At 39.2% G+C, this 102500-nt stretch overlaps 8 protein-coding genes across 8 annotated transcripts; 5 read left to right on the top strand and 3 right to left on the bottom strand.

The window, feature by feature from the left end:
• The first annotated feature begins 8411 nt into the window (after positions 1–8411).
• Positions 8412–18225, top strand: LOC117306325 (carboxypeptidase B-like). Its single transcript, XM_033790926.1, has 10 exons — positions 8412–8488; positions 9288–9369; positions 9898–10122; positions 10543–10647; positions 12610–12711; positions 13369–13479; positions 15276–15369; positions 16670–16872; positions 17150–17234; positions 17777–18225. The coding sequence occupies exons 1-10, from the start codon at positions 8412–8414 to the stop codon at positions 17953–17955; spliced, it is 1263 nt and encodes a 420-aa protein (XP_033646817.1). The 3' UTR covers positions 17956–18225.
• A 7231-nt stretch (positions 18226–25456) lies between these two features.
• Positions 25457–34292, top strand: LOC117306320 (carboxypeptidase B-like). The gene is made up of 10 exons (XM_033790922.1): positions 25457–25533; positions 26554–26635; positions 27215–27436; positions 28303–28407; positions 29957–30058; positions 30759–30869; positions 31746–31842; positions 32326–32525; positions 33187–33271; positions 33428–34292. The coding sequence occupies exons 1-10, from the start codon at positions 25457–25459 to the stop codon at positions 33607–33609; spliced, it is 1263 nt and encodes a 420-aa protein (XP_033646813.1). The 3' UTR covers positions 33610–34292.
• A 145-nt stretch (positions 34293–34437) lies between these two features.
• LOC117306319 (coiled-coil domain-containing protein 63-like) lies at positions 34438–43833 on the bottom strand. Its single transcript, XM_033790921.1, has 10 exons — positions 43810–43833; positions 39716–39897; positions 38862–39051; positions 38103–38225; positions 37671–37852; positions 36891–37081; positions 36502–36791; positions 35709–35960; positions 35272–35396; positions 34438–34639 (listed from the first exon to the last, which is right to left on the bottom strand). The coding sequence occupies exons 1-10, from the start codon at positions 43831–43833 to the stop codon at positions 34438–34440; spliced, it is 1761 nt and encodes a 586-aa protein (XP_033646812.1).
• Positions 43834–47207: 3374 nt separating this feature from the next.
• LOC117306323 (beta-1,3-galactosyltransferase 5-like) lies at positions 47208–48767 on the top strand. The gene has a single exon (XM_033790925.1). It carries the CDS (start codon positions 47372–47374, stop codon positions 48512–48514), a length of 1143 nt encoding a protein of 380 aa, XP_033646816.1. The 5' UTR covers positions 47208–47371; the 3' UTR covers positions 48515–48767.
• A 6620-nt stretch (positions 48768–55387) lies between these two features.
• LOC117306329 (anaphase-promoting complex subunit 7-like) lies at positions 55388–76877 on the bottom strand. The gene is made up of 15 exons (XM_033790932.1): positions 76718–76877; positions 73139–73261; positions 72499–72681; positions 71153–71268; positions 70610–70723; positions 69342–69429; positions 68819–68914; positions 66521–66609; positions 64446–64563; positions 63836–63977; positions 62219–62364; positions 61078–61190; positions 57118–57234; positions 56294–56459; positions 55388–55740 (listed from the first exon to the last, which is right to left on the bottom strand). Exons 1-15 carry the CDS (start codon positions 76784–76786, stop codon positions 55729–55731), a joined length of 1692 nt encoding a protein of 563 aa, XP_033646823.1. The 5' UTR covers positions 76787–76877; the 3' UTR covers positions 55388–55728.
• A 243-nt stretch (positions 76878–77120) lies between these two features.
• Positions 77121–84804, top strand: LOC117306328. Its single transcript, XM_033790931.1, has 5 exons — positions 77121–77286; positions 80538–81087; positions 81683–81797; positions 83090–83235; positions 83867–84804. Exons 2-5 carry the CDS (start codon positions 80555–80557, stop codon positions 83982–83984), a joined length of 912 nt encoding a protein of 303 aa, XP_033646822.1. The 5' UTR covers positions 77121–77286; positions 80538–80554; the 3' UTR covers positions 83985–84804.
• A 997-nt stretch (positions 84805–85801) lies between these two features.
• Positions 85802–94130, bottom strand: LOC117306322 (2-oxoglutarate and iron-dependent oxygenase domain-containing protein 2-like). Its single transcript, XM_033790924.1, has 7 exons — positions 93924–94130; positions 90307–90360; positions 89315–89425; positions 88486–88585; positions 87419–87543; positions 86904–87161; positions 85802–86181 (listed from the first exon to the last, which is right to left on the bottom strand). Exons 1-7 carry the CDS (start codon positions 94050–94052, stop codon positions 85909–85911), a joined length of 1050 nt encoding a protein of 349 aa, XP_033646815.1. The 5' UTR covers positions 94053–94130; the 3' UTR covers positions 85802–85908.
• A 2479-nt stretch (positions 94131–96609) lies between these two features.
• LOC117306327 (echinoidin-like) lies at positions 96610–98539 on the top strand. The gene has a single exon (XM_033790929.1). The coding sequence runs from the start codon at positions 96715–96717 to the stop codon at positions 97198–97200; it is 486 nt and encodes a 161-aa protein (XP_033646820.1). The 5' UTR covers positions 96610–96714; the 3' UTR covers positions 97201–98539.
• The last annotated feature ends 3961 nt before the right edge of the window (positions 98540–102500 follow it).

The raw sequence follows: 102500 nt of genomic DNA, 5'->3' as shown, positions 1-102500 counted from the left end.
TCGATTGATCGACGGAATTTATTAATTATTATCACACAAGCGCGAGTGGAATACGGAAAAATGTAGCGCTTCTGCGTCCCATAACCAACAAGGCCGAAGGCCGAGTTGGATATGGGACGCAGACGCGCTATATTTCCACGAGCGCGCGTGTGACAACGTATTAATCTTCAAGCGCGTGACATAGAACACACAATACGCATGGTAATAGACCTTTTCGCAAATACCGGGGCGCGCGCGTAACGCTTGGAATTAGGTGCATAGACCTTATTGCAGATAGCAATTTTGAACAACTGCGCATGTGCGCGCAAAGGACTGTGGGAAAAATTTGGCACCTCGCTCAAAAAAGTAAACAACGTTCAACGTTCGTACACGATCGATCGGTTTGCAAAATGGATGTGGCAGGAGTGACCGAGAAAGAGCTGGTTGATAGAATAAATAGTTCTGGCATAGACAAATTAAGGTAATCTTTAGCTAAAGTGAATGTGACAAGACACAGTAGTTAAAGACAAACTCCAAAGGCGACATTTTTTCGCGATAAAATTACTGTTTTTAGGTTTGCCCGTCTACGTCTGTAGGGCGTCGGAAGACTGACATTGACAAGGTCAATGGCGAGAAGTTGCAACACGGATCAGTGACCCTCCCGCAACCATCAGTCACCCTCGAAGGATCGGAAATAACAACCAAAACTTCCCACCAGTGACTCCGATTTGTGCTGATAAATACTTCGACAAAAGCATGGACGACCTCAATGACAAAAGTAAGACATTTTTTCTGTTACAAAACAGAGAAACATTGCCAAGGTCATGATGATCGAGGACTGTCATGACTGTTTTACAAAAAATAAAAACATTTCTTATTCCTGGTCTAGATAGAGTCTAGATATAGCTCTATGGATAAAGCCCATCAATGGTTACATTGTCTTGATTCGATTGTATCTGTAATACTGATCAGCAATGACGTGGACGTAAATAGAATAGCTTTCAATCATGGTAGTTGTACATTTTTAAAACTTTATGTGGCAGATGATACTTTTTCCTTATTTCTCACACCATCAACTTTTTAGGTCTACCACTGATATGGTTCAAAATTAAAGTGACCAAAAGTGACTAAGTAATTGTGGTTTATGTTTATATTTATTAATATAAATCTATTTCTACCTCCATGGTTATACCGTAGATCATGACATGACAAGTACGACAAGGTTCTGGTGTAGGTCCTAGCATACTTCTAGTTTCTAGAACTTAGAAGTAGTCCTAGCATAAACATGTTTTTATCAAGGGTTCAGTTTATACAAGTTTGATGTACACGTATTGTACGAACATGATTCTGTGCATAATATAATTACATACTTTGTGCTTTGTTTTGTGCATGTATTACAAAAATGATACTTTTAGTACACTGTACCATAAAGCATCAAGTTGTAAGCTTTATTGTTAGACCCTACTGGTACTGTAATAATGGTATGTTTGTTATGCCTATAATTTTATCATAATATGATATGACTTATGAGACTATGAGTTTTTGTAGGTTTGTAATTCGAAAAGCAAGGACTAGGTCACATGAGCGAAACCCTTCTTAAGGTAGGAATTTGAAAAAAGAATATAATTTCTTTTTTTAATTTTTGTTTTCAAATAAGTTTGGTTTATTCAACAACAAAAATAGATTCTGCATTGGGCATCCTCAAAAAATAAATCCTTTTGGTTTTACTTGGAAATTGTTACCATTTAACTTTATTATTTTGGGGGCAACTATCCCAATTAATACATTTTTTATTCTAAACGATTCTAAACTAATTATACCGATAGGTCTCATTTTGTAGTTTAAGTGGGTGAAAAGTCATTTCAAACCTTGCCATCAAAGAAGAAGTATTGTGAGCACTTAAATGTGATTCTCTGCAAACTCTGCATCTTAAAAATTTGGATTTAAATTAACAAGTAAGTTGACTGGCACTGTGGTCAGGTGGTTCAGGGCCCACTAATAATGGGTTCAGTACTGCCAGAGGCAATTTGTAATGTATTAAGCTGTCTCATGACTTCACAAAGCCAACATTAAAACAATTGATATTTATTAAGCTGCAGCCACCTTTGGCAAACACGGCATGCATGTCAGAGTCCTTGTTCACAAAAAGACTCTAGAAGAGGGATCAGACTATCTTCTACACCCACAGGTTGGAATGGAATCTAAAGATGACAGTGCCATGATAAAACTGCAGCTTTTTATAAAACCTGTGACAAATTCTTGTTTGTGAATGCTATATCATGCATGTTGTGAATTTAACTCCCGGGGTTGGTGTGAAAACAATTGTTCACAATCTAACCAGCATCTGTAATTATTTGACCCATTTTATGGTGAGAGTTTAAAGGTTTCATTGATAACTGTGGGTACACATAATTTAACTCTTGCTGAAAATAAATCCAAACCTGTCACACTTTTTGTTCAATATATTTGTTTACAAACACTTTTATTTTATAATTTCCATCCTTTAATTTTTTTCTTCAAATATCTAAATTGGTAATATTAACTTTATAACACACTTGGTATTTTCATGGCCCCTTAAAAACACTTACATTGCAGTTTACTTCACTCAATTATTATCTACCCTTGTTTGCCTCAGGTATTGTTCATGTTGACTGTACTGAGGCGGTTAACTACAACCCTCTAGATCTTTGCAATTGCAACCCTTGGTATTATTTAAATCTTTGCATTATGAAGTATTATTGTATGATTTAAGTAACCAGAATAAATGAAGCTTTAAACTCTTTAAGACAGTGGAAATGGACGTTTGGACAGTGTTATTGTTTGTACTTTGTATTGTATTGTATTATTCTACTTTCTCTGAGATTTGTAGCCTACAACCGCAGGACGCCACGCACAGGCATATTAAGAAGCATTTGCGATACCTTCGCTTGCGTCACAGTGCACTCTGCAATTAACATTTATCTTTTCATCGCCAATTTACGTGTCATCAGTCAAAAATGGCCTCAAGAGCATGAAGACACACATACACACACACAGCCTTTAGTCAATTCAGAAGATGGTCAATGAGCTCTCCTGCAGCAAAAGAAGTAGGATGTGGTTGGTCGAGTCCACAAAACAACAGTACAGATCACATCTTTGGAGTGAACACAGAACTGGGAGAATAACTGCTTCCAATATGAGTCCTGTCACGAAGCATGTTGATGCACAAGTAATTATCTGAAAGATAAAGCAGACAAAAACTAAGGGAATAAATGAGTGGTTACAAGGTCTTTAAAAGGCATTTAAAACAGGCAGGGTTGTGGTCGTTCAGCCCTTGTTTCCTCTTTTACGTATCTTATTTGATGACCTGACATGTGTTGCATTTTAATGACTGAGACAGTTTTCGGATGCATTGTGTGGTGTGTGCGTAGTTAGTCTTGGTGCAAGACGTTTCTTGTTTTGCTTTCACACCCAGCGCGGCCAACTCACAAACATCACCCGTATCGGTGAAACATAGCACCAAGACCAGCACATCTTATGCATCTAAACATATCAAAAACAACCGGTTATAAACATCTCCAGCTGGTCTTTATCACTCATTAACTTTAAACACCCTGACCCCACGTGAAGCGCTCTCCACCACAACAGGAATGCAGATAGCGAAACTGATTGAGGCATTTATGAATGATCTTTTGCCTTGTAAATCATAACCAAACACTCTGCCCTGAAAGTCAGTCATGACTAATATGACTATGAGCTAATTAATGAGCAGTATCATTATCAGAATATTGATATTATATTCTGAATATAATATCAATATCTGTCATCTCTAAAAAATGTTGAGGAATATATAATTGAATAGGCCTATGTATGTTTCTTTTTTAGTTTCTACCACAAATCACACATAAATCTAGCCTATACAACACTCAAATTGTAGCCTACAGCTTGTTGGGTTTGACATGCTTGATGATTTAATCATGACCCGGTCATGATTAAATCATAAACAAGCTTTATTGATATTTTATTAAACTATTTTGTGTTCAATCAAAGTCAAAAGAACATGCATGGACCTACCTACGTATGTACATACATGTACAGTCCCTCGTTCTTCCGTTGAGTCGCAAAGCCCACACTGGTCCGATGGCATTATTGTCGTAGTTTTTTATATTAATATTACACATCTGACTTGGCTAAATAAAGCATGGAGGTACACACATTCGTGGGTGAAACTGTCTTCCGCCACAGAAGCATGACCGTCCACCAAGAACAATGTCAATGTTTACAAACTTATTGTTTACAAAAAAACTTTGTAGAACACGTTACGTGACGACCGTATAACTGGAGGTGCAAAATATTTCCCACAATCCTTTGCGGGACGTCGGATTTTTGCTATCTGCAATAAGGTCTATTGTGGTCTTGCTGGTATCCAAATTTGATCCATATCTATCCCACAATGCACCTCATTCAACAGTCTGCGCTTGCGCATTGGTATTTGCGATAGGGTCTATGATATTAGCCGTGCAATATATGTTTTTTTTTTTGTTGACCTGGACATCACCACTTTGAATGTGTGGGATTCAGTACATTTATTTCAATGCTGTCATACAAAACAATAATACAATAGCGTACATTTATGTCAAAATTAAAACAAGCAATATAGTATGAGGTATGATTAGGTACACAATACTTCAAAAAAATAAACAAGTAGTAATTTAAAGACAACATTTAGGTGTAAGGTTAAGCAAAATGCTTTTGTGCCCTAACCTATTGACAGACAAACATGATACTAAGGAACACAGACAAAGACAAGGGACAACATGGTCAGACGATAGCTGTAGGCCTACAAACAACACAAAGGCGAGTCATCATTAAATGGACTCGTACTATTAAAGTCATGAATTATAGGGTTATAAGGAATATGCTTTCGTGAAGTAAGACGCCGATTACTACTAGTGTACCAAAGTATTCCCTATTTGAGAGACACAGACACACAGGTTTACACAAGCTGACAGCTGAGACCAAACAAAGCAAACGATTAAAAAGAACAACATTAGAGTTTGATGGCATTACAGATAAGTATCTAGCAAGTAGTGTTTAAGTTTTCTTGAAAATGTACTGATTGTAGAAGGTTGCTTAAAATGTATGGGAAGACTATTCCAATATTCTACTCCTCGTTGCACAACGCTATTTTTATGAATTGAAGTTCTATTGTGATTGACATACAGATCCCCCTTCAATGCTTTACGAGTACCATAGGAATGTATTGATGAAGCTAAAGTAAACATTTCATTGAAGCTATTAGGTAACAGGCGGTATTTGTTCTTGAACATGAATTTACCCAAGTTCAGACGATACAGGTCATTAAATTTGAGCACTTTAAGTTCGGCAAATATAGGAGCTGAATGAGAAAGATAATTGGCTTTTGTAATAATTCTAACGGCTTTCTTTTGCAGTAGTAAAAGTTTGTTACATAGTGCCTTTCCGTGACCCCAGGATAATATAATGCGTAATTTAAATATGAAAGAATGAATGCATTGTATAAAGTTAACAAAATCTTTTGCGGTAGAAAATGTTTCAATCTATTCATAATACCAACATTTTTTGAGATTTTGGTGGTTAAAACATCTATGTGTTTTTTCCAGGACAAGTTCTCATCAATATTAATACCTAAGAATTTACAACTCTTTGTTTGGTTGAGAGCACTGCCATTTAAACAGAGGGGTACATGGCGCACATATTTTCTTTGCCTAGCACAGAAAATGATATAGTTTGTTTTCAGAACATTAATTGACAGTTTATTTGCTAGAAGCCAGTTACTTATTTTAACGAGCTCTACGTTAAGGTTTTGTATAGCTACGTCAACATTGTGGTGTTTATATAAAAGGCTTGTATCATCTGCAAACATACAGAAGGAGATCAAACTAGACGAATTACAAATATCATTTATATAGATAATGAACAATAGAGGACCTAATACGGAACCTTGAGGAACTCCACAAGAAATATATTGATTGGGTGATTGTCTAGAATTATACGAAACAAATTGCTTTCTGTGTGTTAAGTAGCTCTTAAACCATTCCAGGGCCAACCCACGAATACCAATATTCTCTAATTTACTAAAACGAATGTCATGGTCCAAGAAAACACCAATAGAAAATTGTTTATTATCAATGGCGTTAATAATTTTCTCTAACATGCTTGTAATAGCTAACTCTGTGGAACGTTGTGCTCTGAAACCGTATTGGGATTCTGATAAAATGCCATGCTTGTCAATAAAACAAATTAGTCGCTTGTATACCAATTTCTCAAATATTTTAGAGAACACAGAGAGTAGAGATATAGGTCTATAGTTACCAATGTCATGTTTACAACCTTTTTTATATACAGGAACTACTTTAGCTATTTTTAAACTGTCTGGAAAGACTCCAGTGCTGAATGACTTGTTAAAGAGCAGCATCAATGGCTTGGCTATCACAACTCCATTCTACGAATCTGATTGGTGGATTAGCGCGTACTTGAAGATAACTTATAAAATATTATAACACTCCTTACCAATATTCTGCCTTTTCATTGGTTTAGAGCACGTCACATGATATGTCTTAGTTTTGCTAGACGACGGCCGTGTGATAGTGCATCAGTTTGCCGTGCGCTAGTCCGAAAGACTAGCACACGGTGTGCAGTACCGAGACGTCCGTTGCGTGTACGAGGATGATAAATTAATAGTCCGTAACCATTTCGGATTACATGACACTGCATGCAGAGCACAGTAAAAGTTTTCGCAATCTGTATTCGCGTCGTCCGTGGATTGTAGCATTCAGGTCTGTAACTTAATAGTACAGTATTTAGAAATGTTTGGGTGTTATAAAACAAATATGGACTGCTTTTTACTCGTGCAATGGTTAAAACTATGACTCCCTCGGTGATCCCCGGAGCATTCAATTCAAAAATAGAACGCTCCGGGGATCACCTCGGGAGTCATAGTTTTCACCATAGCACTAGAAGCAGTCAATATTTGTATAATATTGAACGTAAGTCACGGCAATCTTAGGTTAAACTGACCCAAATATCGTGAATATAAAAATTTCGGTGTGTGAGCGAACTTTTAAAAGTTTAATATGTGACCTTAGAGGATAATATCAATGACGTCAGTACACTTACCTTGTAAAGATAGCAATAACACATCTGTTAAGATTCTGTTGTGCAAAACAAATAATTTCAGATAAAATGACAGAGACTCTTGGTGTATCAGTCGAACCAGCTGCTTAATTACACCCGAAAATAGTGTGAATTTCTTTATCTCAAATCCTTATCAGTTTCAAGTGTTGATAAATTTCTAATAAGTAACTGTCATCTGGAAAAGTCTGAGTCAACAACTTTCAATATGTTTGACTCTTATCCTAAAAAGAGAATGGTCTTGACTTGACTGAAGTAAAGTATTTCACAATCAAAGCCTTAAAAAATGTCGATTTTTGTTCTCATGTTCTCCCTACTTCAAAGGGGGGCCATACTTTTGGTCATTACCCCCCCCCCCCCCCCCCAAAAAAAAAAAAAATTTGAAGTCAAGTTGTACAAGTAATCTAGTTTTAGAGAATGGGGTTATTTTCCACCAACAAAATTGAGTCTGAGAAAGGATTCAGGCATAAAGGCTTTCTTGGGCATCTAAAAGCACATACTTGTAATGTATCATGTATGTTTTGTCGTTGTTGAATAAACGGAGTAGAATAACTCCACTCGAAAGAAAAAAGAAGACAAAAGTATATTTTTTTCTTTCATAGTTTGTTCCGCAAGTGAGGATACTGATTACTTGTCTTTGACAATAGTATACCCAGTAATCCTGCCTCTGAAAGGGTCATTCGTCATTTATATGGCATGTTGGATCGTCGCTAAGTTCAGTATGGATTGAAGATTCAGATCAATATTTTTTTATTCGGCATTAAGATGTTTGCTCGGAACCATGTTGTTTTGTTTTCGGTACCGACACTAAGTACCAAGTATGTTGAGCCTTTCCCAAACGTCGTCATGTACTCCGGTTCTTGATTGGGTTCCCTCGTCAATGCTGGTGCAGTGTATTATTTGGTACGGCGATTTCAAAACCAAACGGAGCCTGAAGCCAAAAAGGGAGCATGGCCCGGGGTTTGGAAAACACTCCCACATCAGAACTTGACCTGTTTTCATTGAAATGGGAGATGAGGCCTTTTTCCTTAGGTTGACCTGTGACGTCATCAAAGGAAGAATTTAACTGATAATTAGAAAAACATAATAACAATATTTTGCTTGAACTTCTTTCACGCTATACGGTGTACAGAAAAGAAGAAAAAAAAAACATATTAAAAATTACTTTTATTCAGCAATGATAACAATCCTGTTAACAATTAACAAAAACTTGTTTTATGTAAATGAAAATCCCTTTAAAACAAGATACACGGATAAACGATTCCCACTTTGAAATAATGATGTCCGCGCTTCGCTTCATTGTCGTGGCGACCCTTATGGGATTGTGTCTGGCAGACACAAAGAAGAGATACGATGGGTGAGTTTTTTAGACTTTATTTGTTTTCTTTTTTAAATGCACGTCGCGAGACACACAAGGCCTAAAGGAAACTTCAAGGAGTGGGCTACAATCAACTGATTTTTTAATAAAGAGTATCTAATTCAAGTTCTGGGGGTTAAGTCATCGGAGTGTGGGTTCGAATCCCGTTCGTGACACTTGTGTTTTGAGCAAGATACTTTGCTATAGTTTCTTCTATTCACCCAGGGATATGAAATGGATACCTGTGAGGGTAGAGGTTGATATTGTGTATGAAAAAGCCTTTGGAGGCTACGGTTGCCCATGTGTTATACTCCCCAGTGAGCTGGGAAGGGGTAAAGGGATGTTATTGGCCCAATGACCTATACAAACAAACATACCTACACAAACTGTTTTTACGAAGAGCTCTATCGAGAATTTGTTTTTATTATTATTATTACTATAATTATTATAATTGAGAGGGTATACACAACATTGTCAAACAATTAACACATTTAAAGACTGGTCCTCCATAGAGTTTGGTCTTTGGAGAACTGTCTTGCAAAAATGTTCTACTACCGCGGTAGATTTATCGGATAATTCGGGAGACTTCTCAGTTCTGCTTTGTAAAAGTACTACTTGGGCGGAAGGTATATAGATATTCAGCTGGGAGTACTATTTTAGCTTATAGGATCGTCATTAACTGCCCTACCGCGGAGTTAGTTCTTAATCAGGTCCCACCGTTTTGACCAGCTTGCTCGAGTCATCGTCAGGAGACTGATGCAAATAATGATGTCATCTTTATATTTGTCTTTATTTCCAGATACAAAGTTATTCGTGTCACACCGTCCAGTGTGGCTCAGATGCAATCAGTCAGGAGCTTACAAGACTCTATTCAAGGAGAGGTAGGATCTTCAAGAAATACAAGAATAAAGCAAAATTTTAATAGCGAAAGAAAGAAACGGAAAACAACATACGTCTTTGTTAAAATGTTATTGGGTTGGCACCATTTTGCTTGTACCGAGACATGAATGGTTAGCTTTAGTGAGTGCTTTCACCAGTTAACTCTCGTCGATCTTTAACAAAAAGCACACCACACATCACGATCTCCCATGGCTGTCGTGATCTCAGCTGTAGAGGTTACCTCAGTTTCATGACGCAACTGGGTCAAAAATTCATGAAGCCTTTAAGCACACAAAAAGAACTAAGCAAAAAATAGTATTGCTTAGCAGAATATAGGTAACCAGTTAAAATTAACATTAAGTTTGCATTGTTGTGGCTTGTGCCCCGTTCATTTTTTTGCTAAAGCAAAGAAAGATGTCAAGGAAGATTTCCTGCTTAAAGCCATTGGACACTTTCGGTAAACAGTATTGTCCAAAGCCATTCGATCAAGTATTGATTATTATCTATCATTTATCTATCTTTACTTACAGATTGAGTTTTGGACTGATCCTGCCCATGCTGATCGTCCCGTTGATATAATGGTTGGTCCTGCAGAGTTAGACAACGTCTGCAATACTTTGCAAGATCTTGGCCTATCATTCTCTACCCTGATTGAAGATGTACAGCAACGCGCAGACTCAATAACTGTTGACCAATCTGGAGGCGTCTTCTCGCTAGCCAGTTTTAATTATGATACGTTTCATAGTTACGCCGATGTATGTATATGTATAAAAGGGCCATTAAACGATCGGGGTTAGACCTTGGGAGGCTATCACTAGTATATCATTATTATTTTGTTCTTATTATTATTTATTAATGCGCCGAATGTCTGCACTAGATGTGTAAGCGTAGAACCTATAGTGGAGTGCGCCACGCTCACAAGCCAAAATTGCCTGATAACCCGTGAACCCGCACGAAATCCCTGCTTCCGTATTTCCTAACTTAGGATTAATCTTAAGACTAAGTTAATTGCCGTAACCATAGACGTTACGACACTTTGAACCTATTCTAAGTTAGAATGCGTTACTGATCCTTACTCGAGCTAGGATTAATCCCAACTTTTTCGTGAAATCGGCTCCAGTACCAGTTAAATGGATTGAGTGACGTTTGATTTTCTTTGTTCCCCTCCACTGCAGATTAATTCATGGGTTAGTAGTATGGCGGCTAGTCACAGTGCGATTGTGCGAGAAGACAAACTGGCTGATAAGTCGTATGAAGGGAGAGACATAAAACTACTGAAGGTAAGACGTTATTTATTATATTCATGATTTATTAAAAACATTCAATTGTATTGCCAAGAGCAAAATAGTATTTGAACTTACAACAATGTACAGTTTTAAAACATGATAATTACAGACATGGTAAAATTGGGTTTTAATAGTGAAAAGGAAACATTTAAATTCACACAAGCTAAAAGAACCTAGTGGTGAATGTATAGAAAACTTTTACTGGAAAAAATTAAAACTCAATTATAATATGCTCGTTTGTCTGTTTGTCACAATTTACATGTATAACTAAGGAGGCACTATTTCTACCTCCATGGTAACCTTTTTACATACACTCATGCATAAGGTACAATGGTAAGAACGGGTACCAGGGAAAAGCCTATAAGCTTATACAGGGTTTGGTCCCTTCAGTTTCCTATAAGCTTATACAGGGTTTGGTCCCTTCAGTTTCCTATAAGCTTATACAGGGTTTGGTCCCTTCAGTTTCCTATAAGCTTATACAGGGTTTGGTCCCTTCAGTTTCCTATAAGCTTATACAGGGTTTGGTCCCTTCAGTTTCCTATAAGCTTATACAGGATTTGGTCCCTTCAGTTTCCTATAAGCTTATACAGGATTTGGTCCCTTCAGTTTCCTATAAGCTTATACAGGATTTGGTCCCTTCAGTTTCCTATAAGCTTATACAGGGTTTGGTCCCTTCAGTTTCCTATAAGCTTATACAGGGTTTGGTCCCTTCAGTTTCCTATAAGCTTATACAGGGTTTGGTCCCTTCAGTTTCCTATAAGCTTATACAGGATTTGTCCCTTCAGTTTCCTATAAGCTTATACAGGGTTTGGTCCCTTCAGTTTCCTATAAGCTTATACAGGGTTTGGTCCCTTCAGTTTCCTATAAGCTTATACAGGGTTTGGTCCCTTCAGTTTCCTATAAGCTTATACAGGGTTTGGTCCCTTCAGTTTCCTATAAGCTTATACAGGGTTTGGTCCCTTCAGTTTCCTATAAGCTTATACAGGGTTTGGTCCCTTCAGTTGATAAATTAATGAGTTTTAGTTTTAGTTTTGAAAGTTAAGAGAAAAGTATAATGTGTACAGCAAACATATCACAATAAATGGTTTGTTTTGTAAACTGTTTTTCACAACAAGATTTGCCGTATAGCCATTTGGTTTACTTAATAGAATAACTGATGAGTGCCAGGAACAAAAAGAGGAATGTAAAATGAACACATTGAAGTAATTGCAGGACTAGATAAATTGGAATATATGAAGTAAATCTTTCCTGTATTCTATAACTCTCTTTGCTGGCTTAGAAACCAACTAGAATTCATCTACTTCGCATGGTTGTGGTTGCGGTTGTTTTGACAATTATTGCGCGTGCTTTGCGTACGCGCACAGGGCTCCAGAGGAGAGGACGGAGCCTGAAGCCGACTCCAAAGCCGAAACCGTGGCTTCGAAAAGGGCTAAAGGCTACTTAATTGTTCTTGGCATTGGTTTGAATCCTGCCTGAACCATTTTGAGTCCACCCGACGTTTTAAATTTATTAACTGGAAGTCATTACGCAACCATGGCTGCCTAGAACCTTATTTGACAGTATTTGAGTTTTTTAAAGGAAGTTTCAAAGTGAGAACGGCTTTGTTTCAACCTCGTGTGATGTTTTTAAACAATCTCATATGCAGGAATACGTTATAGATCTAAATATCCAATGTATAGTGATTCATTCATTCAAACTGATATTTATTTCCATACTTCATGAAAACAGAGTACAAACAATGTTTTTAAGGAATAACCAATAAACAAAGCTATTTTATAATGAGGGTTAGAAAAATTAATAAATAGAGTATGGAGGTATCATCTGGAAGCCGAGGCTTATGTAGGGATGCCCGAGGACAGACAATAAACGGGGACAAGAACGAACGGACTGATTAAATGATATAAAATAAATAATTATTTCAAATCTGTCTTTTAATGTTAATCTTTACTCACCAAGATCGGGAAGCCTGGAGTTAATAAGAAGATCATCTTTTGGCAAAGTGGAACTCACTCTCGTGAATGGCTGTCTCCAGCTACACAGTTGAAAATTGTTTCTTGGGTAAGTAATAGAGTCGCCAACCAAGTCCCAATCACAACTTAATCCCGCACAGGCTGTACCTCAAGATAAACTATTTCTGTGACGTCACTCTATTGATGAAAGTGTAGATTGTTTTTACAAATCTACACCTAACTGTAAATTCGTTACAAACATGAACTGAATGTCTTTCCGCATTGATAGAAAACAGGGCTAAAACATGTTGATATTTACGCTAATGGTAAACTGGTCAAAACATGGAATCGATAATGTTTATGTTTATGAATTTTGCAAAATAGAAATTACTACCAAACGTCCTTTGACAAAGTAGAATGTTTTGGGAAAATAGTTTTTAAACTAAACTCCAACTTAAAAGTTAAAAGATGCGTGGATACCACACCTTTGTCTCGGACATTCTATCAAATAATCTACACTTTCTCGTCCACTCTCTTAAAATAACGTTTGTAAAAGAAAGCGAAGTCAGATTGTGGCATCATGGAATGACCTTTGTCAGGCTCAATTCGTTATTAGCTCGTTAGAGACTAGCACTTGTGAGGTTCCTGTCAATTAGTCATTTAGCTCGTTAGACACTAACACTAATTTAATAGGTCTATGTCAATTCGCTATTTAGCTCGTGGAAGAGACTAACACTTGTTAGGCTCCTGTCAATTCGTTATTTAGCTCGTGAGAGAGTACGAGATTGGTCAAGCCGACATCGTCCAACTGCTGGATAAGGTTGATATCTACGCCATGCCTTTGTTTAACCCTGACGGTTATTTTCACTCACACGAGGTAAGAAAAGAGTCATATTCACATCGTTTGAAGTGAAACGATTAAATGGGTTACATACGATGGTAAACGGAACCACGGTTTGTTTCAATATGTAGGCATACAACTAACATGTGAACATTTCAAATGGCTATAATGGCGTTTTTGAGATAATTGCCGAAACTCCGGAGCGGTTGTTTCCACTACACGCAAGAAGAATAATTTGCAATCGGATTACACAAGCTGAGAAGCGTTACTCTTAGTAATGCTACTCGGGTTCAGATTTTGGGGGCAATAAAAGTAATCTTTTTCCCAAACCGCAGTACTTCGAAGTGCTGCACCTCTTGCCAAGTAACTTTTGGTCACAGGATATTTTTTCACAGGACTCGGGAAAGTACTGAGTATACAGTGCTAACACACATCGGTGTATGGGTAAAAAACCAATATTAATATTCTTTATCCCCGATGCAAATTTAACATCTATTATATCGTTGCGGTACCCGCTGCCAAAACATAGGATTCGAACTGCCTCTAGCTACCGGGCAACCTCGGTAGTCTAGTTGGTAAGACACTGCTCTAGAATTGCAAGGGTCGTGGGTTCGAATCCCACCCGAGTAACATGCCTGTGATATTTTTTACCTGCTAATATTAAAATTTCTACTAGTCTGCAACAATTTAAAAAACTAGTCAAATGCCACCTTGCCACAAAAGCCACCTCTAAGGAAGCATAGCTTGGGTTCCTTTTTGGTTTCAATTTGTTATATTATTTATCGATTTAATTTAATTTAACTTAATTTTTAATTTAAAATATTTGTTTTTCCTATTCTATTTATTTTTCTTGTGTTCTCTTGCTTTGTTTTTCCTTGAATCATCTTTTTGCCCTTGACTAGGTTCGTCTGTTTTTTGTAAGGACCCCAATGGACATAAGTCTAAGTTATTGGCTTTTTTGGGCTATCCTTGGATAATTTTCTGCAGTATTTCTATCTTGTTTTTTTTTGTCTTTTCTCCTGTTGTTAAGTACATGTTTGTATTTTGAGTATGTTCTTGCTGTATTTTTATCCGAATAAATTCAATCAATCATATCGTTGCGGTACCCGCTGCCAAAACATAGGATTCGAACTGCCTCTAGCTGCCGGGCAACCTCGGTAGTCTAGTTGGTAAGACACTGCTCTAGAATTGCAAGGGTCGTGGGTTCGAATCCCACCCGAGTAACATGCCTGTGATATTTTTTCACAGGACTCGGGAAAGTACTGAGTATACAGTGCTAACACACATCGGTGTATGGGTAAAAACCAAAATTAATAACTTTTTATTGCCATGAATTTTCGGAGTCATTACTAAACGCGTGCTTCAACTCATGCAGAGCTTGTACAACGCACGGGGCACTCTATTGGTAATTGCCAAAGACCAGTATCTATCTTGGTGTATCCCACATGAGTACAAAATAACAAATCTGTGAAAACTTGGGCTCAATAATTGGTCATCGAAATTGCAAGGAAATTTTTGAAAAAAAAAAAAAAAACCTTGTTGCACAAATTAATTGTGTGCTATTATCAAATGCTTCCAGGACTGAAGTCTTTCTGAGAATTTACCTCTTTCTCGAAACCAAGTTACTTCAGAAGAAGCTGTTTCTCACATAGTTTTATATTATCGACAGCTCTCCATTGCTCGTTACCAAGTAAGTTTTCACGCTATACTTTATGTATTTTGAGTAATTACTAAACGTGTCCGGTGTCTTTAAGGAAGGTGCGCCTCGAGCATCGCTTAGTCAAAGTCGTGGGTTGTCCAATCGGGTGATTATTTTGTTTTTTTTACATTAGTTTGACCGTATGTGGAGAAAAACGCGTAGTGTGAATAAGAACAGCAATTGTAGAGGAGTTGACCCGAACCGAAACTTCAATGCTGGATGGGACGGTAAGTCAGTAATTATTATTACGGTTCCTCTAGTCTCGGTGCAAGACGTTTCTCGTTTTCCTTTCACGCACAGCGCGGCCAACTCACCAACAGCGCCCGCAACGACCGCCCCTTTACACTCACCTGACTTAGGCCGTGTCCGAAACGACGACTTCGGCTACAGCTATGTCTAGATCAGCGCGTCTACCAGTGTTGAAGAATAGCAGACGCGCGCGATCTAGCCGTAGCTGTAGCCGAAGTCGCCGTTTCGGACACGGCCTTTTAGTCTGCGAACCTTGCGGGGGCGGTTCGAGAAACGTTTTGCACCAAGATAACGGTTCCTCATAATAGGTCCTTTGGTCGTCTCCGAGTCTCTAAACGCTTGATAGTGTTAAAATGTGGAAACATAACAATAAGTGAATGAAAGAAGTAACACTGAGTGTTAAAAAGTTCATGTTATTCCACAAAATTACCAAAACCAACAGATGCCAGTCCACTAGTTTGTCCCATTAAATAATCTGTGTTCATATGAAATAAACTCTATTCCCCAATGTCAAATGAAATACAGTTATCGACGGAATACAAAAATATATATATCACACGAACTGTCATTTTACAGTTTAGCGTGAGCAATGATAAAATAAAAACATCATCAATTGAACAAAAGTATGGCCAACACCATTTTGGGATTTAGAAGTCAAGAAAAGTTAAATCAACTAGAACCCACATCCAGGATGACATTAGGAATATGTTGTCAGAATCATGATCCTGCAAACAAATCTATACCCTTAAAGAATCATGATCCTGCAAACAAATCTATACCCTTAAAGAATCATGATCCTGCAAACAAATCTATACCCTTAAAGAATCATGATCCTGCAAACAAATCTATACCCTTAAAGAATCATGATCCTGCAAACAAATCTATACCCTTAAAGAATCATGATCCTGCAAACAAATCTATACCCTTAAATAATCATGATCCTGCAAACAAATCTATACCCTTAAATAATCATGATCCTGCAAACAAATCTATACCCTTAAAGAATCATGATCCTGCAAACAAATCTATACCCTTAAAGAATCATGATCCTGCAAACAAATCTATACCCTTAAAGAATCATGATCCTGCAAACAAATCTATACCCTTAAAGAATCATGATCCTGCAAACAAATCTATACCCTTAAAGAATCATGATCCTGCAAACAAATCTATACCCTTAAAGAATCATGATCCTGCAAACAAACCCTTAATAATTTCGAAGGCATTTTGCTTCAGGTCGGTAATATCTTATACCATTTCCTCTTTCCTCGACTATAGTTGATGGGGGAGCGAGCACTAACCCGTGTGCACAAGACTACCGTGGTCCCTCTGTACAGTCTGAGATCGAGGTTCGATCTTTAACTAACTACATCAGCGCTCTCACTAACGTACAAGTCTACATTGACATGCATTGTTACAGTCAGTTATGGATGTTTCCTTTTGGCTACAAGTACGATTATGCGGGAAACTACTGGGATCAGGTAGGCATACAAGAAATACACGTGTTTTTGTGCTATTATTGTGCACCTAATAAGGGTTTACAATGTGTTACGGCGAAGCTACAGCCAGAAACACCGGGCGAAACCCTTCTCTTTTCAATAAGTGCACTGGCTTAATTATTTGTGTGTGTTACACAACACACCGGACCAACGGCTTGACGTCCCATCCTAAAGACGAAGCACTAATGGTTAAGTGTCTTACATAAGGACACATTGTCAAATTTTATAATGAACGTGTTTTTTGTTGTTGTTTTTACAGTTTAACCTTGCCACCGACGCCATGAAAGCTTTGTACGCAAAACACTACAAGACTTTTGATGTAGGACCCATTGCACATGTTATATGTAAGTATAATATTATGTATGCGGTGATCTTAGAGCACTAAATGTAAGCAAAAACTGTTCAAAGGTTATCCCACCACTCGAATTAAAAATGGCTTAGATTGTTTACAGCAAAATGAGTGTTTGATGATTCTGCTTGCTCCAAAAGGAGTCAAAATGTAAAAAAAAAAAAAAAAAAAAAAAAAATTGACTTTTAGGCAGGGAAGCAAGTTGAATACATAAACAACGAGCAATAAAATGTTATCCCTCGGCGGTAAAGAGATTGAAATTGAAGTTAATTGAAACAAAAATAAAGGTAAAGACAAACAAACAAATACATCAATAAAAAATAAGCCATAGGCCTACTTGATTATTTAAAAATAATACAAAAAGTTGTTGGTAAAAACATGACATTATTAAAATAAAATAAAACCAGCCAATATTTCCACAATAGATTGATAATCTAAGGCTCTTTGTGTCATTGTTAACATTGAAAGAAAACGCAGATTATTTGAGTTTCTTTTGGCAAAAATTTCATTTTGTTTCAATAAATTGTTTGTTTTCAGACAAAGCATCTGGTTCTAGTGTTGATTGGGCGCACGAAATGGCTGGCATTCCCTATGCTTACGCACCAGAGCTCCGTGATAAAGGGGTCTATGGTTTTATTGCACCACCATCTGAGATTAACCCAAGTGCCCAGGAGGTCTATGAAGCCATTAAGGTTATTGGCAACAAATTCGTTTAAATACATCCGACAGTCGTCTGGTTGTTGTTAAATTAAATTTGTAATTGAATAATTAGTTTTCTTAATGGCAACGACGGTTTTAAGCATTATGGAGTTCTACTGCATGGCATTTTCGGGGTGTGGTGGACCCTGTATAATGATATGGGAGTACACTGTTTAGTTTTTGCGTCCATGGACAAGTTAACCAAAACCTACTTGGTACGTGTTCACCATAACTCAAATAATGGCTGGTGGAGATTGGGAGATAGGGAGTGGCTATGGACGTGTTGAAGGGGGTTTCTATGATGGTGGGGTTAGGGGAGTGAATAATGAAATGGGGTGGGGCAGTGTTCAAGGAAGTGGGGCAGCGCTGTGTATTGGGAGATTTACGAGGTGGAGGGACCAGGTTGCTTTGGTCACGTGGTTGCTGGACGCCATGTTGTCTCCAAATGAAGCAGAACCCAATGGCTAGGCTAGTCTGGCACCCCGTGTTCGTCCATGTGTTTCTTGGGATCAAAATGGCTTCTAATCGCAAATTGTCGCAACTCTCCAGATATGGCTCTGAAGTGGGGTGAGAGGTGCTGAAACTGACAAAGGTCCGTCTGCCGTTTCCTCTCTATCTCCAATTCAAACAAATGCTTTATGAACAAAGAAGGGCAAAGACTAAACATTGATAATTGTAGATCCATTAAAGGGCTGCTTTTTCTCACTGTTAATAAGATTAATGAGTCAAAATAAATTATTAAATGCTTACTGTAATCTGTGTTTTGGTTACGTGGTTTTAATTTGTTGTCAGATAAGTGCAGCTTTTGAGTGTATTGTTATTATAAGTAGTTTATTTAATCTGAACAAAAGTTGACAACATTCAAATTTGCAAAATTTTTACGGAGTTAAGAAAAATGGAATCTAGGTTAAATCTATAAACAAACTCACTTATTTGTTTTAAAAATAAAAGTTAAGCATAAATTGGTTAAAATCATGCCATCAAAAAACAAACAAAGATTATAAAAAAGGCTATGGCACTCACACAAAATTTATCAAGCAACCCAATAATTGATTTCATGATTCTGGCCATTGAGTGTTCCACTCTAATATAGAGGGCGCTCTCTCCATGTTGTTAATGTATTCGGTTTGATTACATACAATAAAAGATAAACACCATTCGTCATTATAGGCGTAGGACTAAGGGGGCAGGATGTCCCCCCCCCCCGAAAAAGAGGGGGTGCAACTTGTAGAAATGTTAGCACGGCAAAAAGAACAACTTTGGGCAGAAAAGTAAAACCCTCCTGGAATCAGAATTCAGGTTAAGGAGAATGGACGATAAAGTGTAGATTCGTGAATAGAATGTACGAGCCGAAGGCGAGTACATTGTATTCACGAATCTACACTTTAGTGTCTATTCTCTGACTTTAACTATTTCTCCCATTGGTTATGTAACACAGTTTCAATGAACAACCTGATTTCTCAATAGTAACAACACTAGTTAGTCTAGCTAATTTCGTATAGGTTAACAAACGACGGTTGGGTACATGTTATAGATATTTTACAACACACCGAGGCATACTTTAGTGCTTGCAACATTATCGAGTACAAAACAGTTTGCTCAGCTAACAATAAATTGTATACCTTAAGTGACTTTTCTAAACTGGAATTTGTTTTTGTAAATTGAAAGATATTCAGCTAGCCAATGTTTTGGTGCACTTCTTGCATCTTTCATTTTGGAAAGACAGTAATTTTTAGGTTGAACTGTTAATAATGAAAATACAAGTGTAGATTATGCTACGGAACTACACTTAAGTGTAGATTCGTAACGAATCAACAGTTATGTGGAGATTCGTAGAAATAATCTACACTGTCTTTCAACAATAGAGTGACGTCACAGAAATAGTTTAATACTTAATAATGTTTTGTCTGTGTGACATTTTTGGGGGGAATTTAATCTCACAAAAATATTTAAAAGTCACATATAAATTGTCTTAGCTTTCTTGGAGTGAGTATAAGGCCTGTTGGAAGCTGCTTGTCTTAGCTTTCTTGGAGTGAGTATAAGGCCTGTTGGAAGCTGCTTGTCTTAGCTTTCTTGGAGTGAGTATAAGGCCTGTTGGAAGCTGATTGTCTTAGCTTTCTTGGAGTGAGTATAAGGCCTGTTGGAAGCTGCTTGTCTTAGCTTTCTTGGAGTGAGTATAATGCCTGTTGGAAGCTGCTTGTCTTAGCTTTCTTGGAGTGAGTATAAGGCCTGTTGGAAGCTGCTTGTCTTAGCTTTCTTGGAGTGAGTATAAGGCCTGTTGGAAGCTGCTTGTCTTAGCTTTCTTGAGTGAGTATAAGGCCTGTTGGAAGCTGCTTGTCTTAGCTTTCTTGGAGTGAGTATAAGCCTGTTGGAAGCTGCTTATCTTAGCTTTCTTTGAGTGAGTATAAGGCTGTTGGAAGCTGCTTGTCTTAGCTTTCTTTGAGTGAGTATAAGGCTGTTCGAAGCTGCTTGTCTTAGCTTTCTTGGAGTGAGTATAAGGCCTGTTGGAAGCTGCTTGTCTTAGCTTTCTTGGAGTGAGTATAAGCCTGTTGTAAGCTGCTTGTCTTAGCTTTCTTGGAGTGAGTATAAGGCTGTTTGAAGCTGCTTGTCTTAGCTTTCTTGGAGTGAGTATAAGGCCTGTTGGAAGCTGCTTGTCTTAGCTTTCTTGGAGTGAGTATAAGGCCTGTTGAAAGCTGCTTGTCTTAGCTTTCTTGGAGTGAGTATAAGGCCTGTTGGAAGCTTCTTGTCTTAGCTTTCTTGGAGTGAGTATAAACCTGTGGGAAGCTGCTTGTCTTAGCTTTCTTGGAGTGAGTATAAGCCTGTTGGAAGCTGCTTGTCTTAGCTTTCTTGGAGTGAGTATAAGGCCTGTTGGAAGCTGCTTGTCTTAGCTTTCTTGGAGTGAGTATAAGGCCTGTTGGAAGCTGCTTGTCTTAGCTTTCTTGGAGTGAGTATAAGCCTGTTGGAAGCTGCTTGTCTTAGCTTTCTTGGAGTGAGTAAAAGGCTGTTGGAAGCTGCTTATCTTAGCTTTCTTGGAGTGAGTATAAGGCCTGTTGGAAGCTGCTTGTCTTAGCTTTCTTGGAGTGAGTATAAGGCCTGTTGGAAGCTGCTTGTCTTAGCTTTCTTGGAGTGAGTATAAGGCTGTTGGAAGCTGCTTGTCTTAGCTTTCTTGGAGTGAGTATAAGGCCTGTTGGAAGCTGCTTGTCTTAGCTTTCTTGGAGTGAGTATAAGGCCTGTTGGAAGCTGCTTGTCTTAGCTTACTTGGAGTGAGTATAAGCCTGTTGGAAGCTGCTTGTCTTAGCTTTCTTTGAGTGAGTATAAGGCTGTTGGAAGCTGTTTGTCTTAGCTTTCTTGGAGTGAGTATAAGGCCTGTTGGAAGCTGCTTGTCTTAGCTTTCTTGGAGTGAGTATAAGGCCTGTTGGAAGCTGCTTGTCTTAGCTTTCTTGGAGTGAGTATAAGGCATGTTGGAAGCTGCTTGTCTTAGCTTTCTTGGAGTGAGTATAAGGCCTGTTGGAAGCTGCTTGTCTTAGCTTTCTTGGAGTGAGTATAAGGCATGTTGGAAGCTGCTTGTCTTAGCTTTCTTGGAGTGAGTATAAGGCTGTTGGAAGCTGCTTATCTTAGCTTTCTTGGAGTGAGTATAAGGCTGTTGGAAGCTGCTTGTCTTAGCTTTCTTGGAGTGAGTATAAGGCTGTTTGAAGCTGCTTGTCTTACCTTTCTTGGAGTGAGTATAAGGCCTGTTGGAAGCTGCTTGTCTTAGCTTTCTTGGAGTGAGTATAAGCCTGTTGGAAGCTGCTTGTCTTAGCTTTCTTGGAGTGAGTATAAGGCCTGTTGGAAGCTGCTTGTCTTAGCTTTCTTGGAGTGAGTATAAGGCCTGTTGGAAGCTGCTTGTCTTAGCTTTCTTGGAGTGAGTATAAGCCTGTTGGAAGCTGCTTGTCTTAGCTTTCTTGGAGTGAGTATAAGGCTGTTGGAAGCTGCTTGTCTTAGCTTTCTTGGAGTGAGTATAAGGCCTGTTGGAAGCTGCTTGTCTTAGCTTTCTTGGAGTGAGTATAAGGCCTGTTGGAAGCTGCTTGTCTTAGCTTTCTTGGAGTGAGTATAAGCCTGTTGGAAGCTGCTTGTCTTAGCTTTCTTGGAGTGAGTATAAGGCTGTTTGAAGCTGCTTGTCTTAGCTTTCTTGGAGTGAGTATAAGGCCTGTTGGAAGCTGCTTGTCTTAGCTTTCTTGGAGTGAGTATAAGGCCTGTTGGAAGCTGCTGTGCTTATCGAGTATTCCTTTTTCAAAATTGTTCTGAATGACAAAAAAGGGCTAGCCAACATTACAATTTTAAATTACAGCACGATATAAGGCCATGACAAGGAAACAAATTCACACACAATCTTTGTTTGATTCTTAACAAACAAATGTTGCACTAAACTACCGTCGATTTCAGCAAACTCTTCCTACCTTAGGACTTAGGATAAGTCCCAACCCTGCACTGTAGCATGCAGTTAAGATTGCTCGAGATAGGATTAATCCTAGCGTTTCGTGAAATCGGCTGCAGACATGTTTTTAAAAAATGCCAACATAACCATAAAGGAGCTCACATTTTCGGAAAAACTTTGGCTCATTTAAGATAAATTTATCTCAAGGATTGAGTACTGATGAGGGATACCCTGATTATAATAAGATGCATTAAAGGCAGTGGACACTATTGGTAATTACTCAAAACAATTATTAGCATAAAACCAAAGTTGGTAACGAGTGGTGGGGAGAGGTTGATGGCATAAAACATTGTGAGAAACGGCTCCCTCTGAAGTGACGTAGTTTTCGAGAATTTGTTTCCAAGAATTTGATTTCGAGACCTCAGATTTAGAGTTTGAGGTCTCGAAATCAAGCATCGGAAAGCACCCAATATTTCTTTTATTACTATCTCGCAACTTCGACGACCAATTGAGCTCAAATTTTCACAGGCTTGTTATTTTGTGCATATGTTGAGATACACCAAGAGAGAAGCCTGGTATTTGACAATTACCAATAGTGTCCAAAGCTTTAAATAAATAAATTAGAAACTCATTGGAAACTGTATTTCAATTCTGTCTACTGCACCGATTGGCGATGTTGGCATAAAATGGGCCACTCTTAGTTTCCTCCTTTGGTGTGGGGTGTTAACAAAATTATTTCACAATTCTGTTATCCCAGATGTGGTTATCATGCTCGTGTGTGTTTTGTGTTGTTATCGGTGAATAACAACATATCAAAATCGATGTTTGTTCTGAAAAACATCAATGTAATTTTTTATATTTTGTTTGCGGCATTGTCATAGTAGGGCAAGGGAAACAAGCAGACGTTGAAACTAAAATATCAAGGGACAATCACTTTCATATCACTCCAGCCATTCTACGGATTACATGAGAAGCATTACAGGTGTGTCACCAGTTCAATAAGGTAATTCAATTCATTTAATTGATTGTCCATTAACAAGATAAAATGGGAAACTTCCGTGTCTAAACATTAATAAAGAACACTAACAAGTACAGTTATAATGATACAACTAGATTTACACATTATACTTTACAGAGAGAAAAAAAAGGGTAAAGATATTTTAAGAAAACTGCCAAAAATAAATAAAGTCCCTAAAACCTTAATACAATTCAAGTGTATAACCAAACCAACAAAGACATGTTTAAATTGGTTAGACATTGGTTAGACATAAGACATTTTTTCTATTGGTTACTAGGTTTAAAAACCTAGTAACCAACTAATCACCCACCCCTATCGCTGCATTTACCTCCAATCCACTCATACGTCTTTTCGATACAAGGGATTCTGCTTAGCATGCTCTGTCCGCCTGTTTGAAGCCCCGTCCTAAAAGCGCACTGGTTCAACCAACGGAACCTGAGCTGTAGCTCAAGGCGAATCCGTTGTTTCAAAAAGAGCCAAAGGCTTTAGAAAAAGGACTCTTGAATTATCGTACTTTTCTGAACTTTCAGGACCAGAATGGTCCCAACTATTTAAGACACGGGACATTATTGGTAATTGTCAAAGACCAGTCTTCTCATTTGGTGTATTTCAACATATGCATAAAATAACAAACCTGTGAAAATTTGAGCTTGATTGGTCGTCGGAGTTGCGAGATAACTATGAAAGAAAAAAAAACCTTGTCACGAAGTTGTGTACTTTCAGATGCTTGATTTCGAGACCTCAAATTCTAAACTTGAGGTCTCGAAATCAAATTTGTGGGAAATTACTTCTTTCTCGAAAACTACGTCACTTCAGAGGGAGCCGTTTCTCACAATGTGTTATACTATTAACCTCTCCCCATTACTCGTTACCAAGTGAGGCTTTATGCTGAAAATTATTTTGAGTAATTACCAATAGTGTCCACTGCCTTTAAGTTGTATTTAATGCCCGCTTTTGTTTAGTAAAAGACAACGTATAACTTTTTTTAACCGTTCGATTGATTCAACCCTATATCAATGTAGATGTATACAATCAAACTAAATACATCTGGAAATTGCATTTCAAAAGGTGATCATCTGTTTGAGATACCTCTGGTGATTCGGTGCTAATGTCCACAAAGGAAGAGTAACCTTTATAGCGATAAAAGTTACTGATAGTATTTAGCGCTTCTCATTTTTAAATTTGTGAGGAAAGCAAATAGTATCGTTTTACATTACCAAAAGCTATAAGCGTCGTCATCAACTCCAGGGGAAGGCCTAGCACCAGCTCCTGGCTGGAAGAGACCTAGAGGCCGCCCTCCATCATACTGGGCCAAACAACTTGGCCGGCCTAGCGAAATCGTCCACGTGTGGCGCTAGGCTGTAGGACGTTGACACAATAGATCGGCCCGACGTACACTTGCCGTCTCTGCGGTTGATTGATTGATTGATTGATTGATCGATTGACATTACCACATTTCGAAGTGACATGTTTCTCAAAATATTTTAATAGTTTATCTTTATTATTACCACAAGCTGCTGCATAGGCCTCGAACCAAGAGGGGTCTATTATGTTGAATTTTAACATTGTTCCCTCCAACGTAATTCTGACTATAACAAATGTGTGGTATTGTTGGGAATGCAATAGTCACAAACAGTCGCAACAGAATTTGAAGCGTGGTGTTGTTTTATTGGTTAGCATTTTTTTAATGAATTTTTGTTACAAGGGATTTAAGAAGATCTGTTTTCGTAGAAAGTATAGTCTTGTATTTCGTGAACCTAACAGACCGGTGATAAAAAGAACCATTCTTATTTTCTTTCAGACATCAAACTTGTTTTTAAAAGACCAGTGGACCGGGCTTACAGTATATTTTACCATAAAGTTATAATCGAGTCATAGAATGATCTCTCCGACTCAAAAACAACAACACTTGACAAGTTAATAAAAAAAACATCAGACACTGGTAAGAACAATGGAAAGTGTTTGCATAATTAATATTTAACCAATAACTGTTGATTAACAGTTATATCAAACTCCAGAGACGAGACAGTATATGATTAGTGTAAAATGTAAAGGCCGAAGAACAAAGCGTCACTTCACATTCATGATGGCCGTGCTTCGCTTCGCTCTCCTTGTTGCCCTTGTGGGTTTGTGTTACGCTGGAGGAAAACGGCGCTACGATGGGTAGGTTAGATTATTTGAATTCATAAACATTAAAGAGCGCTTTATCACCCCCAGGGGTGTATCAAAGCGTTCAGTATTATTGCCTGCAAGGTTTGTGGAGCTATGTATTGAAGTATGAGACCTACTTCTTTATAGCACCATGCAATGGTTTAAAGGGTTCTGTGGCGCATAATATGCTGCCGATAAAACCAGGATTGCGAATTTTTAGGTGAATTACACAACACACGGGACCAACGGCTTTACGTCCCATCCGAAGTACGCAGCAGTAACGGTGAAGTGACACGACTCTAGAACCCACACTTTGCTGAACAGAAACAGAAAGGACTTGATGAGCCCGGTGCTCTTATCTGGTCTGGTTTCGAACCTGAGAATGACAATCTATTCAATGTTGACTAAATTGTTCTGAATGGAGTGTGGCGATTGGTCTATAGTAGTAGTAGACCTGACTGGTGTTCACGGTAAAGGAGGAGGTTCGAATCCATGTAGTGTCAAGCACAATACATTAGACATTGAGCTAACCGCCTTAGTCTACTAGCGCCTTTTTATTCTTGCCAAGTTGTCAATATATGTTAAACTGCCCAAAGATCTGTAGGTGTTTATAGGCTTGTTTGCCCACCAATGTGATGAGAAACTTTGATGCTAGAATGTGTATCCAGTTCGTCTGATTGGTTTTATGCTTTGTTTGTCTGTCTGTTTTTGTCTTTTTTTTTTTTTGGGGGGGGGGGGTGTTTTGTTTGCATTTGGGGGAAGTATAGTTGGTTTCTGTATTTTAAATACATTTTAATAACTTTTTTTACTTGAGAAAATGGCATTAGCTGTTGCAAACATCTTACCAATCAAAAGGAACCATATAAGTGTAACAAAATACTAGTTAATGGCCTGACGTTTCGACCCTAGCAGAGTCTTTCTCGGAGGTTAAATGACAACGCAACAATTATGAACAGGTAACTGAGTGAAACAAAAGCGGTGAAGTGTTACACTAATTAAAACTGAATCAAACATTTTTTCTTTGTGGTTTAGATACAAGGTCCTTCGTGTTATTCCAAATGACATCATGGAGTTACAATCTCTGAGGAGCTTACGGGAAACATTTCCCGGTGAGGTAGGAAACAATAAAGAACAGTAAAAGACAATTTACTGAAGCTAGTTTAAAGGGTGTGGATACTTGTTGTACGACACAAAACACAAACGTCCTTTAGTTTACCTCAAACTTACACGGCTTTGTGATAGTAGAAAGCTTCTTTTAAAGTATGGTTGTCTGAGGTGCTGCAGTTTTGGGAACATGTGTAAAACAATTTCAGTTGTTTCCCTCTCAAAAACTACGACTATAAATGAAGCTGAATATTTTACAGGTAAATTATACTACATCTTCATTCATATGTAGGATTAATTCAAAAACCTAATTTACAAAGGGCACCAAGTTGACAATATTGACCGAAATAAACAATATAAAAAAAAAAGAACCTTAAAGTGAAGTTGTTTCCCTAACTCAGTGACGACATGTGCAACTGTTAAATTGTCAAGACAAAATTGAACACACGACTAATGGCACGCCATACGTTGTTTTGTTGTTGCCCCCTTTGTGGGTTGGCGGGTATATCTGTGCGTGTTATATTGTCTTTAATATGGTGATTATGACGGTTGGGTTTGTTTTACCCCTCTGCAAACCTTTTGTCTGTAGTTGGATTTTTGGAGCGAGCCCAAGCAGCCAGGCCACCCTGTGGATGTTATGGTTGGTCCAGGTGATCTGAGTGTAGTTCGAAACATTCTGGAGGACAAGGGTCTGACATTCTCTACAATGATAGAAGATGTCCAACGGAATGACGATGAAGCACAGATAGAACCAATTGAGCAGGGTATCTCATCTAAATTCAGATATGATATATTTCATGATTACAACGAGGTAAATATGAATCATGAAAATTGACACTTTATTAAGGGCATTATTAGGTGTGGTTTAAACTCTGATAGATTATTATACATGATTGGTTAAAGGTTTGTTATTAATGAAGCTCGCTTTAAAGGCAGTGGACACTACTGGTAATTACTCAAAATAATTGATAGCATAAAAAACAACTTGGAAACGAGTAATGAGGAGCTTTTGATGGTATAAAATACTGTGAGAACGGCTCCCTCTGAAGTAACGTAGTTTTCAAGAAAGAAACAATTTTCCACGAATTTGATTTCAAGACCTCAGAAATAGATTGTGAGGTCCCGAAATCTAGCATCTGAAAGCACACAACTCTGGTGACAAGGGTGCTTCTTTTTTCGTTCATTATTATCTCGCAACTTCGACGACAAATATTGCAATGTTGAGATACACCAAGTGATTAGAAGACTGGTCTTTGACAAATACCAATAGTGTCCAGAGTCTTTAAAGCTCTGCTATCCTTCCTTTAAAAGTAGTGTACCGAATTGGTATATCAAGGATTGTTATTAAAAATGGTTTATTTTTGATTTCATCAATATTGACTAAAAAAATACACTAGCAGATGTTCAACCTTATTTTGAAATAGTCCTGAAGAATTCTACCGATTGAATATTGACCCATTGAAATAGGAGCGTCATTGAGTGACGGACATGTGCGCTGTAAAGAAGCCACAATTATTACTGTTGTTATTATTGTTATTAATTAAACTTACTCATAGGTATGCCCATATCCAGTTTCAAGATACGCAGGGCTAAATTCAGTTATGAAAAGGCCCAATGAAGTGTATAAGAAGTTTGTTTGTTTCTATGTTTTGTTTATATCCCTCTTCCAATAATTAGATCGAACAATGGATAGACGACATGGCTGCTGAGTTTAGTTCAATCATGTCTGTGGATAAACTTGGACATCAGTCATACAAGGGTCATGACATTAAACTCTTGAAGGTAAGCCAGTACATAAGTAACCACAAGAGGGCGCTAAACCTCTTTTAGACCTTATCGCAGTACGTACTCGGTACGTGCACAAGCAAGACCAGGGCCAAGTTTCATGGCTCTGCTTACCGTAAGCACAAAATCGGCGCTTACGGAAGCAGGGAATTGTGTGCTTACGGCAAGCGTATTTTACGGGTTAGCGGCGAATGTTGGCTCCTGCGCGTTGGCGTACTCTTGTTACTAGGCATTCTACGCTTTACAAGGCTAGCACAGGAATTCGGCGCTTGCACGTGTAAGCGGGGAATCGTGATCGTAAGCGCAGAATTCGGCGGTAAGCAGAGCCATGAAATTGGGCCCAGCATGCACCTCATTCAGCAGTTAGCACTTGCACAATGGGTGTTTTTGTGAAAAGGTGTATGTGAACATTTCGATCAACAGGTGGCGGCAAACATCTCTGTGATCAACGCTTATAGAGATAGTCATTACAAGGTGTTACCGCAAACCTTCTTATATCGTATTTCCACCATGCAAAGTTTCAAATCCTGCTTCATGGACCTGTTTGCAAAATTCCCATTGCGCAAGCGCTAAATGTTAATATAATGGGTGCGTTCGATTAGCATCCCTGGGTCGATCCCCGGTGTGCAAAACCAAGTGGAGTATTTTATTTTTTCCAGGACGAACGTGGGCACTAATAATTACCCCACGTTAGTTCTGGAAAAGGTGCCTATTTTTTCAGGACGAACGTGTGCAGATATTTACCCACGTTCCACCTGGAAAAATAAAAATACGCATCATCACGTGACCCTTCTCGTGGTGACGTCAGTGCACCTCGGTTCAGCCCCAAGTGACCCTATCCTAAAGTGGGGCACTTGGGGCTCGTCCTGAAAAATCGGCGACTTTTCCAGGACGAACGTGGGGTAATTTTCAGTGCCCACGTTCGTCCTGGAAAAAATAAAATACGCAACTTGGATGAGCACACCGGGGTCAACCCGGGAAAGCTAATCGAACGCACCCATTGAGGTGCATGCTGATCTAGCTAGCGACCAAACGTGTCCAGTGCCTTTAAGTTATCATCGTTGTTCTCCTTTATCTCTTTGACTATTTCCCCCTCTTTGTGTTCCGGGCACTTTTTTTGTTGAATATTTCACAAGACTACCCTATCATTACTGTTATGTGTCTTGTTGGTATGAATCTGTACTCTAGAAATGGAACTAGTCTCAAAAATAGTCCAAGACCAGTCCGAGTAATATAATTATAAAATTAACATAGGACTAGTCTAGTTGCCAATTCAAACTCATTTTGCTACTATCAAGTTGATGTATGAGTAAGACATAAGAAGACATGAAAAACGTTATAAATTGTACACAAAAAAGCACCACAAATATCAAAAAGTAACGATAGGCAGATACATCATAGCACATGAAATAACGCAAAGGGATTTATAAAGAATAAAAACATACACACCCAGTCAGCTAAGCAATGCATAAACAAAAAGATAACAAATTTAAAGAATATTTATTAAAAAAAAATATTTAACTGGTTGTGTGTTTATCATTTCTAGATTGGGAAGCCAGGCTCTAATAAACCTATCTTCTGGTGGCAAAGCGGAACTCATCCACGCGAGTGGCTTTCATCAGCGACAACAATTAAAATTGTCTACAAGGTAATGTTTGAACCTTCATTTCGTCAGCTCATTGGTTCCGTAATATTGTTTTTTTGCTTATTTTGCTTATTTTAAATTTTCAGACATAAGTCTTTGTTGGCAGGGGGCGTCCAGGGTAAGGGGGCGTCCAGGGTTAGGGAAAAGTTTAAACCAAAAAATTGTCATAAAACTTAAAAGTGATGTACCCTCTAGACCCCACCAACAACTTCCTTGAATAAAAAAAACGAAATAATTATTTCCCAAAATGCAAATTTTGTTATATTAATGCTTCTTCCATAATGTCCTTGGCCATGATAATTACAATCAATATTTTCTTGTTGGCTTTATTCTCCTAATAACAAAAAATCACATTTGATCGTCTTTACAACTCTATGTTTGATATAAAACATGTCATTTTAGTATTACCATGTAATAAATGCTACCGGTCAATCAGGGTGCATGTACTTAGTAAGATACAGCTCCAGAATTTCAAAGATTGTTGGTTCGAATCCCACCAGAGTAAAAATATGCCTGTGAAATGTTTCACAGGACTGATGGAGAAAGTACTGAGTGTACAGTGATCCAAATTTAACATCTAATACATACATGCTATCCGACAATGTGTTAAGTTTGAACCAAAATAAATAAACAAATAAATAGTTAGATAATGTAATACATGAATAAATAACATGTTTATTCTTTCCCCCTTATGGATACGCAGCTTGCGAGTGACTACCAGAAAGGTGATCCTGAAGTAATTAAGCTCCTAGATAGTGTAGACATCTACATCATGCCAATCTTCAACCCTGATGGTTATATACAAACTCGAAATGTAAGTTAATCAAACATTCAAACGGGTTTTATTCAACCCTGATGGTTATATACAAACTCGAAATGTAAGTTATTCAAACATTCAAACGGGTTTTATTTTGGTTAGTCATCAAGATGACGTCATATTCGTCTTGTTCCCTCTGATAACACTCATCAAATACTGGTGGTTTTCATTGGACGGAAATGGCCCAGAAATTTGTGGGTCATTCATTTGAAGAAAAACATGCATTTTCCGACGTCATGTGGCAAGAGTTCCCCCCCCCCCCCCGCCTCAAGTTACGCCGGTGTCGCGTGCAATTATGTCCTCTATGCAATACTATCCGGAGTACATTATGGCATATGCAATAATGTCCGCCGGACGGTTTTGAATAGTTATGCAACCGTGTCCGCCCGAACGCTGCTGCAAAGTGCACCTGTCTCGCCCGGACACATTTGCATATGCAGTTGTGTCCGCCCCAGAACAAAACCGTCCTTAAATTAAATTAAACGCCCTTGGTCGACGGTACACATTCGCAATTTTTTTAACAAGCCAAGTGTATGTCATGAATGACATGGGAAGTGTTCGGCCGTTGGGTACTCACTGCAATCATAAAATACGTGAATATTCATGCTGCATATACGTAGGTTCAGTGCATGCACGCTCGCTTACGCGCAGTCATGTACGTACATGTCCACCCATCGGTTTTTACATAGCCCGGACACGATTGCATATGCAAACGTGTCAGGAGCGGACAGTAATGCATGGCGGACACAATTGCATCTGACACGGGCGCCCAAGTTACGCCAATAATATTGAGAATACTCAAACTGTTAATAGTGACCTTCTCGAGCAGTGTTGATGACATTAAGTAAAGACGAGTTTGTTTTGGTATTCTAGACAGATCGGTTGTGGAGGAAAAACATGCGCCCATCTGATCGTCAATCTTGGTGTACGGGAGCAGATCTCAACAGAAACTTTGATGAACACTGGTCAGGTACTATAACCTTAATAAATATTTTAACCTTGAAGGCACTGGACATGTTTGGTAATTATAAATACTGTCAAAGACCAGTATTCTCACTTGGTGTATCCCATACAATAACAAATCGTTGCCAATTTGGGCTCAATAGGTCATTGAGTTTGGAAGAGTATAATAAAAGAAAAAACACCACTGTTGCACAAATGTGTGTGCTTTCAGCACAGGTGATTAAAAATTACTTCGGCGGAATTATTTTATTGTTTGAGTGGGAAATAACCTCTTGCTCAAAAACTGTAACGTTAGAGGGAGCCGTTTCTCAAAATGTTTTACACTACCAACAGCTCTCCGATGCTCGTTATCGGGTAAGTTTTTATGCTATACTTTGAGTAATTACCAATAGTGTCCAGTGCTTTTAATATTAATTTGAAAATTGTTGTAATTTGCGAGTTTTGTAATCTTAAACTTTATGTATTTTATTATTTTATGTAATCTAAACAGAGTCAGGAACTAGCGTCAATCCGTGCAGCGAGATCTATCATGGTGATAGTGCTGGGTCTGAGATTGAAATACAAGCTTTAACAGCCTACCTATCCACTCTAACTAACATGAAGGTGTATATTGATATGCATGCCTACAGTCAGTACTGGATGATCCCCTACGGATACACTGAAGCTCCGCCCCCAAACTATAATGAGCAGGTTGGTGCATACTAATCGTAGTTAACTTGAAATAAATAATTACAAGTTCTTTATAGTGCAGTTCACAATAGCAGTCTCAATAGGCTTTTTTTTTTTTTTTTTACATTATAGTGCCAGTGGGTCGATTTCACAAAAAGAGGGCCTCGTCCAAATTAATAGGACTTGTCATAATATAGGAGATATTAAAAACTTAAAGCACGTTTTAAATTAGGACGATTAACTCGAGATAAGTCTTAACTCTTTGTGAAATCCACCCCTGGTCATTTGGCCAATAACATTCATTTATCTTGCTCATCTCCCTGTGGAGTATACAGCTTGGGCAAACGTATATAGCGCATATCAACCTGTACCCTCGCAGGTGCCCATTATTTTGTACCCCTGTGTGAAGAGAAGCAATTACAGAAAGCATCGTGTTCAAGAATACAAGTGTCATGACCGGGATCTGAACCCAGACTCCGATGACTTAACCATTTGAATCCAACGCTTTTAACCACTTAACCATTACACCCTATAATGAAGCAACACTTTTGTTATGCTTTTTGGTGTACTTGTAACTGTTGAGGTCAAATAAATAATAATAGTAATAACAATCAACTTTGTCAATATTGGCTGGTGGTATAAATACAAATAATAATATTATATTTGTTTACTTTTCCATCAGCTTAAACTAGCCGACAAGGCAATGGCTGCCCTCAAAGGTGTATCAGGAAAACATTTTGAGACAGGGAGCATCGCAAACGTAATTTGTAAGTTATGACGTAATTCTGATCTTTTTAATCTGAAAGGTACAGATTTCAAACGTGGGGCACGGTGGGGCATAATTTGTTCAAACCATTAACTATTTAGACATACATTAGTGATACAATTCCCTCTGATACATTTCTGTTTGCTTTTACTTCCAGATAGGGCATCAGGTTCTTCTATTGACTGGGTCTATAATAATCTAGGAACTCAATATTGTTTTGCCCCGGAGCTAAGAGACAAAGGTGTGTACGGATTCCTTGCACCATCATCTGAAATCAATCCCAGTGCTAATGAGGTATATGCAGCCATTAAGGTCATAGGAAACGAAATCATACCCTAACCACCCACACCCTTCCCCGAACTATAAACTTCGATTTCAAAATCGTTGATAACGAGCATAGTAATTAATTAGGAAATTAATCAAGGGAAACTTTAACCACTGCTGTTTCTTAATGTCTGAAAATCATAATTTCTTCAAACCATCAGCTATAATTTGAAAAGCTTCAAATTTGAAAAGCACACAAAAAGTGGAAATTTTGATGAACAGACAAAATTTGTATCCAGGCCTCACTGCGACTAAGACAATGACCATAGGATCACACTGAACCATATGCGATAAATCACTTGACCTTAATGACAATGCCCAACAAGATCCAAAAATAAGGGAGCTCTTTGTGCGCATTTTGAATTTCAGAAATGTGACGACGTCATTTTTGTCCATTCTTGGGAACTTTAGCTTCGTCCTTAAGGTCTATAAGGAAGATGGAAGAAATTACACAGTTCACTCATTCTTGACATGATATACTTTTATTATTAAAGAAACAGCTCTATCATTTAAAGTAAATAAATTTCGCTGGGTTTGATTCACGTCGGAAACACAGTCTGAAAATGAATAAAAGTAAAACAGATATTTAAACTGACCTTTCTTTGTGATGCAAGATGCAAGATTAAACAAACCTGTTAATACAATAACAGAATGTCTTCTTTCAATGATGCAAAAATAATAATAAAAATACCAGTATTCATGAATGGAAATATTGACTGATTATTTGTGGTTACATTTAATTCTGTATAATTTGTTTCTGAATTATTTCGTTTTTAATTGCGTTTTTTTTAACGTCCTTTGCAAAAGACTGTCACACTGTTGTTTTAATTTGTACAAAAAGTTTTACTGTTTGGTGTCTTTATTCCCGCCATTTTGTAGCGACGTGCCTTCGTTTGTTCCCCTGTCCTTGGTTCTTTTAGGCTGGGAATCTTTTTTGCGAATGGTTTTCATGACCTTTTGTTTGAGGTCATCAAGGGTCAAAGGTTGAACGTCAGCTGCCGGAAGCTCCAGTTCCTCATCAGTAATTAATGAGTCTTGCTGTTGTCTGTAACAAATCATGAGGTAAAGTAAAGATATGAAGTTCAGTATTAGGTCAGAACGGTTTACTTCTGTTCATGATTTGCGTTGCAAACTTAGATTTCGGGGCCACGGCTGTGGACCGGTCTCGACAAGGTGTTAAAAACTCAGCCATCTGAGGGTCGATTTCAAGCCTCTTTTAGAACACTGCTGGTTTCCCAATACTCAACTTAAATTCCTTTCTTGTATATGCAGTCCTGCCTTGTTCATTATCTCCAAAACTCCGTCCTCATTGTTGTAAATGCCCCAACATGGGTCTGCTCCGTAACCATTATATTATCATTATAAAATAATATAAAAAAATCATCTTCATGTATCATTTTCTTAAGGCTGTTTTTGACTCCCTCTGACTCGGGCAATATTGTACCTTATTTGTGTATTATTCTCCCTTTTCCCCCACCAATATGGAAATAATTGTTGATTAAAGTGGATTGAATGTCGGAAATAGTAGGCCTACATGAGTAGTGATATAAGTTTAATTCTGGGGTCATCTCATGAAACTGGCACTGTTTGTACCAAAACATTCCCGCCCCATGAGGACTAACAATTTGCCGATTTGCTCGGGACCACACCCACCCTCTGTAGTAATCCCATACTTACTCAAGAGAGGGCGGTATAATGCTAATGCTGACTCGGGAAACTGGGCGTAGTTTAGCTGCGACCACACTACCCGTTTGCTTCAGCTGCTGTGGCTGGACTGCGTCACCTTTAGCAGCATGTGCTTCCTGTTCGTATCAAGAACATAGATTAGATGAGAGATGTTGTAAGATTGGACATCATCGAATTGAAAAGGTGTCCGAACATTCGCTGTTAACTGCTCATCGAAAAGAAAAAATCGATCTTCTTATGACTACGCGTCTTTTTTGCCCGACGAAACATGACGTATACAGTGTTTTTTCAACAGAGGGCGGCTTGAATATAAACATAGGTCACATCGTCTATATCAACACCATGCAAAGCTTCAAACAATACAGAGTTCAAATAGTACTCCTCGATTGCAACTAATCATTAGCATATATGACTGGTAACCAACCAACCTTCAACTGCAGGAAATGTTGAATCAGCATCAGATCATTGGTAGTCTGTTCAATCTGACCAAGATACATCATGACGTTCATTGTTGAGATACCCTTAGATGAACCAAGTAGATCTACTATAGCTGTGTCGTCACAGCACAGCCGATGAAACGTCCGCTCTACGGCCGTCTTCAGTTGATCTACAAGCTTATTGGAGCGTTTCAGTCGCTTCTCGTACAGGGTACATTTCTTGCTTGCGTCTGTGTTTCTTGTCTATGTATCAACAGAAAAATACGTTTTAGCTGATTTCCAGGTGTCTTTCCTTTTACAGATGTAAAGGAAGTTTAACCCCACAACCTGGGAGTGACGTTTACATTTCATGAAATGACACTATTTTTTGCCAATAACTAAAGTGAACAATAAACAGTCAGAGCCACTACCTTTCCTCCATGGTTTGAGCCATATATTATGGTTGCTCTTAATTTAAACAATATTTAGAGTGTTGTGAGCTCGAGGTTTAACGAGATTTTGTCATTATTTATTTATTTATTTTTTGGGGGCGGGAGATATACCAGGAGAAATCATTTGCAAAAAATGCAAGACATACCTACATATCGCAAATTTCCTTGCCTTGCTTACGAAGTCTTCGTTGAGCACAACTTGTTTCAATTGCGGGAAAAAAGGGTACAACACTAATTTATTATCTCTTCGATGTCATTATTTTTGGAGGGCCCACTTCCCCTGCCCTCTTGGTAATGAGACAACTCGTAAGTTTTGGGAGTTGAGTGTGTGGTTTTGGGTTATCCTATCATACCTCAAGATCCTTCAAGATAGTCTGTCTACTTTCCTCCAGTTTCATTCCCTGCTTCTGAAATGCCTCGATATCGCCGTTGAGGGCGGCTATGACTTCATGCAACACCTCCACCTCGTTGTTTAACTCATTGACGTAGTTAAAGAGGGCAAAGTTCACGTCCTCTTTGTGTATAAAACTCTGGACGAGTTGGTCTAAGTTATCCTGTCCAGTGGAGAGACGTACCCGCTCAAAAGCTCGCTCAAACATTTCAATCTCTTCCGTGTGTGCCCTTTCATTGGCCTTTTTGTCTTCTAGAAAGAGTACATGTCAGGGGAGAACAAATTAAGTAATCTCTATGGCTTGATTGGTTAGTTTGGGTGATTGTTTGTTTGTTTGTTTATTGTTTGCACCTTTCTTCTTCCTTTTAGCGGCCTCGATTGCCTTCATTTCTGTTCTTTCTTGAGCTTTTACGGTCATGAAGTCCTTGAGTTTCTGATCGTGATCAATGATGCGTTTTAGTTCCTTGACTTCTACACCGAATAGTGACTGCTCCCTCTCGGTGCGCTCCCGTAGAGCGGACATCTTAGCTTGAGCTTCGTCTCTGGAAGATGGGAATATGGAAGAGTGTCACTCACTTCATCCAAACATTCAGGTTTCTTACAAATATCGTCATCTCCGTTCATTACCACTAAAGATACTGAACACTATTGGTAATTGTTTAAGACCAGTCATCTCACTTGGTGTATCTCAACAAAGCATAAAATAACAAACCTGTGAACATTTGAACTCACTTGTTCGTCGTAGTTGCGAGAGAATATTGGAAGAAAAAACACCCTTGTCATACAAGTTGTGTGTTTTTAGCAGATGCGTGATCAGACCTCAGCAGCTGATGTCTCGATTTCAATCCAAATAATTCAGTGATTGTCAAGGATTGTCTCCAAAAGGTACAGTTGTCATTCCCAAAACAGTCAATAGCAAATCAACAATAAATTGCTATGAATCTTTTTAATCCTACCCTCAACATATTTGTATAAATCATACTTGGTTGTTTCTTTTTAATAAATCTGTATGTCTATTGCTCAAAATATTTTAGTGTTTTAGTCTGTATACTGTCTGAATCAAGGCCAACTTTAATTTTCCCATTGCGGGATATTACAAATTGTATCTTATCTTTGTCTTATCTTACAAACCTGGTATCATAAGCACCCGTCGCTTCGTCGATCATTTCAGTAATTTGACATTTCAGGTCTTTTTGTTCCTTGCTGAGTTTCCGGTACAGTCTGTCGTAGATGGCGCGCTCACGTCTCAGATGGTCAATTCGCTCCCTCTGCTCGTGGTTATTGGTCAGCATTGTGTTGAAGCCGACTGTCGCCTACGTTTGACCAATCACAGATCGATAAATCATGGAGGTTGGTGATACCAAAAGAAATCTCAAAAAAGTATTTGAAAAAAATGACCTTATAGAAATCTAACAGTTGATCTAACAGAGGCTATTACATTAGCCTTTTGTAAATTAGTTTAATCTTTATAATCAACTTACTGAAATCTTTGTTTCGAATCTAATTGGTAAAACGAATAACTATCTGTTATTTATTCATTAATAGTCCCTTTGAAGTGCTCACCTTATCAAGACGATTTTCCAAAACTCTAATTCGCTTTTGGGTTGTCACGTGACGAATGCTATCCACTTGGAACCCTCCAAGGTCCTTGTACTTCTTTTGGAGCATGCGCTCTAGTTGTGTAACCTGGTTATGTAGTAGAAGTGGTTAGAAAATAAAAATATTATTATATTATATTATAAAAATATTTTAGCATTTTGAGTTATGGTGACCACTATAGGAATACAATGCTTGGAGACAAATTTTCGCAAAACCAAATAGTGCAATTATATCGTGTCCACCATACGTCAAAATGGCTTTTATTGGGTTTTATTTGGGGTTCGCAATTTGAATAGTCCGAGAAATGAATCCGATTATGGTCAGTGTAAGTGCCTTTGGCTGCGACTTTAAAATGGATGAAGCTGCTTTGTGATCTAGCCGAAGCCACAGCCATAAGTTATAGTCAGGTACGGGTTGATTAGGCTACACCTGAATCAATCGACTTCGGCTACGGCTTTGGCTGTTGATTACTGCGATGAATAGGCCCTTTGAGCAATGTACAGCCATAAACCTTATCAATCCATTCGGACCCGGTATCCCAGGGAATTCTATCCGCCGGAGATTCGTTCCCATGCAAAATTAACATGGGCTGAGGAGGAAGATTCAAAAGAGGGCGCTATCAGAAGAAGTTTGTACACAGTTTGCCAAATGGGGGGGGGGGTGGAATATCGGGGGGGGGGGGACACACAGAATCTGCTGCCACACCGGTTTTACGTTCTTTACCTTTTCATTCAGTTTTACAAGAGCGCCCTCTTCCGCCATGACAGTAGCTTCATGTTCCTCGAATTTGTCCAAGAGTTTCTTGAGAAGGTGAGTATTTGTCTGGTCCTTCTTGACGTTGTTTTGGCTCACTGCCAGCAGTAAGTCGGTGTCAATCTCTTGCATTTCTCCGCTCAGTGTGTTGATGTGTACCCTTTAAAATAATCACAGATCGAATGAAACTTAAAAACAAATTACCAAAGTCACAATGCAATCTGTTTGTTTGTGTGCTTGTTTGTTTGTGTGTGTGTTTTTGTTTTGTTTTTTTCTCTTGCTTTTCTCACTCAGTTAGTTGATGTTGCCATTTTGAACATGATCAAACAATGAACATGAAATTAAACAAAATTTGTTTTACCAAAGTCACAATGATGGTGATTGTTTGTTTGTAAGTGGTTTTGTTTTTTGTGTTTCTTTTCTTGCGTAAGTCCCCTTGATCCTAAATGTCTGCTTCACTATCTGAGATGCAACTGCACCAAGTAATCCTCCTTTGTCTTAAAGTGACACTGTTCTTTGAGAGTGGGGGTTTAAGTTCAACCAAATGATTGGATCGTCTACTATTCTACCAATTTGGACAATATCATGAAGAAGTATAGTGATTCTTCTTTGTATGTACCACACACACAGATCATTGTTATTTGATTGGCATAATATCGCTTCGGACGCGTTGCAGCGTCCTTTCCAAAATAGTCAGTCCGACCGCTTGTCCAAACGAAGCAAGCTCGTGTTGTACCAACAGTGCTTGATCCCATTTCACTATTTTAAAAAAAAATAACTTAAAAAACAGAAGAATGGAAACTCAAATTCTAAGATCTACTCACATTTGTTTGCGGATGATATTACGAGCTTCCTCGAAGTAGGTCTTTCGATGTCCTTCAACGATGCGATACTGGCGGTGAAGTCTCCCCAGTTCCTCCTCAGCCATTCGTTGATCATTCTCCTGCTCCGTCGGAGATTCCATTTCAACACGATTCATCTTCAAGACTTTGGATTTCAAATTTATCTGTTGCAATTAAATCAACATTACAAAATTTGTTTTACCCAACAAAACAGTTGCTGGCAGTGTAAGCACTTTATGTAATCCACCATATACATAAACTGACAAACCTGTAGAAGTTTGAGATCGATCGGTCATCTGGGTCACGAGAAAATAGAGAAAACCGATTACACATTTTGCTTGACATCGATAAAAAGGAATATAACGCCCAATGAGCTATAAACTCCAAACAGGAAACTAGTTTTTATTTATTTCTCATCAATATGACATTTTCAGACAAGGGATGTTTTCTACTATCATCATCATTTGGCCGCGTAAGTTTTATGTTAATGTGATCTTAGACGAGTTTTTTCTTACCAATTTTGTAACGTTCCTTTAAATTTACATAACAATAATTTAACATTAAAGATGAAGAGCAATATAAACTTTACTTATGCAGACTTTTAGTTATAAAAGACTTTACGTCCGCAGCCCCCTCAACCAAGGCACTGGACACGTTTGGTAAATTACTCAAATTAGCCTATTAAACACTAATACTTGGCAACGAGCAGCAACGGAGAGCTTTTAAAGTACATCACAGTGTGAGAAACGACTCCCTCTAAAGTAACGTAGGTTTGAGATAAGGGAATATTATTTCTCAGTAAAAAATATTTGAATCTAAAAAAAAATGACTTCAGGCCTTAAACCTTGTTTCAACACAGCATACATTGTACAACAAGGGCGTTTTTATTTCATTATTATCTTGAAACTTCGATGACCAAGAGCCAAAATTTTCACAGAATTGCTATTTTACGACAATAAGAAAACGTGTCCAGTGCCTTTAACAAAAGTAGAAGATTGACGGTAAAAACAAGTAGAAGATGTACCTTTCACAGCTTGCAACTCCTCAAACTTGACTCTGCGATCAGCAGTATACAATGGTTTTAGGTTTGCGAAAACTTGAAGCTGTGTTTCGAAACTATGTGAATCATGAGTTACTTTGTTTATACGGGTCAAGCGCAGTTAACCATTGTTTTATCACAGTCAACACGCTTATTAGAAACTTTCGCGCGCTTATATGACGCTTTGGGCGCCATCTTTCATATCAAACAATGAAAACGTGCACGCGTGTACGCGCTGCGCACGACCCTCGGCCAATGATAGCCTTTAGTTGACCCTTGGCGGGGATACTAGTTCGGTGGTTGTGACGTCATACACAAGGGGCTAAAAAGACGCTTAAGTACGCGCGTGTCAAATGCTAGTATTTTGACGCGGCGAGTCCATCTCAAAATGAACCATGTTTACACGGTCAAAGTAACGGCATCGATCAAAATCATTTCTTATAATTCTGAGAAGACCTCGAGTCTTTAAAGAACGGTTAAAAGCCAAGTTCATCAAAGGAAAACTTAAAGGAACACGTTGCCTTGGATCGGACGAGTTGGTCTATAAAAAGCGTTTGTAACCATTTTTTATAAAATGCATATGGTTGGAAAGATGTTTTAAAAGTAGAATATAATGATCCACACAAATTTGCCTCGAAATTGCGTGGTTTTCCTTTTACTTTGCGAACTAACACGGTCGGCCATTTATGGGAGTCAAAAATTTGACTCCCATAAAATAATGGCCGACCGTGTTAGTCGACGAGGTAAAAGGAAAACCGTGAAATTTCGAGGCATGTTTGTGTGGATCATTGTATTCTACTTTTACAACATCTTTCTAACCATATGCATTTTATAACAAACGCTTACAAACGCTTTTCAAAGACCAACTCGACCGATCCAGGGCAACGTGTTCCTTTAAAGGGAAAGTACACGTTTGGTAAATACTCAAAACAAATATTAACTTAAAAACTGACTTGGTAACAAGCATTGGGGAGCTGTTGGTAGTATAACACATTGTGAGGAACGGCTCCCTCTGAAGTAGCATAGATTTTGAGAAATAGGTAATTTCTCGCTAAAATAATAAAAGACTTCTAGCTAGAAGTCTTTTATTCCTATCTATAATAAGCACACAAATTCGTCCAACGAGGGTGTTCTTTCTCTCATCATTTTTTCTCAACTTCGATGACCAATTTAGCTCAAATTTTCACAGGCTTGTTATTTTATGCTTATGTTCGGATACACCAAGTGAGAAGATTAGTCTTCGACCAATAACAATAGTGTACCTTTCCTAATGCATTTCCTAATATTATAAAGGGCTTCTGGTAATGAGTAGTCTTGGTTCAAGACTCTCCTGGATTTTTCACAACAGGGCGCGCTTTCACCCCCAACGCGCTATCAACCACGAACCGCTATCACCCGAGAACCGCTATCACAGGAGAGTCTTGGCACATTCGTTAAATTTCCCCAAAAAATCGGGGGGAAACATAATGCGCGCGCGTACGTTTCCCGCAGAGCCCGCCCCTTCATTTTTGGGGGAGATTTAACGAATGTGCAAAGACTCTGCTGTGATAGCGGTTCGTGGTTGATAGCGGTTCGTGGTTGATAGCGCGTTGGGGTCCGGGTGATAGCGCGCCCTTTTGTGACAAATCCAGGAGAGTCTTGAACCAAGACTAGGTAATGAGTGGAGCCGGTATGTATAAAGTAGGCGTGTTTACATCGGGAATTACCTCCACGATTATTATCTATTTAGTCTTTAACTTTTTAGCCTATCCTTAATGTATTATCTATAATTAATTGAACTCGTTACGGCAATTTTCCCACACTCTCACTTTATAAAATATTAAGCGAAATCGTCCATTTGTAGTCCTTTTTACCTTGACATTTCACAATACTCGTCAAACGGATCAATGCCTGATTCTATAAAAAAATAACTAACTTTGTTTGCGTTCACTTCAAGTCTTAAATGGGGGAAAACGTACTGGATTTAAAATTCAGATGAGGAAATACGTTAACCATGGTGCAAGGATTTTTCTTACCCCTTCAATATAGCCCAAAGCTAGCTGAAATATTACTCAGACAGCCAATAGATGGATTGCGCATGACGTCATCGGCCGCCATCTTTGATGAAGTGTGCAAGAGTGAGGAGGTCTCATTGGCTGAGACTCGTGTGTAGCGCGTACACGTGCATGTTTCCATTGTTTTAAAACAAAGATGGCGGTCAATGACGCTATATGCAAGCCATCCATGGGTGCACCCAAGTAAATAGAGACCGAATCAATGCGCCGAGCCCTCATTAATAATATATATGCCCTCAAAATGTTCTGTAAATGACAGATTTTAGGGCCAAAACTTTCAGGGATTATTAAAATATGGCCCATTATTGTACCATGGGGTTACTAACTCACAATTTCGGGTGCTTGGGTGAGCCAGGCCCCGACAAAATGGTCCTATTTTGTTCACAAGCGATAGGACCCCCTTTCTCAAGATGGCTGCTTCTATGTTTCGAAGTAATCACCTCTGTGAAGGTTTTTTTCTTTTCTTTGCGACGGCCGTAGCTCAGGAGGACCCCAGACTACCCACATAAAATAGATAAGAAAACTGAAGTTCAGATGTCACTGCATGTTGTGTTTTTGTTTTGAATGACTGAGGGACTTTTTAATATTTTGTGTGTATTTTTGAGGATGTAACATTTAGCGTTGGTTGAATAGGACTTTTATTTACTAGGGTGCCCCCCCCCCCCACCCCCATGGCCCTTTACGAAACCACGGCTTCGGCTTTGGATTCAGCTTCAGGCTCCGTCCTCTCGTCTGAAGCCCTGAGCACGTATGCAAAGCACGCGCAATATTTTGAAAACAACTGCGGGCCAAGCCTGAGCCGAATCCAAAGCCGAAACCGCGGTTTCGTACAGGGTCAATAAGTGCTGTTTTACACTCATTTATAAATGATAGTTAGAGAGTGGATAAATAGACAGTGGTTGGTCAATGAAGGGAAATCTTCAGTGTGATTGGTCCGTGGGTATTAAATAGTCACAGGTATATCAAGTTTATACAGACCATACCCTGGCGTATAAAGCCAGGTTCATATCTGCCTTCGAATGGAAATGGCATCCATGCGAAGCGGCGATTTTGTGAAGTTACGACTTTTCCAAAGCGTGGTTACGTGTTGCCAAAGATATGAACTATTCACGACCAAGCATATTCTAGGCATTCCAACAAAATTGTTATGAAAAGTGGAGTTTTAAATTATCAGAAAAGACGATTTGACTTTCATAGAAAAATAATGGTCCGAGTTGTTTTCTCGTTTTCGATGTTCACAAGAGACTTGCGTAGTCTACACAATCGTACGGAGCTAATATTGTTGTTAAGCTTTTTAAAGGAGAACTAAATAATTGATACTCAGATAATGCTCTGTTGCCGGAAACTTGTTAATCATTGAAGACAATGGTGCTTAAGGTTTCTTTAACAATCATTAGGCTTGACCTGCTTTGTCCTTCTGAGGTAAAAGTCTTTATCTTTTTCTTTTTGCTCAGAAAGTCAAACAATGCATTATTGGTGCCTTAAGTCTCCCATTAGGCGAATCAGCACTGTGTTGATGATATGTTACCATGGCAATATGAATAAAATAGTCATAAAATACACAATTTGGGCAGTAAAGCAATATACACGTTGTTGCTAAATTTTCAGCTTCCAGTCTGGTTTCAGTATCTGAAAAGGTTGGGTGCAGTTTACACAGGTTGATGCAAACATCGTTAATATTGTTATGGTTTGCGGTAACCATAGGGTTTCAACTCGACGTTTTGATCAGTATGCTCTGATCGTCTTCGGGAGAAAGATTAATGTTTAATGTAACTGTTGTTGTGGATCGTGCGAAACAATTGATGTTACTTTCTCAACCGTGCTAGGTACGTGACCGTGTTGATAAAAGGCTCAACATTCAAGTAAAAACCTTAACCGAAACTCCGCCATTTTGGAACGAGGAAACAGGTAACTATGCTGACGTGAAATCACAGCTTTTACACAAGGAAACCTGACCTCTAACCAGACTATAAGACATTGACCAGGATTTGAACCAACGCCAATCGCAAAGAAGACGGTCATCATCATTGCCAGGATTTGAACCGACGCATCTACGCTAACTTAAACAATACTGGTAATATAAATTTATATAAAAACAAATGCAAAACTTGTCTATGTGCTCAAGAGCATAAGACTTGACCAGGATTCGAACCCACCGTCTATTACTCTCTTTAAACCACAGGGAACTTAACAAGGATGCGAACGTTCTGACCGGGTTTCGGCAATTTCAGCCTTACCACACGACATAAAAATTCGGTGAGGCAACAATTCTAAACTTTTATTTCTGTCTCTCAATTATTCAGTCATGTTGGAATTTGACTAGGATTCGAACCACTGTCTGCCTATGAGACAGAAAGAACACAGTCCAGTGTGACCAGGTTTCGGCAACTTCAGCCTAACCAGACGACATACAACTTCGGTGAGGCAACAATTCTCTTATTTATGTCTCTCAATTATTTAGCCATGTGCATTAGGTTGAAAGTGTCCGTTTTACTGATTGCAATGTCGGTATCAATCGTTAGCTGTGGATCATGTTCCGGAGGGTGGGCTCAACATGATCAACGCTGTTACTTACTTCTAGCAAGTCCAAAACTTACCTGGGAAGAAGCAATCGATGCTTGTCAAGAGGTTGGCGGTAACATTGTGCTGCCCTCTACCGTACAAGAGAACAAATTGATTGGTAATCTGTTCAAGGCTCAGAATGACTCGCTGATTGGGGGTTTGTGGTTGGGATGCTTCAAGCCAACAGGTGACGATGGGCCTTTAGTTTGTTGGGACAACTCGGCCCTACCTAAGCAGACGGATCACGCGCTGTGGGATGATGGCCAGCCTGATGGTGGAAGTTGCGTAATCATGTGGCAATTTGATTATGTTTGGCATGATGCTAGGTGTCATAGACCTTTTCGCAAATACTGGGGCGCGCGCGTAAAGCCTGGAATTAGGTGCATTGTGGTCTAGCTGGTACCCAAATTTGATCCATATCTATCCCACAATGCACCTCATTCAACAGTCTGCGCTTGCGCATTGGTATTTGCGATAAGGTCTATGTCCCACGCTTCACCATGTGCGAGCGCCCTCTATGTCAGCGGCTTGCGGGTCGTTGTCACGAAGTGGACCTAGACCAAGGATGCAGTTCTCTCAGTACGTACATCATTGAGGAGCGTCAGATGACGTCTTTGATGCAGTGCTGTGCAGTGTGTTCTAAGACCCCTTACTGCTTTTCGTTCAGTATGACTAACAACACATGCGTGAGCTACTTTGTGAAGCAATCCGATATGATAGTCAGCAACTCTGATACCAAAGGTACCAACTGTAGATACTACGAGGTTGACAAAAATTAAGTGTCACACGGGTGAGATCGCAGGCCTTGAATTTCACGTAAACTTCGGGTCAATTTGCCACTTTTAACAGTTCAATATTTCATGATGTTGTAAATTTAAAATGGGAGCCCATTTAAAGACAGCTTGCACATTCAAAAATGGCTTGCCCATTCAAGATGGCTTTAGCCCATTCAGAGATGGCTTGTCCATTTAAAGATGGATTGCCCATTCAAGTTTTGCTTGCCCACCAGGATTGTTTGTTGCCTATTCAAAGATGGCATGCCCATTCAAAGATGGCTCGATAAAGATGGGTTGCCCATTCAAAGATGGCTTGCCCTTTCAAGATGGCTTGCTCATTCAAAGATGGCTTGCCTTTAAGTTTGGATGGGACGTAAAGCCGTTGGTCCCGTGTTTTGTGTAGCGCAAGTAAAAGAACACAGCCCACTTATAACAAAAAAAAGAGAAGGGGCTCGCCCCGATGTTCCTGGTTTGATTGGCAGCATATTGCGCCACAGCACCTCGTTAACCATTACATAATGCAAGGGAGCATGTCTCATAATTCAAACGTAGTGTGTCACATACATTGTAGAGAAATACAATAATAATGTAAGCGCCTTTCAGAGTGGCGGATACGCGCGCTACGATAAGAAGCCAATAATAATCATTAACTGTCATTCTTACTTTTCATGAACTCGTATCACAGACATCTTTTCCTAGTTTAAGACATGATTTCTGTGTCGGTGTCCCATGTGTAATCTGTCCACCAGAGATGATGTCGCCCTGGTAAATGTAGATTGCCTATACAGTTACGCGCAAAAGCCAAAATCACCCGCTAACCCGTTTAATGCTTGACGTAAGCACATCCAGACTGCTTCCCGCAAGTGCCGATTCTTTGCTTATGGTCACCAAAGCCATGAAATTATCATGCTCTAAGATGTTCTTACAATGGGTTCACCATAGAGGTAGATTCCCTCCATGGTTCACTGAACCAAATGACACTCGTAGTTTAGACAACCCTACAGCTTGTGGGGTGGTCATCTTCCTCCATTGTTAATGTTAAGGCAAGCTGTGACGTTCGTTGTGTACGTCCTTCGCTCCAGAGTGAATCAGTGCATGGAGGAATAAATTATTCCTCCATGATCAGTGCAGGGTGCGTGGTATAAATGCAGTTCATTCAGTACTGTTCGACCCTTACCATCAGTGCTGTACAACCACAACTGACGCCATGAAAACTGCCACCATCTTCAAGTATGTGTTCCTTTACGGACTAGCACTATTTGAAACATTTTGCTTCTTACGTTACATTTCTTCTGATCATGAGCGAAGTTTACTTAACACAAAGAGTATACATACGAAAGATAGCAGAGAAATACAAACAGAGCTCGTCAACCTGCAAGCTACCTCCACGCTGCAAGCTACCTCCACGCTGCAAGCAAGTAGTAGTCGGAACGTTACTGGAAACGTCACAACTTCACCGACGGCGGAACCTGCACAATTAACTACTGTGTCTGGACAACCAGTCGTCAATCCTCATCGTTTTAAGTTTACAATGCACAACCAAGATGCCTGCTTCAACAGGAGCAACTCAAACGGAGAACTATTCTTGGTTTTGCTCGTCAAATGTGCGCCGTTCGAGAAGTTGGACCGAGAGCAAATCCGGAAAACTTGGGGAGGTGTGAAGGAGGTGTTCGGTAGACGGGTCCTGACGATGTTTCTTCTAGGGGAGTCAACGGACCCCATCATTCGGAAACAAATTCAAGAGGAAAACCGTGAATTTCATGATCTTATCCAAGAAGACTTCATCGATGTTTACGTAAATCTGACTTACAAGAACATGATGGGACTGAAATGGATATCGATGTACTGCCCTCAAACCAGCTTTGTATTCAGTGTAGATGCTGACATGATGATTAACATTGTTACACTGGTAAGACGGTTGTCCAAAATGCCAAAGACTGATTTTGCAGAAGGCCATCTTAGGACAAATGTCATCGTAGAAAGAGGGAAAAAATCCAAGTGGTACATTCCAAAGGAGGTTTACGCTCCTAAAAGGTATCCACCTTTTCTTAATGGCGCTTGCTACGCAATGTCTCGAGATGTAGCTGTACGTGTCTTCGACAAGTCCAAGTATGTACCGTTCCTTCGTCTCGATGATGCATTTGTAGGAATAATTATGAGCAAAATCGGCGTCATTCCGATGCTTTCTCCGATGTACGAGCAGTATTCTGGGAAGTACGCGGAGGCGATGGAAAAGGGTATTGGAGTTGGAATACTTCACAACAGACATCGCCTCAATGATACAATGTTGAGCCTTTGGCATAAACTAGTTGGATCACAAATTGAGCAGATAAACAAAACCTCGCAATAGTAATAGTTATAATTATGTTAAAGGAACATTACCGATTTTTGTATTGCTATCAAAATAGTTGCAGTGTAAGCACTTTATGAAATCTACCGTATACATAATCTGACAAACCTGGAGAAGTTTGAGATCGATCAGCCATCTGGATCTCTGGAAATTAATGGGGAAGTATTACACATTATTATTGCATGACTTCGATTAATAAAAATGGTGTAAAAGCTCACTGAGCGATAAACTCCAACTGGGAATTAGTTTTATTTATTTCTCATCAAATATGGCATTTTAGACGGAAGTATTTCAAGGGATGTTTTCTTCTATCATCATTATTAGACCGTGTATGTTTTATGTAAATCGGGGATCTTAGACGAGGTTTTTTTCTTAACGCTTGTGTAATGTTCCTCCAAAGTTGGTCTAACTTTAATAACAAAAGTCCTCAGTTGCTCATTTTCATTCAAATTCAAACTGGCCACAAAGTCTTCACTCAAGTCACCACTTACTTAATGTAGTAACAAGTTCTTAAAAGATAAGTAAGTTATATGAGAAAAAGGCGTACACCAAAAAAATCTTTTTGAAGAAAACAAAATGTAATACAAAATAATAAAAAAGGATGCGGCCTCAAAAAAGCACGAGTGAGGGGACGATCAGTTTGTATATGTTTATTTGTTTGGCCTAATTCAATTGCGACAAGTACGTTTTTGCAAAATCTTCTTAGAATGAGACTTACAAGCAACTTGTAAGACAACAAAATGCTGTGCATGCTACAGGGTCACTTTGGTAGCACATGATGAGTCATTTTCAAGCACTTTCTAATAAAAATAAGTGAACTTTGAAATCATGAATGCCTTTTCTTCATGGAATTGTCGGGAAATATAAATGTGTACCTTTAAAAATGCCTCGACTGACATTGGTTTTATGTTTGATGAGTTGTGTTTGCGTGTATAATTACCATGGAGGTTTTCTCTGTCAATTTCGGCATAAATGAACAGCCAATTTAACCACTCGCGCAAAATTTAATGCTACTTTCGATTTCCTTTTATGACTAGTTAAATGTAATGTTGCGTCATTCGATTGAACAAAATAATAATTCAATTTAACAATTCATCAAAACAGCATTCAATTAATTCGCAGACACTTTTAAATAGGCGTGTTTGTCACGAATAGAATGGCGATACGCTATATTGACTCAAAATAACATTGAATGGCCGAATTCTGAATTTGAAACGCAGTAACAACTGGAGTGTCCAGTTCCTTTAACCAGTTTGACTTTAAGCGATTGACTGGCACAAACGTGTTTCTCTTGGCTGACTTGTTATGCTATGCCAGTTCAAAGGGAACTTTTTGTTAAATGTTGGTATGCGAATCACACTTACATTTCTCAGCAAAGTTCTTCCAAGAGTTGTCATAATTATGGCGCCCTATGCAAAATATTGTTCGTTGCGTTGTGACATCATAGCTTTGTGACAATCACGTGCCGGGTTTTAATAATTACATTGATTGTATTTTTCAGTAAGCGACTTACATGCCTATATTGATCACTATTTTCACACACAAAAATGGGAATATTATGCAAGTAAAAAAGAACAAGTTGATCGTCCGAGTTTTTCCAAACAAGAGGAGGATGAGGGATTATGTTTTATTTTTAAAAAACTTTCAAAGGTTGCCGCCAAGCATTTAAATTCGAACTGTCCACCAATTCCTCAATTAAAAACAGTCACTACTTATGTAGTTACTAATTCTTAAAAAGATAAGCAAGTTTAAAGAGAAAGACAAAGACAATTTTTCTTTTTTGGCAAGAAAATGAAGAAAAAAATTATATATCAAAAGGACACGGTCTCAAAGAAGGATGAGGGAGGGAACGGTCAAGTGGTATTTTTTATTCGGCCTAGCAAACACCATATAAATCGGCTACGACATGAAACGGATTGGCTATGTTTTTTCCCCGTTTATTTATGATGTATACATAAATTGTTCCAGCAAAATTTTGGGATACGAACGAAAGTCTGGACAATTCCAATAAAATCTGAACAGCTAACTCAAACCATGGAGGTATGATTGTGTAGCGTGTTTTGCTTCAAGTCATCCATACTGAGCTCAGTCAAGCGGATGGAATAAAGCCGGTGTCGCATGCAATTATGTCCTCTATGCAATCCGGAGGATATTGTTGCATATGCAATAATGTCCGCCGGACGGTTTTGCATATATGCAATCGTGTCCGCCTGGACGCTGCTGCATAATGCAATTGTGTCCGCCCGGACACATTTGCATATGTAGTTGTGTCCGCCCCCGTGCAAAACCGTCCTTGCAGTAAATTAACCGCCATTGGTCGACGGAACACGTTCAACATTTTGTTTTACAAGCTAAGTGCATGTCATGAATGACATGGGGAATGTTCGGCCGTTGGATATTCGCTGCAATCATAAAATACGTGAGTATTCATGCTGCATACATGTATATACATGTATATACGTAGCTTCAGTGCATGCACGCTCGCTTACGCGCGCACATACATGTCCACCGGACGGTTTTTGCATAGCCCCGGACACGATTGCATATGCAAAAGTGTCCGGGGCGGACAGTATTGCATGGCGGACACAACTGCATCTGGCCCCGGCATAAACAAACACGTTTGCCACGTTACATTTTAACTATCAAAGACAAACACAAAATACATTTGCAATAATTTGTCGTCACTCATGCTTAAAATTGTTGTTTCTAGGCACATTGCCTATTAGTCCTGCGCAGCTGTTGTACCAAGCGGAGGTAGAACAACCTTTGATCCCTGCTTCGTTCCAACTCCTTCTAATTTGGTAGAACATACTCATAATGATGATGAGAGACACACACTCACTACACCATTGCTACCTCCATGGATTCAGGAACACGATTGACTCGTGGCGCCCGAGTGCAGAGCCCCAGCCACGGTCATGCATCGCTGGTTTATTGCATAACATAACCACAGCTACAAGATCAATATTTGATACCATTAAATTTAATTTATTTCTAGAACCATGGTCAACCAGCAGGCGAAAGCTGCTGCCACAAGTGGTTATCCTTATTTCTACCCGCTGTAGTTTACAACATGTGTTTATTAGTGTTTTGTAGTATCTCATTCCGGAGTTTTACGCATCAATTACTGTACATTCCCACACTTGGTTAAATCAGTTAATTAAACAAACAAATTGACATTACATACAAATCCATCCGAGATGGATAGTAGCTCAGTTAAGAAATGATTATGCCACACACAAATCACTTCCTCTTGTTTCTACATCATTTCAAATTTGTAATTTAAAGGTAGGCCAAGCGTTTCGTTTTTGCCCATTGCTAAATATTTTGCCAAAGGTATCAATAAAGATACAATGCAAGTCAAAAGTGAAAGTTCCAGCTGAATACTTGTTAAAGGCAGTGGACACTATTGGTATTTACTCAAAATAATTATTAGCATAAAACCTTTCTGGTGACGAGTAATGGGGAGAGGTTGATGGTATAAAACATTGTGAGAAACGGCTCCCTCTGAAGTGATATACATGTAGTTTTAGAGAAAGAAGTAATTTTCCACGAATTATTTTGATTTCGAGACCTCAAATTTAGAACTTGAGGTCTCGAAATCAACCATCTAAATGCACGCAACTTCGTGTGACAAGGGTGTTTTTTTCTTTCATTATTATCTCGCAAGTTCGATGACCGATTGAGCTCAAATTTTCACAGGTTTGTTATTTTGTGCATATGTTGAGATACAGCAAGTGAGGAGACTGGTTTTTGACAATTACCAATAGTGTCCACTGGCTTTAAGAAAACTGCAAAATTCAATTACAGCAGTTTCATTTGAAACGTCGAATGCATCCATGTTTATAGAGGCGGCAGTGAGTACCAACCACAACTCTGGACGAGGGCATTTTAATCTCCAAATATCACCTTTAGACGATCTTTGGGGTTTCAAACCTTCTTTTTAAAATTTATTTACCCAAAGTTCATGAAAATTAAAAATATACATAGGCCTAGCATGCATTTTGTTAGAGAAACAAATTAGTTGTTTTTTCCAAATACAACCAATTTTCTAACTAACTTTGAACCTGTGAACTTGAAAAATCAAACACCCCAACACGCTGCCGAACCCACCAACAAACACCCCAACACGCTGCCGAACCCACCAACAAACACCCCAACACGCTGCCGAACCCACCAACAAACACCCCAACATATAATACAAACAAACACCTCAACGAACAAACAAAAATGGAAATAAAAACCAAGAAAACATTTGACATCACGCCAGACTTTTACAATTCTTAGTTGTATACAAGTAATCGTAAAGGGATGACGAGATTTTATTTGGTTTTCTTTGTTGATCTGATAGGTTTATTTTACTCTCATATAATTATTTCATGGCTAATTTACTTTCCCTGACCACAAAGTAACTACATTTTTAGTTTAAAAAGTTTTGACTAAAGTATTTGCAGAAACAGAATCGCACAATCTAAAACTGGTTGGGACATGCTTAGTCCTGGAGTTTTAAAGGGAATGTATACCTTGGTAACCAGGTAACATAAGACTCCTCTTTACACGAAATATTGACATCCATTCACATAACACTAGATCAGCTACTAAAATTCATATTGGAAAGGCTCGGACCACTTTATTTATGAAAACAGTCAGACATCAAGGCCCCCTACTCTGGAATCAGCTCACCCCAATACCTTCATTTAGAACTGTGCACAGCTTAAAAAAACACATGAAAAACCTACTTATAACCAGTATCGTCTAAAATGACACCACCTGTAACTACACGCGTACCATGATTATCCATTCCAAATTATCAAGTTTTTGTAATGTCCTAAATAATGTTCTGTTAATTTTCCTTTTTGTTATCAACTCTCAATATGTATTTATGGCTGCATAGCAAACACATTTTTTTCAAAACAGTTTAATTACAAACAATCATTGTTTTGTGTTATTTTTGCTGTATGCACTATACCTTTCACCGTACCTTAATTTCAATAATCAATATTGTTATTGGTATAAACTAAAACCTATTAATTTATATTATAAAGGGTCCAGGCTCTGTACAAGCCTAGGCTTTTTCCTGGTGCCCTCCTCTTATCACTCGTTGTTCTTATTTCTTGTATGTTTCATGATTATTTATTGTGATATTTGGAAATAGGAAATAAAAAACAAACAAACAAACAAACAAACCTTTTGCAATCACTCTATACATTAATTGCAATTGGTTAGAGCTCAAGCAGCTTTCAATAGTATCAAACATTTTGAGAATCATTTCACTCTGAAATGGTTATGGAAAAAGATATCAGTTTTTATCTCTCAAAAGTTGAGATGGAGACAGTTTGTCTTTTCTATTTACAGATCATTTTTCTTGCATGGACAAAACCACTCCAGGTTTGCGGCAATACATTAAAAATTTTACCACATTCTAAGAGGGAAACAGACTGGGTAAATTTTGAAATGATTTTGGGGGTTGAACAAAGAATTGACTAGAGTGGAATGCGAACCCCTGAACAAATATATTGACAAATTAGGGAGGCTGCCATCATGGGGCTAGATAGCTCAGTTGGTAGAGCGCCGGCACGTTAATCCGGAGGTCGTTGGTTTGAATCCCACTCTAGTCAATTCTTTGTGCAAACCCCCCAACAAATAAAAAATTACAAAACAAAAATTAAAACAATCCAGCGGTTCCTAAAAACGATAGGTATTTTGTTTAAACAGCCAGCCAAACAGACTAAGACAAAACAGAACAAAATGACAGACAAACATGAGACATGACAGCTTCTCTGACACAAGACAGATCAGGGAAAATACAACAAATTCACAGATCAGGGAAAATAACAACAAATTCAGAATTAGTTAAAAGATGGCACAGCAGTTCAAGCAGAAGCAATACAAAATAAACATGTAACACTGATTGTGAAGTGGATGTGATTGAATCACACTCAAAAACAATTCATCAATATCGTCACTAACAAATCATACTGAACGATGGTTGTGCGTTTGTTGTTTGTAAAAAAGATAAATTTGCGGTCGCCAGTCAGAAGGTTGTTACAACAAGAACCAAGTTCATTGTCCACCATGGTTAACTAAAGGTTGACTAGTTGACTCGAACCCAGGCTGGTTGACCATTGGTTGACTACTGTGGTTGACCATTTGGAACCAGCCTCAGGACACCATGGTTAACTAAAGGTTGACTAGTTGACTCGAACCCAGGCTGGTTGACCATTGGTTGAATACTGTGGTTGACCATTTGGAACCAGCCTCAGGACACCATGGTTAAAGCCAGTGGACACTATTGGTAATTGTCAAAGACTAGCCTTCACAGTTGATGTATCTCAAGATATGCATAAAATAACTAACCTGTGAAAATTTGAGCTCAATTGGTCATCAATGTTGTGAGATAATAATGAAAGAAGAGAAAACCCTTGTTACACGAATTTGTGTGCGTTTAGATGGTTGATTTCGAGACCTCAAGTTCTAAATCCGAGGTCTTGAAATCAAATTCGTGGAAATTACTTCTTTCTCGAAAACTATGGCACTTCAGAGGGAGCCGTTTCTCACAATGTATTATACCATCAACCTCTCCCCATTACTCGTCACCAAGAAAGGTTTTATGATAACAATTATGTTGAGTAATTACCAATAGTGTCCACTGCCTTTAACTAAAGGTTGACTATTTGACTCGAACCCAGGCTGGTTGACCATTGGTTGAATACTGTGGTTGACCGTTTGGAACCAGCCTCAGGACACCATGGTTAACTAGAGGTTGACTATTTGACTCGAACCCAGGCTGGTTGACCATTGGTTGAATACTGTGGTTGACCGTTTGGAACCAGCCTCAGAACATTGTTTTTTTCACTGGTCCCAATAGCCTGTTCCATGCTAACAGTGTTAAGCGCAGAGGGGAACCAGTGACACTTAAGTGAAAACGCGGAAGGCAATGGAGTGTTAAGTACCGTGGTACGGACGGTTGACTAGGCTTCCAAATGAGTGGTTTGAATGAGTGCCTCATTGCGCATCTTTGTTGCTGGTCAGCAGTCGCCTCAATACGCACACATGAACTTGCTCAAGGTGTGCCAAATATAAACTGAACTATGCATACTTGGGTCACACTTATACTACTAGATGAACCAGTTTTGGGGGGTCCTCTTGTAGCTGGCCGCTGTAGCTCAATGATTTGGTTTCATCCTGGAGGTCAAGATGGTGGACAGTCATTACTAGCTGAACCACTGTCGAGGAAACAAAGAATACACTTCAGATTAAAGCTCCGGACAATGATAGTGTTCGGACTCTTTCCGCAATTCTCACAACACTGGTGAGGTTCTCCAAGAAAGTTGCTAAACAAGAATTAGTATGTATCTTACCTAATACTCAATATATTGCTTTGATCAATATTGCTTTTTATCAGTTAATAACGATCCTATAAGCTAAAGTAGTAGACCTAGCCCATTTTCTACCTTCCGCCCAGAAGGTAGTTTAAAAGCAGGACAGTTTTGTTCAGAACTGAGAAGTCTCCGGGAAAAAAACGAACAACTCTGTTGTAGTAGAATATATAGCAAGACAGTTCTCTAAAGAACAAAATCTACCCAGCAAGTAGACTAACAAATGGTGTTACTGCAAACCAAATTTATATTTAATCAAAATCTGATCACATTATAATCATTAATATCTCATCTCATAGTAATTATGTATAACTATGTTTTACCTCATAATCAATATCTCACCAATAACCAATATCTCACCAATAATCAATATAATTACCAATAATCAATATTAACTGACCTCATTATCAGCCCAGGAGACTTCAGTATCACTGGCGTCATAATCCACATCTTCCCCACTCTCCTCAAGTGCCTCCATATCATCTTCCTGACCAAGATCCACGTTGTCTGTAACCTTCTCAACTTTCTGAATTCCTTCTAAGACTTTCTTGTTTGTTGGATCCAACCTACGGAAAGGATGGTGAAAACAATCAATCATTAAAGGCACTGGACACTATTGGTAACTAATAAAAAAAAAAGACTGACTTTGTAACAAGCAAAGAAGAGCTGTTGATAGTAATAAAACATTGTGAAAAACGGCTTCCTCTCAAGTAACGTAGATTTTGAGAAAGAGGTAATTTCTCACATAAATAGAATACTTCAGCCAAAGCCTTTTATTTTATTATTCACCTGCAAGCACACAAGGTTGTTTTTTCTTTCAACATTCTCTTTCAAATTCGATGACCAAATTTTCACCGGTTTGTTATTTTATGCATATGTTGAGATACAGCAAGTGAGAAGACTGGTCTTTGACAATTACCAATAGTGTCCACTGGCTTTAAACTCTCATATGACTTATTTGAATCTCTACGTACCACGCCCCAAGCAACTCGCATGTTGGAGTGCATTGTCTACAACTATTGACCCAATTCACCTGACGTCATCATCAGAATAACCTTCAATGCGCCCTTTTGGTGGGCAATGTCTCTGTGCGCTATTCAGTGATGTGCGCATTTTGGCGACGCAGCGTTTACACATTGCCCACCAAATGTTGAGCGAGGCACAGTCGGCGCATGTGACGTGCGTAAAGGGTTCCAAAGTGAAGTTGTTGTTTTTTCTACCTACCCTAGAGCTACACTGTATTGATCCAAAGCTTCTTGCAGGTCATTATTCAGAGACAGAAAGTCACCGAGCATCTGGTGTAGCTGGCATGTACTTTGTTGTTGGAGTTGGCGTCGAAGTCTGAGAAATATAAACACAGAAACCAAAACAAGGGATGAGAAGGACTTATAATTTCCAACTAAAATGCAGAGTGACGATGTAATTAATACCACTTAGTATACAGTGCTAAACACACATCGGTGTATGGGTAAAAAAAAAAACCAATTAATATTCTTTATCCCCGATGCAAATTCAACATCTCTTATATTGTTGCGGTACCCGCTGCCAAAACATAGGACTCCAACTGCCTCTAGCTGCCGGGCAACCTCGGTAGTCTAGTTGGTAAGACACTGCTCTAGAATTGCAAGGGTCGTGGGTTCGAATCCCACCCGAGTAACATGCCTGTGATATTTTGTCACAGGACTCGGGAAAGTACTGAGTGTTCAGTGCTAACACACATCGGTGTATGGGTAAAAAAAAACAAAAAATAATATTCTTTATCCCCGATGCAAATTTAACATCTCTTATAATACCACTTAGGTTTAATGGTTTGGAATGATTTGAAAAACTGAACAGACGGTTGTTAAATTTAGATTTGTTACTTAGCAATCGTGAGTTTTTGAGATCTTGAGTTTTATTTGGGATCAGGTATATTTGTGAATTATAACATCTGCTTGGTTGTGGGGGGGGGGCTTGACACCCAACCCAAGTAGCCTGGGGATATTTTCCCTGTTCATTTGAGCTCTGCCAGCTCTGAAGCTTACACAAATTGGGGCAAGATTAAAAACCAAATAATTGTATCGGTTATGTTTGTTTGGTGTCAGCTGTCAGCTTGTGTTTGTTTTGTCTGTCACATAGGGACAAGAACAAAAGTAACATTGTTTGCTTCACCTTTTCCCTCCATATCGACTCATTTACATACATTTTCAGTTAAATCATAGTGTGATACAAATGTCTACAATGTTTGTACCTTATTATTGAGTCAGTATGAAATAAATGCTTCTTGAATTGAATATAATCACTTCAAGAAACACTGGATAGAGTCAGGAAACAGAAAGATATGAAAATATGATCCAAATTTGATAAAAAAATGAACAGATGGTATTTTCACACTTTAGTACACCACAGAGATGAAGTATTCAAGGAGCTTCTGGGCGTAGTATTAATATTAATAATTCATAAATACCTAAGACAGTTACGCTATTCCTATTGGTGGAGAGGGCGTCACGTGGTGGTGCTTAAACCTTTGATAATGACCAGTAAAAGTGTAGAAACACGGGTGTGACACTCGAGCTTGCACCTGTGCTTATAAGACAGTTTCTTCATTCCTATTGGTTGAGAGCAACGGCCAGGACAGTTGTGCCACATCACGCGATACGCGCGACGCGTACAGCATTCCCTTTTAAGGAGTTGTTTACCCAAGGGCCTTACCATTTCATAGCTGGAGGGGTGTTGTGTTGAAGGAAATCATTGAACAATTATAATTTTTGCACTTATTTTACTTTTTGACCAAAAAGTGTTGATGTTTTTTTACCGTAAGGGTATTTATGAATGGGAATCAAAGTGTGTTGAATCGGTTTTCAACTTGTGGTTTAAACCCACCGAGGCCTGGTTCTTGATAGTTTACCTCGACTTTGTCTCGGTAAACATATCAAGAACCAGGCCTCGGCGGGTTTTAACCACTACTTGAAAACCTCTTCACCACACATTAATTCCCTTATTATCATACTTTTATTCACCATTAACATTCTGCGTATACAGAGGAATTACATAAAATTTACACTGATTAAAAGCCAAGAATATCCAAAAAGCTGATTACAAAACAGCTCACATGTATTTCCATTTGGGTCCTTAAAAAACACAAGACAAACAAATAAACACAAGATTATAAACTTGCAAAGGAAACTACAAAATGGCAAAAGCCTGAAGAAACAAGTAATCAAGGGTGCTTGGTAGCCCCTACTCTTCCGCAGTTAAGTGTTCTGGGTTCTTTTATTTTAACTACACAGGACCTATGGCTTCATAATATAATATGGAAAGGTTTTTGATAACAAAATGTTATGACTATCTCTAAATGGTTCTGAAATGAACCGTTGGTTTCAACTCCTTAATAACAGCTTGATAATAGTAAAATCCCAACCGAAGGACAAAGCAATTATGATAAAGGATCTTGCTCAAGGACACAAGTGCCATGAAAGGAACTCAAACCCAAACTCTGCAGAAACACCCAGAGTTTCAATTGGGTGCTCTTATAACCAGTCAGCACACCCCATGAGTAGTCTTAAGTAAAGCATACCAGTATATCAATTAGAAATGTTTTTTCACCACATAAAAAAATGTATTTGGACAAAAGTAAGACACTTCTTATTTCTGTGTGGGAAAGGGTGTACACATTATTGGTGTGATTGAAATGTGAACTAATTTATAAAATTTGCAAGCCCAGGTTGGACTCCTCCATTGCATACAGTGCCACGAATGTACATGTTTTACAGATGGTCATGGTGTTAAACCTGAAAAAGATCGTTTTTGCTTCAAAAGTCCCACTTTTTTTTAGAAATGAGGAAAACAGATTGTTGATTATTATTAAAGACACTATTGGTAATTGTCAAAGACTAGTCTTCACAATTAGTTTATCTCAACATATGCATAAAATAACAAACCTGTGAAATTTGGACTCAATCGGTCGTAGAAGTTGCGAGATATTAGTGAAAGACAAAACACCCTTGTCGCACCATGGTCACACGAAGTTGTGTGCTTTCAGATGCTTGATTTCAAGACCTCAAACTCTCAATCTGAGGTCCCGAAATCAAATTAAATTTGTGGAAGATTACTTCTTTCTCGAAGACTACGTCACTTCAGAGGGAGCTGTTTCTCACAATGTTTTATACTATCAACCTCTCCTCTTTACTCGTTACCAAGTGAGGTTTTATGATAATAATTATTTTGAGTAATTACCAATAGTGTCTACTGCCTTTAAGAGTGTGTCATGCTGATGGACACGATGTATTGATACATGCAGCAAAGTTATATCATGTAATATGAGTGTATTGCAAAATGGCAACTTGCATTACGGTTTTTTCTAAGTTTTCAAATGACTTTGTGTCAATAACTATCTTAGCCAAACAATCCCAAATTGCCTTTAAGTCAAATTGAGCGCACACTCTAAGCGGTTGCACAACTGTGTCACGTGGATTCAAACCCGCTCAGTAGTCTCCAGGTTTTATTTCTTTCATCTAAATACAACAAGTACATAGACCTTTTCGCAAATACCATTGCGCAAGCGCAGACTGTTGAATGAGGTGCATTGTGGGATAGATATGGATCAAATTTAATCACCAGCTAGACCACAATGCACCTAATCTAAGCTTTACGCGCACGCCTCAGTATTTGCGAAAAAGATCTATGATGTGTCATGGCATAGAGGTAAAGAACCCCAGACTGACTGAAGCTCTGGTGTTTCTGATCAGCAGAGGGTAGGTTCGAGTCCCTGTCGTGGCACTTGTGTCCTTGTGTGTTAAGACTACTCTTATCAAGAACTAGGATGAGCTACTCGTCCTAACTTAAGTGTAGCCTTAAGTGTTTAATATCTCCTAGGACTAGTCCTAAGTAAGGACAATTTCTAACCCTTTGTGAAATGGACCCCAGAACACTTTTCATGTGAGAGTAGGGGCTAGCCCTGGTGTTTCTGGTTCACACATCAAGCACCCCATTTACAGGTTTCCTCAGGCTTGTGAGCTACAGTGATTAAGGCAGTGTCCGAAGTGGTGGCTACAGCTTTGGCTACGGGGACATCACACGTCTTCCAAGTGTTGAGGTTAAAAACGTCCTGAGCAACACCCTTAGCAACGGTCATAGCTGTAAAGCTTATGTTTACTTTGAGGCCTCCTTTTTTTCATTACCGTAAATATATAAAGACATACTCACAGGTCAATGGCAGCTGTGTAGCGTTGTTCTTCACCCAGTACCTCCGCTAAGAGATACACTGCCTCTAAGTAAGTAGGTTCTTGTGCCAAGGCTTTCTCCAACATCGACTTTGCCTTTAATAGATGGAAATTTGCATCAGGATAAAGAATATTAATTTGAGTTTTACCCAGACACAGATGTGTGTTAGCACTGTATATGCCCTCAGTACCTTCCTCATGTTAGCACTGTACATGCCCTCAGTACCTTCCTCATGTTAGCACTGTTCATGCCCTCAGTACCTTCCTCATGTTAGCACTGTTCATGCCCTCAGTACCTTCCTCAGCTCTGTGAAAATTGGGAAGAAAACATCACGCACAAAAATTGCAGGCAAAGTTGAGAAAACAAAAACTAAGAAATCAGCACATATTAATAACAGTGTAAATCTTTGGGGTACAAAACTTTTTGGACGCGAGGTGACAGCAGCCTTACCAGGTAAATCCATTGTTCTTGGAAATGTGTGCCTGCTCAGTTCTACATAAACAATGAAAATTTACCCGGTAAGTCTGGTTCTTTAAAGTGCGTTACACAACACACAGGACCAACGGCTTTACATCCCATCCTAAGGACGAAGCAATGGTCAAGTGTCTTGCTTAAAGGCAGTCGACACTATTGATAATTACTCAAAATTATTTTTAGCTTAAAAACTACTTGGTTACAAGTAATGAAGAGCCGTTGATATAATAAAACATTGTGAGAAATGGCTCCCTCTGAAGCAACATAGTTTTTGAGAAAGAAGTTATTTTCCCCCATTTTGATTTCGAGACCTCAAATTTAGAATTTGAGGTCTCGAAATCAAGTATCTTAAAAACAAGAGTGCTTTTCTTTCATTATTATCTCGCAACTTCAACGACCAATTGAGCTCAAATTTTCATAGGTTTTTTATTTTATGCATATGTTAAAATCCACCAAGTGAGAAGACTGGTCTTTCACAATTACAAATATGTCCAGTGTCTTTAAGGACACAAGTGACTCCAACCCACAATCTGCTGATCAGAAACACCAGAGTTTGTATTTGGTGCTCTCAACTGCTCGACCACAAGACTTCTAAACCTAGCGTTTTAAAGTCTCCTATTGACATGATGTTGGATATAACAGTATTTACCTTGTCCACAGATAGGCTATCTTTAGCAAGGACTGAGGCAAAGAGCGTCAATGACCGAGCACTGTTACTCAGGACCTTACAAGCGTTGGACGCTGTAGTTAAAGCTTCTCGGATTCTGCTTGCTTTTACATAACAGTCGACGAGACCTGGATATCAAAACAGAAATGCAAAGTTGTTAAGAGGGGGCAAACAAAATAAACTGTACAGCACAGAATTTGTAGAGTTTTTCTTGCCAATATTTTTGCTACAGAGCTGGAATTTTGAGGAAAGTCCGCAAGACTTGTAGCTCAAAATTTGTATGGACTAGCAGACAAGAAGTTTTCTAAGTTATGCACTCAGAGCAGCTCTGGTTCATCTGTTTTTATGCGCAACTTAGTGTATTTTGATACTCTTAAAAAAGAATTGAAAGATAATTATCACATTCACAGTCAAATGATTTTCACAACAAAATTACACAACAAGGTATTTTATTCAAATGCAAAACACAAGACCATCACTTTTGTCCCATTGTAGGTTTACTGGCCCATTGTAGGTTTACTGGCCCATTGTAGGTTTACTGGCCCATTGTTAAAACCACAAAACTTGAGCCTATGGTCCAGTGCTAATTTCGAGCCATGAATTTCATACATGTCAAACTGCTCCAGCCACGTCACAGATGGTACATTGTGACATGGTACTTTGGCTGGTAACTGGTTAGCATAATATTGCTGTGCTTAGATACTTTATGTGCTAAACCAAATCTATGAAAATGCACACAGATTTTCAGAATGACCTTAGGATGACGTGTGGGATTCATTGCTAACAAAAAAGTCTTAAACTAGAATAACAACTTGAGGGGGTGAAGATTTCAAGAAGCTTTTAGGAACAGTATCATCAGCATAGTAAAAATAGAACAAAGAGCAGGATTTAGTTATAATATGAACAAAATCACAGCTGATTTCCTTCAACAGCAGACTGACTTCAAAAGTCTGAAATCAGATAAAAGTCTGGAAATGAAATGATGATGACTATTTCATTAAAGGCAGTGGACACTATTGGTAATTACTCAAAATATTTATTAGCATAAAAACTTACCAAACGAGTAATGGACAGCGATTGATAGTATAAAACATTGTGAGACACGGCTCCCTCTGAAGTAACAAAGTTTTAGAAAAGAAGTAATTTTTCACAAATTTGATTTCGAGACCTCAGAATTAGATTCTGAAAGCACACAACTTTGTGTGACAAGGGTGTTTTTTCTTCCATTATTATTTCGCAACTTCGATGACCAATTAAGTTCAAATTTTCACAGGTTTTTTATTTTGTGCATATGTTGAGATACACCAAATGAGAAGACTGGTTTTTGACAATTACCAATAATGTCCAATGCCTTTAAGTAGGGTTTGAAACTTTGCATGGTAGAAAAACGATACAGTAAGGTTCGCAGTAACACCATGTAATCATAATCGCTAATTGAGTTGGGGTGGTTCTGAAAAGAACTGTTGGTTTCAACTCAACGTTTTGATCAGTATGCTCTGATCGTCTTCTAGAGAAAGCTTTTTGATACTGATTGACACATCGAGTTGAAACCTAAGGTTCTTTTTAGAATGACTATTCGATTCTTGTTGGTGATTATACCTTGGTGAGCTTCAAATCTAAATGGAGCCATCCGTACAGCTTCTCTGAAATGGAGTAAAGCTTCTTGCGTTTTACTCATGTGTTGAAGCACACTGCCCTTTAGAAGCAATGCTTGCACATTACGTGGGTCAATCTGGTAGGCCTGTTCGGGAGAATTAGTATTCATTAATGGTTTATTCTTTAAAAACAAATTTCCCATGGCGTCCAAGGGTTGAACTACAGGAAAATATATAGAGGACACAAACTTTCAACAGAAGATATATACACAATTACAAAATGGAGACATCAAAATTGGTTTAGGAGGGAAAAGAACTACTGAAATGTTGCCGAATAAGATGTATTTGGAAACTTTTGGGGAGGGGTTAAGTAGGACTAATAATGTATATTCTGTCTCTGAGTTCTAACAGTGATTGTAATATTCCTACAAATGCCAGCAGAAATTAACAGAGTACTTATAATAATCAAATTTTGGGGTTGTTAAAGAAAAATTTACTAAAACAGAATTTGACCTCCAAGTTTATGCTTTACTAATAATAATGATAATACTACTACATGTACTAATAATACACATAATAACACACTTCTTATTTAAATCAACAATCACTGTTACCTTTTGTGCAAAGTAGACAGCCCTACTTGTTCTAAGAGCATTGGCAGAATAATAGTAACCCATAGCGATCCAAGGTTCAGCTCTCTGCTCACTAACTGACATCAGTTGGAAAGATAAACTGACAACAAATGAAAAACAGAATCAGTTATTTCATCGGAATTATAGATTTTCTTGGTGTATTGTGGCCGAGTGACTTTTAGTTTGTCAAACTGAAGTTCTGGTGGCTGATTCACCACAGTGGGGGTTCAAATCCAAGTCACAAAAACATGTGTCTTTGAAGAAGACACTTAATTCTTTTTGCTTCTCATGAACCAGGGGTACCTGCATACCCCGAGTGTCTTTGGGAATTGAAAGACAACAAACATTATTAAGTTTAAATAAACTTTTCTAGAACAACAAAATTCTCATCAAATATGACACTCAAGACAGAAATATCCAAGGGATGTTTTCTACTATCATCATTATAAGACTGTGTAAGTTTTATGTGAATCTGTGATCTTCCCGTTTTTTTTCTTTCTTGATTTTTGGGGGTTGAACAAAGAATTGACTAGAGTGGGATTCAAACCAACAACTTCCGGATTAACATGCCGGCGCTCTACCAATTGAGCTATCTAGCCCTATATTGGCGGTGTCCCTATTTTGTCAATATCTTTGTTCGGGGGTGCCAGTCAGAAGCCATACAACGAACAGTTAACTGCCATGTAGCCAGGGATCACACCAAAATTACGATACAACCTGGGAAGCGGCAGCCAGGGGATCACCTTAAGGGGATGCGACTTTTTGTTTCAGATATCCATTTAAACCACAAGGGAAACTGACTGGGTAAGTTTTTTAAATGATTTTGTTGGGGTTGAACAAAGAATTGACTAGAGTGGGATTCGAACCAACGACCTCCGGATTAACGTGCCGGCGCTCTACCAACTGAGCTATCTAGCCCTATATTGGCGGTGTCCCTATTTTGTCAATATCTTTGTTCGGGGGTGCCAGTCAGAAGCCATACAACCGTTAACTGCCGTGTAGCCAGGGATCACACCCAATTTGTTTGTTCTTCTTACCATTTCTGTATTGTTTCTTTAAAGGCAGTGGACACTATTGGTAATTACTCAAAATAATTATAAGCATAAAACCTTACAATGTAATGAGTAATGGGGAGAGGTTGATAGTTTAAAACACTGTGAGAAACGTCTCCCTCTGAAATAACATAGTTTTCGAGAAAGAAGTAATTTTCCACGAATTTGATTTGAAGACCTCAGATTTAGAATTTGTGGTCTCAAAATCAAGCATCTGAAAGCACACAACTTCGTGTTGACCACCAATTGAGCTCAAATTTCTACAGGTTTGTTATTTTATGTATATGTTGAGATACGCAAAGTGAGAAGACTAGTCTTTGACAACTACATGTACCGTTAGTGTCCAGAGTGTCTTTAAGAAGATCTAAAGAACATTGAGGACTTTTCAAGAGTTGGTTTTCTGAGTTGGTTATGGTCAACCCTAGTTGGTTATGGTCAACCCTAGTTGGTTATGGTCAACCCTAGTTGGTTATGGTCAACCCTAGTTGGTTATGGTCAACCCTAGTTGGTTATGGTCAACCCTAGTTGGTTATGGTCAACCCTAGTTGGTTATGGTCAACCCTAGTTGGTTATGGTCAACCCTAGTTGGTTATGGTCAACCCTAGTTGGTTATGGTCAACCCTAGTTGGTTATGATCAACCCTAGTTGGTTATGATCAACCCTAGTTGGTTATGGTCAACCCTAGTTGAGTAAACACAGAAGAACTGGGAGCGTCAACTGTATCTTTGAAATCAGGGGGGATTTTGTGCAACAATTAGAAAGATCTTTTGACTTGCATTCAACATAATATAGGATATAGGAAAAAGGTTTCCAGTATCAGAGAGATTTTCAGGGTTGTTCTTCAGAACATGGAAAGATTCCTTTATTTTCTGGGAATTATTCTGCAGAATCGGAAGGAGTTGTCAGCTTTTCCTACAGCCATTACACAAACACAATCCAAACCAAAGTGCAGCAGCCAGTCTCATTTTTACGACCGGTTACCTAGCAACAAGCACATTCACCAACCTCATCAGTTCATCCATGCGTTTCTCACGAGCAAGTAGATAAGCGTAGATATCCATTCCTTTTAGGCAGAGTGGGTCCAGAGAGTGAACCTGCAGGAGGAAAAAAGGAAACCCAACACCTTTAATAACCGTTATTCCCAATGCCAGGTGCTTTACTTACTTGCACTGCTGTTTATTCCCAATGCCAGGTGTTTACTTACTTGCATTGCTGCTTATTCCCAATGCCAGGTGCTTTACTTACTTGCACTGCTGTTTATTCCCAATGCCAGGTGCTTTACTTACTTGCACTGCTGTTTATTCCCAATGCCAGGTGCTTTACTTACTTGCACTGCTGTTTATTCTCAATGCCAGGTGTTTACTTACTTGCACTGCTCTTTATTCCCAATGCCAGGTGCTTTACTTACTTGCACTGCTGTTTATTCCCAATGCCAGGTGCTTTACTTACTTGCACTGCTGTTTATTCCCAATGCCAGGTGCTTTACTTACTTGCACTGCTGTTTATTCCCAATGCCAGGTGTTTACTTACTTGCACTGCTGTTTATTCCCAATGCCAGGTGCTTTACTTACTTGCACTGCTGTTTGATAATGTTGTTGAGCGGGAAGAAAAAAAATAACGCGGACCTAAATCGGCCAATACAGGACTGACAGAGACAGGGAAAAAAGCAGAACACCTAAGAAAAATGCGGAATGGAAAAATAAAAAATGCAGATTTCTGCGTAAACGAGGAAGTCTCACATGCCTGAGAACAGAGCGTCTGTTCCCTCTCCTACCCCCACCCCCAACCCAAACCAACCCACACAACATCACAGCCATTCTCAGTCTCACATGCCTGATAATGGAGCGTCTATTCCCTCTCCTACCCCCACCCCCAACCCACACAACATCACAGCCATTCTCCTCACTACAGTCCCCAGACTGACCTTTTGCGCTAGCGTCACATGTAACAACTGTCTGTCAGCTCACTAACAAAAATAATTGAATGATTGATTTGATACATCAAAAGCCCCCCAAAGTATGTCTTACACCTGAATGACAAGACTTTAATCTGGCTTTGTACAAATACAGGAATCGGATTGGAGCAAAGTCTACAGTAACTTGGTTGATAAGAAATTCTCTGAGATGATGAGGTGTTCAATCACTGAAACATTTATAAATAAAAGTTAAAGTTTCAAACTCAACATACTTGTGAATGCGCTTATGAACCATAACTGATTGCATGGTTCTACTTGTCGCAGAATTCATACAATCCATAGAGTTACAGGGTGTTGTAAGTCTAGAATTCTTTGGTAAGCATTTAAGCTAAGCAGAACTATGAAATAGGTACTAAGAAGCCAGTGGAGTGGTTCAACGCAGGGTGAAATATGAGTAGCCTTTCTTGGCTGAATGATTGATTCAGCAACTCTGTTTTTGAGTCGTCGAAGACGATAAATTCCTTACCAGATAACCAAATATAAGAAGTGAGCTTGCTTGACCAAAACTAAACGTGATGAGTGCAAATAAAGGGCAGGTCAAAATGATGTTGACTGAGATTTATGACTTAAAAAACAAAATAACAACTGACACTCAAAACCCCAGTGAAACACATATCAAACAATCATTCTTTCCTACTTATCTGAAAAAAAGAATGGAACAAGTTGATCATTTCTCAGAGAAGTTATGTCTGTGTTACTAAACACACTCATGTTTGTAGCTGTCTATGGAATGTTAATGCTTGACTGGATCTAAACATCTGAGTAAGTAGCAAAGGGTATAAAACTCATTCCTTGGACAGCTTGCAAAATGAGTACCTTTATTAGCATAAAACCTTACTTGGTAACGAGTAATTGGGAGAGGTTGATAGTATAAAACATTGTGAGACATGGCTCCCTCTGAAGTGACGTAGTTTTCAAAAAAGAAGTAATTTTCCACGAAATTTGATTTCGAGACCTCAAAATTAGATTTTGAAGTCTCAAAATCAAGCATCTGAAAGCACCCAACTTCGTGTGACAAAAGTGTTTTTTCTTTCATAGTTATCTCGCAACTTCTACTACCAATTGAGCTCAAATTTTCACAGGTTTAATATTTTATGCATATGTTGAGATACACCAAGTGAGAAGACTGGTCTTAGTCAATGACCAATAGTGTCCAGTGTCTTTAAAATAGACATAATTCCTCTTACGAATCATCAATTTCTTTCATTTTTTTTTCTTCTTCTAATAAGCAGGAGAGAGTGCTTAAATCACCACCAATCCCGGTCAACTTCTTTTGGACTCACCCTGTATGTATCAATGAGTCAATCATGGAGGATTAAGAAACTCACCCTTTTATAAACAAGTAAAGCATTAGCAAGGTCACCAGCCAGAAAGTGGTTTTCAGCAAGGCAGCACAGGACTGAACTATTCTCACGCAATACACTCTGAAAAAGAGACAGATATTGTTTATGATTTATTTAATAAACATTCAAAGTTTGCGGTCCAACGACCAAATTGCATTTTGAATTTACAATTTTAAAAGACAAAAAAGGAAAACAAATAGGATATTCAAACATTCTTCACAAAAGGTAAAAATTTGAACATGGGCATCAAAATTGGACTATAAAATTTTAAGATATCATTTGAATTTTTGGTTGAACAAAGACAAATTTACTAGAGTGGGATTCGAACCAGCCAGGGGCCTCAGTCCACTTATTCCAGCCCATTTGCCTTTTTGAGGAATGGCGGACACTATAGAAGTGCACTGTTTGGTTTGGGTGTTCACCAAATTAACCCAATCGTAATAGTGTTGTAGCATGGTGTCCGCCATATCTCAAAATAGATTGTTGAGTTTACGTTGAATCAACTTACTCCAGTTTCCAAACTCTTGAATGTGCTAACTGCCTTTGCATAATCTTTGCTTGCGTTGTAGGAGTGTCCCTTCAACCAGAAAGTTAACCTTATAGAGAAAAAAAACATTTACTTTCTATTCTTTAGCTGTATCTCAAAAAAAAGTATATTAAGTATATTAATACACTTTTAACAAAAAAAGAAAATTTGTTTTTGCATATATTATTTTAAGTGTTCAACTTACTTGCAAAGGGCCAATCCTTAGGCAATTTAACTTTTGCATGGCTTATAATCTCTTACACACAATTAACTCATTTCAGATATTCTCAAGAAGAGCCAGACTAAGAGCTCTGAAAATTAACAATAATTAGCATTATGCTAATTTCATGTGCATATACTTTAATAAAGAAAGTTTGATACATTGTTTGAGAGTTCACTTCCACCAAATCTCTAGTGAAAAAGATTAAATAAAACAAAAATATGCATGAATAAAAACCAATTAATTTGATAGTTCCCTGAACAACATGAAATAATATGAACTTTGATACAATATTATGCCTGCTTGGGGACTTTTTATTTGCTAGTTCAAAGAGGCTGTCTTCATACCACATAGTTATACACCCCAACAGGACCATTCTTTGACCGATCAAATTGCACAAACACATTGAGGTATTTTTTATAATGCAAGTCACCAGATACACAAGGCCTAAAGGCTACTTCAAGGTGTGGGCTACAATCAAATATTTTGTCCAGGGGCCGTTGCTACCTACTCCTGAATTAGGGTTACCCCCTTTACAGTCCATACGGATGTAGGCTTGGGTATCATCCATCAGAAGCCTAGCTGAAAGCACTACCTCCACAAATTAATTTTACTAATGAAGGTCAAAGGAACACGTTGCCTTGGATCGGTCGAGTTGGTCTTTGAAAAGTGTTTGTAACCGTTTGTTATGAAATGCATTATGATTAGAAAGATATTTTAAAAGTAGAAAATAATGATCCACATAAGTATCACTCCAAATTGCATGGTTTTCCTTTAACCTCATCGACTAACACGGTCGGCCATTTATGGGAGTCAAATTTTTGACTCCTATAAATGGCCGACCGCATCAGTCAGGAAAAACACGCAATTTCGAGGCCAATTTGTGTGGATCATTGTATTCTACTTTTAAAACATCTTTCTAACCACAATAAGCACTTTATAACAAATGGTTACAAACGCTTTTTATAGACCAACTCGACCGATCCAGGGCAATGTGTTCCTTTAAACATCCCACACCTAAACTACTCACCACTCTATGTTGTTGGTGTTTGGTAAGCTGTTAATAGTAAGTGCAGCAACCTCAGTTCCCTTTACAGCAAGAGATAACAAGCCAAGTACAGCTTCTAGCGCTAAAGGAAACTGCCTGTAAAGAAACAAGAAAATAGAATTAGTTCTTGCAAACAACTTACTAAAAAAAACAAAAGGACAGAGGGTATAAATGCAAATAATAGTTGATGGCCTGACGTTTCAACCCTAGCAGGGTCTTTCTCGAAGGCCTAGGTTCCCCAATATTGAAGACCCAAAACATCCCAGATGTTACATTTCAGGAGGTTTACAGACTGGGAACAATTTCATGGAGCTGCTTAAACACAAAAAGTAGCTATAAGCTCAGTAAAACAAATTGCCATAAGAAAAAGTGAAATTCTACATATTTGAATACAACATAAACTAATTTTTCACCATCTGGTGACTGCTTTACTTCTTTCAAGAAAATTTGAAAGCTCAAGGAGATTTTGATAGAAATATGCAATCATGAAAGATCCTGAGAAATGGCATGCCAGTCACTATTTACTTGAGAACTTCTTTAAAGCAAGTAACAGCTGGTCTTTCACTTCCGATTCTTTGATACAGCTTAGCGAGGGCCATGTTGACTTTAGGCTTCCTCTGTTTGGCTGGAATACTCTGCAACTAGAATAAAAACAAACGAAAAGAGATTGGGTCATCGCATATAAATGACAACAATTGTAATAAACGACGGACATAAAGTCAAAAACCTTAGTTAAACGACGGACATAAAGTCAAAAACCTTAGTTAAACGACGGACATAAAGTCAAAAACCTTAGTTAACTTCATACTAGAGAAGAAGCTAGAGTAGGGCATACAAGGAGAGACAGGGTAAATCTTGAGAAGCAGTGAATGGAAGGACATGTTGCTGGTCCCGCTGGAAGAGGAAGACCGAAAACTAGGTGGACTGACAACATTCGTACACTGAAAAGACATAACATACATGAGCTAAGGACAACTGCTCTGGACAGGGAGGCTTAAAGAGTTTGTTTCTCAACAAATGCCCTAAAGGACTTAAGAGAGAGAGAGAGAGAGAATGTGCCAAGAACAACACTCATGTAAATTGGACAATACAATCCTAGGCCTTTGGCTGTTGCATTACATATTGCTTAATATTCAACCCTGTCGACAGGTACTTTTACCTTTAAAAATAATTTTGGGTGGAACAAAGAAAAATTTACTAGTGATTTGAACCAACGTCCTCCGGATTAACGTGCCAGCACACTAACAACTGAGGGTACTTACTACTGCGATGAAGGTACTTACTACTGCGATTAGGGTACTTACTACTGCGATTAGGGTACTTACTACTGCGATTAGGGTACTTACTACTGCGATTAAGGTACTTACTACTGCAGTTAGGGTACTTACTATTGCGATTAGGGTACTTACTGCTGCGATTAGGGTACTTACTACTGCAATGACGGTACTTACTACTGCGATTAAGGTACTTACTATTGCGATTAGGGTACTTACTACTGCGATTAGGGTACTTACTACTGCAATGAAGGTACTTACTACTGCGATTAGGGTACTTACTACTGCGATTAGGGTACTTACTACTGCGATTAGGGTACTTACTACTGCGATTAGGGTACTTACTACTGCGATTAGGGTACTTACTACTGCGATTAGGGTACTTACTACTGCGATTAGGGTACTTACTACTGCAATGAAGGTACTTACTACTGCAATGAAGGTACTTACTACTGCGATTAGGGTACATACTACTGCGATTAGGGTACTTACTACTGCGATTAGGGTACTTACTACTGCGATTAGGGTACTTACTACTGCGATTAGGGTACTTACTACTGCGATTAGGGTACTTACTACTGCGATTAGGGTACTTACTACTGCGATAGCTTCCTTGTAGTTCTTTTGATGATAGTTACATTCGTAGATTCTATAGCGGACGTTCAGCTCTGAGGGAAGTCCATCATTAGGTATAGACTGAGGAGGTTGAGTGGGTACCGGTCCTTTAACTTTGCTCTTATTCAACACTTTCTTCACTTGGAGAGCTTTTCTGTAAATAACCTAGAAAGTAGAAACCGAATCAATCAATTAAATCTCATCCAAAATTCTTCACTTTATAGTTGCCTTATTGATTTTGGCGCTTTATAAATTTCTTTTGATTGATTGATTGATTGATTGAGTACCCGATATCCATTTTGATTCCGGCTTTCTGGTACCCACAACTGTGCATTACATCCAGGCCTCAACATTCACGGCGGCCATGGCCGTCGACACACCAGTAGTGCCCCTCTTACTGGTTGACGTACACCTGAAAAAATTCATCCTTACAAAATTTACAGCTGACACTCACACTGCCATGCATTTTTGTTCTGTTAGCTGCCGTGCCCTAACTGTGTATGGTTTTCCATTTTCCAGTTACGATATATGTATCATAACTGTGAAATAATGTGAAATAATCACTCTGTATAGTGATTATTTCAAGTCATGAAACCTGATATGATAGCTATGGCTTGTGTACCTCAGCATTTTTGTATTCTTGCATCTCAAAGAGTGCATCAGCGTAGTAAACCTGCAGTTGATATTTCTCTGGTCCAGTCAGTAATTCTGAGTTCTGTTCACTGGCTGTTTTCATCAAGCTTGCCTGCAAGTAAAAATAAATACAACTTGTTCTTAGTTTGATTTATAAATGAAAAGAATGCTCATTCGACTATCAATTTTTCGACTATTATTTTTAGATCAAAATGAGTAAAAAAGTGGAAGTCGGATTCCACATAGACTGAACTTTCCATTTCTTAATCTTTGTTTAACTACTCTTTTGATGAATGCCAATCTTTTGTATTTTTATATATTACTAATATTAGTTTTATTTTACGATGTTTTATTTTACATGTATATTAATATATAGTTGCGATAACGTAACCCTCCTGCCGACGGCATAGCCGGAGGGTTACGAAGCAGTCATCCCTACAACTGTGCAGCCGTAGTCTTGTACACGCGGTGAGATGCGGAAATCAGAGAAACAGAGCGCCTGCTAACGTTCGATTATAACAAGCGTGTACAGTTTTTGCCGTGCATAGATCGGAACGTTGGTTGTGTGTGACCGCGCAACATCAATGGTCTTGGATCAAGACTACGGCTACACAGTTACCGGGATACACAATGCACCGCATGCAGCGCTGAGTCGTTGACCCCGGTGACGTGCACACATGGCCGAAGCTCCACCCCCCTCAGGTTCGAATTTTCAACCTGTGTCTTTCGCTCGGAAATCTGGTAAGTTTTTGTGCCTTTTCTTCAAATTATTTCCTCAATGGTGTTTTGAGTGATATTGTAGGATTCATTAGACATTGAGGATCAAGTTCGTGTTTCTAGAATTTGTGTCATGATTTTCAAAAGTGGTCAAAATGGAGCAAATCTGCTGACTAGCTGTCGAAATTGTACGTTTTTAACCATTTCGCCCTGCTCACAAATTGCGTCTGCTTCGTAGCCATCGGCAGGAGGGTTACGTTATGGCAACTAATTAATTTAGTACTAAAACTACTAGTACTACTACTAAAAAATAATATAATTTATTGACCACTACAAAAACACTAGTCTAGTATTTAGTACGGATAACTTTCCGTATGACGCCACCACTTTTTCACTAATTTTTACAAAAAGGGATATATCAATCAGGTAAATTTGTAGTTGCGATAATCGTAACCCTCCATCCTCCCGACGGTCGGAGACCGGAGGGTTACGACACAAGACTGATATTATCGGTGTAACTAGCAGTTTTGACCAGTTTTTGCCAGACTCGTGATCAGATTCGTCCTTTTTTTCCACTTTCCAAAATCATGACAGACATTCTAAACACATGGAGTTGATCTTTATTGTATGACAACGTCATCTGGAACCCTTAAAACAACATCATGAAAATATTTGGCAGAAAAAACGACAAAAACTTACCAAAAGACTGACCGAATATATCCATAATCCATAGCGGGCCCAACTAGTGATTTTGAACGTCGCACTTGCTTGGCAACAACCAATCAGCGTGACCCAACCAAACACGCACGATTTTCATACAGTACATGTACATGTACATGTACATGCCTGCATGCTGCGCACTCGGTGCGGGGGATCGGTGCTTACACACACAGGCGTTGAGTTTGCAAGCTGGAATGGCCGATACGCATACGACAGCCATGGCTCGTCCAGATGCGTGTTTGGTTGTGTCACGCTGATTGGTTGTTGCCAAGCAAGTGCGACTTTCAAAATCACTAGTTGGGCCCGCTATGGATTATGGATATATTCGGTCAGTCTTTTGGTAAGTTTTTGTCGTTTTTTCTGCCAAATATTTTCATGATGTTGTTTTAAGGGTTCCAGATGACGTTGTCATACAATAAAGATCAACTCCATGTGTTTAGAATGTCTGTCATAATTTTGGAAAGTGGAAAAAAAGGACGAATCTGATCACGAGTCTGGCAAAAACTGGTCAAAACTGCTAGTTACACCGATAATATCACTATCAGTCTTGTGTCGTAACCCTCCGGTCTCCGACCGTCGGGAGGATGGAGGGTTACGATTATCGCAACTAGTAAATTTGATACTATGTTATTTTATTTCGAATGAAAAAGTGGTGGCGCCATACAGAAACTTTTCCTTTTAGTACTTTACACAGTCGACCCTTAGTTTAGTTAGTATATTTACTTTTTCGTACTAGTATTTAGTAAACGTATTGTAGCTCATCGTGCTCCATGGCAATGGTCTACAGTATTTGATTTTGGTAATTTATCACAAAAAAATTATCAGCAAATTGTTACCAAATCCATCCATAAAAGTGCTTACTGACCCTGACACTGTACTGGAGCGAGGGTTTTTTTCCACTGAAATACAATCGTACGGCAGTGTTCCTACCACTGTGTACGCACGGCGGCAATTTAAATTTGGGTATATATAATAATTGTAGGGTGTTGGTAAAAGTCGGAGGTCGGAGGTAGCCGGAGGTTGCCGGAGGTTGCGTTAATTGCGTGATATCTAATTTAAAAAGATTACTTACACACTCAGATTGAAGTTTGGAAGACCCATATGCAGTTTACGGGGATTAAAATTCAATTCTGTACCGATTGAGTGGGGGAAAACTATGCCCCCACGGTACGAACCGACTGGTCGTGTGGAGTACTTGTGTTGAGTAAACAAGGTCACACTGTAGCGCCCTCAAAAACAAACGGAGGTGTGTATACGCACCGTGTAGTTGGTGCGTAATTGCCTGTACACGCACCACGCGAGAACCCTGCAGAAATTATGGTGTATTAGACTAGAAAGGTATATAGCCGGAGGTTAATTTTATTTCTTTATTACTCCTCGGAAAATTACAAAAAAAATCATACACGAATCTCTATTTATGTCACCTTATAACCATTATTTTTTTACATTTTTATTATTTATAAAAAAATATTAAAATTACGTATTTTGATAGCCCGTCTTCACTCGGCCTATGCAGTGTACACACATACAGTGTACACCGTATACGGTCGTGTGAAGCATTTATTTTTATTTTTGACTACATGGTAAAAGCCGGAGGTTACCTTTTTTTTCTTTATTACTCCTCGGAAAATTACCAAAAAATCACAAACGACTCTCTATTTATGTCACCTGATAACCATTATTTTTTTACATTTTTATTATTTATGAAAAAAGGACTAAAAATACACCATAATTACTACAGGGTTCATGCGTGGTGCGTGTACAGGCATGTACTCACCAACTACACGGTGCGTATACACACACCTCCGTTTGTTTTTGAGGGCGCTACATGTACATACAGTGGTGTGACCTTGTTTACTCAACACAAGTACTCCACACGACCAGTCGGTTCGTACCGTGGAGGCATAGTTTCCCCCACCCAATGGATACAGAATTGAATTACAATTCCCTGTAAACTGCATAAGAGTCTTCCAAACTTCACTCTGAGTGTGTAAGTAATATTTCTAAATTAAATATCACGCAATTAACGCAACCTCCGGCTACCTCCGGCTACCTCCGACCTCCGACTTTTACCAACACCCATAATTGTATTTGTAAAAATAAAGTTGAATTGTGTGGAAATGCAACTCACCAACATCACAACATTTGAATACAATCCTTCTTCAAGAAGCATCTTGACTTGGTCAATAATAGCCATCATACTTGTTGATGTCGGAGTTTTTGACGTTTCTCTGTAGAAATAATTGGAAAACTTCTGGTGCTCTTTCCGCTTCAAAATCAAAACAGATTAAGTAGGTGTGACCTTTGACATGACATAACCCCATAAAGAAACCCAATTTATTCTAAAGCTGTTTTATATTTGTTAGCATTTATCTAAGTATCAGCTGTTTAATTTTATATTGGTTAAAATAACGATTTAATTATTAGTTAATTTATCAATGATTTATTATAATATGACATAAAGTTGTAAACCATAAAAACAATAATAAATTCAGTCTCTTCCAGCCGGTGCGTTGGTCGATGTTAGCCGCACGTGGCGCTGTTTACCATGTGAAAACATTTGTTTGTTTTGATCTCTTCCTTCCCATTCTACCTCTCCAACCCATTTTCCTTCTTGAAACAACTCCAAAATGACATGACTAGTGAGAAAAGAACTTGAGAAAGATTTTTGTCGGCCGAACATTTATAATAACTAACTGAGTAAGTACAACACAAGTGTTTAGACCAAATTACGGGGCGTTTTTTTCCTTCGAAATTTGTCGTTATTTATAATCGGTCGTACTGTTGGGCGCAAACTTCAGCCTCCGCTCTGAACGCGCAACCTTGATGGCCCGATTTATTGTGCGCGCAGGTTCAAGCCTGTGCACCAGATATTTCACGCAAATTACAGGCCTTGCGCAAATTTGATGCTGTCAAAAAAAATTTTTGATCGTTTTTTTTTTTTGCTGCATGCCAAAATGAGTGTCGAACGACGAATCAAAAGTCATTACTGCACTGCATCTTTATATTCCATGGCTCCACTTGTGTGGCCAAGGATAGTTCAGCTATCCTTGGCCACACAAGTGGGGCTAAATATTCCACATCATACTTTTTTAAAAAAAATCTTGGAAAAGTTTCCGTATAAATATGGCGCCACCACTTTTTTATTCGATATGAAATAAATATAAGTATCTAAGCTAATAATTAACCTCAATGAGATATCCCTTTTTGTAAAAATTTGTGAATAAAAGTGGTGGCGCCACACGGAAAGTTATCCAGAATCTTGTGTTGATTATTAAATTTAAAAGTTAAAAAAGGGTATTTTTCTAATTCTTATTAAAGTGTAATTTTAAATATATATATAATAAGACCGAAACTTACAAGTTACAGTCAACCAAAGTCGAAGTCCAAGCAACGCAGCACGCTATTATGTTACTATTATGGGGGGTATCAGGGTCAGTCCAAGCAACGCAGCACGCTATTATGTTACTATTATGGGGGTATCAGGGTCAGTCCAAGCAACGCAGCACGCTATTATGTTACTATTATGGGGGTATCAGGGTCAGTCCAAGCAACGCAGCACGCTATTATGTTACTATTATGGGGGTATCAGGGTCAGTCCAAGCAACGCAGCACGCTATTATGTTACTATTATGGGGGTATCAGGGTCAGTCCAAGCAACGCAGCACGCTATTATGTTACTATTATGGGGGTATCAGGGTCAGTTCAAGCAACGCAGCACGCTATTATGTTACTATTATGGGGGTATCAGGGTCAGTCCAAGCAACGCAGCACGCTATTATGTTACTATTATGGGGGTATCAGGGTCAGTCCAAGCAACGCAGCACGCTATTATGTTACTATTATGGGGGTATCAGGGTCAGTCCAAGCAACGCAGCACGCTATTATGTTACTATTATGGGGGTATCAGGGTCAGTCCAAGCAACGCAGCACGCTATTATGTTACTATTATGGGGGTATCAGGGTCAGTCCAAGCAACGCAGCACGCTATTATGTTACTATTATGGGGGTATCAGGGTCAGTCCAAGCAACGCAGCACGCTATTATGTTACTATTATGGGGGTATCAGGGTCAGTCCAAGCAACGCAGCACGCTATTATGTTACTATTATGGGGGTATCAGGGTCAGTCCAAGCAACGCAGCACGCTATTATGTTACTATTATGGGGGTATCAGGGTCAGTCCAAGCAACGCAGCACGCTATTATGTTACTATTATGGGGGTATCAGGGTCAGTCCAAGCAACGCAGCACGCTATTATGTTACTATTATGGGGGTATCAGGGTCAGTCCAAGCAACGCAGCACGCTATTATGTTACTATTATGGGGGTATCAGGGTCAGTCCAAGCAACGCAGCACGCTATTATGTTACTATTATGGGGGTATCAGGGTCAGTCCAAGCAACGCAGCACGCTATTATGTTACTATTATGGGGGTATCAGGTTCAGTTCAAGCAACGCAGCACGCTATTATGTTACTATTATGGGGGTATCAGGGTCAGTCCAAGCAACGCAGCATGCTATTATGTTACTATTATGGGGGTATCAGGGTCAGTCCAAGCAACGCAGCACGCTATTATGTTACTATTATGGGGGTATCAGGGTCAGTCCAAGCAACGCAGCACGCTATTATGTTACTATTATGGGGGTATCGGGGTCAGTCCAAGCAACGCAGCACGCTATTATGTTACTATTATGGGGGTATCAGGGTCAGTCCAAGCAACGCAGCACGCTATTATGTTACTATTATGGGGGTATCAGGGTCAGTTCAAGCAACGCAGCACGCTATTATGTTACTATTATTGGGGTATCAGGGTCAGTCCAAGCAACGCAGCACGCTATTATGTTACTATTATGGGGGTATCAGGGTCAGTCCAAGCAACGCAGCACGCTATTATGTTACTATTATGGGGGTATCAGGTTCAGTTCAAGCAACGCAGCACGCTATTATGTTACTATTATGGGGGTATCAGGGTCAGTCCAAGCAACGTAGCACGCTATTATGTTACTATTATGGGGGTATCAGGGTCAGTCCAAGCAACGCAGCACGCTATTATGTTACTATTATGGGGGTATCAGGGTCAGTCCAAGCAACGCAGCACGCTATTATGTTACTATTATGGGGGTATCAGGGTCAGTCCAAGCAACGCAGCACGCTATTATGTTACTATTATGGGGGTATCAGGGTCAGTCCAAGCAACGCAGCACGCTATTATGTTACTATTATGGGGGTATCAGGGTCAGTTCAAGCAACGCAGCACGCTATTATGTTACTATTATGGGGGTATCAGGGTCAGTCCAAGCAACGCAGCACGCTATTATGTTACTATTATGGGGGTATCAGGGTCAGTTCAAGCAACGCAGCACGCTATTATGTTACTATTATGAGGGTATCAGGGTCAGTTCATTTTATGCTGGGCCCAATTTCATGGCTCTGCTTACCGCCAAATTATGCGCTAATTTGATCACCATTCTCTGTGAATTTCTGCATTAGCTGTGTAAAGCCGATTGGTAAGCAGAGATTCCCTGCCTTCGCAAGCGCCGATTGGTAAGCAGAGCCACAACATTGGGCCCAGTTCATGTCAAGCTCCAGTTCATGTTGACCTTGACGAAATGTAGCGCGCAAACTTCATCCGCACCCGCAAATTTGCCACATGTAAATTCACTCCAAAAATGCTTGAAGTTTGCGCGACCCATCTTGAAGATTGTGCGTGCAAGGTAACTCAGACATAGACACATGACATGCCACACGCCTTTGTGGAACCCTCTCCCTCATCAAATCCACTGCAAAGTCACTGGAAATGTTTAAGAAATCTTTGGAAAACTGATTGGTTTTTCCAATAAAATGCCTCTATTTGTTGGCTTCATTTGCTATGGTAGTGTAAAAGTGCTCTATAAATGCCTGTTCTTACTATTTAGCCTATAATTGTTATAATTTGCTTTTTCAATTGCAGGTTCTTATTCATCCAGAATGTCTGGTTCACAACTTCAAGACATGAGCTTCGTTATTACTGTAGTCGATGCGCAGAAAATCAACATCGGCAGATTCAAAATGGCACCTGATGGAATGCTATCAAATGATGACCTCTCAATACATGAATCAACACAGACTGGAACTCATAATTCCCCTGAAGAGTTAGTCGACCCAAACACATATTTAGAAACAATGTTAATATCCCAGTGCAATGTTGGATCAAACCAAACGGCCACAGTGAGAAAAGGCAAAACAGTACGATGTACTTTATCAATGGATCCAATGTTAGCTTCATGTTTAGTAACAGAAATACAAAGATCAAGCAACTTTGTCTTGAAATTCAGACTTTTTGTTATGAAGAAATTGCCATGGAGTGAACGGTCAGGGAGGAAAGTTTGTCAACATTTTGAGAATCCCAAAGAAGTAGAAGTTTGTGGTGCTGTCCGTGGTGATGAGTGTTGTACAATATTTCTGTGCTTGAAGCTTCACAAAACAGCTCGTTACTTCAAAATTGATCCAGATATCAGATGGTAAGAAGTAAGTCTGGGCGACTAGTAAAACTTACTGCTCAAATAGTCACGACTTTGACACTAGTGGTGACTAATTTATTTATTTCTATTAAAGATGCATTGCGGAGGAATGTTTACCACAGGCAAAATAGTAAATCTCACACTGAAAGGATTGAAGGTTTGTGTCGCGTCAAGTACAGTAGTCTCGACTTTTTTTGTAGTAGTCGTGGTCGCACGATTAATCGTTTAGTTAAAAAACGGTAGTCATGACTCGACTTAGCAAACAGTAGTCGCGACCTCATTTACCCCAACCTTCATGGGGTAGCATACTTTTCAATTCTAGACAAATTAAATTCCATGTGTGAAGGGTTTAGTTTGCACATGGGGTCTTATAGTGCTTTATCACACCCCTAGGGGTGAATGGAAGCACTTAGTCATTTTTCCTGTAAGTTCAATGTGGAGCATCGTTATGAAGTATGAGACTTCATAGTACTGTGTGAATTTTATAGCCAGTGAGTTTTCAGATGGAAGTTTTTGTTTTCAATTATATTGTATAATCAGTCATTGATTCTGTGTTTAACCAAAGCTGATCATGTCGTAACGATCCTTTCTACAGGAGTCATCGAATGCTACCACAGTGGATGCAACGACTTCAGATGGAGGAGTCCTTTTCCTGGCTGTCTACGTTGGGTGGGGCATACTCGTCTCTTGGTGATAATATGTACAACTGTGTAAGTTACTTAAGTGTTGTGGGTAATGGTGGGGTGTCCTGGCTGAGCGAATAAGAGCACCGAACTCGAGCTCTAGTGTTTTTGTTCAGCAGAGTGTGGGTTCGAGTCCCAGTCGTGACGTTTGTCTCTTAGCAAGACACTAAACTATGATTGCTTCTCTCCAAAGGGGAAATGCATACCTGTAAGGGCAGAGATGGTTCATGAGATTGATTTAGCTTAATAGATTAGTAGCGCATATTTGCTGCACAGGCTGTATGCTCCCCAGAGAGCTGAGATTGTTTAAGAAATGAATTAAATGGCCCAGTGACCAGGGGTAATAATGTTGAAAGGTCTTTAGACGCCCTTTGGGTGTATAAAGCACTATATAAAAAAACAATTATTATTATTTTGGGTTATGGGTGTGGTGCGTCATGACAAAGCAAATATGATTGTAGCACTCGTCTACCAATAAGATAACCAAGGTGCTTAAACTTTGAGAAACATTGTAAGTCAGGTTTTTCCATTTTGAGACCAATTCATGCAACATCTGATAAGGGTCGACTTGGTGCTGCGTCGCATTCAGCAACTACTGCCAGAAACACTTAGACAAACCCCTTCTCTAGTCTAGCGATAAGTGCAACTGGGTTGTTTATATATCCCATCTGAAGAATGAGGCAATAATGCGTACGTATCTTGGGTAAGGACACAAGTGTCGAGATTGGGACTTGAACTCCACACTCTGCTGATAAGAAACACTAGAGCTTTTGAAACACCAATGCTCTTAATCGCTCAGTCACGAGACACCATATATTGAATGTGTCAGACTCAAGTTCCGGTGGCCAAGTAATCTGGGTGTAGGTTTGAATCCTAGCCATGACACTTGTGTCCTCGAGCAAGACACTAAAACATAACTGCTTCTCTTCACCCAGGACTAAGTGGATGTACATGTACGTCAGCCTGTGATTGAATTGTCATGTTCATATAGCACATTTTAATAGCACATGCTGTATACTTACCAGGTAGCTGAGATGGTTTTTAAAAGGAATGAAATAAAAGGCCAGGTGACCAGGGGTAATAATGTTAATTTCTTTGGAATTTTGCTATTCTATAAGAAAAAGGGCACTCGCACTGGAAAACTGTAAAGTCAAGAGGAAACTTTTGAAGGAGCACCAAGGCCAAGATAGGGGCAACAGAGGTCATGGTCTCGGTGTAATTCCAGGCAAGTTTGAAGAGCAAGAAAAAATACCAGAAGCTATCAGTTTCTCTCGTTTGAAACTTTCTTCTTTCGTCTCCTGTGTGTGTGTGTTTTACAGGCCCTAGAAGCTGGTCGAGTAGCACTTCGTCAATTGTACCTCGCTGAACGAATGGAAGACCCAATACTAAAGGCTCGATGTCTCCTATACATTGCACTGAGTCTGATGCAAAGAGGCAAACTGTTCAGAGCTAAACAACTTGTCAGGTACATGTAGCTTATGTTTAAAAACGCATGCAAAAACATTTAATGTGAATAGCCAATATCCATGACCAGTGTCAGTCATTTCGTTGGGGTTCTCCTACAAGCTTGCGCATTGGGCCAATGTACATGTATGCAGTTCGCATGCCGATTCACGCACATTTTAGCCAGTATGTCTAAAATAAAAAATTGGGGTTTAATTGTGTGGGTTTTTTTTGGTGTTTTTTCCCCACAAAAACAAATTTAAAGAATGCTCCAGATAGCACAGTAGTGATTTTAAAACCAAGATAAACACCAAGTAGAAAACATTCCAAAGACCTTGTTTTGATTCAGCATGAGCCAAAATTATCACAGGTTTGTATTTGATGCATATGTTGGGATACACCTAGTGATATACAAATGTGTTTTTTTGCTATGGAAATTTGTCAAAGTTAATGAGAATTTATAATTACCAAAAAAACTGGAAACAAAGTCAAAAGTTGTAAAAGAGGCTGGCATTACTGTCACTGTATACATTAACATCTTTTTTGAACTTGAAAAAAAGAACCCCAAAAACTTTCAAAAAGTTTTCTGTAACACCAAGTTTTTAAGTTTTAAAATGTTGCTAATTACTTGCTCTTTTCCGACCTCCAAACAGGCAGCAGTTTAAATTTGCTACTTCTAGACTGCAATGTTCAGACAGTCGTCTGGTTAACATGTGTCGTGGAATCTGGCATCATCTACGCCATCATTACGCCAAGAGAAAAGAAACATGAATCCTCCTATGACAGGCCAGATACTTCATATGCCCCCTGGGTCAATGCCTTCGTGCCCGGGAAATGCTCCAGTAGAAATTTACAATTTCCTCATAGGGTGCCCTTTGCTAAGGAGAAAATGCCTTGGTGCCCTTGCCCTTTCAAAAACAAAGCATAAACAAAGCACACTGAGAATGCAGTGTTATTGGTCAAGAGCTTTTATTATTTGCGACTTGTAGCCCAGGGCACAGGAATGATGTGGCATTGTGTTAGTTACATTAGTGATAAAATGTCTCTTACAACAATCTAGATTTTTTATTATTTGCGACTAGCCCAAGGTGTAGGATGGATGTGGCATTTCGTCAGTTAAAGTATTTATTATGATGAAGTGCATCAACTCCTGTTGCGAAAGGCTACTACAGCCATGGATTGGTGTAGTGTTTTGCATCAAACTCATATATTTACACATAGTAAGATGTTCTATACAAGGCAGCGTACAAGGAGTTGTCAGATCCGAGTTCTGAATCCTTTCATTAGTAAGGAATCTTCCAGACTATTCTTTAATTGTTTGCGGTACTGGCTGCTACGTGCCTATTCATCACCGGGCACACGCCGTTAAGACATCTGCGTTAGAATGCAGGGGGGTGGACAGTGCCTAGAATGCAGGGGGGGGGGTGGATAGTGCCTATATCAGGCCGGGAGCTAATTTCACAAAGAGCTAAAATTGATCTTTACTCAAAATCGATGGCAGTTGGCAAGTAAATGTGTCACAATACAAATCACCATGGTAGTACTGACAATTTGTCTTGGGTGCATTCGATTAGCTTCCCTGGGTCGACCCCAGCGGTGCTCACTCGGTTGAGCCCCTGACAAGAGCTAATCGAACAATTACACTCGCCCTCTCATGGTAATGTCATACACCTCAGGTCACCCCAAGTGACCCACTCCACATCAGGGCACTGGGGTTTGACCCGGGTGAGCCCCGTCAAAGCTATTCGAACGTACCGGGGGCAGACTGGGGTCGACCAAGGGAAGCTAAACGAAATCAGCCACAGTCAGTGGGTGTGATGTTTCTGTAGGACACACAAAGCACCATTGTACAACAGTGTAAGGGTTAACAAAAACTATAATTGTTCTAAAGCATGCTTCTTTATTTAAACACGAGTTTATGAATTGTTAAAAAGTTTGATATTTTCTTGACACGGATTGTCCGACTTTGCCTGAACACATCGAGTTATGTTTTCATTCATTTTTGGTTACACTCAAACTTTTTCATACATATTAATAATATAATAGTATAAGTAATATACAAAGGGCTGTTCCCAAAAGACATTTACACAAAGAGTCTACATATAATAGCAACATCTTGTAAGTTATTTTATTCTTAATAAAATAAAATAAAAATCTGACAATGTCAGCATCCAATACAGGCAAGAGCTGTGTTTGTTTTGATTATTTCATGGATCAATCCTAAAATATATAATTTAATTGCAATTTACAAATTTTACATCAATTTATAGAAAAATTTGTTTTCCAACACAACAAAGCAACAAGGTAGCATTCAGGCCTGGAATTTTACCTTTTAAAGGGCAAGACCACTTTCATTTTGCAAAGAGCACTTCATCTGCTGCCGTTGAAAACAGAACTGTTTCTTATCACAATTTATAGCATGGGGTGAGAGTCATTACCATTGAAAAAGTCTGAAACTTTGATACAAATTCAAAGGTATGTTGAAATGATGCCATTTCTACTGTTTGGTAACCCCTGGGGCTATAGATTCCAAGGAGCTTTTGGAAACAGTATCCAAAGCACTTGAGAAGTAGACCAATGAGCAGGATTTCTTTATTTGTGGGAAAAAATATTGTCTGAATTTCTTCACCAGGCCGACATAAAAGTCTGAATTCAGCCAAAAGTTTGAACAATCTTATCCCTAAGCATCCCAACATCACAATGCAGCACACACATTGACCATTTCATCCTCCCGGGTGTGATCCACAGTTAAACCATCACCATAACCAACTGTCTCCATTAACTGAGGGGCCTCATCACACATCGGACAGCACCGATTCCTGACAACTGAAGAACGCATCCAGATAATCAAATTATACCGTTCACCACTGCGGATAGGGAGGGCACCATGTTTATGTTGACCTCTGTGTAGAAGGGCAAAGGTCGGCTTGTGTGTGGATTCTGTACATGCGGTCTCTTGAGGGGGCACCTACAAAAAAAAGCAAATTAATTACAGTAATAGAGAAGAGTATTACAGACATTACCTTGAGCTAGAACTCTGGGCCCAATTTCATAGAGCTGCTTTAAAAGCAGAAAATTTTACTGAAAAAGATTAAGCTAAGCAGCATAAGCAGGACACCAGTCACAGATCCTACATGTGAAATGGTGTTTTAACTGATAACCTTTTTCTAGTAAGTATAATTTAATTGTGCTTAGCTAGTTTTTGTGCTTAAGCAGCTCTATAAAATTTGGCCAATGGCTTGAATTTAGGATAAACGTGATAAAAATTCCACAAGACGGCAGCTGTGCTTATAGCTAAACTTTACACTGAGCTACCGCCCAGTCAGCGACTGTACCATGGTAACAAAATAATGTCTACTCGTAAACGGTACAATAAATTTTATTAAGATCCCTTATGGAACGTAGCGGGGTAACACCATTACCAACAGATTTAGCTTGGGGTGAGTCTTCCACCTATATAGTCACCATTAACTTCGAAGCCCCAGTAGAAATTAAACACATTGACATCCAATACCCCCCCCCCCCGTTCATAGATCCTAGCCGCAAGTATTTTTTTGTTTTCTTCTTTCTCGGTCCAGTGTAACATTCAAGCCCTGTTTACTATTTAACATACTGTGACAGGTGGACCTGCTTATGATTTAACATGCATTAGCAGTTTTGGGGGTAGGTTCCTACTGTAATACTTCCTACCCATCTCATGTCTCCGAAGTACAATGACCCGTCACTGAACTCCTTCCCAAGTGACACATTCAAAGTGACCTCTGCGTTGTCATAGTGATAGGCCAGAGACAAGTCCTCACCAAGCTTGTACTTGACGACAAAGGCTTTATGCGAGTCTAATGATGCACCTCCACAGTCTGGGTACAGGAGTTTTGTAATGGGCGTAAGGTACTCTTGGATTAGCGGGGTAACAAACTGATCACCGAAGCCTAGATCATCCAACAACACCTAGGATAACAATTTAAAAATATGCATAAATTGCATGAATAAATGCATGAATGAATTAATGAAATTGTTTCACCCAATGGAATAACAGTTTAAAATTCTTGAAGACCTATGATTGGCTGAGTGTTGTGCGCGGCACGTACACGCGTACGCTTCCATGCATGGGTAAATGCAGGGAGCCTATAATAACTTGGAACTCTTAAGCCGCCACAATAATAACCCACAATAATTCATATTATCTCAAAAATAGGAAAACTCACCCCGTAATTGTTCATCGTGTTTGGTCTTCCCTTGGGCAAGTCTGTGCTCTCAAAATGACAAATTTCCTCAATAAAATCTTGGCAGAACTGCTGAGTGAAGAGTGGAAAGGAAAACACCTGTTCCGCTATTTGCAAAGAGAAACAACAGTCAGATTTCCAGGCCTGGAGTTTCGTCTTTGAGAGGGCAAGGCCATTTTCTTTTTGCAAAGGGCACCTCAACTGTAAAATCTGAAAATCTGTGGGACAATTTTGAAGGGCACCAAGGCCAAGACCAGGTTCCTCAGAGACCAGGTTCCTCAGAGACCAGGTTCCTCAGAGACCAGGTTCATCAGAGACCAGGTTCATCAGAGACCAGGTTCATCAGAGACCAGGTTCATCAGAGACCAGGTTCATCAGAGACCAGGTTCATCAGAGACCAGGTTCATCAGAGACCAGGTTCATCAGAGACCAGGTTCATCAGAGACCAGGTTCATCAGAGACCAGGTTCATCAGAGACCAGGTTCATCAGAGACCAGGGGCATCAGAGACCAGGGGCATCAGAGACCAGGGGCATCAGAGACCAGGGGCATCACAGGCCATGGCCTCCGTTGCCTTTGTCTTGGCCTTGCTGCCTCTTCAAAAGTTTCCCTTAGACATAATGTTTTTCCGAATTGAAGTACCTATTTCAAAATGAAATTGGCCTTGTCCTCTAAAAGATTAAATTCCCGGCCTGGATATTTTACAAGCCTCATTTACAAATTTACTTTGTACATTAATTATTGACATTTTGTCCGAGCATTACAATCTAAGTTAGTTTCACAAACATTCAAGAAGATTTCTAGGCAAGTGTCGTGGCCAAGCGGTTAAGAGCAAATATGACAGCAACTGACTATTTTTGACTTTTAACAGCTTATTTCCTTTTTTTGTGACGTCTGGCAAAGAGTTTTATTGCATCTTGACTGCCTGTGTGTTGAATGAATTCTTGTGTCAATGGGAAAAACAGTTCATACATGTACTTGTTTTGCACCGCATAAATTTAGTTTGTTCTTATTTGATTCTGTCATGTTCCTTTAAGTTTGTTGACATACCATGTTCTTGATGTAGCATATTCATCAGGCTCTCAACATTTACTCTTCCACTTTTGCAGGCATCAACGATGGACAGAAACACAGGTGAAAAATAATTCTTCTGAAAACACAAATACAAACCATCAAGTAAACAACAAAATGCAGTTGGAACGTACTATGTAGCAATCTCAAAAATTATTGTTAATATTTAGGCCAAGGTGACTAGTGAAATTTACTATTCAACTAGTCGCGCCTCAAATAGTTGCAACTTTGAAACTAGCAGGCGCAATAGTTAAGTTCTTGCTGAAAGGATTAAAGGATTGTGTCACTGACATGACTGATGTCGTGATTGTGTTTCATAAGTAAATTATGTTGTTGTGAATAGTCATGAGTGACACAATTGGTTCACCAAACAGGTGGTCACAACTATTTTTGTAGTTGTTGGTAGCTACTAGGGAATATTTTTGTAGTAGTCGTGGTGGCACGGTTAACCGAGTAGTTCAAAAATGGTGGTTACGACTCGACTAAGTAATCAATAGTCACAACTATGACTAGTTGCACTAGTCGCCCAGGCTTATTAATATTTTTCTAGTTTTATATAAAGACAAATGATGTTTCCTCAGCAAGTACTGACACTGTATCCAGCTGAAAATTCTACATGTGACTTGATAACTTTGCCTAGAAATCAGCATCACCAATCACCATGACAAAAACCATTCTATGAATGTACAAGGGTCCGGTGGCCTTTGAATTTGTTGACCCTATGGATTTGAGTAAACATAAACTCTGTAATTAATCTAATATCCCACAAACAAAATTTCTATTTGCAAGTGAAAAGCTGATGGGGTACCTGGATGTTGTATACATGTGGATGAAGGGGTGTGTAATTGGCTGAGATAAGGTCTCTCCTTATAAGACTTTGAGCTCCGAGATTCTGTCTCCTCTCCACTTCAGACTTGACCTAGTGAGGAAAACAGTATTAATAACAATAAACAATCAATCAATCAATCAATCAGTTTATTTCCACAGTATCAAAATCACAATCAAATCAAATCAAAGGCAGTGTAAATTGGAAGTTTAGAGATAAATAGTTGTTTGATACGAATAATTTAATGAATAATAAGCATAGAAATTTATGAAACTGTGGATGGAGGGACCCATAAGGAAGCAAAGCTTGTAAGGTTATGGTTCCCTGAGCAAGCTTGTGCATCGAGTCGATAGTTATTTCGATGTCAAGGTGGACTCCAAATAGGAAAAATGTTCCTGAAAGGACAGGTGTATTCAAGAACGCTCAATGCACAAACTACTAACAATGAAAGTAGTTACCTAGACAAACCAACAATGGACAAGAACAATCAAAGATAGGTCAGCAATGTAAGAAAGAAACTAACAGCACTTATAAAGCTCACAGTATCTGACAAAAAATGCCATTCAATGGCGACGGTTCGCAAATTTAAAGTCAACAGTCCAGGATTTAAAATGCTCGTTGGAAGAGGTGAGTTTTGAGCTGTTTTTAGCGGATTGCTCTGTGTTAAAAGGTCAAGTGGCAGTGATTTCTATATACAAGGTACCATGTTAGAGAAAGATCTAAGCTCCGCATTTTCTCCTTGGTAAAGGGCACCCTATGAGGAAATTGTAAATTTTTCCTGATAAGCATCAGGGGCTCCAAGACAATGACCAGGGGGCATGGAGCGGCCGCCTTCATTGCCTCTGTGAAGTATCAAGCCAGGGCCCTGGTTGAGCTAACTAAACATTTTAACAGACAGCCTTGCTAGCTACCCATAAGATTTATAAAAACCAGTAGTGTGGACATTTTGGAAAAGTTCACTTTTAAAGACTTACCTTTTGTAAAATCTCTGTAAATTTATCACCACTGCATCCTCGTCTTTGTAACTTCTAGATTTGAAATGGAAAACAAAATTTAAACTGTATTCATATTGAATATTGTACACTACCTATGACCTACAACTAGAACTAGAATTTAGAAGAATGGAAGTTTGTTTGTTCTTTTTTTTCTTATGAAGGCACTCCACTTTACAAGCCGGCATTGGCTTGCTAGGATTGTATAAAGGCACTCCACTTCACAAGCCGGCATTGGCTTGCTAGGATTGTATAAAGGCACTCCACTTCACAAGCCGGCATTGGCTTGCTAGGATTGTATAAAGGCACTCCACTTCACAAGCCGGCATTGGCTTGCTAGGATTGTATAAAGGCATTCCACTTCACAAGCCGGCATTGGCTTGCTAGGATTGTATTAGGCACTCCACTTCACAAGCCGGCATTGGCTTGCTAGGATTGTATAAAGGCACTCCACTTCACAAGCCGGCATTGGCTTGCTAGGATTGTATAAAGGCACTCCACTTCACAAGCCGGCATTGGCTTGCTAGGATTGTATAAAGGCACTCAACTTCACAAGCCGGCATTGGCTTGCTAGGATTGTATAAAGGCACTCCACTTCACAAGCCGGCATTGGCTTGCTAGGATTGTATAAAGGCACTCCACTTCACAAGCCGGCATTGGCTTGCTAGGATTGTATAAAGGCACTCCACTTCACAAGCCGGCATTGGCTTGCTAGGATTGTATAAAGGCACTCCACTTCACAAGCCACCATTGGCTTGCTAGGATTGTATAAAGGCACTCCACTTCACAAGCCGGCATTGGCTTGCTAGGATTGTATAAAGGCACTCCACTTCACAAGCCGGCATTGGCTTGCTAGGATTGTATAAAGGCACTCCACTTCACAAGCCGGCATTGGCTTGCTAGGATTGTATAAAGGCACTCCACTTCACAAGCCGGCATTGGCTTGCTAGGATTGTATAAAGGCACATTGAAGGACATGTGTCATTCATTGATCAAACTACTCTTCATCCAGCAGGCATTTTCAGTCCATCATATAGCCTACAGCTACATCATCATACAGCATGTTTAAATCTTCTCAAGAAAACGCAAATGCCTCTATTGCAAGACTTGAGACTATTCAGGTCACGTCAACAATTAACAACAGTTTCAGCGCCATACATCCTTCACTGATACTCAGAATCCTGAGTCGGATAGCTCCCTCGTTGCAAGCTCGGTGATTCATCATCATATGATCAATGATACTCTAGAGTCAATTCAAACATCAACAACACCATTTGTCTGTCATCATTTCACATCAGGAATATTGCTTTGGCAGTTTGGTAAGATACGCAAGTAATTCAATTCAATTTAATTCAATCACAATAACAAGCAATAAAAGCATATATTCATAAATGCCTCAGACAGTTTCGCTATACCTATTGTTGGAGAGCGCGTCACGTGGGGGTGTTTAAATGGTTGATAATCAACTCTTTTAATCCCTTAATATAAACAAACATTTACAAGCAAAGGCAGCAATTGTACTTTAACTGCAAACTAACATAAAGTAATGGAGATGGAGGGGGCCAATAAAAAGCAGAGCTTGTCGAGTACAGACCCTTGGACAAGAGTAGACCCAGTTACATTACACTACTACCCTAACATGTACGACCTACTATCATAGTGTCATATGTTATCAACCCTCATGTTTTCAAACCCAAACTTTGATTCCCGTTTACTGCGAGACTGTGCAAGCTCTACCGGTGACAGAAGCTCTGCTGTTTACTCACGGTCTGTATTTTCGTCAGGCTTAATCATGCTGAGAATAAAGTTTCCTGTCGAAGGTTATGCTCAAACATGTATAAAATGATGAATTTTTGGTATAAATCAGTGCATTTTTATGCCAACAATTAAATGAGTCTAAGAAACATCATCCAACCTCTAAATTTCAAAACAAAATTATCATCTGCTAGATTGAGTTTTATTGTCCTTAAGTCACTAGATAGATCACATGATGTTGTTGCTATTATGGATTCTAATGTGTGCCAATATATGGAAAAAATTAAAACATTTTAAGTGAAAATGAAGAAAAAAAAGTAATAAATTCTGATAAATGTAATAAATAATATGTCCACATTATAGAGACAATACAAACAATTGGTTTCTTACTCCTGAAACCAAACATTGCTGGTCTGAAATAGGGGAGAAAACAGATTGTTTTGAAGTGTTTGTGCTTCAAGGGGGTCGGGGTGTTTTACTGTCATGCCTTGTGATATCTCAGGATTCTAACCAAGTAGCCATATGTCTTGGGACAAAAATTTGTCTAATAGTAATTGAATGAGCTTTTTAATTTATTTTGCACCCCATGCTAGCTTCTGACTATTCAATTAAATACCAACCAATGAATGAAAGGTTTGAAAACATATGACGTCGCTTCAATGTCGTACATGCATTGGCACTGTAAATAGTGGATTATCTCTCCCAACAGAAAAACAAAACTTTTAAGATTTCAACACACGATTGAGTGTATGTTTTGTTGTAAACAAGTTGGATAGATGATTTTTTTTAATCGTTTAGTTTTTGATTGAGAACAATTTTCCTGTTATCCTACTGAAAACACATGACACCAGAATATATTGACAAATTGTGAAAAAAGGAGGGAGTACACAGCTCCCCAGTAAAGGGTCTTGGTACATAGTGCCCCAGCTGCCCAGGCCAGAGTACAGTAAAATGTAGCCCACCTAGTTGAGCTGTTAATGGCTCCGCTTTTAACATCGGTCTCATCACTGTCACCATTAGCCCACCTTGCGGAGCCATTAACAGCTCAACAAGGTGGGCTAAGTAAACTGGGTCAAGAGGACAAGTCGAGGGAAAAGTTTTCGTATGGCGCCACCACTTTTTCATTCGAAATAAAATAATATAGTATCTAATTTACCTGATTGATATCTCCTTTTTTGTAAAAAATGAGTGAAAAAGTGGTGGCGCCATACGGAAAGTCGAATACTTTGGACTAGTTTAGATTTAACCATAGAGTAAGGACAGAGAATGTCAATGAGGTAGAAACCATCCCTAGAGCTGCGGAATAGAAACCCTCCTCCGCCCGGCTCCGCCCTTCGTCGGGAGGAGAGTTAGTTACGCGTTATCGCAAGCAACTAACTTTGTACAAGTACTTTGGACCATGGAGGTAGAAACCTGTTTGGGCAAGAGTGCCACTGAAAATGTCATTCATGCATTTTCAAGGGACATGTGGATAAATTCCTAAAGAACGTCGGGGGGCTCTACATAAGCTTATCTAAGCTGTCTGCCCCAGTAACCAGAACCACCGTCTCCTCCCCAGTTGTGTGATGGCGTCGGTGGATTCAAGTAAGTTCCAGTAAGTAAGTTCATTTGTTACTTCTCGTCTTGACAACCGCAATATGCTTTTCTTGTTTTTGTTTAGTGTTGAAATGTCACATAAAACATCATATTTCGTACATTTATTAAAAACGCAAACTAGAAACAAGCGCAAATTCGAAACTGTTTGCGAGGTGGTTAGTTGATTTCGGCTTTTCTAAGTTTTGCGTTGTGCGGGCAAGTTTCAAACTTGCGCGGGTCACTACTTTGCGCGACATCATCATTCATACCTTTTGCCAAGTTTCCAGAAATTGGTCATCGCAGTGATATGTTACGTGGATGTCATACTCTGATATATAAATGTTATCCGTCAAAAAACATTTGCAGCAGTAATACTTCTTCATCGTAACTTTCGACATAGTGAAGTTAAATTAGAACACATGATGTTGACTTATGCTTCTACTCGCAAGTCTCCCGGCCGGAGTTTGGCTGATCTAAAGGAGCACGGTTCAAAAGAGGGCGCTATCACTTAATTTAGTATCCCAATATATACGCTCTGATTTAGTACTGCGCACATTTCGCAGTACGGTGGGTGTTGGGGCGGAGGGGCGGGCGGGGAGCAGAGTCCCCGTCTTCTCACTTGGGAAGATCAGTAAGACCGCCACAAAACATTAAATAATCTCTAGTATCACCGTTTTCTATTCAAAGGAACTTAAAGGGAAGGTTCACGTTTGGTATTACTCAAAACATATTAACTTAAAAACTGACGTGGTAACGAGCATGTTCATGGAGAGCTGCTGATAGTATATAACACAAACGACTCCCTCTGAAGTAGCATAGATTTTGAGAAAGAGCTAACTTCTCACAAGAGATTACAGACTTCTAGCTGGAAGTCTTTTATTCCTATCTGAAAAGCACACAAATTCATCCAACAAGGGTGGTTTTTTCTCTCATCACTTTCTCGCAACTTCGATGACCAATTCAGCTCAAATGTTCACATGCTTGTTATTTTATGCTTATGTTGGGATACACCAAGTGAGAAGACTGGTCTTTGACAAATACCAAACAGGTACCTTCCCTTCAAGTGCCCTCACTCAGTGGCTTAACTGTTGAAACGCGATTATTTTGTGTTTAAACCAAACTTTTGCATCTGAAACAATGCAAGGGCCTAATACTTTAATGAAGCAGGGTATTTCAGTTTATGTGTTTTAAAGCAATTGGACCCTTTCGGTAAACAGTGTTGTCCAAGGCCCACACTTTGTGTACCACAACTTCTATATCAAATAACAAACCTGTGAAAATTTAGGCTCAATCGGTCATCGGAGTCGGGAGAAAACAACAAAACAAAACACCCTTGTTTCCGCGCGTTTCGCCGTGTCATGACATGTGTTTAAAATAAATCCGTAATTCTCGTTAACGAGAATTTATATTGTTTTGCTGTTTTCTCAAAAAGTAAAGCATTTCATGGAATAATATTTCAAGAGAAGTCTTTCACCATTGCCTTCTGTAAACCCTGTAAGTTATTTGTAAATCTGTGAACTTTTATTTTTTTCTGAACCGAAAGGGTCCAATGGCGGATTAATGCTCATATCCCAGTAAAATTCGTCAGATTTATGTAAATCTTGCGAGGAAAAATCAACAAAAATGTAAACTGTATTGCTTTTGGTGTACGTGGGCTTTACTACATAATTACCTAATAACGGCTTTACGCTGCTTAAATCAGAAAAACATCATGCACCCGGGACCGGTTTTATTGGTTTCCTTGAACTCTTGTGAGAACAATGTTGAACCGAAATGTCAGCATTTTATACCATGTGTACAATACGTGGTAAAAGAGTTAGATTCAGACCAACAATGAGTTTATCTATAATCCTCGATTCTATGATAGTGTTCTCGATTCCTTATGTGATGGCGTCTCTCGTAGGCGTGGCCGTGTCATTGATGAAAAATGGCCCACATTCTACAGCTCTAATTGTTCTGTTTCCTTCAGCAATGGTCTTAGAAAGCAACACAGAGCAGCTACCTAGAATATACAACTTCCGGGACACACGCCAAAGGCTTCGTGCTCTGCCCTCGCATGCTACATCTTTGACAAAATGTGCCCCCTCCTCCTCCCCCCCCCCTAAAGTGTGGGTTTGGATGAATCATTGTTTCCGAAGTGCCCACTATAAAAAATGGTACCCCTCCTCCCATGTACCCCAACTAAAAATGTACCTTAGTTACGCCGCTGCCTCCACTCCCAAACCACACCCATGCCTGTCCACCCAGACGAGGACTCAAGCTCAGTTCTCCCCGTTTGAACTTTAAGCGATGTCCCTGTTGGATTTGTACAGGGAAACAAAGGAGCGCAAACAAACAAACAAACATAGGAGGACTGTTCGTCTCTTAAAACTTCATCGGCAATTAAAACAGAAAATGAACTATAACAACAAAAATGAGAAATTACAAACTGAAATCGTCTTGCCCTCAAAAGCATCTGAGGAGTAGTGAAATGAGATTGTTTGGTGTACACCAAACATTATTTGCATCTGAAATAATGCACATATGGAACAATATGCTTTGGGGCGGGCTGCGAGCATTTCAGTTTATTGCATTGAGGATTTACGCTCATATCCCAGTAAATTTTGTCAGGTTTATGCTAATCTTCAAGGGGAAAACTCAACTGAATAAAATTCGATTATATGGCTTTTGGTGAGTGGCTTTAATTACTACATGATTACCCCATCAATGCTTTACGCCGCTTGAATCCGAAACAACACGCTCCTTGCACCGGTTTATTAGGTTCTTGAACTCTCGTGAAAACAATGTTGAATAAGTTTATGTGATTATGTAAGCATTTTATACCGTGTTAGAGTAATAAATGTCTGGTACAAGACGTGATACAACAGCTGGATCAAACCAAGTAAACAACATGAGTTAGTCACGTGATGGCGTCTCTTGTAGGCGTGTCAAAGATCAGTTGATCATAAGATCAGAGAATATAAAGTGCGCTCAGTCCTGAAAACAGTTTGTCACAAACTATTTTTCTTCATACAAATTTATTAGTGTGCTCCTGCAAAACGGCTGATAACTAAAACCAGTATGGCTCTCTTTCTCCGGGTTACGGTGATGGTCCTGGCTGTGATTGGGCTGACCAGGGCTGGATGTCCACCGCTATGGACTGAATATCGTAACAACTGCTACCGTTTAATGGGTCATGAAAAGTCGTGGACCGATGCCGAAAACCACTGCCGGCAGTTCTTTACCATCAGCGGACAGGGTCATCTTGCATCCGTGCACAGCTCTGACGAAGCGGATTTCCTGCTCCAGTATTCGACATCTTCATTGACCTCTGCCTTGGACAAACAAGTTTGGCTTGGGATGTCCGACCAATCAAATGAAGGCACTTTCAGCTGGAGTGACGGCACAGCGTTCGACTACGAGGAATGGCTTCCTGGACAACCGGATAATGCAGGCTCAAATGAAGATTGCGGTGAAATTGTGCCCCATCGAATGGGCTGGAATGATGGCCGCTGCTCCGATCACCAATCACACGTCTGCAAGATGCCAATGCCAACTGTTCTTTGAATACAAACCGATGAAAGCAAACATGCAGCCTCCATAACATTTCATCTAGAGAAAACAAAAATCACTTATTCGCCGGGGACATGACTGAATTCAGAGTTGTACAAAGTTGATTTCAGCTCTACCCAGAATGGTTATTGAATCGTCCCACAAATTCAATGAGCCGAAGCATTGATCAACTCAACAAAGTAACTCATCCACAACAGTAACTCAATAGAGTCACTCAAAACAGTTAATCGTCAGTGTCACCCACAAAAGTTTCTCGCCAGAGTCACTCACAACAGTCACTCGCCAGAGTCACTTACAACAGTTACTCACCAGAGTCACCTGGCACCCACAACAGTTACTCGTCAGAGTCACTCACAACAATCACTCATCGGAGTCACTCACAACAGTTACCCAGCAGAGTCACTTACAACAGTTACTCGCCAGAGTCACTCACAACAGTTACTCGCCAGAATCACTCACAACAGTTACTCGCCAGAGTCACTAACATCAGTTACTCGTCAGAGTCACTCACAACAATTACTCATCGGAGTCACTCACAACAGTTACTCGCCAGACTCACTCACAACAGTTCATCGCCAGTCAATCACAACAGTTAGTCGCCAGAGTCAGCCACAGCAGATACCAGAGTCACTCACAACAGTCACTCGCCAGAGTCACTCACAACAGTTACTCATCGGAGTCACTCACAACAGTTACTCGCCAGACTTAATCATAACAGTTACTCGCCAGAGTCACTCACAACAGTCACTCGCCAGAGTCACTCACAACAGTTACTCATCGGAGTCACTCACAACAGTTACTCGCCAGACTTAATCATAACAGTTACTCGCCAGAGTCACTCACAACAGTTACTCGCCAGACTTAATCACAACAGTTTCTCACCAGAGTCACTCAATTGCATTACAAAGAATTTTTTCCGAATAATTATGGCTAATATTACTCAGAGCACTATGCATTAAAAACATAGAGGCTAAAATGTCGATTATTTGGACAACAAAAATGCTTGCAATTTTAATCATTATTTTGCTTTTTAGTTTTTAGCTGAGCCAACCATTGTTTTCGAAGAGTTAGATTAGTTTAATTCTTTAACTTTGAATAATTTTGTATATAAAAGCACACCATACAATTTACATGCAAACGACAATTTAATGCTTAGTCATCGAATTCGGAAGGTAACTATTTAGAGAAATTTTCACCATTAACAGAAATTTAGTTTTGAGGGGATTTTATCAAATCGACATTGATCAATCGATTGTTAAGGCAAAGTTTGGGTTTATGGAACCATATTTCCATCGTTTAATTTAATAATGTAATTAAATACAATACCACTAAATTATGTCCCATTTGCCACCTTTTATGCTAGATGATTTTTCTATACAATTAAAGCCATTGGACACTTTCGGTAAGCAGTATTGTCCAAGGCCCACACTTCGTGTATCACAACTTTTATATAAAATAACAAACCTGTGAAAATTTAGGCTCAATCGGTCATCGGAGTCGGGAGAAAATAACGGGAAAACCCAACCTTGTTTTTGCACGTTTCGCCGTGTCATGACATGTGTTTAAAATAAATCCGTAACTCTTGATATCGAGAATTTATATTGTTTTAATGTTACCTCAAAAAGTAAAGCGTTTCATGGAATAATATTTCAAGAGAAGTCTTTCACCGTTACCTTCTTTAAACCCTGTAAGCTATTTGTAAATCTGTGAACTTTTTTTGTTCTGTACCGAAAGTCAATGGTGTTGTGATACTGCTCCTCAGAACAATATCATTTGTACGAATTACTCAATACAAAGATTCAAGGAAGACGATTTGTTGTTAACTTCTTCTGCATGCAGTCTCTTTATTTCTACATATGGCTTTTAACATAGAAGTGCACCCTAAGGTGCCCAAGATAAGAATAACCCATTTACTTTCCCCATCCCTCTTTTATTTCCCTTCAAATCCTTGAGGAGTGGTCATTCCTGGAATGAGGCAAGAACCACATCCTTGAGTCCAGGTAGGTCACTGACCACTGACCTCCACACCCACCTCAGTGTTCTAGGAATACACATTACTACCACAATGACCTTCTCACCACCAGGCTCTGGGTGAAAGTTCGGTCATGACTAGTATTGACATCACAAAATGGCTTTAAAGCAAATCATCATTTCTATCAATATCACCTCTTGGTTAGGATTTTCAACAGTAAACTGGAGAATTGCAAATATTGGTTCCCGAAAAACAAAACCGCTATAGGGAATTTAAAGATGTTGATGATGTCCTCGAAAAATTATGAGTGTGCGCTCGAAATTGTCCTCGAAAAATTATGAGTGTGCGCTTCATTGGACACTTTCTGAACAGAAACAAATGATCGTACAAATGATTCGTACAAATGATATTGTTCTGAGGAGCAGTATCACAACACCATTGGAGACTTTCGGTACAGAACATTTAAAGTTCACAGATTTACAAATAACTTACAGGGTTTACAGAAGGTAATGGTGAAAGACTTCCCTTGAAATATTATTCCATGAAAGGCTTTACTTTTTGAGAAAACATTAAAACAATTATAAGCTCTTGATATCGAGAATAACGGATTTAATTTAAACACATGTCGTGACACGGCGAAACGTGCGGAAACAAGGGTGGGTTTTCCCGTTATTTTCTCCCGACTCCGATGACCGATTGAGCCTAAACTTTCACCGGTTTGTTATTTATAAGTCGTGGTACACGACGTCTGAGCCATTGGACAATACTGTTTACCGATGTTGTGCGAATGCTTCAACCATAATGTTTTTCACATCATTGTTTGGATCTGTCCCAAGTTTAGTTCGATTAAAGCCTTTTATCTGGATCTGTCAGCTGGATCCAATCCAACTACGGTCCGGTGAGGCAGGAGATTGTGTCCCCCACGGAGATCATGTCCCAGATACGGCGAACTACTGAGTGCGTTCGTTTAGCTTCCCTTGGTCGACCCCGCAGTGCTCACTTGGGTGAGCCCCTGACAAGAGCTAATCGAACGATCACACTCGCCCTTTTGTGGTGAGGGCATGCTCCTCAGATCACCCCAAGTGACCCATTCCACAAGTAGGGCACTGGAGCTGACCCGGGTGAGCCCCGTCAAAGCTATTCGAACGTACCGGGGCAGACCGGGGTCGACCCAGGGAAGCTAAACGAACGCACCCTCTGTGTACAAACTTCTTCTGATTATAGCGCCCTCTTTTGAATCCTCTTCCAACCCAGCCCATAATGGGGGACAGACTCTACGGGGAACAGATTTCTCTATGACACCGGGTCGGACGTTTGGCATTAAACAAAACAGTAGACATTAAAAAATTCTGTCAGAATAAATGCTCAATAAAGAATAAAGAAAACGGGATAAATTCTCCAGACGACAGTCATGTCAAAGGGTAAACAGAAATTGTAAACAAGGTTTTCGAGTAACAACAACACACGTGAAGGAATGTTTTAAAGATGCTTTGTCAGATTTTTGGCCGATTTGATCCAAAGATTTTGATTTAAAATTCAATAGGTATTTTGATGGGGGTCGAGAAAGTTACAAGCTTTCATTTGAGCCATTGCTCGAAAAAGTCCGCCAATTATTAGTAGCAATGAAATAAAGTGCTAAAAATTAGTTTTTGTCGGGATCCCGACAATATCAGTGACCAATTCTTATGTGTTTTATAAGAAACGTTTTAAATTGTTGTCATGGTTCCTGACCATTAAAAGTAAAAGTTAAACTTTCTTTAGAGCGGGTGATACTCTTTGAAATACCATTCACTCAAAAATATCAAATTTTTATATTGTAATGGGCCAAAAATCTGACATTATAGCATATTTAATGTCTTCGGAAAAGATGATTGTGTGTACGTGTGGTATTATTATGTTTCAACCTCCAATCTTGACCCTGATGATTTCACAGCATTGGTTCCATCTGTCCCATTGTATCATAGTTATTCATAAGTACTTGGACTCGTTAAAACTCTCCGGGGACAGGTATAAAAAGAGTCACGCGAAGTCACCTGTTGCAGCTGCAGTAAAAGTGGTTTTTATTAGGAGTATTCAAATATTCAGGTTTTACATAATTTTTAGAGTGTTGTTTTTTACTATTTACTTTTTTTTAATAAAAAATATTGGGCGCACTGTACTTTCTGAGATGATCCTGTGACAAAAATGATACACTCATTGGCTTAGGACTCGGCCCCCTACTTGGCAGGATGATGGTAAATAGTACATAATAAAAACTGAAAGAATTCTGCACAAACTAGTGTTTTGTTGAGACAGCAGGTCGTGGGTAATAATTCTATGGCATTCGAGTTTATGGTCTGAACCCCATGCATCCCCTAGATCTTCTGCGAGTGGTATCATTTTGTTCTGGAGACCGACCATTTTCATGCTATCAGTAAAACGTTGGGTGGGATGCATTAAGATGTTGGCCATTTTTTAAATGGCCGCTTTCTGAATTTAGTTGTGCCTGTATCCTAGATCTCTAAGACTCATCTGGAGACTTAGTTTTGGCGCCTATACTTGTGTTTTCAGGGTCAAGGAACCCTGGATATTAAAAACAAAATCTAAGAATATTGGACATTTTGGTTAAGGCGGCCATTTTGAACTAAAATGCCCGCCGATCAAATGCTTTTTTGTCCCGTATCTTGGTCTATGAGCCTCACAGAAACTTGGTGTTGGTGTTTACCTACCCATGGTTTCAGGTTTCAGGATCACTGAGTCCAGTATGAAAAACTTTAATGAAACCACTGGATTATTTTGCTCAGCAGGCAGTCATCGTGAATTTCAACGTGGCTGCCACTAAGTTTAATGTTACATCACGTGTGCGGACCATCAGGAGTATGTAGTAGTGGGCATCCGTCAATTCCAGAGAACCATGCATGGAGTTGTGCCGTTTGGAATGTCGGCTTGGAAACGAAAAGAGGAATGTCAAAGCACAGACAGACTTTGTTTTGTATTTTTGTTTGCAACGGCTCAGCCGAGAAACCAAATAAAATGATGAAATGAACGATCAGCTAAAAAATTCCTAATTATCTCCCCTTTTGAATAATGTGATCCTAACCTAAAACAAATGTTGATTTAACGTAAACAAAACGAACCAAACAGGAAACCTTACACAAACGTTGTTTTAGGACAGGTTTTAAAGGAACACGTTGCCTTGGATCGGACGAGTTGGTCTTTGAAAAGCGTTCTGTAACCGTTTGTTTACGGAATCGATACGGTTAGAAAGATGTTGTAAAAGTAGAATACAATGATCTACACAAATATGCCTCGAAATTGCGTGGTTTTCTTTTTACCTCGTCGA

The sequence above is a fragment of the Asterias rubens genome, unplaced genomic scaffold (genome assembly GCF_902459465.1).
Source record: "Asterias rubens unplaced genomic scaffold, eAstRub1.3, whole genome shotgun sequence".
NCBI lineage: Eukaryota > Metazoa > Echinodermata > Asteroidea > Forcipulatida > Asteriidae > Asterias > Asterias rubens.
The sequence above is the reverse complement of the archived record's forward strand: the minus strand, read 5'-3'. Positions and strand labels throughout refer to the sequence as shown.

Bases quoted from the DNA above. Each gene is read 5' to 3' on its own strand.
- LOC117306325 (XM_033790926.1), top strand. From the start codon at position 8,412: ATGTCCGCGCTTCGCTTCATTGTCGTGGCGACCCTTATGGGATTGTGT. The intron at 15,370-16,669 runs GTAAGTCAGTAA...CCTCGACTATAG, and splicing joins CTTCAATGCTGGATGGGACG to TTGATGGGGGAGCGAGCACT. The intron at 16,873-17,149 runs GTAGGCATACAA...TTGTTTTTACAG, and splicing joins CGGGAAACTACTGGGATCAG to TTTAACCTTGCCACCGACGC.
- LOC117306320 (XM_033790922.1), top strand. From the start codon at position 25,457: ATGGCCGTGCTTCGCTTCGCTCTCCTTGTTGCCCTTGTGGGTTTGTGT. The intron at 28,408-29,956 runs GTAAGCCAGTAC...TATCATTTCTAG, and splicing joins ATGACATTAAACTCTTGAAG to ATTGGGAAGCCAGGCTCTAA. The intron at 32,526-33,186 runs GTTGGTGCATAC...CTTTTCCATCAG, and splicing joins CCCCAAACTATAATGAGCAG to CTTAAACTAGCCGACAAGGC.
- LOC117306319 (XM_033790921.1), bottom strand. From the start codon at position 43,833: ATGAACCTGGCTTTATACGCCAGG. The intron at 37,853-38,102 runs GTGAGCACTTCA...GGTCAAACGTAG, and splicing joins TGGAAAATCGTCTTGATAAG to GCGACAGTCGGCTTCAACAC. The intron at 36,792-36,890 runs GTGCAAACAATA...TACTCTTTCTAG, and splicing joins CGCTAAAAGGAAGAAGAAAG to AAGACAAAAAGGCCAATGAA.
- LOC117306323 (XM_033790925.1), top strand. From the start codon at position 47,372: ATGAAAACTGCCACCATCTTCAAGTATGTGTTCCTTTACGGACTAGCA.
- LOC117306329 (XM_033790932.1), bottom strand. From the start codon at position 76,786: ATGATGGCTATTATTGACCAAGTCAAGATGCTTCTTGAAGAAGGATTG. The intron at 64,564-66,520 runs GTTGGTGAATGT...ATTTGTTGTCAG, and splicing joins CGCATGGATGAACTGATGAG to TTTATCTTTCCAACTGATGT. The intron at 63,978-64,445 runs GTAACAGTGATT...TCTCCCGAACAG, and splicing joins CTGTCTACTTTGCACAAAAG to GCCTACCAGATTGACCCACG.
- LOC117306328 (XM_033790931.1), top strand. From the start codon at position 80,555: ATGTCTGGTTCACAACTTCAAGACATGAGCTTCGTTATTACTGTAGTC. The intron at 81,088-81,682 runs GTAAGAAGTAAG...TCCTTTCTACAG, and splicing joins ATTGATCCAGATATCAGATG to GAGTCATCGAATGCTACCAC. The intron at 83,236-83,866 runs GTACATGTAGCT...ACCTCCAAACAG, and splicing joins AGAGCTAAACAACTTGTCAG to GCAGCAGTTTAAATTTGCTA.
- LOC117306322 (XM_033790924.1), bottom strand. From the start codon at position 94,052: ATGTCGAAAGTTACGATGAAGAAGTATTACTGCTGCAAATGTTTTTTG. The intron at 88,586-89,314 runs GTACCCCATCAG...TTGTGTTTTCAG, and splicing joins CACATGTATACAACATCCAG to AAGAATTATTTTTCACCTGT. The intron at 87,544-88,485 runs GTATGTCAACAA...CTTTGCAAATAG, and splicing joins TATGCTACATCAAGAACATG to CGGAACAGGTGTTTTCCTTT.
- LOC117306327 (XM_033790929.1), top strand. From the start codon at position 96,715: ATGGCTCTCTTTCTCCGGGTTACGGTGATGGTCCTGGCTGTGATTGGG.